The sequence below is a fragment of the Stegostoma tigrinum genome, chromosome 2 (assembly GCF_030684315.1).
Source record: "Stegostoma tigrinum isolate sSteTig4 chromosome 2, sSteTig4.hap1, whole genome shotgun sequence".
NCBI classification, from domain to species: domain Eukaryota; kingdom Metazoa; phylum Chordata; class Chondrichthyes; order Orectolobiformes; family Stegostomatidae; genus Stegostoma; species Stegostoma tigrinum.
This window is the reverse complement of record NC_081355.1, coordinates 95,964,512-96,108,690: the sequence shown is the minus strand read 5'-3', so window position 1 is coordinate 96,108,690 and position 144,179 is coordinate 95,964,512.

Here is a 144,179-nt window from a genome sequence, read left to right as displayed (position 1 = left end):
TTGAAGCTTGTGAAATCCACATTGATACCAGTGGGCTGGAGGGTTCCCAAGTGGAATATGAGTTGCTGCTCCTGCAACCTTCGGCTGGCATCATTGTGGCACTGCAGGAGGCCCAGGATGGACATGTCGTCTATGGAATGCGAGGGGGAGTTGAAATGGTTTGCGACTGGGAGGTGCAGTTGTTTATTGTGAACCAAGTGTAGGTGTTCTGCAAAGTAGTCCCCAAGCCTCCGCTTGGTTTCCCCAATGTAGAGGAAGCCACAACGGGTACAGCGGATGCAGTATACCACATTGGCAGATGTGCAGGTGAACATCTGCTTGATGTGGGAAGTCTTCTTGGGGCCTGGGATGTGGGTGAGGGAGGAGGTGTGGGGACAGATGTAGCACTTCCTGTGGTTGCAGGGGAAGGTACCAGGTGTGGTGGGGTTGGAGGGGAGCGTGGAGAGGACAAGGGAGTGCCGGAGAGAGTGGTCTTTCCGGAAGGCAGACAAAGGTGGGCATGGAAAAATGTCCTTGGTGGTGGGGTCGGATTGTAGATGGCAGAAGTGTCAGAGGATGGTGCATTGTATCCGGAGGTTGGTGGGGTGGTATGTGAGGACGAGGGGGATTCTCTTAGGGCGGTTATTTCAGGGGCGGGGTGTGAGGGATGAGGTGTGGGAAATGCGGGAGACACGGTCGAGGGCGTTCTTGACCACTGCGGGGGGGATGTTGCGGTCCTTGAAGAACGAGGGCATCTGAGATGTACGGGAGTAGAATGCCTCATCCTGGAGCAGATGCGGCAGAGGTGAAGGAACTGGGAATAGGTGATGGAATTTTTGCAGGAAGGTGGGTGGGAGGGGGTGTATTCTAGGCAGCTGTGGGCATCAGTGGGCTTGAAATGGATGTCGGTTTCCAGGTGGTTGCCTGAGATGGATACAGAGAGGCCCAGGAAGGGGACGGATATGTTGGAGATAGTCCAGGTGAACTTGAGTTTGGGATGGAAGGTGTCTTGTTCCTTTAGTGGCCTAGGTGCAAATTCTGACTTCTTTCTGCTGGGGGAAGAGCAGACTTATTTGAAAAACATTTCTTTAATATCAAAGGAGAAAATCAGTGTCCTTTCTCCCTGATCTTGGTACAAAATAGAGGATTGACAATTCCCCATTCAAATTACGTCCTATCTCCTAAGTTTCCTCAAATCTCCTGAATTTTGTAGAACCCTACATAACAAAAATGTACCAACACATTGCCCCCATTGTCTCTTTGAGCTGAAATGCTGTATCAAATGATGAGGAGGAATTTATAGCTGGTAATGAAACTGAAATTGCAATGTTTCAACTATTCTTAATTGAAGATATATCTTGAGTGATATATTTGTATGTAGTAATGTTCTAGGTAGATCCTCACATCAATTTAATGTTTGATACCAATTCTTCAAGTTGTTGAGTGCATATTAGTATCATGCCAGTTCTTAACCATATCATGTATTTTTCTTAATCCTGTTCCAGGAATCTGCCTGTACACTAAGCATACTAATATTTTCTATCAATAAATAACTCAAGGACAATTTAACAAAATGATATTTCAGCTGTCACACAGATATATATAAATCAAACATTTGTGCTCTGACCTTTGATATCATTCATAGGATATTAATGTATCTATTTCAAAACATTAGATTCCAGAGTAATGCCCCTTTCTAGCAACAACAAATCTGCAATGTGGTGCTCCTTTTAAATTAAGGATATGATAGTACAAGAACTCTGTTGTCTACCTTAAATAAACTCTTGAAATTCTCTAAATGTTCACACCCTGCTTGAGCTGTACTTATCTACTCAGTAAATAACTCAAGAGTATGGCTTTCCTTGCCAAAGAATTTTAACGCCTTAAACAGTTACAAAAATAGTTCTGAGGAAACTTTGTTCACAGCTACCTTTAAATTAAAAATAAATGCTTTATCTAACACAGTTATCTTCACAAACTTGCAGCTTGCTTCTCTTATAAGATGCCTTACTATAGACTGAGATTGTGACACAACAAATAATTTTGTGTTCTGCATCCAAAGAAGTTTTGACAGATGACAATGCTGTCTAAAAGCTCCAGACAGTTATTTGTCATGTACAGGCAATTATGGATAACCCCTCTCACCTCTCCTTTAATCCTAAAGGACTAGACTGCATTTTGAGAAAGCTCCAGCTAAGTCTGAATGGGAATGCTTTGAACCCCCACCTCTACCTCCTCTCCACCCTCAACACCCAAGATTATTAGCCTGGAGCAATGTCTGGAGTTAGGTTTGTGTTTAAAACATAGATCTTTTGCCAATGGAAATTATCTACAGTAACCTATCTAAACTACTGCTGAAATGTATTTAACTTTTACTGGTTAAAATTATAATTCTCTCCTGAACAATCACAACCATAAATATTTACAACCAAAGGTTATTGTTTTGTGAAACAAGCTCATGTAACAGGAAGAAGCATTGAAACTAAGTTTATCATAATTCCCTCTGAAAACTCACACTGTGAGCATTTTCCAGGAAAACATTGTTTCCCATATTAGTGGTTGAATGGTTTGTGTTCTTTTGACATTTCTTGGTATATTTCTTCAGTGGAGATATTGACCAATTTATAGTTGGCACATGAATATCATAAGGCGATGTCATATCGTTTAAAATGTTTACCGATCAATATCAAGAACATTTTCAAACTGTTTCTAACTCTTATCATATGGGTTGCATGTATTCAAACATGAAGCACTTGATTGCTAAATATTCTGTCATAGATCCAACATTAGTTCATATCTTCGATTTGATGGAGTTGCTATCTATCAAACTATTGCATTTCATTTGATCTGCAAACTTCTGTGTCAAACCTATAAGACGAAAGAGCGAAAGTAGGCCATTCAGCCCATTGAGCCTGCTCCACCATTCAACATGGCAGTGGCTCGTCAAATAATCCTCAACTCCATATTCCCACTTTTGTTTCCATTCAACCTTGATTTCCTTACTGATTAAAAATATGCCTATCTCAGCCTTGAATATATCTAATGATGTAGTCATCATGGCTTTTTGCAGTAAAGAATTCCAGGGATTCACTATATTTTGTCAGAGAAAATACTTCCTCAACTTTGTTTTAAATGTGTGACCCCTTATTCTGAGACTACTCTTTCTGGCCTGAGAAACTTCTAGAGGAGGAAATATGGATGTGAGTTTGCTCGCTGAGCTGGAAGGTTAGTTTTCAGACGTTTTGTCACCATTCTAGGTAACATCATCAGTGAGCCTCCGACGAAGCGCTGGTGTTATGTCCCGCTTTCTATTTATCTAGCTAGGTTTCCTTGGGTTGGTGATGTCATTTGCTGCATTGGTGATGTCATTTCCTGTTCTTTTTCTCAGGGGAATGTAGATTGGCTCCAAATCAATGTGTTTGTTGATGGAGTTCCGGTTGGAATGCCATGCTTCTAGGAATTCTCGTGCATGTCTCTGTTTGGCTTGTCCTAGGATGGATATGTCGTCCCAATCAAAGTGGTGTCCTTCCTCATCGGTATGTAAGGATACGAGTGATAGTGGGTCATGTCGTTTTGTGGCTAGTTGATGTTCATGTATTCTGGTGGCTAGCTTTCTACCAGTTTGTCCAATGTAGTGTTTGTCACAGTTCTTGCAAGGTATTTTGTAGATGACGGAGATAATTGGAACTGCAGATGCTGGAGAATTCCAAGATAATAAAATGTGAGGCTGGATGAACACAGCAGGCCAAGCAGCATCTCAGGAGCACTGTGCTCCTGAGATGCTGCTTGGCCTGCTGTGTTCATCCAGCCTCACATTTTATTATTTTGTAGATGACGTTTGTTTTATTTGTTGTCTGTATTGGGTGTTTTTAACAAATGTCATCTACAAAATACCTTGCAAGAACTGTGACAAACACTACATTGGACAAACTGGTAGAAAGCTAGCCACCAGAATACATGAACATCAACTAGCCACAAAACGACATGACCCACTATCACTCGTATCCTTACATACCGATGAGGAAAGACACCACTTTGGTCGGGACGACACATCCATCCTAGGACAAGCCAAACAGAGACATGCATGAGAATTCCTAGAAGCATGGCATTCCAACCGGAACTCCATCAACAAACACATTGATTTGGAGCCAATCTACCATCCCCTGAGAAAAAGAACAGGAAATGACATCACCAATGCAGCAAATGACATCACCAACCCAAGGAAACCTAACCAGATAAATAGAAAGCGGGACATAACACCAGCAGAGATAATGGGAACTGCAGATGCTGGAGAATTCCAAGATAATAAAATGTGAGGCTGGTAGAACACAGCAGGCCAAGCAGCATCTCAGGAGCACAAAAGCTGACGTTTCGGGCCTAGACCCTTCATCAGAGAGGGGGATGGGGAGAGGGAGCTGGAATAAATAGGGAGAGAGGGGGAGGCGGACCGAAGATGGAGAGTAAAGAAGATAGGTGGAGAGAGTATAGGTGGGGAGGTAGGGAGGGGATAGGTCAGTCCAGGGAAGACGGACAGGTCAAGGAGGTGGGATGAGGTTAGTAGGTAGCTGGGGGTGCGGCTTGGTGTGGGAGGAAGGGATGGGTGAGAGGAAGAACCGGTTAGGGAGGCAGAGACAGGTTGGACTGGTTTTGGGATGCAGTGGGTGGGGGGGAAGAGCTGGGCTGGTTGTGTGGTGCAGTGGGGGGAGGGGACGAACTAGGCTGGTTTAGGGATGCAGTAGGGGAAGGGGAGATTTTGAAACTGGTGAAGTCCACATTGATACCATATGGCTGCAGGGTTCCCAAGCGGAATATAAGTTGCTGTTCCTGCAACCTTCGGGTGGCATCATTGTGGCAGTGCAGGAGGCCCATGATGGACATGTCATCTAGAGAATGGGAGGGGGAGTGGAAATGGTTTGCGACTGGGAGGTGCAGTTGTTTGTTGCGAACTGAGCGGAGGTGTTCTGCAAAGCGGTCTCCAAGCCTCCGCTTGGTTTCCCCAATGTAGAGGAAGCCACACCGGGTACAGTGGATGCAGTATACCACATTGGCAGATGTGCAGGTCAACCTCTGCTTAATGTGGAATGTCATCTTGGGGCCTGCGATAGGGGTGAGGGAGGAGGTGTGGGGACAAGTGCAGCATTTCCTGCGGTTGCAGGGGAAGGTGCCGGGTGTGGTGGGGTTGGAGGGCAGTGTGGATCGAACAAGGGAGTCACGGAGAGAGTGGTCTCTCCGGAAAGCAGACAGGGGAGGGGATGGAAAAATGTCTTGGGTGGTGGGGTCGGATTGTAAATGGCGGAAGTGTCGGAGGATGATGCGTACATAACACCAGCACTTCGTCAGAGGCTCACTGATGATGTTACCTAGAATGGTGACGAAACGTCTGAAAACTAACCTTCCAGCTCAGCGAGCTAACTCACATCCAGAACCTCAACCTGAGCTACAAATCTTCTCAAAACTCTCGAGGAGGAAATATTTGATCTTTTTCAAGACCCGTAAGAATATTGTGTCAAAGAGGAGAGATGATTGATTCAATCACTCTTTTTGCTCATTTTGAGATGATGTAAACAAAAGCCACCATTTTTATTCCAGGATTTTGAACCTCTCCACTGAATTGAAAGAAAAATCTCCATTATCTCCTTTACTGAGTTTGTTGCTCTTTTCAACCAACTTTTATGTTATGACCCTTTACTATAACATTTGTTATGTTATATTCAAGGGCCTAGACATTTTGCAGCATCTTTTACAATTACTTTCTATTTTTTTTCAGAATCCGTATTAAATCACACACCTACGTAAATAAAGATAAATCACTCATGAAGAAAACTGTATGTAGAGTGACACAAATCTTTGCGCCTTGTTGTGCAAAAGTTGTCATAATGACAATAGAGATAATAAGAACTGCCGATGCTGGATAACACAGTGTGGAGCTGGAGGAACACAGCAGACCAGACAACATCAGACAAATAGGAATCCTGATGTTTTGGTTCAGGACCCTTCTTCAGAAAGTGTCCTGATGCGAAATGTCAGCTTTCCTGCTCTTCAGATACTGCCTGACCTGCTGTGTTCCTCCAGTTCCACACTATTATCTCATAATGATGGTAGCCGATTTTGCATCTCTTCTGGTTTTTAATTCCACTGTGTGAGATGTAAATTGGGTTGTTAACTTAATTTAAGATAACACAATGTAGAGCTGGATGAACACAGCAGGCCAAGCAGCCTCAGAGGAGCAGGAAAGCTGACGCTTCTGATCAAGACCCTTGTCAGACCCTTCTTCTTCTTCCATTTCTGAAGAAGGTTCTCGACCCGAAACATCAGCTTTCCTGCTCCTCTGATGCTTGGCTTGTTGTGTTCATCCAGCTCTACACCATGTTATCTCAGATTCTCCAGCATCGGCAGCTCCTACTATCTCTGTTAACTTAATTTAATCTGTTTTATATTATTTTACACATTCAAATCTAGTTCTCTGAACTGAAAAGTGATACAAACTTGAAACATGATTATACATTATCTCTGAGATAATGGGAACTGCAGATGCTGGAGAATTCCAAGATAATAAAATGTGAGGCTGGATGAACACAGCAGGCTAAGCAGCATCTCAGGAGCACAAAAGCTGACGTTTCGGGCCTAGACCCTTCATCAGAGGATGAAGGGTCTAGGCCCGAAACGTCAACTTTTGTGCTCCTGAGATGCTGCTTGGCCTGCTGTGTTCATCCAGCCTCACATTTTATTATCTATACATTATCTCTCTTTGGACTTAAATCACAACCTAACAGATTTAATCGAGTGGTGCTATGGTAAAACATTCTATGTATTTCTAGGATTCTAGTTTATATGAAGATGAAAAATGAACAGGTGCTTTCTGCCATTCTCTAGATGATCCATTCTCTGTATGTTCTATACTTAAACATGCCTTCCTTAAGTCAGTGAAATTTGCTTCATCAATATCTCTGCAATGAATTCTACTTACATCTTTAATATTCATCCTTTTTAGTCCATGGCTCTTAGTTGTTTTATTACTTTGCTGTAAATAACCTATCTTCTACTGCTTGTGAAAGAGTCCCTCTACACACTACATCAACAATTCTCCCTCTTAGATACACCTTGACGCATTCACTCGGCTGAGAATTATATTGATAGCATATTCAGAAAGGTGGTTCCATGCAGGTTAAATGGATGCAGGCAGAAAGGGAATGGGTAACTGCCAGACAATCCAAGAGAATGAGGGGCAACTAGTGAAGGAGTCTGCCACGGTGACGAATTGGTTCCTCAGAGGAGCCAGATGCAGCCAGTTTTGTGGCACGATAAGTGGCTCTGCTGTACAAGAGTGAAAGTAAAAAGAAGGAAGGAAGAGCAGTTGGGACAGGCATTCATTAGTTCGAGTAAGAGGAAGCATTTCTGTGGCCATTGCCGTGACTTCCTGATGGCAGGGTCAAGAATGTCACAGAGTAGCTATGGGGAGGGTGAACAGCCAGAGGTCATGGTCCATGTTACGTTAAAGAATTGACAGGAAAGGCAATAATAACCTGAGTTATAGAATTTGTAAAACAAACATTATTGGAAAGCAGAATGTAGGGATCTGGGAAGGAATGGGAGGCAATGATGTAGTGGTATTATCGCTGGGCTGTTAATCCAGAGACTCAGATTACATTTGGGGATGCATGTTCAAATCTTGCCATGGCAGATGTCAGAGTTAGAATTCAATAAAAATATCCAGAATGAAGAATCTAATGATGGCCATGAATTTCAATGCCGATTGTTGGAAAAACCTATCTGGTTCACGAATATCCTTGAGGGAAGGAAATGGCTATACCTACCTGGTCTGGCCTACATGTGATTCCAGAACAGCAATGTAGTTGACTCATAACTGCTGTCAGGGTACTTAGGGATGGGCAATAAATGCTACCTAGCCAGTGATGCCATAATTTCATGAATGAATAAAAAACTTAAAAGCAGGACTTGCAAAGCAATATTCTTCAGATTATTCTCAGTCCCAAACATTTACAAGCGTAGACAGAGGAGAACTGGGGAGTCAAACAGATGACTGCAAAGTGGTGCAGAAGAGAAGGGACCTCATTTCTGAGGCACTTGGGCTGTTTCTGCAGAAGAATGGGACCTTTAAACAACTGTCAGTCCACACTTGAACAGGCCATGGAGGAATATCTTGAGAGAGAAATTTGCTACTGATGTTGGAGTGGGTTTAAACTGGATTTGCATAGGGAAGAAAACCTGAGGACTGACTCTGATGGAACAAATTCAGAATGAACAGAAGATAGACAATTACTCATGACTCTGGCAGACTGAAAGCAAAGTTTGAAATGTGCTCAGCCCAGAATTTTGGCAGTGTTAGAAGGAATAGATATATATAGGTGAAAAGTGCGCAGCCAATAAAGCCAAGAAGTTGACAATGAAGAGAGCAACTCTTGACTCTGCAAGAACAACAATGGTTCAGTCCAGTGGATAGAAAAGTGGTAAATGGATTTCAACTGGAGATGTCTGATGCAATATGTTGGGGGAAGGGGCTTTCAAATGAAATTAATGAATACACAATAAATAGCAAGATATTGAGAAGACTTGGAGCAGTGAAAGCCCTTGGAGCGCATATCAACATATTCTTGAAGGTGGCAGGACAGGTAAAGAAGATATTTTAAAAAGGGCATATGTTTTACTTTCTTTTACTGCACAAGGTGTTGAATACAAGAACAGGGAAGCAATGTTTGAACTATATTAGACCTGTTCAAGCCGCAGTTGGAGTTTTGTGTATAGATCCATTCAGAATGAAGAGCAGAATTGCTCGAAAGAAAATACTGAGGAGATTTACAAGAATATTGCCTGGGCTTGAAAATTGCAGCTATGAGGAAAGATTGATTAGATTAGTGTTGTTTTCCTTAGATGAAGCTATGAGGTGATTTATTTGACTTAAAGTTACTTAATTGTACAAAATGATGAGGTGTCTATATAGAGTGGACAGAAAAGGATAGCATGAGTCAATTAGCAGAGAATTGGTAGAAAGATTAGATGAAATGGGAGAAAATTCTGTCAAGAAGTTGGGAATTGTTTAGGATTCACTGCTAGGTTTGATGGTGGAGGCAGAAACTGTGAACTCATTTATGACCTTTGGACCTGTTTCTGAAATTCTATACCCTGCAAGATTACGGGAAGTGGGATTAGAATGGGTGGATAGTCTTTCTTTCTTTCTCGGTTAGCGCAGGCACGATGAACTGAATGGGCATTTCTCCCAAGGTTTTTCTGTGGTTCTCAGTGAGTCATCTTCTTTCTAAACCATGAAGCTCTTATCCTTCATTTCAATTAGTTGTCATCTTCCACTTCATTTATGGTACTGAGATTTCTCCTTACTATTTCCATTCTGTGATATCATTTCATCTTTAAACTTATGCCTAATTGAAGCAAATATCACACAAGCTGCATGTTTCTAATAAAGGCACTTTGACCACTTCTCTTTATTTCTATCATTTTAACTCAGCTTCTTTCAATGACATAGAGGGTCTAAGAGTTTATTGGCAGCTTTATGGCCAGACATTTTCTGAAAGCTAATAGAATTCAATAAAAGGAACAAACAAGCTGTGGTTACAGGATATATTTTTCTTCCTCATATCATTCCAAACTGCTTCACAGTTGATTCCTTGTAATTCTGTAACTAAATAGTCAGTAGCATACTTAAAATTGACAAGACTATACCACTAACAACTTGTGTAAATAACTAATCATCTGTATTTGCCATGATTGAGAGGTGAAGATTGGCTTAGCCAGATATCAGTTTTTCCTTAAAATGTTGCCAGAGGATCTTTAAACCCACCTGAGGACCAGCATGTCAGCTCTGGATTCAGTTATTTTTCCAAAAAATAACATACACAAGCAGAAACTCTGTAAAAGGGTTGGATATTAGGCAAAGATCTAGATAAGATGTCCTGACCATTCTAAATAGTTTCTGCAAGAACTTGCTAAGGATGAGGTCCCCATACAGTGCATGCAATGGCTGAAGAATAAGAATATTTTTCCATGGACAGGGGCTCTGCACCTCTGTCCTGATAAGCCATCAGTGGACTGGTATACCAAAAGAGAGCTTTTCATTTACATTTACTCGTGGGATGTGAGTGTCAGTGCTGGGCCAGCATTTACTGCTGTCCTTCGTTGCCCTTGAGAAATTGGTGGTGAGATGTTGCCTTGAAATGCTGCGGTCCATATGCTGTAGATGGACCCATAATGCCCTTAGGGAGTGAATTCCCATGTGGGAATTTCAAGAAAAGATACGCAATCTCTTGATCCATGGAAATAACATCCACTTGCTGATATTGGCCTTGGCCAAGGCCGAGAATCATAATATATTTTTACAGAACATTGTTTGTTTGTAATAGCTTGATGCAACTAAAGGGTAGATAAGATCAACTGATCACATTGGTGCAGGACTGAAACCATGTCAAGGCTAGTGAAGGTAACAAGGTGAGTTTTATTCAAATTATACATTGAATCATATATGTTTCAACAATCTGAGAAATTCAGGTCTACTTTCCAGTTCTTGTCAAGTTGAATACACATTCCTAAACTACAGTGAGATTGAAACTAATTTTCTCAGACTATTAGTCAAATAATCTAGATTAATATGCTCATAACTAAACCATTATATTATCAAACAACTTAACAGAGTGAAAGGCCTTTTTTTTGTAAGGAAGGTTCTGGGCATTTTACTTCTTGCAGTACTAGAATTAAAGATGTTGTCATATGAAGGCAGGTTGAGCAGTTTGAGTATGTGGTCATTGGCATTTAGAAGAATGAGAGGTGAACTGTTAGAACAGATGGTGAGATAACACTACAGAATGTGGCCATTTTGTCTATTGAGTCTTCTCCACCATTCGATCGTGACTGTTATGTTTCTCAACCGCATTCACCTGCCTGATCCCAATAACCCTTGATCCCCTTAATAATCAAGACCTTACCTATCTCTGTCATAAATATACTCAATGACTTGACCTCCGCAGCTTTCTATGGCAAGAAGTTCCAGAGATTCACCGTGCTCTGGCTGCTGAAATTCCTCCTCATTTCAGTTGTAAGGAGCTATCCCTTCACTCTGAGTCTGTGCCCTTGGGTCCTACTCGCTCCTATTAATGGAAACATCTTTTTCGCTATGCAGGCTTGCCAATATTCTATAAATTTCAAACAGATCCTTACTCATCCTTCTAAGCAGCATTGAGTACAGACCCAGATCCTCAAATGTTCTTCATATAACAAGCTCAATCCAGGATCAATCTTGTAAACCCCCACTGGACCACCTCCAAAACTAGAACACTCTTCCTTAAATATAGGGTCCCCAAACTGTTCACAATATTCTAAATATGGTCTAACCAGAGCCTTATACAGGCTCAGCAGTACATTTTTGGTCTTGCATTTTAGTCCTTTTGAAATGAATGAGAACATTCTATTTGCCTTCCTAACTGCCAGCTGAGTTTTATGTTAACTTTATGAGTCCTCATTCAGGATTTTCTTAAGTGCCTTTATGCTTCATATTACTAAAGTCTTTCCCTGTTGAGAAAATAGTCTGTGCCTCTTTTCTTCCACCAAAGTGCTTAAACTCACACTTTCCAACATTGTATTCCAGGAGCCAATTCTTTGCCAACTCTCTTAGCCTGTCGAAATGTTCTACAGCCTCCCACTTCCTCAATAAAACCTGACCCTCCAACTACTTATGTACCATCCGCAAATTTAGCAAAAATATCCTCAGAACCTTCGTCCAGGTTATTAATGTATTACGTGAATAGTTGTGGTCCCAACACTGACTGCTATGGAACTCCATTAGTCAATGGCTGCCATCCTGAAAATGACAACTTTATCCTTACTCTGTGCCTTCTACCAGTCAGCCAATCCTCAATCTATACCAGTACTTTGCCCCTGACATCATGGACTCTTACCTTTTCTAGCAGCCTCCTATCTGGCATCTTGCCAAAGGCCTTCTGGAGATTGAAATAGATCACATCCACTGGCAACCCTTTGTCTAACTTGCTGGTTACCTCCTCAAAGAATTCTAAGAGATTTTTCAGACATGGCCATTCCTAAATGAAGTTGTGCTGACTCAGTCCTATTTTATCATGGGCTTGCAAGTACTCTGTAATCCTATCCTTAATAATGGACTCTAAAACCCTATGAATGGTTGAAGTCAGGGTAACTGGTCTATAGTTTCCGGTCTTCTGCCTCCTGCCCTTTTTAATAGGGCTGTTACATTATCTATTTTCAGCCCTTTGGGACCTTCCTGAATCTGGTGATTCTTGAAAGATCACCACCGATGCCTGCAATTCCTCTCGAATTCTGAGAAAACTTGATTGGATTAAGGCTTAGCTTAATAGCTGGGAAGTTGTTTCCCCTTGCAGTAGAATTTACAACTCGAGGATGAAGTTTAAACTGTAAATGTGTCTCACATTTAAGGCTGGGATAAGGAGAATTTATTTCTTTCAGACTTTGCAATTCTTTTTCATAAAGTGCAGTAGAAATGCAGTTTGATCAAGCTTCATCAACAAGGGACCCAAGGCTTATGAGGGGCAGGCAGGAACGTGGTGTTAAGGCCATCATCAGATCAGCCTTGACCTTCATGAATTGCAGCACAGGCTCAACAGACCAAATAATCTACTCCTGCTCCCTTTACTTACTATCTCACGTTCTCGGATTTGTGGCCACTAAATATTTTGAGTAAGTGAGATGTACCCCATGTGGAATGGGCACTTGTATGCACTTTCAAAATTCAGTGATCAACACTGTAATGATATATAAGTAAATATTTGGCATTCATGATTGGATCAAAAGCCTTTAGGTTTATGAGCTTGGCATTTCCTATAAGCTGTAAGCTTCGAGGTATTGAATTGAACTATTAGCTTATTTTAATAATTTAAATTCTGGAGTGGGACTGAACCCACAACTCTGAGCAATGTGAAGGGAGCATGGATGCAGGGGAAAATGTAGGGTGTGGACTTCTGGAAATGATTTCAATTAACATTTTAAAAATATTTTCATGGAACAGGAGAACAAGAATAATTGCAGTTTGAAATAATCAGATTGTGAGCAAGAAACATCAGGAAAAACCCACAGGAAAAAGACATCGAAATCCTAAGGCTGAGATCACAGATGATAATTCAAGTAGCCTAAATTGTCAAAAAATGGCAACAGTTGTTGATTTGAGATTTGCATATACAACAGCATTTGTACAAAATATTTACAAATATTGCATTAGAATATTGAAATAAAATTGAGTTGATATATTTCTGAATCTTTAATTTTCTATTTATTGCGCTTAGAGAGGTTTTTGTTTTAAATTTCCCGGAAGGTTATAATGATACTGCATTTCTAAAAGGAACAAGTTTGGACTAGACTGATTGTCTTTACTCCAATCCTCACGTATTCATTTTCTTAATGCTAGAAGATGCAAAATTTTATGTGTCAAGTGAGAGGTGTACTCCACCTGGGGATTACTTAGCACAGGGGACTAACCTTGTGTGACAAAGTAGATTGGCTTTTGTCCAGCTAATCCATGGGCTTTGGCAAACTAGCCTTGTGGCAATTGGCAAACAGTCATGATCCACTCCAGAGTTTTGAAAATGTTTTTCTCCATGTTTAATATAAAACAAATCTTTCTTTTCAGGCAGTCTTTACTTTCTCACAAGGATCCTTTATATATTTTATATTTAAAGCCCGTACACTTAAGGTCCTATATTCAACATTGTTTATATATAAAGCACCAGTAAAATAGATAAATTGCAAAATAAATACAAGTAGCCATTAACCTCTCGTGGTATAACAGAGTTGTGATTCTAAAAGGCAGAAGTTGCTTAAACAAGTGGCTTTCTTCCCATTTAAAATAAATATTAACCTTACCCCCTACTCCTCATGTGGAACTGATCTGTTCTCGGGTATCAACACGTGAATTAAAAGACAGACCTGAAGACTAAAGGACCATTGAATGCTCAATAAACCATGTATTCTGACTGTACCTTACTAATGAAGATCTTTTAAAGCTGTTAATGCCTTGCAGAAATTCACGAGAAACCAACTGAGAGTTGCAGCAGCCACTGACTGTTAAATAAAGACTGCATTTCTGCGAAGGGTTTCAGGAATACTTTTATATCATCACTCACTTTTATTTCCCTGAAAATCATGTGTGCTGAGTTATGAGTTTATCAGGGTGAAGTTGTTTTGACAAGTCATAAATAAGTCAACTCTTTTCATGGTTTCTGACAAAAAAACAGAACAATCACATTTATATAGCAGCAGGGCTGGTTTAAACTAGTTGTCAGAATAAACTTTCAGTGCATAGAATTGATTGGAATGATGTAATATACTGAAAAAGACAATGATGTAATGCACATCTTGGAAGCGAGCATAGCTTCCCCCTCCCAATCTGAGCTGTGCAAACCGTGTCACTTTATTTCAACAAATGCTGAAAAAAAAACTAAATAACCAAGAATAAGGACTCAGTGCCAAAATAAATCTGTCAACCATTTATCAATGTTTCGGCATTGGCGCCACAAAGGCGTGTGCAAATGATTAATATATTTTCGACTTAATTTTTTGTTGCGTATATAGATAGCAATGAGCTCACCTATGATGGGCAAGGTGAATGCGAGGACTGTGTTCAACATAAAAGCTTCAAATGAATCAATATCACATCTGTACAATCTCAAACAGATCTGCATGGGTTTTTGAACAGAAAGATGCAACCATTTTAATGATTCAGTGGTCCCACAGAAAGCTCCAAATGACATTATATACGATTTACAATGCAACATGAGCACATACCGTTACACAATAAATAAGAGCAGAAGAAGACAATAAGGCCCATCACGCCTGCTCTGTAATTCAATAAAATCATGCATGATCTTGGGCTAAAGCTCCACATAGCTGCCTACTCCCCATGTTTCCTGATTCCTTGAGAAACAAAGCATTAGCTTATTTCGGCCTAAGTGAATTCAATAATGGAACATCCACAATAATGGAGTGTCCACACTACTTTAGGGTAGAATATTTCAAGGATTCAAAGATGGGAATCAGTCTGTCTGCCTACACCATGAAGCCTTTCCAAAATCTTACACTTTCAATGTGATCACTTCTCATTCATCTAAACTCCAGAAAATATAGGCCAGATTTATAGTCTCCCTTCACAGAAAAATCTTTTAATTCCCAGAAATGAATTTATTGAATCTTCATTGCGCAGTTTGGGAGAGTAGGAGCACACCGTGCTAATCACGGAGGCCTGTGCTTTCAGGTATACAGGACCCAGTGATTACTCTGTCTCATTCTTGCTTTGCTTCTTCCGCATAAAGGGAATAGAAATGTTTCTATTCAGTAGATCTGCAGCATGGTATTTTTATTAGTTGTTTTTAGTCATCACTCATTTTTTGAATGATCAATTTATTGCTTTAACAGTGATATTTTTGCTCAGCAAGTTCTTTATGAATTCTACATACCTCAACTTTTTTTTAAAAAACAATTCTTATTTAATGTCACGCCAAACTAAATTTTAGGCAACTGTTGCTGGGTTTCTTACTGATACAGAATGAGGGCTTATAAGATTTCTAACTGCTTCTTGCCGGACTGGCAAATGTGATTATTTTTGCTCCAATTGAAACAGGAAGCATTTGAAAATACAGTATCATCTGTGTGGAGAGAAACTGAGACCCATGACCCTTTCATTGACTTAGTCTCTCTATCTCTCAGATCCACATGACTTACAGAGTTAATTCAATATTTTCTGTTTATATTTCAGATTTCCAGCAGCTGCCTCACTTTGCATTTATGTTATTCTCTCCATGCTAAGCACTATGGTGTGTGGTCAGTTTAATTCACAATGACAAAATATTCGTCCCTCAATGCTATGCATACTTGTTGTATTGTCAAAGCCCACTTGTATGGTTAAAAATGGTACATTATTGCAGGTTAATTGGTTGATGTTAATTTAGTGAAACATTTTCACATTTTCAAACTTTGGAATTGAGACGCAAGAACTTTGTGTCAGTTGAATATGTCAATGTTAATTCAAGATATTCACATTTATACATCAGATTTTTATTTGCAGTGTTTGTGAGATTCAAGTTTTTTGGATCTTGCTGTCCAATTATTGTATAGGGCCAGGTTCAAAAAGTAGAGCTGGTAGCATAATAAAGCCATCGAATCATTGAGATCTACAGCATAAAAAAGGCCTTCAGCCCACTGAGCTTGTGCCAGTCAAAAACAGCATATCTATTGTCATCCCATTTTCCAGCATTTGACCCAGAACCTTTTGTGCCTTGGCATTCCAAGTGTATATCTAAATACTTCAGTTCATATGAATGATACAATTCTGTGTATTTGTCTGATTGAGCAGTGTTTGTAAAGTATAGCATACTGAAACCTAAGCTTTTGATTAGCTTTATGCAAAAAGACACAAAGCACTAAAGCCAAGACATTGCTCAAACTATCAAACAGTTATCAAACCCGACACTGATAATATTTCCTAATTCTAGACAGTTGAAAGGTGTGATGGTGATGGTTAAAATGGGAGAATAAGTGGTCAAGACACAAGAAAAACATCTGGGCCCAAGATTTCTCTCTCTGACCCCGACACCTCCAATGCAAATTTCTTCTTCCTTAAGTAAGGAGACCAAACCTAAACACAGTACTCCAGATACAATTCTAGAAAGACTTTTTTATTCCAGTACTGAAATCCTCAGAGTAATGCATTAATCAGAGATATGGGTTTATTTGCTCTCATGGGGGAAAGGAGTTTGCAAAGTCGTTATGTCATGGACGAGTAATTCGGAACACCATGTTAACATTTTGGTGACCCTGGTTTGAATCCCTCCATAGTCAATGCTGAAATTAGAATTCAATAAAAAAAGGACAAAAGATTAACCAACAGTACTCATGTAACTACTGTCAATTGTTGGAAAAAACCATCTGATTCACTAATGTTGTTTGGGAAATGATATTTACTATCCTTACCAGATCGAGCTTGCATGTAATTCCAGCTCCACAGTAATACGATTATCCCTTAATTGCCCAATCCACACCCCGTGAATGAATTAAACAAAATTAAATTTATTTACAGAGCACGTAGAGTCAGCTGCCTTGCAGATTAATTTCATGTCAAAGCACCAACTGCTGACATTTTTACTTGAAGCAGACACCAAGGCAAGAATAAACATGCTACAGATGAATTATAGCCAATACTAAGGAGGAAACACAGCGAGCAATGGTGACTTGAAGAGACACAGGGTAGAGACCAATTTCCTGAATGCTCTATCAAAAGTTGTTTGCAGATAAGACCATGTAGCCCTTTCCAGGGTCATATTGAGGAATACAATGTGGACCGGTTACAATGCAGAGGTCCAGTTCTCATACTCCCCCGTCATCTTTTCTCAGGCAACAGTTATCCAGGGTTTAATTCAACACCAAGCACAGAAAAATCATTTTTGCAGTTGAATTCTGAATTACTTAAAGAAGAAGCACTGTGGGATCACTGTTTACAAATGCTCCCAGTGCTGTGGTATCTGGATTCTGAGGTATGATTTTGCTCAGCTTCAAATAACTTGGAGAACAGTATATTTTTTGCGTTAGTCATGAGTGCTCACTCTTCTCCATTCAGTTATTAGTGGGCATGTCCTCCAAACATAGCAAGAGTGAATTAGCACGGTTGGGCAGTCAAATCATTAGTGGTCTTATAATATCCTAAAGAAATGAGAGTAGGTGCTGCTTTGAAAGAATAAAATCAATTAAGTCTAAAGATGCACATAAAGGGGCATTGGTATCTACTGATGAGGTCTTCTGACATTCATCAGCGCTACACATTTCATGAAAGGAACACGTGCATGTGCATGTAAGTAAAAAAAAACTGCTTGAATGAATTTGAGATAACCACGTTGTAAGTAAATACACCACTTCCATTGACATTAATTTACTTCTGGTTTCTTTCATTGTGCTAAAAATAAAGATGCTGAGATTCCAGATGGGGCCATAAATAGGAAATGGAGAATTGTCTGTTGGTGGTCGGAATATGGGAAAAACAAAACTGTTGAGATTCCACCCATTGCTTAAACTTTCTGATTTTTCAGTGCAAAGGGATAAGCTGATTCGTCATGCCCTGTCTTTTTACCAATGTTGTAAGCTTGGTGAACTCCCAGACTATATTTAGAATTCTGCCTTTTGTACCAATTTAATACATGAATAGAATTCAAAATTAACTTAAGAATGAAACATAATTAGGATCAGGAGTAGACAATGCAGCCTCTTGAGCCTGCTCTATCACTCAGTACAATCATCGCAGATCTCATCCCAGCCACAAGCCCATTTTTCTGCCTGCTCTCCGTAACCCTTCAACCTATTATTTATTAAAAATCTGTTTAATCTCTTCTTTAAATGTGGGGAGATCCTATAGAAATATATAAGAAAATGAAGGGAATATACAAGGTGGAGGCACGGAGGTTGTTTCCACTAGCAGGTGAAACTAGGACTAGGGAGGATAGCCTCAAAATAAAGGGAAGCAGACATAGGGATAAGGTCAGGAGGAACTTCTTCACCCAAAGGGTTGTGAATCTCTGAAATTCCCTGTCCAGTGAAGAGGTTGAAACTACCTCACTGAATGTTTTTAAAGCAAGGCTAGATAAATTTTTGAGCAGTAAAGAAATTAAGGGTTATGGTGAGCGGGCGGGTAAGTGGAGCTGAGTCTCAAAACAATCAACCATGATCTTATTAAATCGTGAGGCAGGCTTGAGGGGCCCGATTGCCAATATTCTATTTGCCCTCCTTATTACCCACTATACCTGCAGACTTGCTTTCCGTGACTCATTTATGAGGAGATCCAAATCCCTCTGAATGAAGCATTTTCAGGTTTTCTCCACTTAGATCATAAGTTTTCTTTTTACTCTTCCAACCAAAGTGAATAACTTCACAGTTATTCACATTAAATGCTGTCTGTCAAATTTTGATCATTCGCCCAATCTATCCACATATATTTGCAAGATTCTCAGATCTACTTGCAACTTACTTTCCCCGCTGTTTTATTGTCATCTGCAAAATTGGACTTAGCACTTTCTATACCCACATGTAATTCATTAACATTGATTACATTTTTTTGCAGCAATGGCCCCCAAAAGTTCCAGACATGAATACTTTGTCTCAGTGGTGAAGAGTTACCTTTGCCCTTCTAACAAATGTTGTTGAAAATATTCGGACAGCGCCTTTCTCCTAATCTTAAGAAAGGCTCACAAATGGGAATGTGTTTGCTTACCACTGTTGTACCTTTTCAAGTTCTAATGGTCTCAAACCTACGGGAGCTGACTCCTGAAGTTGATTTATGCTTGGGGACATATTAAAACTAGAGTTCCTCTTCACTTAGCTTATACTCATACTAAAGAATTTCTGAAATTTTGGGCTGGAAATGTCAATTTTCAAAAGCTAGATTTGATGCAAAACGGAAAGAGGACAGAGGTTCTACTGATGGAATGTGAGCAACCCGGGGCTAACTTAAAAAAGTAGAACCAAAAACATAATAATCTCTTGATTACTACATGTGCGACAAGCAAATTGTCACAGGGCCCACAAGAGTAAAGTAGTAAATGCGTGGCTCAAAGAATGGTGTGGGAGAAATAAGTTTGAATCCTTGGGACATTGGCACCAGTACTGGGAATGAAGGAACTGATCCAATGGGATGGTCTCCACCTGAATAACTTTGGGACCAGAGTGCTGGTGAATCACAAAACAAGGGTTATGGAAAGGGCTTCCAGAAAAAGTATTGGGACAGAGAGTATGAGAACAGTCGGCAATCATTTATGGCATAGCAAATCAGGGGATAACCATGACAAGGGGGTCAATCAAAGCAGGGTTGTACTTAGGGTGTTGTACTTAAATGCACGCAGTACACAAAACACGGTAAATAAACTTGATTGAAATTGGTAAGCACAATGTTGTGGGTATCACAGAGATGTGACTGCAAAGAGATCAGGGCTGGGAACTAAATATCCAAGGATGCACATCAAATCAAAAGAACAGGCAGATGGACAGAGAGGGTTAGGTTGTCTTGTTATTAAAAATGAAAGTAAAACAAAAGCAAGAAATGATATAGAGTCAGAAGGATTAGAATCTGTGTGGGTTGAGTTCAGGAATCACAAGGGAAGTAAAGACCTGATAGGAAATGTGCATGGGCCTCCTAGGAGAAGTCGGGATGTGAAGAAGAATGTAAACCAGGAGATAGCTGAGGCACGGAAGAAACGGTCCATTATAATATTCATCAGGGATTTCAATATACAGGCAGACTGGGAAAATCAGGTTGGTAGCAGGTCTCAAGAAAAGGAATTCATGGAATGTCTATGAATTTTTTATTTTGGAACAGGCTTGTGGCAGAGTCCATTATGGAACAGGCAATTCTGGATTTGCTGATGTGTAATGATACAGACTTGATTAGAGAGCTGAAGATGAAGGAGCCTCTAAGGGACTATGACCATGATATGATAGAATTCACCCAGTACTTTGGGAGGAAAAAGCTGGACTCAGATGTAACAACGTTACAATATTACAACTGAGTAATGGTAACTACGAAGAAATGAGGGAAGAGCTGGCCAGTGTCGATTAGACAGAGTGCCTAGCAATAAAGATGGTAGCATTGCAATGGCAGGAATATCAATGGCCTTTTTAGGAGGCACAGCAGAAATTCAACCCAAGGAAAAAGAAACATACTAAGAGGAGATTGAGGCAACCGTGGCTGCCAAAGAAAGTCAGGAATAACATAAAAGTAAATAAAAATGTACACTATTTAGGGAAGATTAGTGGGAAGCCTTTAAGGACCAACAGTGGATAAGTGAAAAAGACAATTATGGGGAAGAAGATGAAATATGACAGTAGGATAGCTAGTAATATAAAAGAAGATTTCAAGATTTTTTTTAGACGTTTAAAAGAGGGAGGCAAGTGTGGACATTGGGCCACTGCAAAATGAGGCTGGAGTTGTGGTGATAGAGAACAAAGAAATGGTGGAGGAAGTGGGTAGGTACTTTGCTTCAGTTTTCACAGTGATAGACCCCAGAAATTCAAGAGAGTCAGGGGACAGGGATGAGTACAGTGACCATCACTGAGGAGAAGGTATTAGAGAATTTAAAAGATCTGACAGTGCATAAATCACCCAGACCAGAGGGACTACACCCGAGGGACTGAAGAAAATATTTGGGGAAATTTTAGAGGCATTGGTAGTGATGCATGTCTTGTTCCAACTGTTTGCCATCACTTGATGGGGCACCTTGGCCCTTTTCAAATGTTTATATCTTGGTATATTCAAGAAACTGCTCTCTGCCTGTAGATGTGGGGATAGTGGGTATCTCATGCAAGTGCATTGCTTTGCTGAGCCTTTCTCTCCTGTGGAACGTAAGGACTCTGAACCCTTTCCTCTTACAAATCTTGCTACTGAAGCTGGTCCAAAGTAACACACTGTAAGATGAGCAAGCATGTTAACCTGATAGATAAGAGCTTCAAAGTTGGGTCATATCACTGAAAGTCCAAATTGCACAAAGTATGTAAAGTCAGCTCTCAGCACAAATACCGTGAACAAGGCCTTTCACACAAATGGGTTAAGCATCTGTGGGTTCTGAGTATTTATTAGCATATTTCCTTCTTGTTGCTCTGCCTCCATTCAGTTGACATTGTCTTCTTGCTTTACTTTCATTGGTGAATTGCAGGAAACTTTGGAAACCATGAAACCAAGAAACCAAAGTAAAAGGTCAAACCCAAGATAATAGAGTCACGCTTGATTGATAAACATATGAAACTTGACAACCTGCCTCTCCCAAGGGAATAGTAGGTATGCAGCCTAGCCCTTTGCCAGGAAATAAGGAAGTCAGTGGTTTGCAGCTTGGATTTCAACCTCAACACATCCTTAAACCCATGTCCTCACCCACATTAAGGTTCCCATATGGTGGCTGCACAAATTAAATTGTAAGGTTATATCAGGTCATAATTAATAAACTATTACAGTACAGAACAACTCTATGCAGTTACAAGTGTAACAATAATTTGTATGTTCGTTTCCAGATCATATACTGCCCGGCATAAAATAAATCGAACAATTCTTTCGAATAAAGTGCTCATTTCTGTATCATCAGCTGTCTGATCCCTCAATTTAAGGATTACTCGTCAGCTGAAGGAAACTGCTATTAGCTAAATGATGTTTGCACACTTGGGCAGAATCTTACGCTCACAGTGATTTTAGTTCCAGTGGCAGAAGGTGGTAGGATAATAGGAAAAGACTATGCTGTCTTCCAATCCTCAATCCAGTTTAGCCCAAGCGATGACCAACTTAAGGGCCCCTTCCCACTGTCCCCAGTGCTAATTCACTATGCAGACAGCATAAAAAGTAAACTTTGCTTGCTCTGTCCCAGGGGCTTCCTTGTTCAAAACTGATTGAAAAATGTAAGATCCTGAGGAGTCTTGACATGTGAAAATCTAGAATTAGTGACCACAATTTAAAAATAAGGTGTTGCTCATTTAAGGCAAAGATGAGGACAATTTTTTTTCTCACAAAGTGCCATGAATCTTGGAATTCTTTCCTTAAAAGGCAGTGGAAGCAGACGCATTGAATGTTCTAAAAGTAGAGGTGAGTAGATTCTTGATAAGTAAAGGGCGTAAGATCATTGGGGTGATGTGGGAATGTGGACTAATCAGATCAGTCATGATCTTATTGAATAGTGGAATGACCTGATGGACTGAATGGCCTGCTCCTTCCCTAATTCACAGGTTTGTATTTCAAAAGGACTCAGTGCTTGATCAATGAATTTGGCTTCAGAGTCCTACCTTGCTGCAGGCCCCTCTTCTCATTCTTTCCCGTAATCTGCACACTACAGCTTCTCACTTGTTATCATGTACCAAGTGCCTGGGTCCATCCATGATTGTTTGATTATTTGGTATGCTAGCATAGAACTCCGGACCTCAGTGTGAACTCTTGCAGCAGCACTCAGATATTTGGTCATTTTGACCTGTACTGCAATAGAAGCCAAGATATCAGAATCAGATTTTGGATTTCAACTAGGGGCACATATGTTATCCTGGAGTTGGGCACTGCTTCTATTTTAGGGAAAAATGGGTTTTAAACTTTGCATGCAAGACAGTACCCAACTGGAGGCAGGTTTCGCCATTCACCTTGACAGCAACATCAGACTTCCTCATGTTCTGTCATCAGATTTGAATGATGTACCTTTAAGAGCTCAACACAGAAAGCAGTCAAGTACCTGGAGGCTGTCATATTGCTATAGGTCACATACCCTCTGCTCTGAAATACTCAAGGCAGAGAGTATGTGTTTAGAGATTATTCTACACTGCATTTAATAGTTTAGCTATAAATAAGCCCACAGGTGATTTTCAACTAAATGGAATTCATGTTCCTTACAAGTGATAGGCATTCCAATGCATAAAGCATTGCTATGTGCATGCTCATTGCCATTTTCAGCATGATTACAAAAACAACACACACATATTTCTCTGTAGTCCAGTCATATCCTATGTCTTACCACATGACAATCCCTGTTCCATGTACGTTCTAACTTAGGTGTAGCGCCAGTATATGAGATGGTGGCTAAGAGTGTCAGATCTCACCTCTATGATTCTTATAAAACTTGTGCTGCTGCTTTCATCCTTCATTATTGGGCTGCACTTGGTGGTCAGGCACTAGTTCTTGAGTATCTGAAAGTTTAAACGCACAAAGAGAGAGTTGTAATGATGGAATTTGGAAAGGCGGATAAAAGAGGAATGTGCCTTCCATTTTTTGTGACGTTATTCTTGAGGTATCAGCAAGGCCAGTTGCAATAGCCTCAGTGGAACGTGATGGAGCACATCTCCTTGGAGGGCTCTGGATATTTGAGTGTGCCTTCCACATATTGGTTCTGATTATGCACAACTTTATGCTGCAAGGTAGAAGAAAAAGTGAACATCGATGAGTGTGCTGCAGTGCATTTCTGTGATGTGTCTGTCATGGTGGAATAGTTGGAGATATAAGGCTACTGTATGGTGTGAATATGATGTGTACAGCGTTAGGAAGTATGCAGAGGTGGATTAGAGTTTCTGAACATCGGGTTTGGACCCTGATAGAGATTTCTGCTGACTGAGTGATGAGACATTAAAATAAGTGATGTGAATTGTGCAGTGTGAGAATTTGGTGCTGCATTTAATGACATAAGGCACTTGAAAATATATCCACTGACTTTGACCATGGATGTAATATCTTTGACGTTTTTCCGGTACTGCAATTATTTTTGGGGCAAGACACCTATTGCATTGACTGCCATGTTTTCTCCCACTCCCTGCTGAAAGGCCTCCTGATCTCCTGCTGAAGCGTGATGTTGCTCATCCTTTGCACCTCCAGAGCAATAGCTCCCAGCATTGTATTGGTGAACTTGGGAGCCTGTTCTCTGGCCTGTTGTTCCATTGTTTCCCCTTTCACGTTGAGAAAACTATTTCTAGAGACAGTTTTAACACCTGCTGCAGCTGCAATGCACCTCTCCTTTAAGCAGTACAGATAAGGATTAACTTGCACACAGTTCTGTTGTGCATGCGGCATGTTTAACATTGAGCTAAAGACTGAGATAAGCAGGCAGCACAACATTTGTTTCAAAGCTGTTTCAAAGACCACAGCAGAGTCTCGGGATAATCATACTCTGCAGTCCCCTCCCTGCAACTGAAGTTTCAATTCTTTGCATGAAAATATCTCAGAGAGTGAAAAACATTAAAAATATAAAGGTGTGTGCATTAGATCAGATACTGCAAAGGAATGGAAAAGGTATACATTATGGGAAGGCAGCTTTTGGCAGCGATCAAAAAAGCTTCAAACAGTAATATTCACAACTTCAATCCCTTTTACTTTACTCCCTTCCTCTTGGATGCTAACATAGCTTCCTGACACCCTCTGCATTCCCAGTCCCTGACTGTTGATATGTGGTTAACAGAGCTAATGTCTGAAGTTACTAAATGGAACTTCCTTATTTTTTTGCCACCCAGGTGGAAAACCTGTAAGGCTGGTGAATTATGCATATTGGTCCAATTCCTCTTTAAAACAGAGTTCCAGTATGAAAAGTACACTCATTTCCAAGTACTATTGTTTCATTTTGCTGTTTTCTTTTCCTCTAGCAATCTCACACCATGTGCTGGGCTTTATGCATGGGCATATTGTTGGACTCCCCAGATGAAATATCAATCATGAGCTGACTGATTTTAAAAAGGCCTACAATGCAGTGATAATAAGCTGGGGGTAGCATTAACAAGACAGAGGCTTGGGCTTCAGCCCCTTAGTGAAAGGGAATGTGCTGCTGATGAATCTGATTGGCCCACAACAATGCCAGAACTGTGTAGTGGCCACTGTCTAGACCAAAATCAGACCCAAGAAGATGATTATGGATGCCAGACTTAGAGATGATTTTCAGATTTTTGTTTGTGGAATGGTTGGGGACCCTCAAAAGCAGAGGTGGCTGGATATTGAATTCTGGAAGCAGACAGAGAGTACCATCATGGAGGGATAGATGGTACCTAATGGAGGCAGGGCACTCCAGAAAGGAGCTAACTTTCCTTCCTTCCCACATTTAAGCCTAGGTTATCGCAAAGCAGGCTGTTCACCTTCATTGATAATGGGAACTGCAGATGCTAGAGAATCCAAGATAACAAAGTGTGGAGCTGGATGAACACAGCAGGCCAAGCAGCATCTCAGGAGCACAAAAGCTGATGTTTCGGGCCTAGACCCTTCATCTGATGAAGGGTCTAGTCCCGAAACATCAGCTTTTGTGCTCCTGAGATGCTGCTTGGCCTGCTGTGTTCATCCAGCTCCACACTTTGTTCACCATCATTTCCCTCTTCTCTCCTGGCTGCACATATTATTGCAGCAGAGGCAGAAGCACACCTCTTTATGGCCATTGACTTCAGTATTCCTAAGGGAGGTGCCCTTGCTGCTCACCATGTTATATAGGACAGCTCAGGGTGAGTGAATTAAGACAGGAGACTAGATGCAACAAGAATGCACTTCTTCTGGGGTGGGGGCATGGATAGTTGGGTGTGAAATTCAATCCCACAGTTCCAGTGAGGACTGGAAAACAACCCTGGAGAAATACTTTAATTGGAGGCTATAAAGCATCATGCAAATGGTGTTGTTTGAGAAACTATCAGCCTACAAATAAATGTAACAGATAAGCAATTTGTCCCTCTGAGGTCAAGTCCACAAATTTCTCCAACAGCATCATTCACATTTGGATTATACAAATTATCAACCAAATTTGTACACACAAGAAAACTGACAATATTTCAGAAGTTATTAATGGAAATGGATTTTTGGGATGTTGTATGTATACCTGTGGTATATTCACCATGAACAATTAACTGGTTCTTTTGTAGTAGATAAACTGTACTTGTGAAGTTCTGATGTCTCTGTGGGCCTGAGTGTTGTTCTTGCTGCTGCATTGCAATATACATGACAGCATCCTTTGCATGCAAACCGTCGGGCAGATAGCAACTCAACATTGCTGTTGTGATACTATGAATCTTCTCTTCGTTAAACTTACTGGCAATAGGCCTGGCATGGAGTTAAACTCTCAAGATTGGCCTTCAATAAGGCCTTAAAGCCCTAATGCAAGGCAGATGTTTTCTACTTTTGGTAATGTTTATTTGATCCATCTTTGAAGACCTATTCAGTGCCAAAGAGATAACATGACTGTCAAGTGTGAGTTAGACAGATGTTTGAATTGTGAGGCAGTCCAGAATTATGGGGGTAGGGTGGTGCAAAAGGTAGAAAAGTACAGTTAAGACCACTATCTGATCACCCACAATGCTTTTTGAATTATGGAATAGGGTCCATGAATCATATGACCTATTTCTGTTTCGTAATCCTGTCATTTTGTGACCTTTTCCTTTGCCTTCTTTAAATCAACAAAAAAAATCAAATGGCATTTAATGACAATTTATGAATGTCATATGTATTGTGGGATACCTTCCTGTCGATTGACTAGTTAAAAATGTGCCCCAATAAATGAAAAACAATATATTATCCTAAAAGTCCAAAAGTAAATCCTATTATTTTGAGATCACGATTACCATATGGCCCATAAAAATCAACTTAAAACTGTGGCACACGTAAAGGCAATTTTTCACGCAGTCAGTTTCAATACAAACCCTTCTGATGGGAAAAGGACCAGTAAATGAGCAGAAATAAAGTTGAAACAAAGTAAAACTGAAGGTTGAGGTTTGGCAAAAGAGGCAATGTAATGATTGACAGTGATGTGGAAGTAATTAATTGTCTTGGTGTTTAAACAAAGCTAAAAAGTAGTGTTTCTACACATCGGTTTGAAATTGGATGCCGATAGACAAAAAAACAATGCTTGCCGCAAGGATGACTCACATCCAATGGGTTAGCTCAGAGAGCTTAACCAGAATCCCATTAGATAGTTCATAGCTTATAGTGGTAACAGCAATGTTTTTTTTGCCACGCTAACATACCCACTGTCTAGAATTAAAGATTTTATGGATGAAAAGAAAAGGCAAATGCTCATAGCTCAGACTGAGTTGATTGTTTTTATTCCTGTTACATATTTTGTAGGAACACAATGGAAAGTCAAGTGATGAGAGAAATGGCAAATGGAATCCCACTTGGAGAATTATAAGGTGATGCATTTCAGAAGGTTGAACAAAGCAGGAAAGTACAAAGTAAATGGGAGGATTTGCTTTTATATTCATTCACAGGATTTGGGCATCATTAGCTGGACCAGAATTTATTGCACATTCCCAAATTGCTCCAGAGGAGTGGATGGTGGCAGCCTTCTTGAACCAGTGCAATCCATCATGGTAGTTTTACCAACAGTATTTGTTGGAGGGTGTTCCAGAATTTTGATCCAGCGACAGTGTAGAAATGGTGAAACATTTCCAAGTCAGGATAGTGTGTGACTAGGAGGGGAATTTGGTGGTGGTTGTGTTCTCATTTTCTTTGCTTCATCCTCCTGAATGGTAGAGGTCACTTGGAAGGTACTTTCTAAGACCGTTAATAAATTCTTTCCATGCAGTTTGTAGATGGTACACGATGATGCCACTGTGTGTCAGTAAGGGGGAGAGTAAAAGTCAAATGTGATGGGTGGATGTCGATCAAACAAGTTGGATGGTTTTGATCTAGTTGAATATTTCATCACACACCTGACTTTTGTCATGCAGATGATGGGCAGGCTTTGGGAGGATACAATGGGAGATACTTTCTGAAAAGAATCCTCCCTTGACCTGCTTTCAAAGTTACTCATTGAACATTTGAACTAATTGGTTTCTGGTCAATGGCAACCTCAAGAATTCAATGGTTGATAATTCAGCAACAAAAATGCCACTAAAAGTCAAGGCGTAATAGTTAGATTCTCTGATGTTTGAGACAGCCATTGCCTGACACGTGGGTGGCACTGATAATACTTGTTTACCAATCAAAGCTTGAATGTTTTCCCAGACTTGATGCCTAAGTGCCCAAACTGCCTTAGTATCTGAGGAGTTGCAAGAGGTACTGAACACTATTAATCATCAGCAAACATTCCTATTCCTGATTTAATGATTGAGAGAAGATCATTGATGAAACAGTTGAAGGTGGGTAGTCCTAGGGCACAATGTTGATAAACTCCTGCACAATATCTTTGTGTTGAAATGATGCATCTCCAGCAACGTCAAAATAAGAACTTCTGTCCTAATTAATACTTCAGTCATGGAAAAATTTTCACCTTGGCTTCCATTTTGCTTGGGCTCCTAGATATCCCAAAAAATTAAAGGTTGGCTTGCTTATGAAAGCAGACATTATCTACATGCCCAGAATCAGAAAGGAATTCTGTTTATAAATATGTGATAATACCATGGCTTTAAGAGGTGTACTTTGTCTTTTTTTGTGAAGAGAGTTTGAGACAGAAGTGACAAGTGGTCTATTCGAAACAATAAAGGTAACATCTTGTGAGGCCTTGGGTTTTTAAAGTTGAAACAATAGAACCAGCATAAACGCGTGGAATCAGGCTCCCCTAGAACAAGAATTTAAGTTTAGCTTTCAGCATTTGTTGCAGTCTCAAAACTCCATGTGGAAGCTACAATTCCTCACTCTGTTACAACTAAAAGCTGGAGTTCCTTCTGCTGTCAGAATTGTATGCAAGACTATCTATTTTACTGAATTTGTCTTTGCCAAGAGTGTGTTTATGGGATATTACTATACTGAAACAGTTGCTATTTGGTAATTAAATAATCTATTGTTCTGTTAATGTTTTCAGTAGAGTTAAGTTATTCCAATTCTCCTTTCTTTTGTTTGTATTTTAATTGTTGGGAAAGAGTAAAGTGTGTTTAGTTTAAAGCTGAGTAGTATAACCAATCGAATGCGATACTTTACACATACCATTAAATAAGGAAAAGTTAAGGTCTAGGCTATCTCCGTGACATATTTGAAAGAGGTTTGGACTGGTCCATAAAAATTCAATTCCATTTTATAAACCTACACCATAGAAATTGTTGGATTTTCGTTTGAATGGCTTATTCCTGCTCTTTATCCCTATGCCTCACTCATAAAAAAATGTTCAGTTTGGTATGACAATCAAATTATCTGTTTCACTCTGTTTTGCTACAAACAGATAATTTGTATCTTGTTCCATTGCATGTAATTATTGAAATTGCATGTCATTATTGAAAAGTTCAAATTCACAAAAAACATAGCATTTACTATAAGTTGTTTCTAATTGTAGCTGAAGTTTGAAATAGCAGTTCATACTAAAATAACAGATTTCTACTGACTCATCAGTATAACATGCTAAAGTATGCTGGTCCATATTAGCCCAATGAGTAATGCCCATAGCCCACATGCACATAAACAAAATGTCAAAGGTAGAAATTAAGGCCCCCACAAAATCCAATGCGTTTACATTTTGGCTATTTAGTTTTGTGCACCACTGCAATTTTTAAGCAACAGAAAACCATTTTTGTTTTGAATAACTTATCTAATGTACTATTTGGCAAATGCAAAGAATTTTGTTCCATCAATGTGCTAAATAGAACTGCAAAGATCATATGAGCAACATTGCAGCAATAAGCAAGTGAATACAATGCTGCTATAGAATGAACTACAGAAATGTTGTAGAGTATATTTTTGCTCCCTGCATCTGGCAGAAACAGTCAATTAAAACAGAGTTTGGCCATGCCATTTTTTCCATTTGCTCACGGGATATGAGAGTCTTTGGTTCGGCATTTCTCTTTGGCATTTATTGCCCAACCTTAATTGGAGATGTATAAATGCAAGAAAGTAGGGAGTATTCCATCACACTCCTGACTTGCACCTTGTAGATGGTGAATAGGCTTTGGGAAGAAAGAACATGAGCTACTCAACTCAGGATTCCTAGCGTCTAACCTGCTCTTGTAGCCAACGTATTTGACTAGCTTACCCAGTTCACTTTCTAGTTCAGGTCAATGGTGAACCCTGGGATGTTGATAGTTAAGGATTCAGCAATGGGCTTCTTGCAATGATATCCTGGAAGTGGGATGGCTGACCTTTGAGAACCATTATCATGTTACTTTGTGCTAGGCATGATTGCAATCAATAGAGAGCTTGGCCCCACCCTGAATCACATGGGCTCCACTTTTGCTGGGGCTCCTTGATGCCACACTAAGGCAAATGTGGCCCTGATGTCAAGGGCAGTCACTCTCACCTCACCCTCTTTAGTCAACATCCTTTGCCTATGTTTTGATCACAACTCTAAATGAGACCAGGAGCTAAGCATAGCCCTGATGGGATTTATCAGAGTGACTGACGTTATGACTGAGACACCCGGATTTAGCAAATAATGAAAAAATACTATTAACGTTCGTCACAGACATACATGTGATAAGACACTAAGGTATTCCATGAAATAAAATTCACCACAATTAATTACCTTTCACCATTATTTCTGGCTCCAAACCCTGGAGATTCCTTCTCATCAACATTGAGTGTTTGTATTCGAGTTGAAATACTACGCAAGATGGATAAAAGGGAAACTGTGCAAATGATGTATATGATTTCCAAGACCTACTTGATATGATGCCACATCAGCAGTTATTACACAGACTAAGAGTTCATGATGTAAGGGATAGTATATGAGCAGAGGTAAAAGTTTGCTTAGCTAGTAGGAAGTAGGTATAAATATCTTTTTCTGGATTACAAGGTGTTAAAAGTGAAATACCATAGGAATCAGTCCTGGGGTCCTAACTTATAACTCAATTCATACAGACAGATGTAAGAGGTCTAGAATATGAATCCCAAAAAAATAGCTTGTAGGTACAGCAAATGATTAGGAAGGCAAATGGAATGTCAGTGGTTTATTGATTGATTTTTATTGACACGTACTGAAAACAGTCTAGGCAGATCACAGCAAGCAAAGGATGTACAGATCAAAAAACTTGGAGGCATACAAGTTACACTGCAGGTTACATTATTTGAGGCTAGAGTCCATTTAACAGCCTTATATTAGCTGTAAAGAAGCTGTTCCCTGAGCCTGCTTCTGCACGTGTTCAGGCTGCTGTATCTTCTGCCTGACGGTAGATGTTGTAGAAGGGCATTACCAGGGTGCAGTGGGGCTTTGATAATGTTGGCTGCCTTTTCACCCTCCCAACCTCAGTTCCATTGAAGAAGATGGTGGTGTGTTCTCCTCCCTTCTTTCTGAAGTCGATGATCAGTTCTTTAGTTTTGCCTACATTGAAAGACAGAATGTTTTCATTGCACTATGCCACCAAGCCCTCTATCTCCCTTCTGTATATTGACTCACTGCTTTTAGATACTACAGTGGTATCGGCGGTGAACTTACAGATGGTATTTGTCTGGAATTTATGGAAAGAGAATGGTAAATAAGAGAATGTAGGTTTTTACTGTAACTATTCTGGGCATTAGTGAGACCACATCTGGAGTACTAGGAACAGTTTTGATCTCCTTATCTGGAGATGCAATTGCATTTGAAACAGTTCAGAAAATATTCAAGCAACTCATTCCTGTAACGACGGACTTATTTTATAAAGAAAGGTCAAACAAGTAGGGACTTTCCCTCCTGGAGTTTGGGAGAATGTGGGATTATTTAATGAAACATTTAAAATCTTGAAAGTTGTAAGAGAACCTACAATATTTTAAGAGTAAGATGTCTTAATTTTTCCCTCAAAGGATTATTAGTTAGTGGAGTACTGTTCCCCTGAAAACAGTGAGGGCTGGGTCACTGAATGCATTCAAGGCTGAGTTAAATGGATGTTTGATAGACAATGGAGCAGAGGGTGTAGACAGTAAAGTTGGGACCACAACCAGATCAACAATGATATGAACAGCAGAACAGACTCAAGAGATGGAATGGTTTACTCCTGTACCCTATGGATTCTGAGCATGGTGGGCGTACCTACACCAAATGGACTACAGTGGTTCAAGAAGTGAGCTCAACTCTACTTTCTCAAGTCCAATGAGGGCTAAGCAATAAATGCTGGCCTTGTCGGTGGAATTTCCACGTTCAACCAAAAAACAATTTAAAAATAAACTTCTCCTAACAATATGGCACTCAAAGAAAATAATCTACTCTGCAGATTATTTTTAAATACAGTTTAGAAATTAAATCCAGAAGGTCATAGTCATGCTCGTGGAATCAATTGTGTGCCAGATCCTGCCACAGTCAAAGCAATTTACAAAATTACACATGTATGACTGAAGAAGTTAATCAGAAATTTTAATATAGGTTCCTTTTTAACTCGGAGTTCCTGCATGGTGAGTTTCATTCAGCTGTTCAGTCTATAGCACAAGCTGTATTTCAGAGATTGAGCTTTGGAGAATATCCAACTTTCTGGTTACAAAGTGCAAATTTGTCAGCAAAAGAATCTCAGACCTCAGCTTCTCTTCAACAGCTGTCAGCAGTGGCTCAGTTGGTAAGATGCTTGCCTATGAATCATAAGGTTGTGGGTTCGAGCCTGTCTCCAGGGGTTGAATACAAATAAAAATTGAAGAATAATAGCTGCTGTACTGAGGGAGTCCTACAGTGTCAGAGGTGCTAGGTTTGGATACAATGCTCAATGGAGGTCCTAAATGCCACGGGGGTGGATGTGATAAGATGCCAGTTCGATACATTGAAGAATTGGAGTCCTCGTTGATATCTATCCCTCAATCACCATCAGGAAATAATAGATTATCTGGTCATTAGTACATTGCTGCTACATTCATTAAAAAAATGTTGGTGGATGTTAGTCTGTGATAACAAATTAACCAATGCAGATGTTAGTTGTGGAATGAATCTTGATGAAAGCACTAGAAATACTTCACTGTTCTTTAAATAACAGTGTAGGATTTTTTAAATGCAGCTGAGATGTTTTAAGCTTTTTATCTGAAGATAATGTTTCCAACAAGGCACAATGGCTTAGAGGTTAGCACTGATGCCTCCAAGTGCCAGGGACCTAAGTCTGATTCAAGCCTGTGACGACTTTCTGTGTGGATTTTGTACATTCTCACTGTGTCTATATGGGCTTCCTCCAGTGCTCCAGGTTCCTTCCACAGTCCCAGATGTGCAGGCCCTGTGGATTGGTTATGGTAAATTATCCTGTATTGTCCAGGGATATACAGGCTACATGGATTAGCCATGGTTAATGCAGAGTTAGAGAGATAGGATGGGGATCTGGATGAGATGATTTTTAGAGGGTGGTTGCAGATTTGATGGGCTGAATGGCCTCTTTCCTCAGTATAGTGATTCTAACTGTGCAGATGTCATCAAGTTTCACACTGGAGTGTAGTCCTGGAGTATGAACACAAGCCTCTGGAGTCCGGGTGGAACTCACAGCCTTTTGACTCAGAGGTGAGTGTGATTGTGCCAGGCTGACAGCATGTACACTGATAAATTGTCTAAAATATCTTAACTATTGCCCAAAACTGAGATCCTTTCTAGCATTTCCTTCTACATGTAAAATCAACAGAATTGAATGAAGTCCAAAGAGTTGATCAATGTTTGGAGTGCTGACTTTCTGTAGATGGGAGTTAACAACATTATCAAAAGGCTTGTGAGGAAAACCACATTTCCTGGCCAAATAAGAACCATATTTCAATCAATTAATAGAATGTTTGTTTTGAATTATTGCATTTGGTGTACTAGATGTAGCCATGACTTCTTCTCTTGCCTGCCTCTAAAACAAAGGGTGCCCATGCTCAAGTATACCACAGATGTCCATATGTTTCTAATTTTGCAGTTGATCATTGTAAAATTAAAGATTGCCAGTTGTTGCACAAACATATTTATGATCCTTCAAGTAGCCACTCAAAGAAAGCAAATGTTACATTATGAACTAAACAGTTGAGTGATCTTTTCCAATGCTTGTCAAAATTACTAATGGGATCAGCAAATCAACTTGAGCATAGTAGTTCACTCTTAAAGTCAATTTTATGTTGTTTATTTGATATAAGCTAGGCAACCCTCAAAAAAAAGATTCTATTGCTAAACTCATGATCGTTTTCTGTAATAGTTTGGCACACCTCTCCCTTTGCACAAGGTGGACTTAATCAAGTTGGAGAATTGAAAATCTTCAGCCATTGAGTTTTATTCGCAATGGTTTCTAACATTAAAAATATACCAACAATCAGAAAGGACTTTTCAGGCCATACAGCTTTAAAGGACAAGAAGATTGTTAAGGCAAAGGAGAGAAAGGAAGAATGTGATGATAGAAGGAGGAGGAAGAGGCGAAGGAGGAAGAGCATGATGAAATAAATGTTCAGTGAGAAAGGATATGAAGTTTGGGTGGGGGAGTGAGAGGGAGTATGGGGAATATAGGAAAAAATGTGTAAGAGAGGGGTGAAGCGGGTGAGGATGAAGATCGGAGGTAGGATCAAAACAGGGCATGAGGGAAAGATGAAAGAAGAAGGAGAGGGGAGATGAAGAGAGAAAAAGAACAGGCAGAGGAGACAATAAAGAGATGGATGACAGGAGAGGGAAAAGGATGGAGATTTGAAACCCAGATGAGATATATGAGGGGAAAATATAGGAGATAAAGAGAAGGCAGAAGTTAAGGGGAAAAACAATGGCAGAGGCATTGAGGACTGAAAGGAGAAGTGCAAGATAAAAGTGAAGAAGACTGAAAAGAAAGAAGGTGAAATGGAGATGTTCTTGGAGGATGTTCCAATTAATGGGGAAGAAGTCTTTCTGAGTTTGTTTTGGGGCATCAAGAGGATCAAATGTAAATTAACCAAAGAAGTACATTTATCAGAATATGAAAATGGGGAGAGAGATTACTTGGATAACAGTCAAACAACAGGAGCAAGGAGTTGAGTTTTTTTTAATCGTAGTTAGCTCTGTAAATTTATTTTAGTTGATCTTGTCATATAGGAATGAGTATGTAAGGAAAGTAAGGAGGCCTTCAGACAAGTGAAGACCAAGGCCCAACTAAAAGCCTATGACTTAAGGAACAGAAGGTGGGTAGGAAGAATGCAGGAAATTTGACAACTCACCAATAGCCATTTTGTGATAATAAAATGTGAGGCTGGATGAACACAGCAGGCCAAGCAGCATCTCAGGAGCACAAAAGCTGACGTTTCGGGCCGAGACCCTTCATCAGAGAGCTTGGGTTCTTCAGCATCACCAAGATTATCTATAGCTCCAGTACCTAAAGGTCACTGAGAGAACAGATTAGCGCTCATTAAGGAAAAGGCGGCAGTTGACATTCTTTGAAAAGCACATTTTGAGGATGTCCACAACCAAGAATCAATCCTTGATGTATGAGAGTGCCCTTGGTGGCATCCAATGGCATGCTACCTGTCACCATTTGATGATCGCATTCATATCCAGTGAAACAACAATCTTGGCATGAAAACATAAACCGTTCTAAGGGATGGTCACTGGACTCAAAACTTTGTATCAGAGATAATGGGAACTGTAGATGCTGGAGAATCCGAGATAACAAAGTGTGGAGCTGGAGGAACACAGTAGGCCCAGCAACATCTTAGGAGCACAAAGGCTGACGTTTTGGCCCTGGACTCTTCATCAGAAAAGCTTTTCTGAAGAAGGCCCTAGGTCTGAAACGTCAGCTTTTGTGCTCCTAAGATGCTGCTTGGCCTGCTGTGTTCATCCAGCTCCACACTTTGTTATCTCAGACTCAAAACTTTGGCCCTTTTTCTTTTCTCTCCACAGATATTGTCAAACTCACTGAGTTTCTCCAGATATTTATGTTTCTATCAGACTTTACTACAAACTATGTCATTGGAAGACGTCACCAAGAGGGAAGAGATAACACCTCAAGGACATCTACAAATCCTCCCTGAAGAAATTCAATATTTCCACTGATCTTACGACTACCCAAACTGGACAGAAAGCATTCAAGGAGCTGACAATGAAGTGAAACATCTCCAACAGACCCAGGTAGAATTCAAGTGCATATAGCAGAATGTGCAAAAATATAAATGCCCCAACATTTGTCTCTTCAAAAATCATTTGCCTCAATAATCCCAGAATGTAAGGTCCCTATATTGAACTGTTTAGTCATCTCCAGGCTAACAGTAAGGGCAATAGTCCCATCAATACACAGCTGTTTCTAATATATAATAAATTCAAGTCAATACCCAATGTGAATTAATAGGTAAGTCAGACCAATTTCTGCCACCAGTTTTGATTTTGCATCAGATATACTTTCCCTTAAGGGAGGGAGTGTAACTGAGGTTCACCATCTCACAGAGAAGGGAATTTTCTTTTGAGAACTTGCTTACATCAGACATGTGCTCCTTTGATTCTAGAAAAAAAAATGAAAGGTCATCATTTACAAACATGAGTTTTTTAAAAGGTTTTGCAAGATAAATGCTGACAGTACATTTTCCTAAGAGTCAGCAAATTATGGAATGTGGCTATGGCACAAAAAGAAACCATTTAGTCCATCAATTCCACACTGCATCTTTGCAAGGATAATTCAAAATTCTTTCCCAATATCACTGCAATGTTTTCGACTTTCAGGTGCTTTCTCAATTCATTTCTAAATACAACTGAATCTGCTTCCCTTCCCAATATCAATCATGTATTACATCAAAACAATTTTGTCTTATTTCGAGAAAAAGCAAATGGGTTGACTTGATCAAAGGTGTAATGGAGTCTAGGCCATTGTATATATTCAAGCCTGCATTACATGGATTGATGAATTGTAAGGGTGCTCAGTGTCATGAGGAATAGGCAGGAAAATGGACTTAAGGCTAAAAGCACATCAGCCATAACATTATTGAATGGCACAGCAGACTCAATGTGTCAAATAGCCAACTGCTACTCCTATTTCATATGATCTGATGAGCTAATTGGGTTTGGCTGTCAGCTGCTAGGGTTGGAAACTTCAGCCTATTTGCCCTGTAACTAAATGTCACCCATGGAACTGGGAGCTACAATGGAAATGGTCCAGAGCCAATTAGGGGTTTCATTTGCTCTTCAATCAGGTCACGCTGCTACCAGTTTTGATTTGTGCCGTCATTATTCAATTTTGCACAAAGTTTCAATAGGCTCACAATATATTGGAGGATCAAACTGAGACAGCTTATTAAAATCTTCTGCATCTTTGGAGAATAGCAGGATACTACACAGACACGCACGCAGTCACGCACACAGGCACCCACCCACCTTTATTTAGAATTTGTTTTACAACTTAATATTCTTCAAAAAATATCATCTTAGTAGAAAAATACTAACTTGTACTGATTTTGCTTTTGAAGTAGTCAAAACTAGTTTGTTCTTTAATAGAGAAATACATAATTAAGAATAGAATTTTGTTTGGAAAACATTAAACTTATTATTTTTAACTTAATATGCTTAGTTTCCCTTTAACAGTGAACTGTCTGGGCCATAATCATCTGAGTCATTATTACAAACTTGCTGCAGTAGCCATGTAAGTCAAATATGTGTTTCTGCTTTCTTGTTTAGACAGCTGCTTTTCTCTGTTTCAAAGACAAGGTGCCTGGATTATCAAGTCATACCTTGTTGCTATGGATTGCTTAGGCATAATAGGTAGGTGGTCTTTTTACACTGAGAACAAAGCTTTGCTTGTTTCTTGCTAGTTGATACTTCCACCGATGTATAATCATTTTTTTTTATTAGTCACTGTGAAATTTCACAATGTTTTACCTGTGGTTATTCATCTCCTTCAGGAGATTAAGTAAATTGAAACATGACAATGGTAGTGCAAATTGTAGATGGATTTTCAGAAACAGCAGGTTCAAATGGCTTTTGTTATTTCACTTATTATCTTGGAATGATTCAAAGGAAAATCATGAATGAATTTTAATTTTCTAAGTTAATGACACAATAGTTGTAACATTAAAATATTATTGGGGTTTCCCTAATGGAGTAAACCCAACAAAAAAGTGTCTGGTACTGAGTCATAAATGATCCATCCTGAATTAGCCAAACGTAGCTGGAATGCAGTGGGGTGCTTCAACTGTCTTTCATAGTCCCAGGCTAAGAAGGATCTTATCTGCCTGTAGGGACTGTTTGCTGCAAAACGTAGTTGTTTCGATCAAGTACGGTCTGATTGCCCTGAATAGTTCCATAGCACACTGACAATTACAATCTAGGCTCACACTTAAGCTTTCCATATAAGTTTGCAGAGACCTTCCAACAGATGTAGAATTGTATCTTCATATGAAAGACTGTCTTAAAGAGAGGGTGTAAAATGAAAACAAAACTGAACAAGTTAAGCAAACTAAAACAATGATTTAAGACTGGAGAAACAGTAAATGAAGTTAATTAGTAGGACAACAACAAAACATTCAATTCTATTAAATAAACAGTGACACACTGATGTAATTTGTTTTGAAAAATATCATCACACCATTCTGACATCATCGTGCAACATTTTCACAAGCTCTTGCATTTGTTGGATTCAGTACATTAATTAATCATGACAATGACTACCACCCAATGGCTCTGATCTCAATAATTATGAAGTGTTTTGAGACGTTAGTCATGCCTCATATCGATTCCAGCCTACCAATTGCCTTGATTCTTTGCAATTCACCGTCCAGTGCAACTGGTCCAAGCAGATACCATCTTGCTCGCCCTGCACTCATGCCTCTAACATTTGGATAATAAGGATGCCTACACCAGGCTCCTATTTAGTGACTACAGTTCCACCTTCAACACTATAATTCCAAACAATCTCATTTCTAAACTCCAAGACTAAGCATTGGCTCCACCCTCAGTAACTGGATCCATGACTTCCTGACCCATAGACCGCAATCATTAAGAATAGGTGACAATGTCTTCTCCACTGTAATCCTCAATACCAGTGCCCCACAAGGCTGCATATTCATCTCCCTACTATACTCCTTATACACTCACAACTGTGTGGCCAAATTTCACCTCAACTCCATTTATGAGTTTGCTGGTGACACCATTGTTATGGGGCAGATCTCAAACTACAATGAGACAAAACAGGAAAGAGATTGAGTGCTTAGCAGCATGGTGTAAAGACAATAATCTCTCCATTGACATCAGCAAAACAAAGGAGTGGCTTATTTATTTCATGAAACAGAGTGGGGTCACAACCCCTATCTGCATCAATGGTGCTGAGTGGAGATGCTCAAAAGGGTGACGTTCCTTGTAGTGATGATCACAAAAATCTGTCCTTGTCCACCCCTGTTGATGTGGCAGTCAAGAAAGCACAACAATGTCTCAATTTCCTCTACTGCTATGGAAATTTGGCATGTGTACAAGGCCTCTAACCAAATTTTACAGGTGCATCATAGAAAGCATTTGGATGCATCACAGCATGGTATGACAAATGTTCTTCCCAAGACAGCAAGGAACTGCAGAGAATTGTGAACACGCCTCAATCTATCATGAAAACCAGCCTTCCTTCCATTGACTCTATATTTTCCACTGCCTCAGGAAAGCAACCAACTTTCATCAATCAAAACTCCTCCCACCCTGGTTGTATGCTTTCTACTCTCTTCTGTAAGGAGTAAGATATAAAAGTTTGAACATACATATGAAAAAATTCAAGAACAGCTTCTTTCCCACTGTTATCAGACTTTTGAATGGATTTCTCATAAGTTAATTCTGACCTCTCTTTCTATTCCTTCTCTGCAGCTGTTACATTGTACTCTGCACTCTGTTCTGCTACCCTGATGCACTTTGTATGGTATAATCTGACTGCATAACAGTATTTTTCACTGTTTCTCGGTATATGTGGCAACAATAAATCAATCGATCAATCAAAATGGTAAAAGTCTTTTCATGTTGTGGAATTAACTTCTGGTGAAATTGGTGGAGATCAAAAAGTCTAAGTCACTTGGGTGCTAAGACGAGGGGAAACTATTGGACGATGTAGATTGATAATCTAACATGATCCAAGTAGTCTTCCCCATCTGAATTGATCTTTTAGCATAGGAGTGATAACAAAACTTTAGTGACATCTGCTGACCAAATGAGAGACCATATTGGGCTGAAATCTATTTACTCCCAACCCCCAACACCGCAAGCATCTTGAAGGACACATATAAAATAAAGCAAATGACCAACTTAACCGTCCATATTGGCCCATTGTTGCCTTACATGGTCAGTTAGCTGTAAATGTGAGGACTTTGATACACATTCACTGCCATTATTTTTCAGTCAGCAGAGCAAGGTAAAACTAATCTGAGTAGCCAGGTGGTACTTCATTTATTCTGGGGTTGGGGGTGGATAGGGGAGGGTGCCCTGTAACCTCTGTAGCGCACTGCTACCCCCTCATTGAGGTCTCCCTGCCAATGCTGCTCAACATCCTTAAGCTTGACAAGAATGGGATAGATTTCCTCTTCTACCTTAGGGGTGTTTGTAGCGCGGAAGTAGCCTCTACATTTTTCCAGTGCTGCTAGAGCTACAGGGTGAAACTTCATTCATTTTGGGGATTGTGGAGAGGTCATACTCTGACCCAAGGAAGTGTAATACTCCTGAGAGGCAGGCCGAATTCTTATCAGTGAGCTGCTGGCTGCTTTTAAGGAGGGCAGCGAATCTATTCAGCATCCCCTGCATCAATAAAATTCACCTATTCATCAAAAAACCATCACATCAAACCTTGGTGTATTTTTTTCAATTTGATAAAATCAGTAAATATGTAGTGTTCTCGAGCTATCCAATGTCTGTGTTCAATTTATTAGTAACTAAATCATTCATTTGAGGGCCCAATGTTGCTAGGAAATAATGTATAAAATGGTTTTATCTTTGGATGACAATTGTTACTCATTAAATTTGGTCTGCAACTTAAATTTACATGGTGGTGCTTCAACATTTAATCCTTTCTCATGTTGTAATATTCCATGTGAGTCAGTTTTTCTGACTGTCAGAACTCACAGTGAACACACAGCTCCATTTAAAAAGACAAGCCAGTGCAATGCTGTGCTGAAACAACAACTGCAAGAAAATTCCATAAGTAAATCTAAACCTAATTCAATTCATTGAATTGATAGGACTAGTTCCGCAATTAGTCCAAAGATGTGCAGTTTAGGTGGATTGGCCATGCTAAATTGCCCATTGTGTCCAGGCTTGTGCGGGCTAGGTGGATCAACCACGGGAAATGCAGTGTTACAGGGATATGGCAGAGGGTGGGGTCTAACGATGCTCTTCAGAGGGTCAATGTGAACTTGGTGTGCTGAAGGTCCTACTTCTGCACTGCAGGGATTCAATAAATTACAAAATGTTAGAGAAAGTATGGATACTGTAAAAAACATGTTGAAATAATTGAATAGATTTTCAACGATTTCTGAAAAAAAAGCCTTGTGCATATTTTATTCTCATAACCAGCTGAGATAAATAAGAAAACATGCAGCAAGAAAATTAAACTTTTCTAATAAAGAGTGTTCCTTCTGAAAACTGCATTCAGTGTACCTACCTTGAAGGCAAATGATTTATGGCAGCAAGTGCTTTGTCATCACTCCGCATTTTCACTGCCTCGAGGATTTTTTTTACACAAAATTGCAGTGTGCAGGCAGCAAATCACACTATATGCAACAAGCATACAGATTTGTGGGACATGTTGCGGGATGTCACTGCATGAAATCACTTGCTCTACCTACAATTACTCTGCCTCGTTTTTCTGTTTCTTGAGGCTGGTGACTAGTGGCGGGCTTTTAGCAAAAAACCTCAGCTGTTTCATGTTTTTGATGACACCCAAAGACAAATCAATGCAAATCCACATTGTTTCTTAACCTTGATCTGAGGCATGGTTTTTAGTCATGGTTCATGTGTTAAAGAAATCAATGTCTATTCTTATAATTTTAACCTCTATTCCTAATCAAGGTTTTAGTAACTTGATTTATATTCTTAAAAAAAATCAGCTAATTGGTATAGTTTCAACATTTTTTTAATGAGAAGCCAGTTTTATACAGTACATTTATAAAATTGTACAGCAAAAACGTAAAGACCTGGGATTTCCTGTGCGCGTGGGACATTGAAATGGTAGACTAGTCAATGTGTTTAAGATAGCACAGTGTTAAGGTGGATGAACACAGCTGGCCAAGCAGCATCAGAGGAGCAGGAAAGTTGATGTTTCGGGTCGAGACCCTTCTTCAGAAATGGGGGAGGGGAAGGGGGTTCTGAAATAAATAGGGAGACACGGGGAGGCAGATAGAAGATGGATAAAGGAGAAGATAGGGTGAGAGGAGACAGGCAGGTCAAAGAGGTAGGGTTAGAGCCAGTGAATGTGAATGTAGGTGGAGAGTTAGGGAGGGGATAGGCTGGTCTAGGGAAGATGGACAGGCCAAGAAGGCGGGATGAGGTTACTGGGTAGGAGATGGGGGTGGGGCTTGAGATGGGATAAATGGTTTGGGAGGCGGGTATGAGCTGGACTAGTTTTGGGATATGGTCGGGGGAGGGGAGATTTTGAAGCTTGATGTGTTTATTCCCATGTCAATCTTCCCATGGCAAGTTACTCTTAAAACTTCTGCAAAAGATTGTTGCAATATGGCAGGATGTTAAAATGTGTGAAAATCAACCTGATCAATTTGGGACTAGGGAAACAGCAGAACTGAGGTGATGTATTTCTTTGTTAAAATGAAGTTTCAACTAATTTAACCTTGGTTAATGCAAATTAAGTTCAGTAAGTAATAATATAGCAAGAACTATATTGAGAGTAGTTTCTCAATTGTTAATGTTCTTTGTACTAATGTCATCAGAAGACAGAAGAAAATTAAAGTGTATTGCTGGTCTCAGTGAAGATTAAAAATAGTTCAAAAACATTGCAAATATACACCAGAAAAATAATTTGATTCCCTTTCAAGTCTGAAAATCTGGTCATGATTTGGGTATGACCTCTGAGCAAGTACAATGTATAGGGAAAAAAGGGTTCAGCAAAAATGAAGAATTTAAATAAATCATTACAAATAACACTTTCAAAATGAATGGAACAACATGTTGAAAAGTTCAGTGAACCCGAAGAGCTGCATTCTTAAAACAAAAATGATTGCTGCAGTGAGAATTAATGCAGTGTTTTTGACTGTCCAGAATTCCTTAGATTTGAGAACTGTTTCTAAGGATTTGTCAGATGGCCAACATAATCCCATTATATAAAAATGGAGATGAAAGACAAGTAGTAACTATAGATCAATTTGCCTAACAGTTGCAGTAGGCAATATGCTGGAGTCTATTTTTAAGTTTGTAATAACAAAGGCATCGAGATAAATATCCTGAAATAATATAGTGCAAACATAGATTTATGAAAGGAAAATCATGTTTGACAAATTAATTCAAAATTTTCAAAATGTCTGAAAGGAAAATCATGTTTGACAAATTAATTCAATATTTGCAAGATGTAATGGGTAAGCTATGAAAGGGAAAACCAGGTAACCTAATGCATTTGTTTTTTTTAAAGTCTTCAATAAGATGCCATACAAGGGGTTATAATGTAAATTTAGTATTCAGGTGTCATGGACTATGAATTGGGCAATGGACAAAAAATACATACTAGGGAAAAACGGCATATTCAAATTAACGAACTGCATTGTGATGTTGCAAAATTCGGTACTTGGGCCTAAGCTAATAGCAATCTGTATTCATGTATTAGATTAGGGAGTTTAGGTTTGTGAATCTGTGGAATCCCTGGCCCAATGAAGCAGTTGAGGCTACTTTGTGGAATGTTTTAAGGCAAAGGTAGACAGATTTTTGAACAGTGAGTGTTATGGTGTGTGGGCAGGTAAGTGCAGCTGAATCTACAAAAAGATCAACCATAATCTTATTGAATGGTGGAGCAGCATCGATGGGCCAGATGGCCTAGTCCTACTTTCATTTCTTATGTTGTTGTGTTCTTATGTGAAAATGTACATTTGATGACAATACAAAGTTATTTGTGAAAGTATATGGTAATGACGATGCAAAAAGGATGCAGGGGGATTCAGAAAGGGTGGGTGATTGGCAAGGCCATGGGAGATGGAATACATTGTGCTGAATTGTGGACTTATTTGATTTAATAACAAATATATTGGTGAAAGACTAGAAATATGTACATTCAGGTATATTTGATCTTTGTTCATGAATCATAAAAAAAAACACATAGATGCAGCAAGTAATTAGAAAGTCAAATGCTATGTTAGCTTTCCTAACGGAGGGATTGGAATATACGGGTGAAAACACCTTAGTATGTTTATATTAGTCAAGCTACACCTAAAACATTCTGCAAAATGTTGGTATACTGCATCAACGAAAAAAAATTCTAAGTTTGTCACTGATTTGCAGTTAGTCACAGATGTGGAAAATGGATAAAAATATAAAGAATTGTTGCCGATGTCTGATTGGAATGCTCTTCTGAAAGAAAGGCTAAGGTACGTTGTTGGGCTAGAGTAGAATGAGCTTAATTCTGCTTCTGGCTGTGTTGTACATAAACTAAGCTTGTCCGTTGTGTACATCGACGATAACATATCAGATGAGTAAAAGACCAGATCTGATCAGTCATCTATTTTACTGCATGGCCCGTTGGAAGTCAATACCAAATAAAATTTGATAAGTCATACAATGGTCATCCAGTCACGGTCTGTCCAATTTTCATCCACCTGCATTAGTTTAAAATTACTCTAACTGATAAAACAGAAAGGTGTCCATTCTCTAGTAATAAAATCCCCAAAAAAAACATGTAAGAAATGGTAATCAATTGACCACATTCTATAGAAAATAAATAATAAATCAGAAGGGAGGTGATGGCTTAGTGGTAGTATTGTTGGACTAGTAAGAGACCCAGATAATGTTCTGGGCACTCTAGTTCGCATCCCGCAACGGCAGATGGTAGAATTTGAATTCAATAAAAAACTGGAATTAAAAATCCAATGATGACCGTGAATTCATGATTGCTTGTTAGAAAAACCCATCTGGTTCACTCATGTGCTTTAGGGAAAGAAACTACCATTCTTACCTGGTCTGGCCTACATGTGACTCCAGACCCACCAGCAATGTGATTGCTTTGGGCAAATAGGAATGGGCAATAAATGCTGCCTGGCCAGAGATGCCTTCAACCCATGAATGAATAAAGAAAAAGAAATGTTTCATTTAAATGTATGAACTTGAAGAGTTCTATATAATTACCATTACAATATGAATAGAACTTTCTTTTATTCATTCATGGGATGAGGGCACCGCTGGTCAGGCAGCATTTATTGCCCATCCCTAATTTCCCAGAGAGCAGATAAGAGTCAACCACATTGCTGTGGATCTGGAATCTCATGTAAGCCTGACCAGGTAAGGATGGCCACTTCCTGGCCAAAAGGACGTTAGTGAACCAGGTGAGTTTTTCTGACAATCGACAATGGATTCATGGCCATCATTAGATTCTTAATTTCAGATTTGCTATGCTTTAGACAGAAATTTTTATCCATAAAGTTATTATAAAGAATAGTATAAGAAATAATCATGTTGTACGACTCTTACTGTAACAAAAGATTAAAAACACAACTGACTTCGCATTAACTTTTTAGTTAATTTATACTTTCACCGACACAAGATTTGTTTCTTTTTTTATTTTACTTTTAACAAAGTTGTAAATGCACACTTCATAAATATATGTTTCACTTTTAATTAAGTATGCATTGAATTCATCAAACTCAAATGAATTCTTAGGATGTTATTTTCTGCTCCTAGAGGAGGTACAATAAAGATACAGTAATGATGGGAGCTAATAACTTTGTCAGGTAAGAGTTCAAAAATCAGATTCTTACCTTTGAGATAAACTTTAGTGATTAAGTCTTCTGTTCTCAGAAAACGTGTTGACCTGCCTGTCAATAGGTGGCTAGAACCTAATGTGCGCACATTTGCAGCTCTCATATTGTACACATTCCAGGAATTAACTTCATCTTCTGAATTAACTTCTGCCCAAATGTAACTTTCATTATTTTAAGTATTTACCTGGTGATTTGACTTTGGCTTCCAGTCTGGATAAATTCACTGCCTTTTCAACCTCAAACAAAACATTGTAAATGCGTTGTCTTCACTTTTTCAAGGTGACAAGTGGAGTACTTTGTGCAGTTTTCATTCCCTTATTTAAGAAAAGATATAAATTCATTGGAAATAATACTGTGAAAGTTCACCAGGATGATCTCTGATATGCAGCAATTGTCTTATGACTAAAGGTTAAACAAATTGGGATTCTACTCACTGGAGTTTAGAAGAATGAGAGGTGATCTCATTGAAACATATGGAATTCTTTCAGGGCTTGACAGGATGTTTCCCCTCTTGGGAAGGTTTAGTACTAGAGAGCATAGTCTCAGAAAAAAGGGCACCAAATTAAGACTGAGATGAGAAGGTTTTATTCTCTCAGAGAGTTGAGAACCTATGGAATTCCTTGCTATGGGGGCAGAGTCCCTACATATACGTAGATTTGAGAGGGAGTCTTGACCAATGGGGGAACCAAAAGTAGAGGGCAGGAAAGTGGATGTGAGGAGTGTTGGATCAGCCATGATTTTATTGAATGGTGGAGCAGGTTTGGGGGGACAAATAGCCTACTCCTTTTCCTATTTCTTATGGTCTAATTGTCCTCTATGTCTCTGGGCTATCATGAGCTTCAACTACAGAATGGCAATGCAGCAGCTTTTGTCTCAGAATGGCAAGGCAGCCAGCAGCTTGCATTGAAAGGTAACAATTTAGTGTGGAACATAAGGAAGTGGCTTGAAGCTTTGGGGCACACTGACTCATCAATTTGAAAGGGTAGCTATTTGTGGCTGTAGGATAGGGTTCTGCACAATGTCAAAAGCTGGTGTATGTGCCCACAGTGTATGCAGAAAACCTAGTTAATGTACTTGAAGTGCATGGTGTGTAGGAATGGGAAAGGAGAGGCATGGTTATTGGTGAGAGGGTGGTACACCTCAATCAGGAGTTATTGCTGCTATCCGTCTAGGGTCAAAGTGTTTTCTAGTCTGAAGGATGACCAAAGTCTGATGGTTGGTCCAATAGATGACAGTTGTTTGGCATCCTTTCATTCCGTGGATTTGGCTGCTGTCAATACTGAAAGTCATGCAAAATCAGACTGGGATTTACCAGTCAGTCCAAATTATTGACATGGTCCTGCAAAAGCTGTTCAGGATATGGGCCACAATCAAGGGGATATGTCAGACCAAATCAGAGGCTTTGAATGGTCTGTCTCGGGTGTCATAATGAAAACAGCAGCAGCAAACAGTAACAGCTGCCATATAGTCTGCAGAGTGGGAAGGAGTAGAACAACAGTTGCCAAGTTGAAGGAGATCTCTTACATGAACTATGAAGGACAGGGTTCAATGTCACTATTTCCAAGTGAGTTGCAGTCAGTTAGTAAGAAGCCTCAGGCTGAGCCGAGCCATCATCTCATACCTACCTCTGTTGCTGGACTGGGTGGCAATCTCAGCCAAGTCTTATCTCAGAAAAGATGTGATACAGCAGCCATAAAGGTAACAATGGCACTTAAACTTCCATTCTTGTGGATCATTCATGGAACCTCTAGGAACATTTTACATGCAACAATTTATTAGTCAATCTGGGAATCCACTGATCGACTCATCAGTTCATCTCAATGTCCGTTTGATGTAGTGAGTCAGGCAATGAGAGCATTAACTTCACTACTACCATTTTATGCAGGTTCAAGGCTCAATTGATTGTGTCCAAGTAGCAATCAAAGCTCTCTACCATAAAAAAAGCAATCTTTGTCAATAGAAAAACATTCCACTCCCTTAACACATATTATTTGCAACTACAAGAGTGATGTATTATAGAACTGCACTAGATTTCCAGGGAGCTGCACTATCTCTTGCACCCCGGGTCACTCAAAGGTTTCCAACCTTTTTCACAAGTTCTTGGTACGTATGAAGATGGTTGCTGGGTATCACAGATAACCTCTTCCAAATCTAACTGAAAACACTGCTAACAGAGACAGTCTGATAGTGAGCCACTTCCAGAATGACTGAGCCGGGCAGAAATATTATCTGTGCGTGTTATGCTTTGATTTATGCAGTTAGCTGTCATCCTCTAATCACTGCATTCAAAACTCCCCCCTGCTTGAGACAAATTTTCATTTGCTTTATGTATGCAATAAAATTATGATTTTTATTTTTCCCTTTGGTTCTAATCTCATCACTTCTGTGTAAGTATGTATGCAAATCTTTCTCTGGACTAACGCCAAAGCTAAAACAATTGGATTTGCATGGAGAGTGTCCTTATTGTGTACTTCTCGGAGTTTGTGCTAAAATTGTCTTTGCATCAAAGGCACATCAGTCACATTAGAGTCCATGCCCTGATGAATACTACCAAATATTCCCACATCCCGAGACTGTTCCTTGTCTACCTTATACTCTCACTATCTCTGTAGTGTTGCAGAATATAACAAACCTACACTGCACCCTTGCAATGCCTGAGCATCCTCACTAACGGTGTTTTTCCTATGGTAGATTGTGAAGTTTTGAGCCGTTCTCTCCATTTGGCTTTAAAATATGAGAGATTAACACATGAAGTGACCATTACCAACCTCACACGCTTAGATTTTCTAGCATGGCTTAAAGAATCCCAGACATGCGACAGACCTTGCCCTCTTGGAATCTGTAGAATAATGACACGTTCCTCAACTGCTCCAACAAAATATATGTGCTGGTCCACCAACTGGAGACTCCAGGTGTTGGTTCCTCCTTCAAACTTTGTATTTTACAGTGTCTTTGAGCATCATTTTTTGTGCCCTGGCTCCAATCCCCAGCTAATAGGGGTTGTTCGCTGATGGATGAGGCAATCTCCATGCACCTAATTTGCTGATTAGGAGCGAGGTGTCAAGGTGTAGTGGGTGACGATTACCATATCCTTTTCATGGTGTAAGGTGCTTGTGCATTTTGCCACCAATGTGTCCTTAGAACTATTTTCCTTTCACTCCTACTACTACTATAGACCAGCCCCAGGAGGATACCTGTTGACTGGTATGCCTTGTGACTTTGATGACTCGGGGTGGATGCTCTGGGAACTATATGTCCTGGGGGGTTCTAACTTGCTGACAGATTCTTTCACAGATGCAATTTCTGTTCCCTCAGCCTCAGCTGTTACAGGCAATGTATTCACTGGTGGTTGGAGCTTGAGGGACAAGGCTCCCCTGCAGCATCCTGAGAAGAAGGTCCTGCAATGGTTATTGGTTGCTGTTTGTCCCTGTGGATGCCCAAGAACAACACTCTCTCTCTTTGAGAAGAAGGGTCACCTAAAATGTAGTCTCCATCTTTCATTCCAATCTATAGATTGCTTCAGCATCACCACGTGATGCTTTCCTCCCTCTTCTCTACAGGGTAAGCATGTTAGTTATGGCTGTGTACACAAACATGTCTTTTCATGGGATTGAGCTGATTCCTGGCCTCTGGCAGTCCTCTGACAAGAAGGGTCAAGGGACGCAAAGTGTTGATTCTGCTTTGTCTCTCCACAGATGCTGCCAACCAACAGGGTTTCTCCAGCAACTTCTGTTTTTGTTTCTTATACAGTTAAACTCTGAACGATAAATAATAAGTGCCCAAGATATTGCAATTTGAACTGAATCAAATGATAAACTAAATTCAAAAAAGTGCAGGAGAATTGTATCAAGTTAACAATGATCACATGCTGAATGAAAATTAGAAATTTTCAATGGAAATAGAAATCGGGAGGAATGGATAATGGGTGACAGATGTCATATTTACTCTACTTTCCAAAGTTAAAATTGCTTCCTTCACACCCCACTCACTGAAATTTAACACTTGTGGGATGTCATTGATATCTGTCTTGACATTCTTTAAGCATATAGTGTCACATACATTTGGGAAAGACGCATGTACGTCAATGTTATAAACGAGTTGCATTATGATTGCCTGATAACAAAAAGTGCTAGAGTTCACAGCGCGTCAGGCAGTATCCCTGGAGGGAAGGCAAGCTAACCTTTCGAGTCTGGATCACTCTTTATCAGAGCTGAAGTGAAGTGTGAAAGAGGGTAGCAGCATTTATGCAGTAGTGGGGTTGGGCTAGAGTGGGGGAGAAAAGATGTTGTTAGTTCAGATTACATGAGAAGAATGTGATAATGGAAAAAAAATGGTATGTCTAATTGCCAGACTTGAAGGAACAGATGGTCCCACTGGAGTGGCGGGAGAAGAGAGATGACGCAATCCTTTGCTGGCATAATGGTTTTAATTTCAAATTTGTGGCCACAGCAATAGATAAGTAGAATAGCTAATTTTGTTGAGAAGGCAAAGTTTTTACAGGAGGTTGTGTAAAACATGTGCCTTGATTTTGTTTTTAAAGAAGCATAGGCATTTTGTCTAGTTTTATCATTATTCACTTAACAATTTAAATCTGATGTCAACTTGAGTTTGAGGACAATCTTCAGCAATGTAATACATCCGTGTTTCATTGCAATAGGACAACGATGTTACTGGGGTTGGAGGGTTTGGGTTATAGGGAGGGGCTTAATGGGCTGGGAGCATCGGAGGATGAGGGGTTGACCTTATAGAGATTTATAAAGTCATCAGGGGCATGGATAGAACGAACAGCCAAAGTCTTTTCCCCGAGTAGGGGAGTCCAAAACTAGAGGGCAGAGGTTAAGGCGAGAGGGGAAAGGTATAAAAGGGACTGCAGGGGCAATATTTTCATGCAGAGGATAGAGTGTGTATGAAATGAGTTGCCAGAGGAAACAGTGGAGGTGGCTACATTTGCAACTTTTAAGAGGCATCTGGAAGGGTATATGAATAGTCAGGCTGTAGAGGGATATGGGCCAAATACTAGATTGCATCTGTTTGGCATGAATAAGTTGGACCAAAGGGTCTGTTGCTATGCTGTACAACTCTATGGCTTTGAAACTAGTGTCTTGTGGTAGTGAAAAAATCTGCACTCACCAAAATTTCCATTGCATTTAGAAGGATTTAAAAGAGAAGTAGAGAAATATATGAATAACTGAACTGTCTTGACTTCAATTGAAAGGAGGACGCATAAAAACATGAGGATCTGTGTCAAAACTACACCTGGATGGAAAGCATGGGTTACATCATGCAAAGCAGTAATATCACAAACACATCAACAGATAAGATTACCATTATCACTGGTAACCACAGGCTGAACGGAGGCTGTGCATTCAGAAAATCTGCAAGAAGATCAAAGACTTCTTAACTTTTCCAAATAAAAAACACAGATAAACTACCCCATAATTGAAATCCCATATCTGAAGAAGACAGCATTCTAATGAAAGGGTGCAGAACGCTGAGTATGTAAAAAGAAAATCCTCCTTTGATAATTTAGTGGATGTGAGGAATGAAATTAAGAGTGACTAATGTGATAATTAAAAAGTTACAATGTTGGAAAATACATAAAACTAGGCATCTTGTCAACAGAAGAATTGATTTGTGTGAGGTAATATAGTTTAGTGATAGATCATTTGATGACCATCAAAGAGATGATTCAAATCCAGAAATCCCCTCATTGAATTCAACTGCATAAAGTATAGTAGAAGGTTTACCTCTGGCATTAAGGAGCCTCTGAAGTGACCAAGTTGGTGTCTGAAACTTGAAAGGGTAAGTTTAACACTATTTTCTCTGAGGCCACATTAGAATCAGGTTTCTTTATTTAAGTGTTTCTTCACGCATACACGGGAGTTATACATTTCCAAAAATGTTGTGCAGCTCAAGTCTTTATTGCAAGAATACAGGTTTTATACTATCCTTGCAGACAACAAGCTTCCAATCAGCTATTCATTCAAATCATCATTTCCAATCAAAAGGTTACACTTTACTCATACCTATATTTACCCAATTGTGTTTGCATAGTTCACATACCAAGTTAGTACTCCTGTATTGTCTATATTATCCAATCATATCATTACGTGTTCACATCACCCAGCTATAGTACATACTTGGTGATTACTAATAAACATACGTTGTCTTTTTTTTCCCTTTCAGTCCCTCCTATTGCTTATACCGCCTATTTTTTCTTTCAAGTTGAAATGCTTGTTTAGACCACATTTACTGCAGGTAATAGTTTTGAAGTTTCTGTTAGGATTTTTGAACAACTGATAGCCACTTAACTTGCCAGTTAGGCCTTATCAGGAGGCAGTTACACGGAATTTTGCTGGCTCATGCAGATATCTTCAAATCAAGATAATAAAATGTGAGGCTGGATGAACACAGCAGGCCAAGCAGCATCTCTGGAGCACAAAAGCTGATGTTTCGGGCAGCTCTCTGATGAAGGGTCTAGGCCCGAAACGTCAGCTTTTGTGCTCCTGAGATGCTGCTTGGCCTGCTGTGTTCATCCAGCCTCACATTTTATTATCTTGGAATTCTCCAGCATCTGCAGTTCCCAGTATCTCTGATACTATCTTCAAATCAACCTGTTCAGACATGTTATTAAGCCCCTCTGGGACAGGTGGGACTTGAACCCAGGTCTCCTGGCTTAGAGATTAGGGGCACTACAACAATGCCACAAGAAACCTCGCTGTTCGGTTGTGCATATACACTTTATGAAAAGCAACTAGATGGTAGAGTCTAAAGGAGATAATATTGAGGATTTCAAGCAATACTTAAAGACAAATCGCCTCTTACAGTTTTCTTGTTGGTGTACATTTGAGGAAGCTTTGAAATATGCTCAAGCATATTGAAGATACTGTGTCAACACTTCATCAGTAGTCAAATGTTTAGTTCAGAAATTTTCTGAGGATTTCACTTCAAAGGAGTATGGACTATGTTACTGTACATTATTGGATACCATTTTAGAGTAATCTGGCGAAAGAGAGAGCTGACGTTGGGGAGAAGGACAAATGAGAGAAAGACAGAGAGAGAAACAAGAGGGATAGGAAGGTGAGATGGGCTCCTGTTTTTGTCAGTACACGACATTGCTCCTCCTTTAGATTTTCTCCATAAGGAAGCTCGATGCCATGTCCAAGATGTTGTCTTACCCTCTCATTCGGTTCCTGCGCCATGTAGAAATGTTATGATATGTGCAGCGCAATCCACGGGTCCAGAGTAATGGGTGATTGGAACCTCAGATGCTGCCTCATAAACATCTGCCTCATAAACAACCTCTTAAACAGCACTTCATTGTTAATCTCTCTTTTTTGCAATTCCAGGCAATTTATCACTAAATCAATCAGCAACTGAGCACCAAAGTGGCCAGTGAAGGCCAGGCTTTCAAAAAGGAAAATCAGTCAGCACTGCAAATAGTACCTATTCTTTGTCAAATTAACGTCAGAAACTTTTAGTCTGGTGGCACAACTTTTTTATTGTTTCGGGGATATGGGCATTGCTAGCTGGGCCAGTATTTATCGCCCAATCTTTCAGCCCTCCTGAATGTCTGCAGTCCATTCATTGTAGATAGACCCACAATGCCACAATGGAGGAAGATCCAGGATTTTGACACAGTGACAGCAAAGCAACAATAATCTATTTCTGAGTCAGAACAGTGAGTGTCTTGTTGGGGAACTCATTAGGTGGTGGTGTTCTTACGTATCTGCCACCCTTGTCTTTCTAGATGGTATAGGTTGAAGGCATGGAAGATAGTGTTTAAGGAGCCTTGTTGAATTTCTGCAGTCTATCTTTCAGATGGTACTATGTGTTCATGGTGGTAGTGTGAATGTTTGAGTATGCGGTGCTAGTCAAGATGACTTCTTTGTCCTGGATGTTGTCAAGCCTCGTGAGTGTTGTGGAACTGCACCTATCCAAGAAAGTGCGCAGTAGTCCATCACATTGTCAAGGTGTGCCTTGTAAATCGTGGATTGAAGTGGTGCCATGATGTTCATTAGCATCTCAGATGCCAATGTTCATAAACAAGGAGTGTGTATGGCTCGTGTCCATGGATCATATTCTGAGGTGCTGTCTGATTCTGATTGATGTGTACACTCCTCACTGCCTGTGGTAAGCTGAAGTTGCCGGGTGCCTGATTCTCACACCATGCTTTCTCAACATCTAACTTATTTGACATGTTGATGAGATAACAAGCTGACTATTAACAAGGTGAGTTGAGCTGTTAACAATCTCTAATTCTCCTCAATTAACAAGTTGCCACTGATAAGCAAGAAACTTGCCTTGTAAGTCAACAAAAGTGTAAAAGATGGAGCAAAATGCCCCAGATGTTGAAATCAGTTTTAATCTGAATCTGCCACAAATCTCACCATAGCCTACATCAAACAGACCCCAAAATGATTCTGCACTTTCTTTTATGGAGAGTGCAGCTGAAACAAAGGGTAAACCTGAGAGTTTAATGAATGAGACCAGAGAAGAGGGGAGAGGGGTGACCCTTTATTTTTCTAACATTGTCAGCTTCTGCAATCGAGAAACTGAATGAGAGTGGAGCGACAGCCAGCAGAAATTCAGAAATATGCATTGAGCTGGGAAAGAAGCTGATTGCTGAATAATTGGTAGGTTCGTCTACTAATTCGAATTTTAATAAGTAGTTTGGTCAGCTCAGCCAAGTGGACTGTACACCTTGCTCTTTGTGAAAAGACATGGACATTCCATCTAAGCCAACACATCTGACTGTAGGAGCTTGAACTCCAGACTTCGGAAGCCAGCAGTCAGCTGGCGTCACTGTTGCGCATTTGCAAGATTGTGAATTACAAAGATAGCATATTTAGGGAGACAGTCACATCACAGGTTAGGAGGGTGCAGGCATGGAGGGAGCAGGTGACCACAAGACAGTGTACGAGAACTAAACAGGCAGTCTATCTTGCTTGTTGGTTGGTTTTCTGTTTTGAATACTGAAATTCTTTGCGGGATACAGCCACAACCGGGCCAATGGCAGCATGGGCAACTCAACCACAGTAGATTGGAGGAAGAAGCAATGAAAAGCAACTGTGAACAGAAATTCCAAAATCAGGAGAAATGAAAAGCAGTGGTGAGCAGCATCAAGGAAAATGAAAAGGTGTTTTGTATATCGGGGCAAAAGAATAACCAGGGAAATAATAGTATCCATTAGAGACCAAATTGACAATCTGTGTTTGGAGCCGGAATAGCTGAGGTTTTAAATGAGTATTTTGTTTCTGTATTCACTACAGAGAAGGATGGTGCAGGTATAGAAATCAAGGAGAAAGTCTATGATGGGACTTGAATAAATTAGCATTGAGAAGGGCTACATTAGTGCTTTCACAGGTCTGAAAGTAGTAAAATCCTCAAACCCAATTATCTCAGTCTGGGCACATCACTGCTGCAGATCCTCGGGGTAGTGTACTAGATCCAGTCTACAGCTGCTCTATCATAAGGTCAGAAGTGGGGATCTTTGCGCAAGATTGCACAATGTTCAGAACCATTCATGTTGCTTCAGATACTAAAACATTCCATATGCAGCAAGACTTGGACAACATTTTCAATAAACAGTCACTCCACTCATTCAAACCAATGTTATTTCCATCAAAGGGAAATCTCCCTTTAACATCTCCCCCTTAACATTCAAAGGCTTTACCATTGCTTAATCTTAGACTATCAACATGCTGGGATACAATGGATCAGAAACTGAATTGAACTAACCAGGTGAATATTGTGGTTCTAAAAGGAAGGTAAAAGGCTGGGAATTCTGCAGTGGACAACTCCCCGCCCGACTTCCTATTGTCAGTTCACCATCTAAAAGGCACAAATCATGGATGTCATGGGATTCTTTCCACTTGCCTGGATGACTGTAGCTCCAACAGTTAAGAAATTTGAAACCAAGGAGAAAACAGATTATATCTCATCACGCTTAATTATTTATTTTCTCCGCCACCAACATACAGTATAATGTATACAAGATGCACTGCAGCAATTCACCAAGCCTGCTTAGATAAGAACTTCTTGGAAGTATATTACTTGGAAGTCTAGCCAGTGACACCCACAATTTGTTGAAGAGTAACAAAAAGTGTATCACTGCTAACATCACCATGGAGCTTTTTCGACTTTTCCGGGTATATTTCTTTTTCACCTATTTGCCTCATTCTGTATTCTATGTTTGACATCTTTAATATGATAATGGTAATATATTTTGCAAAATGATACTCCATATTTGAAAACTGTCACATCAGTTTCTTGAACTTCAAGTAGAAACATTAATATTTTCCTTTAATAGCATTTAGCTTGAATTCTACTGTTATCGGTGTAATGTTATATTATCTAATTAACTGTTGAAATGATCTAATTTTCACCTTTCGCCAGTAATCAAGCCCAAAATACAATAATATACAATTCATCTGGGGGAAAGAGGAGTTCCATATTCATTTTCAAATTTTGATACTGGTATTTCTGTTAGGGAATAAGATCCTTCCATTTTTGACACTCATTATGGATTAAATCTAATCAGAACAAGGTTAATTCTGGTAAAACATGTTACATGCTTCCAGTAAATTGAGTAAAGTTTCATCTCATTGTTTTTAATGGAATTGTTCTTTCTGAATTCCAGTTTAGAACCCAGACTTCACACAGGTCCTCACCCAAGGGTGGAATCAAAACCAGGTTCCTGGTGCTGCGAGGCAGCAGCGCTATCCACTGAGCCACCATGCCACCCTTAACTTATGTGCTGTTTATTGGCACCATTTCATAACTTGTGTAGCTAGGTTACAATAGCTTTTATATAACATGAAAAAGTATGCACCTCAGACTCACAGGCCTAGGAGAGAAAACCTTTTTGTTGAACTGTGTCTTCTGTTTCTTGTCTCTCCACTGAGGGAAGCTTTCTTTCAGCATCTTCTCTGTTAACTGCCCTCAGGATTGAATATGTTTTAATAAGTTCACCTCTCATTTTCTAACTTGTCTAACTCTTCCTTATGTAATACTATTTTCATCCCAGGTATCTGTAAGTGAACCTTCACTGAACTGTTCAATTACCAACATTCCAGAGGGTATGGCTTCCTCAAATAAAAGCAGAAAATGCTGGAAATACTCATCAGGCCAGGCAGCATGTATTAAGAGAAAAACAGATTTAAATGATAGTAATGGAAATGACATAGAATGTTGACAGGAAGCAATTAGATTCTGTCTTGCTGAAGATAGTGATTGCTTGGCACTTATGTGACCCAAATGTAACTCACTACTTGTCAGCACAAGTCTGAATGTTAGTGCAAGCAGGTGGAACTAGGTTAGTTTGGGAACATGCTGAGTGTGGACTGGTTGCTCTGAAGAGTCAATTTCCATGCTGCATGACTATGACTTTATTTGAATGTGGGCTGCTTCAATATCTGGGGAGTCGCACATTATGCAATCGGTAGTGAACGTCTTCACTTTTGACCTTCTGATGGAGGGGAGGTCATTAATGAAACATTTGAAGGTGATTGGGCCTGGGGCATGACACTAAGGAATTCCTGAAGAGTCCCTATCCTCGAGAGTAGCTGACTGACCTCCAACAAGCACATCTATCTTCCCATTGTATGTCTCCAAATAGGCTGAAATGGATCATCCGACTTGCATTTCTGGCTGAAATCTGTTGCATATGTTGCATATGGGATATTTATGAAGCCTCCTGCAGTGAGCTTTTTTTAAAAATTGTCCACCACCTTTCATGAGTCAATATGGCAGGATTGCAAAGTTTACATCTGATCCATTAGTTGTGATATCTTTAGTCCTATCACTTGTTTTTAATGCTGTTTTACCTGGATGTAGTTCCGTGTTATTATAATTTCACTAGGTTGACAGCTCATTTTTGGAAATGCTTGGTGCTGTTTCTGACAGTTCATCCTTCACTTTATATTGAACCAGGGTTGATCCCCTGACCTGACAATAATGGTAGACTTGAGGATACCCTGGGTCATGTGATTGCAGATTGTGTTTGTGTACAATTCTGCTGCTGTCATTGTGTCTCGTGGATGCCCAAACTTGAGCTGTTGTATTTGATCAAAGTCTATCCCATTTAGCACAGGGAAAGTGCCATGCAATACAATGAAGATGGGACTTTGTCTCCACAGGGACTCTTGCCGATACTGTTGTGGAAACATGTGTCTGCAGCTGGTTCATTCATGAGGATGAGGTCAAGTATGTTTTTCACTCTTATTGGTTCCTTCACCATCTGCTGCTGACACAGCCTATCAACTCTATCCTTTAGAACTTGACCAGCTCAATCAAATAGTGGTTGTGCTGGGCATTTCTTAGTGATGGACACTGAAGACCCCCACCAGGGTGCATTCTATACCGTTGTCACCCTCAATGCTCCTGACAAATAATGTTCAACCTGAAGTGATGGTGTTTCATCAGCCTTAGTGGAGGTGGGGTGCAGTGCATATGAATCAGTAGGCTGTTTCCTTGTATGTGTTTGCCCTGAAACCTGAGATGTCATGTGGTCAAGAGACAATATTGAGGATTTATGGGTCAATTGCTCCCCAGCTAAATATCAATATTTCACCTGCTGTGTCTATCCTGTTGATGGATAGGAAGTAATTAGGAATGATGGTGCTATTGCCCGGAACATTAATGGCAAAGTATAATTCCTTGAGTATGACAATGTCATGTTACTGTTTGACTAGTCTGTGAGACAACTCTTAGAACACTGGCACTAGCACCCAGGTCTAAGGAGGGGTGGAATCTTCTCAGGATCTTAACAATGTGGGCATTTTGGAAAATTGGGTGAATTATCGAACATGCCCTTCTTGATTTCAAGATCAAAGCATCACATTTTCCAACCAAGTCCAGACATTGAGAAGAGAATCTTGCTCCTGAGCTGTTAGAGATCACAGATTATCATACACCAATAACTCTCATTTCTACCTAATCTTGGCTCACTATTATTCAAGCTCCTACACTGCTACCCACCAGGTATAAGCTAGGTGCGGAGTGTCCCAATATGAAATTCTGAGTGAGGACCATGCCATCTCAAGCTTGTCACTTGTTCCTCCAGACTTTCATCTTGATTAGCAGTAAACATCTCAGAACTCAGTTCATGGGAAGCTCCTGCACAAAACGTAGCTCCACAACTGACAGCATCCAACACATACCAGCTTCACTGCATTCCTGATATAGCTATTGTTTACTTTTACACTTCAGTCCTTCACTTTGGAACTCACTGGCACGTCTCATTTGCAATGCTGTTACAAGGGCACTTCACACCCAGGGGCAGGTTCCCAGCTCAAGGATTTGACCAGAGAACATATCAGGAATTCTGGCTTACTCTCTTAGCCCACATTCACTTTGCAGCTAGCTGAATGCTCACAGCATCCTTGCCTTTCCTCGCCTTACCTTACCTCACCTTGCCTTTCGCAATATACCCACTTAGCAAGACCTTAAAGGCTTACAATACTTTTGCATTGACCTGCAGTTCAGCCCAGACACAGAGTTGGGCAGTTTAATGGCTGCTCACAGCCATGGCAGTCAATGAGTTGGATATTCAACTGTACCGAAACACATCAGTCTCACACCTACAGCGTGACCCTACAGCAAACATATCACATTATGCATCAATCAAATGACCAGATCTCAAAACAGAAAGGACGTACTCTTTTTGTTACGTCATGGGGGTGCTGCCATCAGTCAAAGGTTGCAATGTAGTCAATCAAAAGGAGTGACTCCTTACAGTCAACAGGCTTAGAGGTGGTCAACAGCCTGCTTGGAGTGGTCAGGGGCAGGGACTCCATCTCACTATAGTCAAGGGATGCGGCCACAGACAGTCCAGCAGTACCAGTGCATGTTATGGGATTTTGCAGATCTTTAGTCAGAGATCTGTACAGAGAAAGGTCAGTGGTCTAGTTTCTCATCAGTTGGATCTGTCCATCTAAGTTAGTCAAGGAGTTACACTACAGTCAGTCCTGGAGGTAAGCTCAATAAATGACAAGGTGGAATGGTTGTATCAGGGGGCACTGTTGTGGCAGGGAAGTGGAGGAATTCAATGCTGGGCACCTGAGGCAGCAACCTAGGTTGGAAATGGTATAAGCATAAAAGGTGGGGTGGTGCTAGTAGTGCATGGGAAGACATGGAATGCTGTGGGAGTGGGAATTATAGGCAGTTATTACCACCAAGGCCATGACAAGGGGATGTATATCGAATTGGTAGGCAGTTGTGATGCTGCTCAGGGGTAACGATAAGTGTATCAGTCATAATGCCAGATTGTGGGTGAGAAAATTTGGGGGATCATTAGTGATTGCCTTTCCAGGGAGTGCCAGGTGGAAACCGACATGGAGGATAAAAAGGGTGACCTGATGACCAGATTGAGCCGAAGACTCATAGTGCCCAATGTGATTTGTTTAGCCTTCTACAACCTCTCCATTACTAAACTTTTTTTTAAAAAATTCTCTCATGGGATGTGGGCATAGCTGGCCGGCCAGTATTTATTGCCCATTCCTAGTTGCACTTGAGAAGGTGATGTGAGGTCCCTCTTGAACTGCTGCTGTAGCCTTCATGCTGTGAGTTGACTCACAATACCCTGAGGGAATGAAATCCAGGATTTTGAACAATGATGAAATGGTAATATATTTACAGCTCAGGATGGTGAGTGGCTTGGTGAAGAATTTGCAGGTAATTTTGTTCCCATGTACCAGCTGTCCTTGTCTTTCTAGATGGAAGCGACCATTGGTTTAGAAGGTGCTGATGAGCTGAATTCTGCTTAAAGTCATTAATTTTCATTTTCAAGATCAAACTTATACTAGATCAAACTTGAACTAGCATGAGGTTTTGTTGCCACGCCAATAGATCAAATCAAAATTGTGGATGTAAGTTTTGCTAGGAACCACTTATCAACAGTCACATAGTTCATGGAGAGAGGGACCCAGTTCATGGTATTATGGGCCAGACTAAATGCCCTCAAAATATTCAGAAGATAACCTAGACCTTAGCTTTTTCTTATTTTAAAGATAAGTGCCAGGTTATCTGCCAAATTCTGGATGCAAGTCGATTGGTCAAACTACCAGATTTGAAACAAAATGCACTTTATCCATAGACTGTAGTTAAAATACTCTAAAGCTTAACTCAATTGGAAAACATCACAAAATAGTAGATTATTTAACTACTAAACAGTAACTATTCAAATATTGTAACATCCATAAACACGCCCTTCGATAAAGGCAAATTCAATCAAACAGATTGGCTCGTTTGTAACTCCAGTCAGGAATAAAAATATCAAGAGAAAGCTCTGAGCAACTGAGTAGGGGGAGAGATGTACTGCAGCTTCGACCCAGCCTCAACACCCAGCAACAACTGTGACTGAAAACTAAAAGCTAAAAATCCTGGTTTTGTGGGAGCTTGCCCCACCCATTTAGGGTGCTTCTATTTTTCTTGCTTTTAAAAAACACCCAAGGTGCTACAAACTGTTTACTTTTTTGGCTTTTAATTGACAGCTCCAAAAAAAAAGACAGGACCAAGTACACCTCTGAAAGCCATTGTATTGTCATAATAGAAAGGCAAGAGATCAAGATCTTCTGGCTCACAAGCAGATAGAAACCATTAACATCGACTCATGTACCTCTTTTGGACATTATCATGGACTGTGTCAAGTTTGGCCTGGTTGGGAAGCTACCTCATTAAAAACTGCTTAAAAGCAAGGGAAGTTATTCTTGTTAAAGTGAGAAATCGGATGCCTACTACAATGTTAAACACAACCTGTAAATTTAAAGATCTAAAATCTTAGAGCCGACGTCCTTGTCATTTGCTATTTAAAATTGTGGCCAACCTGTTTGGCAGAATTATAAATTAAGGAGGATAAACAGAGCTTCAAAAGGACATTGACATGTCGGTGGAGTATGCAGATAGATGACAAATACAGTTCAATACAGAGCAGTGCTAGATGATTCATTTTGGTAGAAAGAACATGACGAGACAGTGTAAATGAAAGGCAATTATTTTAAAAGGTGTGCAGAAGATATATGTGCTTATATATGTGTTTAAATCATTAAACGTGGCAGGACAGCTAGTGGCTGTAGTGAATAAAGAGTACAAATATGCTAGGTTTCATTAATAGAGACATATAGTACAAGAGCAGGGATTTTGTACAGGTTACGGGTACCACACTTTGGGAAGGAACTAAACATACTGGCATACAAAACAAGATCATGAGATCAGTTCCAAGGATGAGAAACTTCAATTCTGAGAATAGATTAGAAATGTTTCTTTGGGTAGGAGAAGGCTAAAAGGAGATCTGATATAAGTTTTCAAAATCATGAAGGGTCTAGATAGAGTAGATAGTGTTAAACTATTCCTGCTTGTAAGAAGGCTGAGAACCAGATGAAACAGATTTAAGCTGTTTTGCAAAAGAAACAAATGCAAGGTGAAAAATCTTTAGAGAAATTAGGGTCAAGAACTTACTGCCTGGAAGTGTAATTGAGACATGTTCAACTGAGATAAACAAGAGAGTATTAGATAAATGCAGGGCAGATACAATAATCAGCATGTCCTTCTTCTGCGCAATAGTCATTCTATCATTCTTTCTGTGGTTCTGAGATGAGCATGGTCCCACTTTAAATACTGTCTTTCTTCAATGGTAGCACTCTCACCTCTGATTCAGATCATAGCTTCAACCCCATGCTGGGACATAACCATGTAATCTGGACCAATGTGTCAGCTACAGCTCAGTTGGAATACTCTCGCCTCATAGTCAGGTGGTTGTGGGCATTATTTCAGTTCTACTCCATGGTATCCCTACATGAAATAAGTCTTTGTAAAAAAAAGTGAATAGTTCAGCTCTACACAATTTATATATGTCTTCTATTACTGAGAAGAACTAGAATCAGTACAATTACTTACATATTCCAGTCAACAATTCTGATTGTTAATGGTACTCCCTAGTAAGTCACATAATGGGGTGGTCTTGTGGCACAACAAGTAATATCCTTGAATCTGAGCCAGGAGCTCCAGGTTTGAACCTTAATATGAGATTTGATGGTCACGAATGAGTGTTAATAACATGACCAAACAGGTTGATCATAACACTGTGAACTCTTCCTATGCATCAATGACAGACAGTAAAATAGTCTCCTGATGAGTCATGTTTGATGCGGAGTGATGGCATCAAGCTACACATTCTGTTTACAAGCTCACAACTTGTTTCAGGAAAAATAAACTATGAGAACAGACGTAAGTATTTGGTTTGTCTGGCTTATTATGAGCCATGAGGCGTGGGAAGAGAAAAGAAGGAATTGATGTGAGCACTACTTTCAGATTATAATTTTCCTAAATTTTTATTCACATTGACAGAAAGCTCAATGGAGTGTGTTTGTTGATAAAACCAAAGAAGGGAATTGGCTAGACTCAAAGTATTGGAATGAAAAGGGAGTTTTGTCCTTGACAAAACAAGAGTCTACTGTAATATATTTTCAAGGCTCTGAAGAAACAAAAATAAAATTGTGATATGGCCGATTACAGAAATAGTAAAGCATTTTAATTCTATAAATGATCAGCAACTGAAAAGGGTCCCTAAATTACTAAATAATAAATATTGCTGTCACAAAGACATATAAAGAAATTTCCCAGTAGGACCAACAGTGAGTCAGCTAAATTGGCCAAATGGCTAATAATGGTTCACAATAACACCAACACAGCACACTGTAAGTTTGATTCCTATGCTAACTAAGGTAGACTGAGGAGTGGAAGACAATGATAAATTGCCACTGACAGAAATGAATATTGCCCAGTACAAGATGAAGCATCAGCAAAAATTTAACCAAAGAGCTGATGACAATCAGAGCACACATGGGTAACATAGAAAACATGTATTAGTTCTGTCATTATCATATCAACTTACGGAAGAAAAAACACCTCACTCACTCCCACTCTTTTCCCTATAGCCCTTTTTTCCCCATTTCAGGAAAGGAATCCAATTAATTTTTGAAAGCCTTGATTGAATTGGCCTTCGTCACATTTAAGACAGTCTAATACAAACTGCATAAAAAGCTTTCCTCATGTTGCCTTTGGTATTTTGCCATTCATATTAAATCAGTGTCCTTTTGTTCTCACCCTTTCTGTCATTGGAAACAGCTGCTCTCTCAATCTATTTGCTCAATCTAGACCTTTCATGATTTTTAGCTCGTCCATATATCTCCTTTTAACCTTTACTACTTAAAGGAAAACAGCCTGAGCTTCTCCAATCTATCTCTACTAATGAAGTCTCTCATCCCTGAAACTTCAGTCTTTTATGCATCCTCTCCAAAGTCACAACACTTACTCTTGTTAAAGTATCAATAAGACATCAGCTTTCTGAGTCATTATAAGCACAGCTAACAGATCAATCCTCTCCTTCACAGCCACACACTGTCAGGAAGGAGAGGCTACTTCCAGAATGAGACATAACCAGAGTGATTATGCGGTTTGGTGAATTAAGTGGCTAAGTGGGATTTTGGTGCAGAGGGCAGGAGGTGCTTTTTCCATGCTTTTTTGGCTCATTTTTTGTAAATATTTTTTGAACAGAATAAATTGAAGCTCAGAATCAAGGGCCCAGCATAAACAAGTGACATCACAGGAAAACATTAATAGCTACTAATTTGACTACCTGTGATATGTTACTTTCAGTTTGAAGGTGAATAGAAATATTTACAGGTTACAAACTAAAAAACAAATCAATAGGAACTTTAAAAAATTGAAAAAATAAGAGATGCAGGGCCAGGCAATGTGTTGTGCCTGCATGATGTGGGAGCTGGTGGACCCCATAGTGGCTCATCATGATCATATCTGTTGCAAGTGTTGATTGCTTGAGGAACTTTGGCTCAGAGATGATGAGCTAGAGTCTGATGTGTCACACTGTGACACATCACGCAAGAGGACATTTAGCTGGATACCTTGTTCCAGGAGGCTGTCACACCCCTTAAACTAACTACATCAAATTTAGTCAGTGGTGAGGGGCAGGAGGATGTGACTATGATTGAGACAAGTAGAGGAATCCAGGAGGTAGTGCTGAAGTAATATCAGCCTTTGAACTTGTCTAAGAGGTGTGAGATTCTTGCTCACTCTTGACAGTGAGCACTGTAGGGAGGATAAGTAAACTGACCATAGTACCATGGTACAGGCAACCACTCAAAGGGGTGGGGTGGCAGAGAAGAGAGGAATTTAGTTTTAACTAGGGATTATGCAGTCAGGGGAATAGACAATGTTTTCTGTGGCCAGGATCAAGAATCCAAAAAGCTCTGTAGCCCACCTGGTGCCTGGGTTTCAGGTATCTCACCGGGGCTACAGGGGACTGTAGTATGGGAGGGGTAAGATCCAGTTGTTGTGACCCATGTAGGCACCAATGATATGGGTGGAAAGCGGAAAAAGTTTCTGTTGTGGGAATATGAGTAGCTTGGGTCAAAATTAAAAAGCAGAACCAAAAAGGTATCAATCTCTAGATTCCTACCTCAACAATAAGCTAATTGGCACTGGATCAAGGAGATTAAAGGGGTAAATGCATGGCTCAAAGATTGGTGTGGGAGAAACAGATTTGAATTCATGGGATATCAGCTCCAGTACTGGGGAAGGAGGGATATGTTCCACTGGTTGAATTCTACCTGACTCATGCTGGGATCGGAGTCCTGACAAATTACATACCTAGGGCTGTGGAAACGGGCTTTAAAATAAATAGATGACAATGAGGGTTAGCTTCAGTTGCATGGAAAATTATGGAAAAAGCTATGGGGAAAGGGCTCAGCAGAGGTTATTAAAGTTTCCAGAAATAGGAAAAGGAGAGATGGAATGGAAAGGGTTAGGAATCTAATTTCAGGCACTGCAGATAAGACGACAACTGTGAGAATGGGGCAGTTATCGCAGGGCCGAGTGTGTTGTACTTGAATGCACGCAGTACACAAAACAATGTAAATAAACTTGTAGTGCAGATTGAAATTAGCAGGTACAATGTTGTGGGTTTCACAGAGACATGGCTGCTCAAGGTTCAGGGCTGGGAACTAAATATCCAAGGATACACTTCCTATCAAAATGACAGGCAGAGGGGCAGGTTTGCCTTGTTAAGAAGAAATGAAACTAAATTGATAGCAAGAAGTGATATGTAGTTAGAAGACATAGAATCTGTGTGCGTAGATTTGAGGAATTACAAAGGTGAAACAACAATGATGGGAGTTATGTACAGGCCTCCTAGCAGTCTTCAAGATGTGGAGATGACAATAAATCAGAAAATAGAAAGGCATGTAGGAAACGCACAATTACAATAACCATCAGGGACTTCAATATGCAGATGGGCTGAGAAAATCAACCTGGTAACAGGTCCCAATAAAAGGAATTTGTAGAATGTCCACAAGATTTTTTTTTGGAGCAGCTTGAGGTAGAATCCACTAGGGAACGAGCAGTTCTGGATTTGGTGACACATAATAAGGCAGACTTGATTAGAGAGCTTAAGTTGGGGACTGTGACTAAAATATGATAAAATTCACCCGACAGTTTGAGGCAGACAAGCTGGAATCAGATATAACCTTATTATAGTTGAGTAAAGATAACTGCAAAGACATGAGGGAGGTGCTGGCCAGAGTTGATTTGGAGGGGAGCCTGACAGGAAAGATGGTGCAGAAGCAATGGCAGGAGCTTCTAGAAGTAATTCAGGAGGCACAGCAGAAATTCATCCCAAAGATGAAGAAGCATACTCAGGGGAGGATGAGGCAATCAGGGCTGACAAAAGAAGTTAGGCACATTACAAATACGAAAGAGAACACATACAAAGATGCTCAGGAAGCCAGAAGAATGGGAAGCTTTTAAAAACCTGCACAAGCTAATGAAAAATCAATAATGGGGGAGAAGATGAAATATGTGACTGAGCTTGTAATATAAAAGAAAATGGAATGCCTTTTTTTAGTTAGGTTAACAAGAAAGAGAGATGCAGAAGTGAATATTGGGCAACTGGAAAATGAGTCTGGGGAAGTAGTAGTAGGGAACAAAGAAATGGCAGATGAATTGAATAGATCTATTTGGATCTCTAGTAGATCTTTGACAAAGTGCTGCACACCCCCTTTTCTGATGAAGGGTCTAGGCCCAAAACATCAGCTTTTGTGCTCCTAAGATGCTGCTTGGCCAGCTGTGTTCATTCAGCTTCACACTTTGTTATCTTGGATTCTCCAGCATCTGCAGTTCCCATTATTGCTAAATTAGAGTTACGGGCAAGGTACTAGCATCGGCAGCGATTGGCTGACAGGCAGAAGACAGAGAGTGGAGATAAAGAGGCCATATTCAGGATGGCAGCTGATGACTAGTGGATTTCCACATGGGTCTGTGTTTGGAACGTCGCTATTCATGTTATACAGAGATGACGTGAAATGACTTTTCTCAAAGGGTCATAAATCTGCGGAATTCGCTGTTTGGAGTATGGAATAAACCAGAATATTAATTAAATTTAAGAAGGACATAGACAGGTTTTTAGTTACTAGTGGATTGGAGGTTATGGGGAATGTAAAGTGGAATTGAGGCTGAGGTAAGATTGGCCATGATTGTATTGAATGACAAAGCAGGCTCAAGGGGCTGAATTGCCTACTCTTGCTCCTAGTTCTTATTTTTTTGATGAAATGTTAAAGAATTAAAAACCTACCCTCACATCTTGATAGCTATTAAACTGACCCCAGCCCCCTGGCTCACCACTATTGACCTCCCCAACTGCACATACCCGAAACTTTTTCATCCCCAGTTCCCTTTCAGCTTCCCCATCATTCCTGCCCTACATTAAGCCCTCTCTCACTTACCTGTCACCCTACCCACCTAGCATCTGACTTCCATTTTTATTCATTAATGGGATGTACAAGATCAGAAATTATTTTAGGTCAGACAATGCACGTTAGGTGTCACCTTGTCTTTATGTTACTAAAATTGTTAGTTCTCTCAGGGCAGTGACTTAAAAGGAAATTTGGGTTTTTACAAATACATATTAATTAATTAAAATCTTCTAACTGATTAAAGATTTAACAGCATCTTAGGATTGTTTAATACATCCTCATCAGTTGTGTGACCCTTTGATCTTTTACTTATAAATTCCGTGTCTGATGCCACCTCTCTCACTAACACCTGAAGAATAAGCAAGGCTCTGAAATCTTGTGTTTTCAAATAATCCTGTTGGACTTTCTCCTGGTGTCGAGTGATTTCACACCTTATCCACCCCAGTCTAACACTGGAGCCTCCGTATTAATGGGATGGAAGAATCACTGGCTGTGACAGAGTCTATTGCACAAGTCTAGCCACTTTTAAGAAGGTGATGGTGATGAGCTGTCTACTTGAACCATAAGACCACTGTCTACCTCTGATGAATGCATATGGGAAAGATACTTGATTGAAAGTATCAATGAGTGGTAGGAGTGTATATTTTTAAACCATCTTTCTTGACCACAAGTATCATTGGAATATGTGGTGCATTATAATCATAGCTGTAACTGAGTAGTTAGACATGTTCGTAACCATCCAATGACGGGTGGTCTCATATTCAGCTGACTTTTACAGTTTTGTTTTAAAATCATTTTGTGCATTAAATGATGCCTGTTAATCAATCCTGTCATCTTGTTTTTATCTTGCATATAGAATAGCATTATACTAGCTTTGAAATAAAATTCTCTTAATGCTCTTGCCAATCATTATTGCTTTAGGTTCTAGTTTTTGAAATGTACAGGTCATTGATAGGAAGTTTGTCACTCACCACAATTTGCACAGGTACTGCCAAACCAACGTCTGAATTGTTGCCTAGATCAACAGATGTGGTTATCCCAACTCTTCAGTCATATCAAATCTCAAATGGTAAATGTCATCCATTGGAAGCTATAACTATAAGAAAAATAAAATCAAAGCTTCTAAACTGGCTCTACTGATCTTCAGGTTATATGATTTGTATAAGGTTGCCACCAACCTTTCATCGCAGTTCAGACAGCAAAACCCACTGCAGAAACTCCAGGTGACGATATAAACATTTTGTACTTTAATCAGTTCACAATCATTTGGATTGGCCAATTTTGTATTGAAAAACCATCCTCACTCTTACCTCGTTTCTAACGTAGTATACAAATCTATTTGTAGCATTTCTGACCTGAAATGATCCACCAGTTCTGCTTTATTATTATTTGAATGATGTAAAGTAATAATAGTCTGAAAAAATGCAAAGGAGAATAGAACAATAAACATAACATGGATCACCTTCATGTTTATTATGCATTAGATTCTTGATCTAAAATGCAATGGCTTACTGTATAATGTTTCCATTATCCTAAGAGTGTGTTTATAGTTGATTAAGCTTTCCTTTGATCATCAAAACCCATTTCCCTCTCACGTCTAAGTGAAGCTGATTAAAGCTGTTTCTTCCATTACAAGAGAATATTTCATTTAAATGGCTGACATTCTAGCACTAACATCCACTCCAACTTAAGCATTCCATCTCAACCTGGCAGATGATAATGTTCTGTATCTTATGCCAATCCAAACAAAGCATTCCACTTTAATGTTCCAATAAGCGTGTTTTGTAGCAGCCAGCAACCTGCTTTGAAAAGTAACATATGGATCAACTTATGCCGTAAAATAGTAAATTGAATAACAAAGCTATTACATATATATATACACTATATAAAAAAAGACCTTTACTCAATAATACTTATGCCAAAATGACCAGAGGCACAAGAAATATTACAAACTAAATAGCTGTACTTTATGAAGAAAATAGGAGAAGTTTAAATTTTCTGAGCGTTCCTATTCCAGCTTTTCATCATCCACAACATGGTTTCCATCAACAAAAAGAATGCTATGAAATATTTCAGATCTTTGAATAGAATGACTTTGTAGAACATAAGAGATGTGATGTTGTTCAGTGATATAGCTTTCATCTTCGATTAGACTAGTTCAAACTAAATGTTTGAAACAATCTGACAAAGTTAAGGATAAGAGTTTAATTACTACCAGATGTTCAATCCAATTTTGAAGACTGTTAAAGCCCACAGTGCTACAAACCAATTACCTTGCACTCGAAAGCTATTAATTTATCCAAAATTTTATACACTTGATCTTTGATCTAAGTTTGAAGGACCAAGAATAGCAGGTCGGCTTTAAAGCAATATTACTTCTATAAGGGTGGTAACTATTTTTACTGGCGTTTGACTGGAACATACCAAAATAATACAGTATTTCAGGAAGTGCCTCACTGTGGTTGCATGTATGACTGCCTCACAACTCCTCAGACATTTATTCATTTCTTGCTGGTTGCCAGAGCACAATATAAATTCACACCTAACTTCCAAAGTAGGACCTCACTTTTGTTTTTGAAAGTGGGATGTAGGGAAGGTCGGCATATGTCAGGTGGGAGAACAACCAAGGGAGAGAGAATTTTATCTCTTGAACAAATGTTACATGCGCCAATGTGCTACTTAATACATCTACTGACTTTCTCTTATTCTTCTTTAGTCTAGAGGAGCATGAGACTGACAAAGTACACGTTTACTTTGGTTTCCATGGTGTCATTCTGTTGAGACCAATTGCTAACCTGACACCGCAGGCTGCAGTTTGAGGGGTGGCCCTCTGCACCAAGCTTTGCTGACTAAGAAACTATGTTGCTCTTACTGCCTGGGAAAAGTGTATCAAATTATCAACAGGTTGCAAATATACCTCTCAAGGCTGAAGTCTAGGAGTGGAGCTCAGCTCCAGAGCTTCTGACTTAGAGGCAGTAAACCTCCAGTGTGCCACCGTCCCTTCCATTACCTTACTGTAGGATCTTCAGATGAATAAAGGGAGAAGAGAAAATGAACTTTTTGTTTGTACATTCAGTTCCAGTTAGTTAATACATGTTAGACAGTCAAATAAAAAAACTTCATTGTTTAAAAAAAAATTGTTTAAACTCAAGCGTTTGTTTTAAGAAGGTCAATTGCAAAGACATTTTTAAATAAAATCACAGCTTACTAAAATGTTTCTTGAGATCTTGATAATTTTCGTAAGCAAAGTGGATTTTATATTGCACTAGCAGCAAGAAACAGCCTGATTAGGATAAATACAAGGGCTCAATTCAGGCAATCAACTGCTTATGTTTTATTTCCATTGTTTATGGAACCAATTGAACTCTTTAAAGCTGTTACTTTGATGTAATTCATACAATGCTGCACAATGGGGAAGGTTTCCTTTGTTCAAGGTTTATAGCAGATTTGTAAATGCTCATTTTGTAGCCTCAAAAGACATGGTTGCAATATTGAATCAAGCAAATCTTCTCCTCAAATTTTCTTTTAAAACAAAAATATTCAGAATCACAAGTGAATACAAAGTAAATTGTTATTGAACGTATAAACTGAAAATCAGATCTGGTGCAAACTGCTGGCTAAGACCAATGATAATGGGAACTGCAGATGCTGGAGAATACAAGATAATGAAGTGTGGAGCTGGATGAACACAGCAGGCCAAACAGCATCTTAGGAGCACAAGACTAGTGCAATTTATTCAATGCCCGAGTGATGTTCAATATCCTCTCTCTCTCAACCTTTATATATTTCATTCACAAACTACCAAGTTCTTTTCTTTCTCATTATTCTCTTTTGCTTACCAATGGCAGCAAGATGGGGCCCCTACATTAATTGCTCACTTAAGGACTTCACTTGGCAACAGGGCAAAATGGTCCAAGAGCCTTCTGCGTGGTGGCTCAGTGGTTAGCACTGCTACCTCACAGCACCCGGGTTCAATTCTATCCTTAGGCGACTATTTGTATGGAGTTTGCACAATTTTCCCGTGTCTGTGTGGGTTTTCTCTGGGTGCTCTGGTTTCCTCCCAAGGTCTAAAGATGTGCAGGGTAGGTGGATTGGCCATGCCAAATTGCCTGCAGTGTTGGGGCATGTGTAGAATAGGTGCGTTGTAGGGGGGTGGGTTGGTGTGGACTTGTTGGGCTGAAGGGCCTGTTTCCAAACTGTACAGATTCTATGACATGATTTTTTTCCCATGCCAGGCTGAAGCAAGGAGCAGGGATAGGAGGCTGGCAGGAGCCCCCACTCATCACCCTTATACACAAATAAATGTCCTGCCTCCAAACTCACTTTAAGGATCAGCATTAAATTCTGCCTAGAGTCTGCAAAAGGCTACAATGTAATCCCGAATAAGAACAATAGATATTTTAAATCCATAATTGAGAGCCAGAAATTCAATTTAACCTTTCAGTATTGGAGTGGAGTTGATGGAAAACATTTTGGAACATGAATAGAAACAGTCACATATCATGGTTTATTTTGAAGTCAAAGATTTAGGAATGCAAGATCATCAGAAATTGGCCCTGCAAGCCAGCTCCAATTTCAATAAGATCATTCAATATCCTACAGTTAGGAGTAGGCAAAAATTTTGGAAATCGTATGGTTGCCCACTTTGACAGAAGGAATAGAAAAACGGATTATTTAAACAGAGAGGCACTAGAGAATACCTAGATTCTTTAATCAAATGATAAAAATTATAGATGAAGATGAGAACGAGATCAATCTCTATTATTATTGTGGGCGTGAGTTGCCTGAAAATTATCCTTCGGAACATTGGAGTTGAAATGTGAAGTCAGAAGTTAGCAGATGAGATGGATTCTGCAGTGGAAAGTTCGAGGTTGTTTCCACAGGTGGTCTGAGCGCAACAGTTCCTGACCATAGTGAAGATTGCTTTGTTTTCCTTTCACAGCACTGCTGCTTGAGGCACTGCAGTCTTCGGTACCCTGCCCCAGTCTCCCTGTAGAGAAGCAGTGATGGCTTCAAGATGTTTCTCTCATGGCCTCAGCAGAAAATCATTGCTCACTGTTAGATTCTTAGACAGATCAAAACTTAAAATGGTTGCTCTTCCAAAACTGCTGAATCATATTTCCGTATTAGGAGTTGGGTAGCTGAGCGTGGGTCATAAGCCAATCCACTTTCGTTTAGTTGAAATCATTAACGATCCTCAGCCATTGGCTTGAAAGGCTGTCATCCTGTCAAGTTCATGAGAAAAGAAGAGTTATTCCCTCAGGGGAACTAATATCAAGAAGTGTGGATTTACCCTTAGAAATGTTCACTGAAATTCAAAGGTACCTTGTGATTTATGCTTGAGACCAGTAAATCTGGCTCTAATAAAATCCAAATTCAGAAAGGTGACTTCTCCGAAGCGTTTTGTCCTATACATTTTAAAGATAGATTAGCTTTCATTTCAGAAATATATAATATTATAACTGCATGTTTGTGTCAATTTGTTTGAGTTATTTTCAATGTCAGAGGTATTCAGTATTAACTGTTGTCAGGAACACCAAATGAATCAAAGAACTTTAGCGTAACTGGAATCAATGGGAACCAGCAGAATCTTTCTACACAGGAACGGAAGTTATTGGAAAAGCTCAGCAGGTCTGGCAGCATCTGTGAAGAAAAAAACAGCGTTAACATTTCGGGCCCAGTGACCCTTCCTCAGAACTGGTGGTGGCTAGGGAATTGACAGTTTATATGCAGAAAATAGTGGGGGGGTGGGGGGGTCAGGAGTAAATGATAAAATAGAGCCTAAAGAGAGAGAAGAATAGTTGGACAGTCAAACGTGTTGATAATGATCAGGCTGGGAGGGTGAATAATTGTTAATGGGGACAGACTAACAACAGGTGGTGCAATGGCAGGCTATGTGGTAACAAGGCCTGGTGTGTGGGGTGGGGGCTGGGACATGGGAGAGTTTAGGGCCTAAAATTAATGAATTTGATATTGAGTCCAAAGGGCTGTAGGGTCCCCAAGTGGAAAATGAGGTGTTGTTCTTCCAGCTTGCATTGTGCTTTGTTGGAACACTGCAGCAAGCCAAAGACAGAGATATTGGCCAGGGAACAAGGTGGTGCATTAAATTGGCAGGCACCGGGTAGTTCAGGATCTTTTTTGCAAGCAGAACGTAGATGTTCTGTGAAGCGGTCACCCAGTCTAAGCTTCATTTCCCCAAGGTGAAGGAGACCACATTGTGAGCAGCGAATGCAGTAGACTAGATTCTCGGAAGTGCAGGTGAAATGTTCCTTCACCTGGAAAGTATTTTTTTTTCTATTCATTAATGGGATGAGGGTGTAAGTGGCCAGGCAGCATTTATTGCCCATCCCTAATTGCCGTGGGGGCTATTAAGAGTCAACCAAATTGCTGTGGGTCTGAAGTCACGTGTCGGCCAGACCAGGTAAAGATGGGAGTTTCTTTCCCTAAAGGACATTAGTGAACCAGATGGGTTTTTCTGACAATTGACAATGGATTCATGGCCATTATTATATCTTCATTCCATATATTTATTGAATTCAAATTCTACCATCTGCCATGGCGAGATTCGAACCCAGATCCCCAGAACATAATCTGCATCTCTGGATTAACAGTCTAGTGGTAATACCATTAGGCCATCTCCTCCCCTTGAAGGCATTGGATACAGGGGAGAGAGGAGGTAAATGGGCAGATGTTGCACCTTTGCTGGTTACAGGGGAAGGTGGAAAGGACTATGGGAGGGGATGTTGGGGGGGTGAAGGAAGTGTGGACCAGGGTGACCCAGAGGGAATGGTCCCTTCAGAGGGCGGACAAGGGAGGGGAGGGGAATATGTCTGGTGTTGGCACCTTGCTGGAAGCAGCGGAAATGGTGTCTAATGATCTTCTTGATGTGGAGAATCTTTCCACTGAAAAGAATATTTTCACTGGTTAGATTCATACCTTTCACAAAGGAAGATGGTTATGGTTGCTGGACGCTAATTATCTTTGTCAGCAGACATAACTGCAAGGGTCCCACAGAGTTGTGTTGTAGGCCCAACATCTTCTGCTGTTCATTAATGATCTACCTTCCCTCATTCTTGGATACTGTTAATAGAACAAGACTTGGACAACATTCAGATTTACCCAGCAAAGGGCTGTGCAAATACCAACAAGAGTGAATCCAACCTTCTTAACATAGCATTACAATTGCTAAAACTCCACTTACAACATCTTGGGAGTTACCATTGACCCATTACATTAATGGGATTAACTATCTAAATGCTGTGACTACAAGAGTTGGTCAGAGGTTGCAAATTCAGTCATCGAATCCCCAAACAATTTTACCATCTAAAATGGAAAAGTCAGAAGTGTAAAATAAAACTCTCCATCCTTCTCAGTGAATAGACCTCCAATAACGCACCAGAAGCTCAACAACATCCAGGAGAATACAGTGCACTTGGTTCACACACAAGCCATCATTTTAAATATTTACTTCCTTTACCATCAAATGCACGGTAGCAGCTGTGTATAGGATCTAAAAGATACACAGCAACAACTCACAAAATTTCCTTTAACGGCTCTTATCTCTCTACCATCCAGGACAAGGGCAGCAGATACACAGGAACACAACCACTTCAAAGTTCCTCTTTAAACCACTCACCATCCTGACTTGGACTCAGGTCAATGAATCTAGATCCTGGAAGTCCCTTTCTAAAAGTTTTTATATCTATCCACATGGACTGCAGCAATTGAAGAAGGTGACTCACTAACATGTTTTCAGGACAATTACTGATGGGCAACAAGTGGTCTCCAAACCCTGTGCATCAACTATAAAAGCACGAGTCAGGAGTGTGATCCAATACTCCCCACTTGCCTGGATGGTGCAGCTCCAACAACACTCATGAAAACTGGTGCCTCCAGGACAAAGCAGCTCACTTGATTGGCATCACATCTACAAGCATCCATTCCCTCCAATACTGACACTCATAGCAGCAGTGTATACTATTTACAAAATGTACTGCAGAAATTCATCAAAGATCCTCAAACAGCAAAATATATAGGAGCACCACCGCCTGCAAATTGCCCTCCAAGCCACTCAACATCCTGAGTTAGAAATTTATCGCGGTTCCTTCAGTGTCACTGGATCAAAATCCTGGAATTCCCTCCCTTACAGTTGTCATTGATTTCCCCTAGTTTGGAATAGGCCCATGTCATTAGTTCTTTCTCGCAAGCTCTTGGATAGTTCTTGGATTGCTGTCAGAATGCTCCTGAAATTGCTCTTGGAATTGTCTCAGAAAATAGCTGTTGGCATAACTCCTGGAAATAGAACTGAAACTAACTCCTTCAGGTGAGGTTGGGACCTGCAATTATACTGATTGTGGGCCTCTTATCTTCACACCAAATCTGTGCTTTTCCATTGGGTTTCTGACATTCCTTCTGAAATCAGTTGTTCGCTCGATTGTTCAGAGTATGTGTGAATGGATTTTGACTGAAGTTGAATGTCAGTATCTCTGTCGGCCCCATATTGTCTGTGCTGCAGAGCCTGAAGTATAAAAGGTGCCTATTATGTTTGGTTGATTGGGCTTTTAGAGAAGGAGGTGTAAATTGGAATTCCAGGATTGAATTATAGTCCCAGACAGAAATCTTCATTCTGCTGGCTCTGTTGTATATTTTCTGCAGTGTCAGTCCAGGGCTTTTTTGCCTAGTATTATTGATATTGGGAAAGCCCAGGATCTGGTCCAGTGTTTTAGAAGATGGGGATTTTTACTCAATCCTACAATGGTAACCGTATAACTGCTAATAAATTATCATGAAGATGGTCTGATTCACTATTGTCCTTTAGGGAAAGAAATCTGCTTTCCTTATCTGGTCTGTCCTACGTGTGACTCCACAGCAATGTGGATGGCTGTTAACTGGCTAAGAATGGGCCTAGCTACCGGTGCCCACATCCCATGAATTAATTTTAAAAATGAATTGAACTAACACAGGCTGTTGATATGACCTGAGCCTGAAGCAAGACACATATGATTGATGTTCCTACCTTTAATTTGTTATTTTTTTGTAATAGTTTATGAAATTAGCGTTCTGCAACAGTTACATTTATGGTAAGCAAAACAGATGATCTTAATTTCACCATAAGAAAAATGATTGTGAAGGATTGTCATTAAAAAAATAGAAAACCTTTCATTCATATATCACAATGTTTTGCAGTCAATGAACCGCATTTGAAGAATAGTCATGCTTGGAGTGCAGGATATATTGCACAAAGCAATCTCTCAGAAATCAGTTTCATGATATTAATTGAAGGAAAAAATATTGGTCAGAAGGCCAGGATAATGTCTTTGCTATTCTTCAGAGTAGCGTCGTGGGATCAGTCATGCCTTCCTGAGAGGGCAGATGACACTTGGTTTGACATGCCATTAAAAAGATGGCATCTCCCACAATGTAGCTGTCCAGCATTATAGCACTGGAGTGTCAGCCTTGATTTTTGTTCTCAAGCATTGGTGTGGGATTTGAACCTCCGACCTTCTGACTCAACATCATCCAGATATTTAAAACATTCGGAATCAGAGATTATAAGCAAATTATTTTGTCTAGGCTGTGTGTACAGAACAGGAAAAAAAAAACAAAAAGCATAAAGAAACAGCAAAATTTGAAATATTCTATCAGTAAGTATTATAAAATTATTATTCCCCATAGAGTAATGGATATGTAAAAGTGACCCCATCAACAATAACTGATGCTCTGTCGTTTAATTCTTCCACATAAAGAAAGACAGAGCTGGATAAATAGCCAGCTGGAAATTGATATAAATTTAAAAAACTAAGTCCAGACTTAGATGACCAAATGTTACATTGACTCTGGGGCTAGGTATGAATTGTGGAAGGCTATAGCCAAAGTTTTAATTTATCAAGATTAATACATTGATTAAGGTAATAAGATTATTAATATTATGGAAGATACGTTGTGTCACAAAGAGTTGCATTGTTTTACTTTGGGCAATCAGTGTGCATTTACACATGTTTGGACTCTCAAGTTCTTCTGTTGTGTGAAATAAAGGGTCAACTATACCTTACAGGAATAAAAAAAAATTAAAATAAAGTGTCAGAAGCAGAAGGCAGGAGAATGGGGTTGTGAAAGATATCGGCCATGATTGAATGGTGGAACAAATTCGTTGGACCAATTAGCCTAGTTCTGCATCTGTACCCTGTGGTCTTTACTCTCCTGATGGGAATGGAAGCTGTTCATACGGAGCTGTGTTATAATGCTGCAAGATTACGTGGCACTGGAAGTCAAGTCTATGGTGTTCCAAAGCGGTCAGCTACACTTCTGAGCAACATGGCAGCGAAGTAGGGCCCCGCACAGGAGCTTGTCCACTCTGACCATTTATCTCTCTTCCTCTGTCTTCTTTTCTGGCTTTTTCTTTCTTTCTTTTAGTTCTTTAGTTTTTAGAGGCAGCAACAACATCAGCGACTGGGGACCTTTGACGGTCGGCCAAGAGGCGGTGGGCCACTTTTGGTGGCATTGCATCTTCACCAATATTGCATCTTCACTACCTGAGCTGGGCCTGCAGCACAATGGCTAACATGGCAACGGAGGGCGGCAGTGGCTGGTGACTAGAGTAAACCTGGTGATGGCCATGAAGAGGGGCCAACAAAGCGGCGGTAGAGACAGAGCCTTGTAACTGGCAGTGGCAGTTGGTGGCAAAGGCGGCTGGCAAGCACAGGAGTGTTTTAGACCAGTGCACATGAAAACATGCCCAGCTCAGGGGAGAGTGAGCCCTTTTGCATAAAGCCCAATTTAAAGTGTCTGCTGGCCCATGGGTTAGGAAAAGGCCATATTGTTTGACTTTTTAATTTCATTTCTTTATTTTTCTACTTTTACACTAAATAGACTGTAGTGTTGAACCTTTCAATTTATTTTACAATTTTTCTACTTCTCCAACTAAGTTTTTGTACCTAAGTACTTTGCAACCAAGATGGCTCCATGTGTGGCAACATGGTACATGTTTCACTGTACTCTTATACCTTGTACTTGAGTACATGTGACAATAAAGCCTAAACCTAAACCTTTCACCATTTCTTGAATATCATTGTACTTAATAAAGGTTGTTGATATTCGTTGACAGACAGAGTTGGAAACTAACTACAATCAACATTTCGAGATGTGATCCTACCACACGGTGGTAAGCGGTGACCAGATCCACAGAGCTGGATCAGGAGGTTCTGAAGTCAAGTCCAGTGGGAGTACAATGCAGCAGTGAAGGCTTAGGCCAACCCAGCAATGTTCCTGAAGAAGAGGGAGAAGCTTGAAGAGAACATCAGTATTGTGCGGGTGGGGGAGTGGGCACGGGTGGGGAGAGCGAGAAAGGAGTTTTAGGCCAATCCAATCACTGGACCAGGCTAACAAGTAAAACAGGCTTCCAGTACTTTCCAGAAGACAAAGTTGTCGCATAGGCTGCCCAAGGATGGGGATGCTCTAGAGAGTGCAGAACTGATAGGACACCATGGCAGCAACAGGGAAAACTGCACAAAAAAGGCACCAACTGCCATATTATAAATGCCGTGTAATGGTATGAAGGCGGTCAATAAGCAGGAAGAAGGCCTCTAACCAACACTGTTGACTGCATTGTTGCAGTAATGGTGGGTCATTTAACAAAGATTGTATAAAAAAAACTCACAAACAGCTGCTTTTAAAAGCAGCTCGACATAGCATACTACATTTTTTTGGAACTCACAGACAGTGCTTGTCAATTTTCAGGTGCTAACATCACAGTCGATTCACATTGCCCACAATTTAAATGGAACAGCAGAAGTCAGTGGTATGTGAGATGGAATAAAATAACTGGGAAAGTTCATCCTGTAGCCTTCATCTGTCAATCTGAAGGCCCAGTAGGAGTTTTCATTCAAAGATCATCTTCAGACAATGTTAAAACACAATGTCAGAAATCATTGAAAATGTTATCCACAACAAGCCATGTTCACTGCTTAAAAAAGAGCATGCAAAGGTTGCCACCTTCAAGTGGAAACAATAATCAGACAGACATCAGCAAATAAATTTAAACACCAATTCCAAAACTTTTGGAGGCTTACGGAACTGAACATTGTGCATCAAATGAAACAATCTGTTTCTTCATGTCCACGAAGGTCCCATACTCACTTAAAAAAAAGAGAAAGATACCATGCTCAAACAGCGGATTATTTTGTCTATCATATAACTGACCATGTGGTGCTCTGCTGCAGTGCCAGAAGCTGAACTGAGTAAATATATTAGAATTTGTGTTGATTTAACACAGAAAAGGAGATACATCAAATGGTATCTGTAGGCAAGAGCCTGGGTAAATTTGCAAAGAGCAAAATCTTCACCAAGCTGGACAAGTCCTCGATGTGGACACCAAACTGCTAACCACTTCATAACCTTTCACAGATGTTATTACTTGTACTGTATGCCTTTGGGAATCACATCTACAACGAAGATTTTCCAACAAATGCTGTCCAATATACTAAAAAGGCACAGAAGGCATGATAGGCCAAATGAATAACATTATCAACCATAGATCCAGTCAGGTGACATGATGACAGGATAAGGAGAGTTTTGTGTAAGTTACAGGCTACTGAGTTGACAATAAATGAAGTATGAATTCTTAAAGCTAATAATAAAACCTTCGGGTCACATTGTCCGAAATGTACTACTCATTCCCAGAGTCGGCTTTAACTGTTTTTCCGAAATATTATTCCCACTATCAACTGGATGCATACACTGCCAACCTTTGCAACGATCTTTGTGACCTTCAGTGTGCTGAACTGTGGCCAACATTGTTTAAAGTACAATAGTCTTATTAGCATTCCAGACACAGTAGTCAAATCAATCCATTTAGCAAATCATTGTTTTAACCATTTCAGTGGTGAGTACCTGTGGTTCAGTTAGTAGAACTTTAGTTAATCTGTCAGGCTGTGGGTTCACATCCACCTACAGTGTTTTAAGTTCCAAAATCTATACAAAAATGCAGTACTAGGGTCATATTATGCTAGGCAGAAGGTACAAACATTTGAATGAAAGCCAAGACCCTGATCTGAGAGAACAGACAATAGAAACAATTCATGGTGCTGCTTTGAAGAAGAGCAGGACAAGTCTTCCCAGTGACCTAATTATATCTGATCATCATCTAATCTTTGCTGTTGGTGAGGCATTCTTTATAGAAATTGGCTGTAGTATTTTCGACATGACAATAATTTAAAAGTATATACTTCATTAAGTATGAAGCCCTTTAGGATATTTTGAGATTGTTGTTACTGGTATAGAGTGTGCAGGAGGGCTTCCTGACACAGTATGTAGATCGGCCAACAAGGGGCAAAGCCACATTAGATTTGGTACTGGGTAATGAGCCGGGCCAGGTGTTAGGTTTGGAAGTAGGTGAGCACTTTGGTGATAGCGATCACAATTCTGTTATGTTTACTATAGTGATGGAAAGGGATAGGTATATACCACTGGGCAAGATTTATAGCTGGGGGAAAGGCAATTACGAAGAGATTAGGCAAGATTTAGGGAGCATAGAATGGGGAAGGAAACTGCAGGGGATGGGCACATTAGAAATGTGGAGCTTATTCAAGGAAAAGCTCCTGTGTGTCCTAGATAAATATGTACCTGTCAGGCAGGGAGGAAGCTGTAGAGTGCGGGAGCCGTGGTTTACAAAGGAGGTGGAATCTCTGGTCAAGAGGAAGAAGAAGGCTTATGTTGGTATGAGATTTGAAGGTTCAGTTAGGGAGCTTGAGGGCTACGAGGTAGCCCGGAAAGACCTAACGAGAGAGCTCAGAAGAGCCAGGAGGAGACATGAGAAGTTGTTGGCGGATAGGATCAGGGTAAACCCTAAGGCTTTCTATAGGTATTTAAGGAATAAAAGAATGACGAAAGTAAGATTAGGCCCAATCAAGGATAGTAGTGGTAAGTTTTGTGTAGAGTCAGAGGAGATAGGGGAAGTGCTAAATGAATATTTTTCAACAGTATTCACTCTAGAAAACAACAATGTTGTCGAGGAGAATACTGAGATACAGGCTACTAGACTAGGTGGGATTGAGGTTCAGAAGGAAGAGGTATTAGAAATCCTTCAGAAGGTGAAGATAGATAAGTCCCCTGGGCCGGATGGGATTTATCCTCGGATCCTCTGGGAAGCCAGGGAGGAGATTTCCGAGCCTTTGGCATTGATCTTTAACTTGTCATTGTCTACAGGAATAGTGCCAGATGACTGGAGGATAGCAAATGTGGTTCCCCTGTTCAAGAAGGGGAGAAGAGACAACCCTGGTATTTATAGACCAGTGAGCCTTACCTCAGTTGTTGGTAATGTGTTGGAAAAGGTTATAAGGGATCGGATTTATAATCATCTAGAAAAGTATAAATTGATTAGGGATAGTCAGCACGGTTTTGTGAAGGGAAGGTCATGCCTCACAAACCTTATGAGTTCTTTGAGAAGGTGACCAAACAGGTAGATGAGAGTAAACCGGTTGATGTGGTGTATATGGATTTCAGCAAGGCATTCGATATGGTTCCCCACAATAGGCTATTGTACAAAATCCGGAGGAATGGAATTGTGGGAGATATAGCAGTTTGGATCAGAAATTGGCTTATAGAACATAGAACATAGAACGCTACAGCGCAGTACAGGCCCTTCGGCCCTCGATGTTGCACGACCTGTGAAACCAATCTGAAGCCCATTTAACCTACACTATTCCATTATCATCCATATGTTTATCCAACAACCATTTAAATGCTCTGAAAGTTGACAAGACTACTAGTGCTGCAGGCAAGGCATTCCACGCCCTTACCACTCTCTGTGTAAAGAACATATGTCTGACATGTGTCCTATATCTATCACCCTTCAATTTAAACCTATGTCCCCTTGAGCTAGACATCACCCTATGAGGAAAAAGGCTTTCACTGTCCACCCTATCTAATCCTTTGATTATCTTTTTAAGTCTCTATTAAGTCACCTCTTAACCTTCTTCTCCCTAACGAAAACAGCCTCAAGTCCCTCAGCCTTTCCTCATAAGTCCTTCCGTCCATACCAGGCAACATTCTGGTAAATCTCCTCTGCACCCTTTCCAATGCTTCCACATCCCTCCTATAATGCGGTGACCAGAACTGTACGCAATACTCCAAGTGCAGCCGCAACAGTTTTGTACAGCTGCAACATGGCCTCATCGCTCCAAACCTCAATCCCTCTACCAACAAAGCCTAACACACCGTACGCCTTCTTAACAACCCTATCAACCTGGGTGGCAACTTTCAGGGATCTATGCACATGGACACTGAGATCTCTCTGCTCATCCACACTACCAAGGATCCTACCATTAGCCCAACACTCTGTATTCCTGTTTTTCCCTCCAAAGTGAATTCCTGTTTTTCCCTCCAAAGTGAATCGCCTCACACTTTTCCGCATTAACCTCCATTTGCCACCTCTCAAACCAGCTTTGCAGCTTATCTCTGTCCCTCTGTAACTTGCAAAATCCTTCCGCACTCTCAACAACTCCACTGACTTTAGTGTCATCTGCAAAATTTACTAACCCATCCTTCTAAGCCCTCGTCCAGGTCATTCATAAAAATGACAAAACAGCAGTGACCCAAAACAGATCCTTGCGGTACACCACTAGTAACTGAACTCTGGAATGAACATTTCCCATCAACCACCACCTTCTGTCTTCTTACAGCTTGCCAATTTCTGATCCAAACTGCTAAATCACCCTCAATCCCATTCCTCCGTATTTTCTGCAATAGCCTACCATGGGGAACCTTATCAAACGCTTTACTGAAATCCATATACACCACCTCTTTACCCTCATCTACCTGTTTGGTCACCTTCTCAAAGAACTCAATAAGGTTTGTGAGGCACGACTTACCCTTCACAAAACCGTGTTGACTATCCCTCATCAAATTATTCCTTTCTAGATGATTATAAATCCTATCTCTTACAATCCTTTCCAACACTTTATCCACAACTGAAGTACGGCTCACTGGTCTATAATTACCAGGGTTGTCTCTACTCCCCTTCCTGAACAAGAGGACAACATTTGCCATCCTCCAGTCTTCTGGCAGTGTTCCTGTAGAAAATAATGACATAAAGATCAAAGTCAAAGGCTCTGTAATCTCCTCCCTAGCTTCCCAGAGAATCCTAGGATAAATCCCATCTGGCCCAGGGGACTTATCTATTTTTACACTATTCAGAATTGCTAATACCTCCTCTTTATGAACTTCAATCCCATCTAGTCTAGTAGCCGGAATCCCAGTATTCTCCACGACAACATTGTCTTTTTCTTATGTGAATACTGATGAAAAATATTCATTTAGCACCTCTATCTCTTCAGACTCCACGCACAACTTCCCACTACTGTCCTTGACTGGCCCTTATCTTATTCTAGTCATTCTTTTATTCCTGACATACCTATAGAAATCTTTAGGGTTTTCCTTGATCCTACCTACCAAAGACATCTCATGTCCCCTCCTGGCTCTTCTTAGCTATCTCTTTAGGTGCTTCCTGGCTAACTTGTAACTCTCAAGCACCCCGAGCCTTCACGCCTCATCTTTACATAAGCCTCCTTCTTCCTCTTGACAAGAGATTCAGCTACTTTAGTAAACCACTGTTCCCTCGCTTGACCACTTCCTCCCTGCCTGACAGGTACATACTTATCAAGGACATGCCGTAGCTGTTCCTTGAACAAACTCCACATTTCAATTGTGCCCAAACCCTGCGGTTTCCTTCCCCATCCTACGCATCCTAAATCTTGCCTAAACATCACAATTCAAACAGAGCACCTAATTTTAACTCAAAAATTCCATATTGTTTTGAAAATTTTTTCCTCTTGAAGATACAGACCTCTAGTTCCAGACAACTAATACTGAACAGCATCTCACCTGTTCTGCATAGGAGTCTAGACAGCCAGCATCAGCATATTAAGTGTTGACAATGTCACAGTGGAGTCTATTCTTACCTTGCTGAAAGAAGACAGAGGGTGGTAGTTGATAGGAAATGTTCATCCTGGAGACCAGTTATTACTGGTGTACCGCAAGGGTCAGTGTTGGGTCCACTGCTGTTTGTCATTTCTATAAATGACCTGGATGGGGATGTAGAAGGATGGGTTAGTAAATTTGCAGACGACACTAAGGTCGGTGGAGTTGTGGATAGTGACGAAGGATGCTGTAGGTTGCAGAGAGACATAGATAAGCTGTAGAGCTGGGCTGAGAGGTGGCAAATGGAGTTTAATGCAGACAAGTGTGAGGTGATGCACTTTGGTAGGAGTAACCGGAAGGCAAAGTACAGGGCTAATGGTAAGATTCTTAGTAGTGTAGATGAGCAGAGAGATCTCGGTGTCCAACTACACAGATCCTTGAAAGTTGCCACCCAGGTTGACAGGGCTGTTAAGAAGGCATACAGTGTTTTAGCTTTTATTAATAGAGGGATCGAGTTCCGGAACCAAGAGGTTATGGTGAAGCTGTACAAAACTCTGGTGCGACCGCACTTGGAGTATTGCGTACAGTTCTGGTCACCGCATTCTAAGAAGGATGTGGAAGCTTTGGAAAGGGTGCAGAGGAGATTTACTAGGATGTTGCCTGGTATGGAGGGAAGGTCTTACGAGGAAAGGCTGAGGGACTTGTGGCTGTTTTCATTAGAGAGAAGAAGGTTGAGAGGTGACTTAATTGAAACATATAAAATAATCAGAGGGTTAGATAGGGTGGATAGGGAGAGCCTTTTTCCTAGGATGGTGATGGCGAGCATGAGGGGGCATAGCTTTAAATTGAGGGGTGAAAGATATAGGACAGATGTCAGAGGTAGTTTCTTTACTCAGAGAGTAGTAAGGGAATGGAACGCTTTGCCTGCAATGGTAGTAGATTCACCAACTTGAGGTACATTTAAGTCGTCATTGGACAAGCATATGGACGTACATGGAATAGTGTAGGTTAGATGGGCTTGAGATCGGTATGACAGGTCGGCACAACATCGAGGGCCGAAGGGCCTGTACTGTGCTGTAATGTTCTATGTTCTAGAAATGGAGGTATATCTTTCTTCCTTCTTTACATATTTTTCAACAGAAATATTTTCTGCTTCTATCTTCAGCACAACATATCAAGTGGAGTCCTAATATGCATGTCTACTGAAATGTTTTCAACAATCATTTTAAGCAATAAAACTTAACTGAAGTTGGAACCTTGATTTTCCAAAGGGCTAGAATAACATTGAACAGATGGAATTTCCAGCTACAAAAATCAGGAGCAGAAGATTTATGAAATAAGAGTCCAACCCTTCTTTACTTGCCATGTGATGTTTCTGACACATTTGGAAATCTACCACCATGTTTCACAATTCCATAAACAAAACCAGAGTATTTGGCAATAGTCAGTGTTTAGGAATGCAGGTAAGAGATGCTGCTGCAGTCAAACTAGTTTCTAGATGAAAATCTGCACATAGGTGATGGATGTGTGGAGGTTCTGTGTGGGACTCAGGTGTCATTGGCCTGTAGCATCTATTGTTTAATGATCCTTTTCAGGGTTCCCTTTGGTCACACCACTTGGGAAAGGAGGTAGAAATGGTGCCATACAAATAGATAGTCACACTTTCTCCTGCACGATCACTACCTTGATGGACAGAGGAAGAAAACACCGTTGTTCCTAACTTGGGATATTAGAATGTTCATGAATAAACGCTAGAGTTACTGACCAGAAAGAAGGGCTGCAATCATATCAAATGAACAATCAAGACTGCAAATTGACATCATAGCTCTGGCCATAGCCATCTTCCTGGAAAGGGACTGGTGAAGGAAAAAGCAGCTTGTACTGGATAGGAAAGTCTGATAGCAACCCTTGAATCCACCAGAGATAAGATATGGAATTTCATGGGTTAGGGAGAAAGGCATGAAAGCAGACATGAGGAGTGTCAAATCAGCCATGATCCTATTGAATGATGCAGCAGGCTCGATGGGCCTAATAGCCTACCTCTGTTCCTATTTCTTCTGGTCTTACATTAGTGAATGGTTCAAGACACTTCACCTACTGCTGTAATCAAATTACAGCAGCACTTATGACACGTCATTTCTACCTTGATAAAAATGCAGAAGTTCTATGGGAACTTTGATGAAGTCTTCACACTCATCTCAAGAGAAGAAAGGGCCAACCCTCTGGTGGATAGTAACGTCATCATTGACTTGACAGTGATGCTTGGAAGCAAGCTTTTTGGAAAATTGCCATGGGAAAAGCAAATGGAATTATACTGCTCAGCATAACCTAATTATAAGGAAAAATCCTCTTCCATCAGAGTGACAAATACAAAACCACAGGATTGTATCTCAAGTCAAAGCAGAGACACCTCCCGAGATTGCAGCATCATTTAAGTCACAGCTCTAAGTGACGTCTGTTTCACTTGGTCCATGAAGAGGTCAGATGCCTGTTGAACAGGTCATTGTGTTGACTAATTCGTGATCCATTAGTTCCAAGATATCGCAAGAATCAAATATCTAAAGAGAAGAAAATCAAGCCTCAGTAATAAAACTGTCTTACTGAAAAAAAAATTCCAAACACAGGTCATAATAAACTTCATGCATCCAATTCAATTTCAGAATGGTGGAATGATATAAACTCAAACTGTGCCCTGACCTGTGACCTGACCTGCGGCCTGTGACCTTTCCATCTGATACCTCTCTCTCCTTCCAGGGCCTCTCTGTTTCCATCTCTGGCAACCATGTGGAAAGTGATACCTATTTCAAGCCTACCGACTCCGGGCAAATGCGAGGTGATGCATTTTGGAAGATCTAATTCAAGGGCGAAATATACAGTAAATGGAAAAGCCCTTGGGAAAATTGATGAACAGAGAGATCTGGGTGTTCAGATCCATTGTTCCCTGAAGGTGACAACGCAGGTCAATAGGGTTGTCAAGAAGGCATATGGCATGCTTTCCTTCATCGGACGGGGTATTGAGTACAAGAGTTGGCAGGTCATGTTGCAGTTGTACAGGACTTTGGTTCAGCCACATTTGGAGTATTGTGTACAGTTCTGGTCACCACATTACCAAAATGATGTGGATGCTTTGGAGAGGGTGCAGAGGAGGTTCACCAGGATGTTGCCTGGTATGGAGGGTGCTAGCTATGAAGAGAGGTTGAATAGATTAGGATTATTTTTATTAGAAAGACAGAGATTGAGGGGGGACCTGATTGAGGTCTACAAAATCATGAGGGGTATAGACAGGGTGGATAGCAAAAAGCTTTTTCCCAGAGTGGGGGACTCAATTACTAGGGGTCATGAGTTCAAAGTGAGAGGAGGAAAGTTTAAGGGAGATATGCGTGGAAAGTTCTTTACACAGAGGGTGGTGGGCGCCTGGAACGCGTTGCCAGCGGAGGTGGTAGACGCACACACGTTAGCGTCTTTTAAGATATATTTGGACAGGTACGTGGATGGGCAGGGAGCAAATGGACACAGACCGTTAGAAAATAGATGGCAGGTTAGACAGTAGATCTTGATTGGCGCAGGCCTGGAGGGCCGAGGGGCCTGTTCCTATGCTGTAGGTTTCTTTGTTTCTTTGATTCCCACAGCTACCTAGAATATACCTCCTCTCGCCCATCTTCCTGCAAGAATGCCATCCCCTATTCCCAATCCCTTTGCCTCCACTGCATCTGCTCCCAAGATGAGGCATTCCAATCCTGGACATCCCAGATTCCTTATTTTTCAAGGACTGCAATATTCCCTCCACAGTGTTTGAAAACGCCCTCAACCACATCTCTTGTGTTTCCAACAACTCATCCCTCAGATCCTCCTCCCTGCAACAACAACAAAGAAGAATTCCCCTCGTCCTAACGTATCACCCCACCAACCTCCAGATTCAACAAATAACCATCCGCCACTTCCGCCATCTGCAATCTGACCTCACTACCAAGGGCATTTTTCCCTCCCCAGCCAGATCTGCCTTCCGGAGGGACCGGTCTCTCCATGACTCCCTCGTCCGCTCCACACACCCCACTAGCCCCATCACCCCTGCATGTTTCCCTGCAACTGCAGGAAGTGCTACACCTGCCCCTACACCTCCCCCTCACCCCCATCCCAAGCCCCAAGAAAATCTTCCACATTGGACTGATATTCAGCTGCACATCTGCTGACATGGTATATTGTTTCTGCTGTTCCCAATGTGGCCTCCTCTACATTAGGGAAACCAAGCGGAGGCTTGGAGACCGCATTGTGGAACACCAACACTTGCTTCGTGACAAATGACTACACCTCTCAGTCATGCACCACTTCAACTCCCCCTCCCACTCCTTGGATGACTTGTCTATCCTGGGCCTCCTCCAGTGACACAACAATGCCACCTGAAGGCTGGAAGAATAGGCACTCAAATTCTGCTTGGGAGCCCTGCAGCCCAATGGTCTCAATGTGGACTTCACAAGCTTCAAAATCTCCCCACCCACAACCTCATCCCAAGATCAGCCTAGCTCATTCCCACCTCTTTGACCTGTCCATCTTTTCTCCCACATCTTCACTCCTCCTACCTTACTGACTAACTCCCACCCCCACGTCCTACCTACTAGCCTCATTGCCGCCTCCCTGACCTGTTCGTCTTCCCTCCCATCTACCCACTCCTCCCTCCCAACTGACCAACCCCCATCCCAACTCCCTATCTGCACTCACCTTTACTGGTTCCATCCCCACCTCCTTGACCTGCCTGTCTTCTCTCCAACTATCTTCTCCTTTATCCATCTTCTATACATCTCCCCCTCTCACCCTATTTATTTCAGAATCCCCTTCCCCTCCCCCATTTCTGAAGAAAGTCCTGACCCAAAATGTCAGCTTTCCTGCTCCTCTGATGCTGCTTGGCCTGCTGTGTTCATCCAGCTCTACGCCTTATTATCCATGCCACGACCATTGGGTTTAAGCTTTGAGTTTAGCCGGACCGCTTTGAACAAAATGAGGCAGAAATATGTGACGGCCTGAAATAAAAGCAACTCATTGCTTGGCAGAATATTCCAAGGTCATAGGCAACATTCTAACAGCTCATGTCTGACAGACAAAGATAAATGTCGACAATGAAGAGCAAGTGATGGCAAAATAAAGTGTTGGTGATCCGATAATATGCTGATTGTCATGACATGCATAACTTTTTGAAGCAACCAGGGCCATCTATAGAACAAAGTCAAATTGACAAAATGCTCTTCTCTTCTACAATAAGGGTATTAGTTGTTTGGAATTAAATACAATCAGGTACAGATGTCCTTCCTAGTTTGCAGTAATCATGTGACCACAGTTAGGAGGATGCAACCTGTGGACCGCCACCTTAAAATCATTTCAATAAAGACATTGTGTTGAACACAGTGAAGCATTGTACATGTGAAATATCATATCAGAAGTGACAATAAAGGAAGTGTTGTAGAGTTGTAAGCATCAGGCAGAGAGAGGCGCAAATATGTGGAGCTTTAAGCTGCCTCTTAAATAGACAAATAATGAAGAACAAAAGGCCAGCCTCATTTAAAGCACAGGTTAACAGAAAATGGTTGCAGCTTTTTCCCTACTAGCTCCTGTTCCAATTTTCAGGGATATGAGCAAAACCAAAATTTCTTCCGTGCCGAATGGTGGAATTATGAAATTTCAACAGACTTGTTGAGCAAGTTTAAACAGTCACAAACTGCGATACTTTTACTGCTGTTACAAAGAGATTGTCTCTCCTGAAAGTGCCTCTGAAAAGCTGCACAAAACACACAGCAGAATTTATAAAGGTTTGAAGGTATGCCTTAATCCCAAATGAGTATTGCATATGAACAGTTCACCATCTATATTAGGGGCCATAGTGAAAAAAGATTCCATTGATCACTATGTAACATTGTTAATTCAAACTTCCACAGCTACAGAGAATACACCTCCATCCAGCCACCTTCCTGCAAAAATGCCATCTCCTATTTCCAATTCCCTTGTCTCCGCCGCGTCTACTCCGAGGATGAGGCTTTCCACTCCCGTACATCTCAGATGCCCTCGTTTTTCAAGGACTACAACTTTCTTCCCGCAGTGGGCACGAACGCCCTCGACCATGTCACCCGCATTTCTCATAATTCATCCCTCACACACCCTCCCCGCAATAACAACCAAAATAGAATCCCCCTCATCCTCATGTACCACCCCGCCAACCTCTGGATCCAACATATCACCGTCCGACACTTCCACCATCTGCAATCTGGCCCCACCGGCAAAGACATTTTTCCCTCCCCACCCTTATATGCGTTCTGGAGGGACCACTCTCTCTGTAACTGATTCCATACTCCCCTCCAGCCCCACCACACCCAACACTTTTCCCTGTAACCGCAGGAAGTGCTACACCTGCACCTACACGACCCCTAGCCCCACCCCATCCCAGACCCTAAGAAGACTTTCCACATCAAGCAGATGTTCACTTGTACATCTGCTAACGTGGTATACTATATTTGCTGTTCCAGACGTGCCGTCCTCTAAATTGGGGAAGCCAAGCGGAGGCTTGGGGGCCGCTTTGTGGAACACCTACGCTCGGTTCACAACAAACAACTGCACCTCCCAGTCATGAGCCATTTCAACTCCACCTCCCATTCCTTGGATGACTTGTCCATCCTGGACCTCCAGCAGTGACACAACAATGCCACCTGAAGGTTGCAGGAACAGCACGTCATATTCCGCTTGAGGAACCTGCAGCCCAATGGTATCAATGTGTAATTCACAATCTTCAAAATCTCCCCTCCCCCCATTGCATCCCAAAACCAGCCCAGCTTATCCCCGTCTCCCTAACCTCTTCTTCCTCTCACCCATCCCCACCTTCCACCTCAAGTCCCACCCCCACCTCCTACCTACGAACTTCATTCCACCCCCTTGACCTGTCCGTCCTCCCTGGACTGACCTATCTTCTCCCTGACTCCCCACCTACACTCACCTTTACTGGCTACATCTCTGCCTCTTTGACCTGTCTGTCTCCTCTCCACCTCCCTTCTTCTTCATCCATCTTCCATCCACCTCCCCCTCTCCCTATTTATTTCAGAATCCCCTCCCCTCCCCCATTTCAGAAGAAGGGCCTAGGCCCGAAACTTCAGCCTACCTGGCCCTAAGATGCTGTTTGGCCTGTTGTGTTCATCCAGCTCTACACCTTGTACCCTCAGATTCTCCAGCATCTGCAGTTCCTACTATCTCTGAAACATCTTCATAAATCTTCTTCACACTTTCCAGTTTAACCAGTCTTTCCTATAGCAGGATGACCAAAACTGTACACAATACTCCATGTGTGGCCCTACCAATGACTTATACAACTGTAATGTAACATCCCAATTCCTATACTCAACGCCGTGATCGATGAAGGCCAGCATGCTAAATGCCTTCTTCACCACCCTGTCTACCTTTGACACCGCCTTCAACAAACTATGTACTTGCACTCCTAGGTCCCTCTGCTCTACAACATCCCTCAGGTCCTTAACATTTACTGTGTAAGTCCTGCCTTGGTTTGACTTTCCAAAGTGCAATACCTCACTCTTAGCTGTATTGAATTGCATTTGCCAATCCTCAGTTCATTTCTCCCTCTGACCAATATCCCTCTGTAATTGTTGATAAACTTCCTTGCCATCGACAATACCTCCTATTTCTGTATCATGCAACTTATTAATAATGCCTTGTACATTCACATTCAGATTATTTATATAAATAACAAATAGGTAATGTCCCGGCACCGACCCTGTGGCACTCCACTAGTCACAGGCTTCCAGTCCGAGGAACAACCTTCAACCATCACCCTCTGTTTCCTACCATCGAGTCAATTTTGAATTCAATTAGCTAGGTATCCCTGAATTCCATGTGACCTAATCTTGATGACTCGCCTGTCATGTAGGACCTTGTCAAAGGTCTTACTAACGTCCATATAGATAACATCCATTGCCCTATTCTCATCAATACATTTGGTTACCTCTTCAAGAAACTGTAAAAGATTTGTCAGACAAATCCACACTGACTGTCCCTAATCAGACCTTGACTATCCAAATGTTGGTTGATCCTGTCCTTCAGTATTGTCTCAAATACCTTGCCTAAGTGATGTCAGGCTCATTGGCATGTAGTTCCCTGGCTTGTCTTTGAGACCTTTCTTAAACAATGCAACAACATTAGCCACCCTCCGATCTTCCGGACCGTCACCAACGACTAAAGACGAAGTAAAAATCTCTGCAAGAGTCTCTGCAATTTCTTCCTGAACCTCCTACAAAATCCAAAGACGGATTTGATCAGGCCCAGGGGATTTATCTGCCTTCATGTGCTCTAAGGCTGCAAACACCTCCTCTCTGGTAATATGCGTGTGGTCCAAAACATTCCCCCTTGTTTCCGCTTTTTCCTTAGCATCTTGCTAAGGAAAATGTTGTCCTCAGTAAAGACTGGGGAGAAACATTCATTAAAAATCACGCACATCTCCAGAGGGTCCCAATAGATGGCCATGCTGATCTTTATGGGGACCTATTTCCTCCCTTGCATCCTCTTACTCTTAATATAGCTATAGAATTTCTTGGGATTATCTTTAAGCTTATTGGCCAGATCCATTGAGCACCCTGTTTTTGCTTTTCTGATTTTCCTTTTAAGTGTGCTTCTACACTTTTTAAAGTTCATTTGGAGATTCATTTGAGCCAGATAGCTTAAACCCAATGTGTGCCTTTTTCTTTTTTCTGACCAGAGCCTCAATATCCCTCGTCAGCCAGGGATCTCTCAACCTACCAGCTTTTCCCTTCACCCTAACAGGACATACTGTCCCTGAGGCTAGACTCTTGATACTACATTTTTAAAATTCTCCATTTGCCAGTCATTTCTTTTCCTTCAAACAGGGTCACCCAATTGACCTCTGCTAGATCCTGTCTAATGGCCCCAAAATTGGCCCCACTCTAACTTAGCAGCTTAACCTGTGGGCCTGTCCTATCTTTTTCCATAATTATGTTAAAACCAAGAGAGTTATGGTCACTGAACACAAAGTGCTCTCTTGACTGATACTTCAGTCACTTACCCAACCTTGTTACCTAAGAGGAGGTCCAGTGTTGCACTCTCCTGCGCAGGGCCCTCTAGAACTTTCGTAGACACATTTGACAAATTCCACTCTATCCAGGCTATTAACACTCTGGGTGGACAAGTTAATTTTATGGGTAAATTAAAATCTTCCAACCAATATGATTGTATTATTCCTTTAGGTATCTCTCTGCACATCTGCTCCTCCAGTACCCGCTGGCTATTTGGGGAAATATAATACAGTCCCAACAGAGTGACCAATCCCTTCTTGTTTCTAAATTCTAGCCATATGTTCTCATTTGATCAGCCCTTATGAATATCTTCTCTAAGAACTCTTATTATATTCTCCCTAATCAACAGGGCAACTCCCCCTCCTCGCCTAGATTTTTATTTAGATTCCTTACAGTGTGGAAACAGGCCCTTCAGCTTACTTCTGTCATGCCGATAACTTCTGTATCCCTGAACATTGAGCTGCCAGTCCTGCTCTTCTCTCAGCTATGTTTCTGTTCAGGCTATAATGTCACAGTCCCCAGATCTAATCCATGCTCTGAGCTCATCTGCCTTACCAGTCAGACCACATGCATCGAAATAAATGCACTTTAAACTAGAAGTCTTTTTCCTCCCTCTACTGTACCTCTGGTTATCCGGAATGGTAAACTTGCTCTTGATGGCCAATATATTTTCCCTTGACTTCTCAATGGCCCATCTCTTATTCAGTGTCCCACACCCCCCCTCCCAAATTAGTTTAAACCCAGAGATAATGGGAACTGCTGATGCTGGAGAATCCGAGATAACAAAGTGTGGAGCTGGATGAACACAGCAGGCCAAGCAGCATCTTCGGAGTACAAAAGCCGACGTTTCGGGCCTAGACCCTTATAGGCCCGAAACATCAGCTTTTGTACTCCTAAGATGCTGCTTGGCCTGCTGTGTTCATCCAGCTCCACACTCTGTTATCCTTGTTTAAACCCACTTGGGTAACACTAGCAAATCTCCCCACAGGATATTAGAGCCCTGCCAGTTCAAGTGCAACACATCTCTCTTGTAAAGGTCACCTCTAGTCCAGAAGTTATCCCAATGATGCAAGAACTAGAAACCCTGCTCCCTACACCAAGTCCTCAACCACACATTCATCTGGCCTATCTTTGTATTTCTACCGTCACTAGCGCATGGCACTGGCAGCAATCCAGAGATCACCACCTTTGAGGTCCTGCTTTTTAACTTCTTACCTAACTCCCTATACTCATTTCACAGGAGCCTATCCCTTTGTCTATCTATATCATTTGGACCAAAGTACACAACGACCTCTGGTTTTTCACGCTCCCCCTTCAGAATATTCTGCAACTGCTCGGAAAATCCTTGGCTCTGGCACCCGGGAGGCAACACACCATCCTGGTGTCTCATCTGCAACCAAAGAATCTCCTGTCTGTCCCTCTCATAACTGAGTCTCCTGACAGTATCACTCTCTCTGATTGGACCCTTTGCCTCAGAGCCGATCACAGTGCCACTGACCTGACTGCTGCTGCTAGCCCCTTACAGGTCAGCCCACACAATAGTATCCAAAGTGGTACCCCCTTTTCCCTGTTACTGAGTGGAATAGCCACAAGGGAGCAATGCACCATCTGCCTTGCACCCCCCGCCACCCCCCACCTCTTACCTCTTCTGATGGCCATCCAGCTACCTGCAGCCTGCACGTTTGGACTCTATCTGTGGAGAAAAAGCAGACATAACATTTTGAGTCTGTTGACTCTTCATCTGAATAGCTCATCAGTTAACTGTGCTTTACTCTGCACAGATACTGCCATACATGCTGAGTTTCGTCAGCATTTTCTGACTTTTTTTAAATTTCAGATTTCCAGCATTTGCAGCAGTTTGTTTATTTATGCCAGTACAAGAGGAAAGTTATGTGTGTGTTTCATAATTCATATCAATGTTAATTCATGCAACTTTTTTGTATTATCAGAAGGATTATTGGATTGATATGCAATCATGCACAAGTTCTGCCCAGACTACCACAGTTGTGCAAAAACAAAAAGAACTGCAGATGTTGTAAATCAGGAACAAAAACAAAGTTGCTGGAAAAGCTCAGCAGGCCTGGCAGCACCTGTGAAGGAAAAAAAGAGTTCATGTTTTGGGTCTGGTGACCTTCCTCAGAACCAGGCCCGAAATGTTAGCTTTTTTCCTTCAGAGATGCTGCTTGGCCTGCTGTGTTCATCCAGCTTCACACTTTGTTATCTTGGATTCTCCAGCATCTGCAGTTCCCATCATCTCTTGTTTTTGTACTATACTTGTGTGATTTCTACCATGAGGCACTATCACTGTACGCTAATGCTTGAAGTTCACTTAAATAAAGACCTCATGTTAAATGCAAAATATTACATTGTACATCTGAAATATTAAGACATCAATGTTATTCATCAATGCTGGAGAAAAATAATTCCTCAACAATTAAAGCATAATGGGAAAATCCTGGCAGGCATTCTTCTTAATTGCCTACTTCTTGTGTTTGACAAAATCCTCCCAAATCCACAGAGTGGCTTTGGAACTTCCAGACGAACGTTTAGTACAATATTGGTCATCACACAAATCTGAGAAAAGTATACACATCAACATGAGGAACTGTTTAGTATGTTCATCAACCTGACCAAATCTTGTGACCCTGGCATGTGAGGGCAGTCTCATGGCCTATGATCTGAGTAAGGTGGGATAAGAGTATGGATAGAAAGTCTGGGGTGAATGGGCACATACAGGGACAACCTGGTGCAGAAATGTTGTCATTCAAATAGAAAGGGCATTGTTAGAGATCCCCTTCTCCTAAACATCTAAGTAGGGTCACTTTCCCAACACATCCTGCTTCTGATTCCCTCCTAATTGAGACCCGGTGGGAAATGGCCCTTTAACATACTTTAAGTGCACACTTAAGCACCTCATTTGGTATAAGGTTTGGTGGGCTGCTCTAGGCCTCACCTTAAAATTACAGGGGCATTTCAGGCAAGAACGAGAGTGATGAGATGATCAGGGGAATTTTATGGGCCTGCTCCACCAGGATGACAGCATAACATTTCGCCTAATGTTTCAATGTATTGAATCTGAGTAGTTGATATGCATCGACATCAACCTTTTTTTTTCTCAAAATGTTTATTTACCTCTACCACAGGGACCTTTCCTATTTTAATCAGGCAAACAATCTTGTTGATAGATACCGATTGCTGGATGCATGTAATCAGCAATAGCATTTTCCTTGGAAGCTTGCCTGAGGATTAAAACCTTAACACATAGTTACACACTGCACCTTTGTCAGAGAATGAATGATTTGGGAAGCCCTCACTTGTTCTGTATCTTGGATGGAGTTAGACATGGCTGATTCTGAGATTCCTGTATAATCACCCCCCTTTAAACTGGAAGGCGCCAGGAAGTTAATACTGCGGGGAAATTCACAGCTATTGTTAATTCAGTTGCAATAAAAAAAAGTCTATTACAAGTCTGTGTATAACTGATGGCTTACGTCTGTGAACAAATCTCTCATGAAATAAAAACGACACAATAATTATTGCACTTTACTGCCAAATAGATGATTCTTTGCTGCTGTGTTTTCTAACAGGATGATTCCTCATCCCCCGATTCTTATCATTTCTTGTTTCTGTCTACTGCTACCAAAACAAATATTCTGCTCCCAATATTCTGCTGCAACATGTTAACACAAGAAAAATAAATCTTATCTAGGCAAGTGATATTTAACTATATTGTAATTTTACTGTGCACATGCATTATGCTGACATTTCACACACAAAATGGCTGGTGCATTTATTTGAGCCTTAGTTTAATTAGTATTTAGTCATTTCGCGGTTATGTTTTGCACCAGTGATTAGTTGCAGAAAACGTGGGTTCATATAAATTACGCCAAAGTTTAGGGCAACATCAGAATATGCCAATGGCCTGGGAGGATTCCAGCTTTCTTCAAAATTATACTTGTGAATATGATTGTGTAGTGTTCAAGAACAATATGGAGTCAAAAACTTGCATTCTTGGGTAAAATGTTCGGTATTGATCTCAAAGCAATTTTCACAATGTGAAATAACAAGGTGTAGAGCTGGATGAACACAGTAGGCCAAGCAGCAGCAGAGGAGCAGAAAGGCTGACGTTTTGGGCATAGGCCCTTCTTCAGAAAAAAAAATGAAGCTTGCTTACAATTATGATAGATCATGGTTACAAAACTAAAGCTCCATTGTGTCCATTTCTTCGTCTTTAAAATTGAAAGACTAATATAAATCATGTTTAATGGTACTTGATTTATCAAAAAGTAAATCTGTTCAAACCTGAAGAATGGGTATTCCTGGAGAGAATCTACCAAGTTCAGCAACTCATTGCATCAGAATTAAATCAAGTGAGGGCAACATGAAATCTGAATTCATTCTACTGAGCAAAAGCCTCATATATAAAAGCCTCAGCATTGCTTGAGAGGGTATGGAGGCAGGTACTCTCGCAACATTTCAGAAGCATCTGAGTGAACATTTAAAATGCCAGGACATACCAGGCCATGGACCGAGTGCAGGTAAGTGGGATTAGTGTACTTTGGTGTTTGTTGGTCAGCACAGACATGATGGGCCAAAGAGCCTGTTTTTATGCTGTATGACACTATATCTTATGGAGGACTGAGTGGGCATGGTTGGTTACATTCAAAGTGCATTGCTCCAGAGAATTTTGAGAATCTACTAGCCAAAGCAGATTACTTAAGAGAATTCTTGATGCATTCATGTTGAGAAGGGGATTGCAGGATATGCAGAAAGGGTGAGAGTGTTCAGTCATGTGGGAGGAAGCTAACTTGAAATACAGATACCATTGGGCCATATAACCATATATGTCATGTTGCGATCTATGTAATCCTACTTAAGTTTAGGAATAAGTAAATAATTGAATTATGGTTTCTACATTTCTGTTGGCAATTCTAACTGAAATTTTCAGAAATGATTATCAACAAGGTTTTGCAATTCTTGATTAACTTCTCTATTTTAGTTTTTTTTATTCACATTTTCTTGTTAAGAGCACAATCCTAAAAAGAGCATTATACTGACAAATTCAGCTATCGCAAACACTCAAGTAACAGTCAACCTCATGTAAAAGTCAACTTCTGACTTTTGAAAAAAAAGTTAATTATTTGTGTATCGTGTGTATAAATTGACATGTGACTTCTGACCAATAAATCTAAACCTGTTACAGTTAACCCCTACTCCTCACTGAAGTCAATTTCATTCAGGTCAACCTCATTCACAGAAGTGGAGAATAGCAGGCTATCAAAGATAATTGTTGAGTTCTTCATGTCTGTACATATCAATATTGTGGTGGTTGTAACAAGGTCAGCGAGGTGGGCCTAGTAGAATATGAGTTCCCTGATTGGGGTTATTGATTTGGTCTAAACCCTAGTGACAGATATAAATATGAGTGTCTGACATTCTGACACTGAGTGCTGGCTCTGAGGGACCTGGAGCAGTGTCAAGGACCTTCCACATGTAAATAAAGAGTGACTTGGTGACAGGAAAACGGTCTCTGTGGAGTTATTCCAAATATGGACTCTAGAAGTTACAATCTGGACATGGCTCATTCCCATTAATCCCACCCTCGAATTTGGCATCAAGAAGGAACAGCAGTTAAATTGCCAATTCAAACTTTAAGCCATTTAAGTTGCAAAACAGACAAATATTTCTGTCGTGGTTAGAGAGTTTAAGATATTGGAGAAAATGTCAGTAATTGGAAGAAGTTGGCTATACACATTAGGCAGGTATCTAAGAAAAATGTTTAAATAGAGGGAGTCCTAGAACTTCAATGCAGCTGGAAAATGTAGTTATAAAATGCAGCAATGAAAATTGCCAAAATGGATTTTTGGTTTCTTCTGGGTATATCTGAATCTTCATCCTGAGAAAAAGCAAGGCATTGCAGATTTCAAATATTGCCCATGGATGGTGGATCAGACTTGTGAAATAATTTTGTGCTGTGATAGATAACTAAGATCTCACAGCACCTTCTAGCAGAATTTCACAAATGCTTGTTGCATTCCAGTGGTTATAATTAAACTGAAAAGCTAATGGATATAGATTGGCCTGCACTGGGAACACAGCAAAACTCTCCTGAATTTTGGCATGCCAGCCAATCAAATGAAAAAGCTGTGGATGTTAGAAATCTGAAAACAGAAATGGGAATTCCTGGAAAATCTCAGCAAGTTGCAGCACCTGCAGATAGAAATGCAAACAGATGCAAAAGGCAAAGCAAGACAAGGTAAACAAGGAATGCTGTGAGCTTACAGGTAGGTGCAAAGTGAGCGAGTGCTAAAAGATCAAGCAAGCAGCCCAGGGTTGCAGCCTGGTGCAATCTGTGAGCTGGGTGCCTGTCCTTTTAAGCAAAGGATCCTTGCAGAATCATTGTAACACTAACTTCTAGTACGCCCTGAAAGGCAGGTTTAGAGTACAGAAGTATCCGGTAAGTCGATTGCTCCTGAAAGATGTTGTTGCCAAGTATCCGAGACAATGGTCCATAGTAGCATAGTCACTCTCCCACTCCTCTCGGTGATGCCGTGTCACAGGCTCCTCACCTTGCCCACTCTTCTAAATGATGCTAAATGTTTGCAACAGGGTCCTCAACTTGTGTACTCCTCTTTAATGTCCTGTTCCAAAAATCTATCTTAAAAATGATCTATAAATTCCTCATATGTGCTAATTTTGCCCATCTAGCTCTTCCAGTCATTTATGGGGATTAAGATTTCCCATGATTACAATTGTGCCTTTCTTAGAAATTCCCATTATTTCTTCCTTTATGCTTCACCATGCTGTGTGATTACTGTAAGGAGGCCTGTACTCCCACTCTCCAGACTCCCTCTGAGATATGAGTTGCAGACATTTCAACCATTTTTCAAAATTTCCCATACATTAGCTATAGACTAGGGTATCTGTTATCAAATTTATTAAGTACTTCTTGTTACAAAATCATAAATTCATGTTCGTTGAACATTTTGTCATCATAAATGACCTTTAGATGAGCATTTGCTACAGCATATGCTAAGTCACACTTATTCCACTGAGTAAAAAGCGCTTAATTTTGCTTCTTTCTAAGTAAAGTTTCATCCTGTTTTTAAATGTTACAAAAGAAAGACTAGTAAAAAATAACACACATCTTGAGTTTCTTATTTTTACAAATTACCTCATGATGTTTTTGCTTTCTTGTATTATTGGAGTTTAGCAGAGTATTGCTTGCCAGTAATGCTGCCATTGATGTTTCATCAGGTGTTAAATCAATGCCACTCAGAACCTGCCAGCTATTTTGGGCAATATTTATTATTGCACAAGCCTCTGGGAATTCCTTATGTATTATTGGCTGAAGAGTTCGGAAGTCACATCTGAAATTTTGCTTTCATTTGCTGCAATTTGCCAGTTTTGTCGGAGCAAAGAAGTGACGTCAACATTAGATACAAACAGATGACCTCCAGTCACAGAGATTTACAAAGGCGAGTATAAGACATATTCCTGGTATACATTTACATGTTTTATGATATGCTAAATTTTCATCGTGTCTTTCCATAGAAAAAAAGCAATTTGTTTTTCAGTATAATACATTCCACTATTAGAATGTAATCAAACATATGCACTATTGAAATATAAAATATCTCTGACATCTTGTTTAGGTATTAATAGGTCAAAACCCATCAGCATTTCTAGTATAGTCCCACTGTAACATTGACAGAATGGTGCAATGTGATCTTGTGCAATCATCTGAAAGAACTTGAATATCTCCTCAACATAAGACAGAATTGGTGACAGGGGAGCACTTTCAAAACTAAGTGCCATCCTTACTCCACAGCAGTTTGACGCCAGGAGTGTTGGGTCCATACATTGTCTTGATGAAACTGGCGAAACCATGGATGCTGTGCTTACCATTAATAAGTTGCAGCTCCTTTACTTTCTCAATTCACAATCAGTTCTTGACTCACCCAGTTCTTCTTTGAAACTCTGCCTTTGCATTTTGATGAGTTCACTGTTTTTCCTTGCTGGTGATGTTGTTTTTCCAACCACAGAGACCTTGCCTCTTCTTGATGGTGTCTTGAATTAGATTAGATTAGATTCCCTACAGTGTGGAAACAGGCCCTTCGGTCCAAGTCCACACCGCCTCTTGGAGCATCCCACCCAAACCCATCCCCCTATAACCCACATACCCCTGAACACTACAGGCAATTTAGCATGGCCAATCCACCTAGCCTGCACATCTTTGGACTGTGGGAGGAAACCGGACCACCCAGAGGAAACCCACATAGACACGGGGAGAATGTGCAAACTCCACACAGACAGTTGCCCAATGCTGGAATTGAACCTGGGTCCCTGGCGCTGTGAGGCTGCAGTTCTAACCACTGACCCACCATGCCGCCCAAATGAATGATGTAGTCATTCTCATTGAGTCAGTTTCCTGGTCTCCAGCCATTGGTTTCTTCGCAGTTTAAGATTATGGTTGTCTTCAACTTTCTCAGATTTACCTTACTCCATTCAAATGAACTCTTTGGAGATCTCAGTGAAGACATCGTTGAAATTTTGCTAGTTTACTTGGTTCTCAAATCTGCTCACCATTGAGCTATTTACTATGCTGTTCCTTCATCTTCAGCGACTTCTGGTAGCATTTGTTGGATATCAAGGAGTGGATGAGCCAGTGATCTGTTCTCCAGTGGTCTGTATTGGTTATTGCTTTGGTAATGAGAATATCCTTTAGTACTACACTAAAGAGTCAACCTACATTATTTGACCAGACTGGTGTGGAAATGATGGTCATTGGACTCTTCATTCCACATGAAGAGGAACTTCAAGAACTGACCTGAGATGAGTGTTACTGCTCATGTGGGGACTAGAAGGGGTCAATATGCAACCAAGCCAATAATCTTCATCGCTCTATGCCCTTACCATCCATCTGTGCTCACTCAATGATAACCTGCAATAGCTTTTATCTTTCTGAGATAACAAATTCCATTTTTCTTAGACAGGAATTAACTGCATCCAACCAACATTGGTCAAAAAAAGGCCAATGCCAGAGACCCTCCATTCCTTCCCAGCCCTGAAGAGGAAGACCCTGAGCTCTTAAAGGATGCATTGGCAAAGCTTCTAGCTTCACTCTCCACCAAAACTGAATATTATGTTTGTTTTATTGCTAAGCTGAAGTTGCAATGAGATTTTTCAACGGATTTCTCGTGTGAGACATAGTGCACTTCCTCGCCTTATCTTACCAAATGCACCTCATTAACTATCTAACTCACCCCACAATATTGCACACATCTGATCCTAGTCATACTCTACTACTCACTGCCCCTAGAACAACTCATCACTGCTGGGATATCCCAGAATGGACCAGTATTATCGTGCACCCGGATAAACACTGCACAACCGAGCTGCTCTGTACAGATCCTGAAATACAGGGGGGAATGGGCACCCTGCTTTATGGGTAGGAACCTGGAGGCTCAGCTGGATGGGGAGGTGCAGGAAAGGAACTTCCTCTTCCTCCAGGACCAGCAGAGGAGGAAATGACACTAGTTCTGGTCATCATTGCCACCCCTGTCCAATGCAGTTTTAGCTGTCCAGAGGAATGCACAGCACTGTAGGAAGAAGATCAATAATCTTCTCCACTCACCCAGAATAAGTGCTACCCTCTTCTCTTCAATTCAAGGTGAGCAGAATTTGCCAGGTACCCACTCTGGTTTCCATATTGAGTTTTAGAATATACAGCATAGAACATAGAACATTACAGCACAGTACAGGCCCTTCGGCCCTCAATGTTGTGCTGGCCTTTCATATCAATCTGAAGCCCATCTAACCTACACTATTCCATGTACGTCCATATGCTTGTTCAATGACGACATAAATGTACTTAAAGTTGGCGAATCTACGGCCGTTGCAGGCAAAGCGTTCCACTCCCTTACTACTCTCTGAGTAAAGAAACTACCTCTGACATCTGTCCTATATCTTTCACCCCTCAATTTAACGCTACGCCCCCTCGTGCTCGCCGTCACCATCCTCGGAAAAAGGCTCTCCCTATCCACCCTATCTAACCCTCTGACTATCTTATATGTCTCAATAAGTCACCTCTCAACCTTCTTCTCTCTAATGAAAACAACCTCAAGTCCCTCAGCCTTTCCTCGTGAGACCTTCCCTCCATACCAGGCAACATCCTAGACCCTTTCCAAAGCTTCCACATCCTTCTTATTATGCGGTGACCAGAACTGTACGCAATACTCCAAGTGCGGCCGCACCAGAGTTTTGTACAGTTGCAGCATAACCTCATGGTTCCGGAACTCGATCCCTCTATTAATAAAAGCTAAAACACTGGATGCGTTCTTAGCAACCCTGTCAACCTGGGTGGCAATTTACATGGTTCTGTGTACATGAACACCGAGATCTCTCTGCTCATCTACACTACTAAGAATCTTACCATTAGCCCAGTACTTTGCCTTCCAGTTAATCCTACCAAAGTGCATCACCTCACACTTGTCCGCATTAAACTCCATTTGCCACCTCTCAGCCCAGCTCTGCAGCTTATCTATGTCTCTCTGCAAGCTATAGCATCCTTCGTCACTATCCACAACTCCACTGACCTTAGTGTCATCTGCAAATTTACTAACCCATCCTTCTACGCCCTCATCCAGGTCATTTATAAAAATGACAAATAGCAGTGGACCCAACGCCGACCCTTGTGGTACACCACTAGTAACTGGTCTCCAGGATGAACGTTTCCCATCAACCACCACCCTTTGTCTTCTTTCAGCAAGCCAATTTCTCACCCAAACTGCTATATCTCCCACAATTCCATTCCTCTGCATTTTGTACAATGGCCTACTGTGGGGAACCTAATCGAATGCCTTGCTGAAATCCACATACACCACATCAACCGGTTTACTCTCATCTACCTGTTTGGTCACCTTCTCAAAGAACTCATAAGGTTTGTGAGGCACGACCTTCCCTTCACAAAACCGTGCTGACTATGCCTAATCAAATTATTCTTTTCCAGATGATTATAAATCCTGTCTCTTATAACCTTTTCCAACACTTTAACAACAACTGAGGTAAGGCACACTGGTCTATAATTACCAGGGTTGTCTCTACTCCCCTTCTTGAACAGGGGAACCACATTTGCTATTCTCCAGTCGTCTGGCACTATTCCTGTAGACAATGACGAGTTAAAGATCAATGCCAAAGGCTCGGAAATCTCCTCCCTGGCTTCCCAGAGGATCGTAGGATAAATCCCATCTGGCCCACGGGACTTATCTATTTTCACACTCTGTAGGATTTCTAATACCTCTTCCTTGTGAACCTCAATCCCACCTAGTCTAGTAGCCTGTAACTCAGTGTTCTCCTCGACAACATTGTTGTTTTCTAGAGTGAATACTGTTGAAAAATATTCATTTAGTGCTTCCCCTATCTCCTCTGACTCCGCTCACAACTGCCCACTACTGTCTTTGATTGGCCCTAATCTTACTCTCGTCATTCTTTTATTCCTTCAATACCTACAGAAAGCCTGACGGTTTACCCTGATCCTATCCGCCAACAACTTCTCATGTCTCCTCCTGGCTCTTCTGAGCTCTCTCTTTAGGTCTTTCCTGGCTTCCTTGTAGCCCTCAAGCTCCCTAAGTGAGCCTTCACATCTCATCCTAACATAAGCCTTCTTCTTCCTCTTGACCAGAGATTCCACTTCCTTCGTAAACCACGGCTCCCACACTCCACAGCTTCTTTCTTGCCTGACAATTACATACTTATCTAGGACACACAGGAGCTTTTCCTTGAATAAGCTCCACATTTCTAATGTGCCCATCCCCTGTAGTTTCCTTCCCCATCCTATGCTCCCTAAATCTTGCCTAATCTCATCGCAATTGCCTTTCCCCCAGCTGTAACTCTTGCCCAGTGGTATATACTATTCCTTTCCATCACTATAGTAAACATAACAGAATTGTGATCGCTATCACCAAAGTGCTCACCTACTTCCAAATCTAACACTTGGCTGGGCTTATTACCCAGTACCAAATCTAATGTGGCTTTGCCCCTTGTTGGCCTGTCTACATACTGTGTCAGGAAGTCCTCTTACACACACTGGACAAAAACTGACCCATCTATAGTACTCGAACTATAATGTTCCCAGTCAATATTTGGAAAGTTGAAGTCCCCCATGACATCTACCCTGTCTCTCACACTCCTATCGAGAATCATCTTTGCTATCCTTTCCTCTACATATCTCGAACTATTCGGAGGCCGATAGAAAACTCCCAACAGAGTGACCTCTCCTTTCCTGTTTCTAACCTCAGCCCATACTACCTCAGTTGACGAGTCCCCAAACATCCTTTCTGCAACTGTAATACTATCCTTGACCAACAATACCACACCTCCCCCTCTTTTACCATCTTCTCTGTTCTTACTGAAACATCTAAATCCCGGAACTTGCAACCACCATTCCTGTCCCTGTTCTATCCATGTCTCCGAAATGGCCACAACATCGAAGTCTCAGGTACCAATCCATGCTGCAAGTTCACCCACCTTATTCCGGATGCTCCTGACTTTGAAGTAGACACACTTCAAACCAACTTCTTGCTTGCCGGTGCCATCTTACATCCCTGAAACTTTATTTTCGGACCTCCCTACTCTCAACCTTTTCTATACTCGAACTACAATTTTGGCTCCCATCCCCCTGCTGAATTAGTTTAAACCCACCTGAATAGCCTTAGCAAATCTCCCCCCCAGGATATTGGTCCCCCTCTGGTTCAGGTGAAGACCATCCTGCTTGTAGAGGTCCCACCTACCCCAGAAAGAGCCCCAATTTTCCAAGAATCCAAAACCCTCCCTCCTGCACCATCCCTGTAGCCACGTGTTCAACTCCTCTCTCTCCCTATTCCTTGCCTCACTAGTACATGGTATGGGCAACAAACCAGAGACAACAACTCTGTTCGTCCTAGCCCTAAGCTTCCATCCTAGCTCCCCGAATTTCTGCCTTAAATCCCCATCTCTCTTCCTACGTATGTCGTTGGTGCCTATATGGACCACAACTTGGGCTTCTCCCCCTCCCCCTTAAGGATCCCCAAAACACGATCAGAGATATCATGAACCTTGGCACCTGGGAGGCAACACACCAACTGTGAGTCTCTCTCATCCCCACAGAACGTCCTATCTGTCCCCCTAACTATGGAGTCCCCAATGACTACTGCTCTGCTCCTCTTCCCCCTTCCCTTCTGAGCAGCAGGGACAGACTGTGCCAGAGACCTGTGCCCCACTGCTTTCCCCTGGTAAGTCGTCCCCGCCAACAGTATCCAAAATGGTATACTTATTGTTGAGGGGAATGAGCACAGAGGATCCCTGCACTGCCTGCCGGTTCCCTTTCTGGCCCCTGACCGTAACCCATCTGCCCTTTTCTTGTATCTGAGGAGTGACTACCTCCATGTAACTCCTCTCAATAACCCCCTCTGCCTGCCGAATGATCCGAAGTTATTCCAGCTCCAGCTCCAGTTCCCTAATGCGGTTTTCAAGGAGCTGGAGTTGGGTGCACTTCCCGCAGATGTAGTCAGCAGGGACACTAGTGGTGACCCTTACTTCCCACATTCTGCAGGAGGAACATTCAACTGCCCTGACCTCCATTCCCATTATTCTAAAGATCTTCTTGAAGCATGGCTTGTTTGGTGCATTTGGTCAGATAGAAAGCTGAATATTAATGAAGTCAGTTGTCAGTTGGGCCATTAACAAGGTGTTAATCCCCTTGACTGGCAACTTGTCACAAGAAATTTGCCACATCGCTTCTGAAATGAATAAAGTCTGTAGTGACCTGCTGAGCTTTCCAGCAATTTCTGTTTTTGCTTCTGATTTGCAGTGTCCATAATACTTCTGGTTTTTGTTCTGTAGAGAGATGTTCCTGGTGTGGGGAACAGCCTCTTTAGACTGCTCATCTCATCCTGCCACAAGTCTCACCATAGGCTGCATTGCTCAGACTCCTACCAGATTCTGCCTGAAGATTTTCATCTCAGTGGGAACTCTATCTGGATTAGACTCAGGAGTTCAATCAGTGACTAACTATATTTATGTCTCATCTTCTCAGCTGACCCAGGAAGAAATGTCCCAGATCGCTGGCACTCAGAGAACCATTAGAGACCAAGCATTTGCTCAGCTCCTAGTAGAAGAGGATCCCACAATCTCACCCATTCATAGGCTTTATCGAAAAAGGCACAGGATCAGCTGGCAGGTTTGTCAGTGTCACTCGTAAACTGGATTCAAGAACAGAAAGGTATTCAGCAACATGACCAGTACTATGCCTGCTCTGGTATGCATAGGTTGGGCTGTCTCCATGGGCAGGTTAGTAACTGACAGGGAGGTACAACTACAGCACAGTCTGTGTCTGTTTGATACATGCTCAGAGCCACCCTCTCATCACTGTCATCACAAATGCTCAGTATAATTGCAGGGTAAGATGGGGTATAAGGATTTTGACCTCATAGCAGGAGCTTTTTCTTCTCAGTGAATCAGGATGATGCCAACAAGCACCCATGGGGAGGAAGAGACACACACAGAACCTCAGAAGCTTCCAATCAAAGCTCTCCAGAGTTGTCATTCGTTTTCAACTCCATTTTGCCTGGGACCATAAAGTTTTCAGCTGTTCAAACCAAGGAGATGGACTCTGCACCTGGCCGTCTAGGCTCTGATGTCCTCAGGGATGACTTCCAAGTCAACAGGACCAACAACAGTGCAGTGGAGGCCGGGACGCTGGATGTCTTCAAGGCAGAGATAGACAAATTCTTGATGTCAAAAGGAACCAAGGGCTACGGGGAGAGTGCAGGGAAGTGGAGTTGAAATGCCCATCAGCCATGATTTAAATGGCGAGTGAATGGGAGGGGGAGTGGAAATGGTTTGCGACTGGGAGGTGTAGTTGTTTGTTGCGAACTGAGCGGAGGTGTTCTGCAAAGCGGTCCCCAAGCCTCCGCTTGGTTTCCCCAATGTAGAGGAAGCCACCGGGTACAGTGGATGCAGTATACCACATTGGCAGATGTGCAGGTGAACCTCTACTTAATGTGGAATGTCATCTTGGGGCCTGGGATAGGGGTGAGGGAGGAGGTGTGGGGGCAAATGTAGCATTTCCTGCGGTTGCAGGGGAAGGCGCCGGGTGTGGTGGGGTTGGAGGGCAGTGTGGAGGCAGTATACCACATTGGCAGATGTGCAGGTGAACCTCTGCTTAATGTGGAATGTCATCTTGGGGCATCCCTCCCATTCGTTAGATGAACCATTTCCACTCCCCCTCCCATTCTTTAGATGACATGTCCATCATGGGCCTCCTGCAGTGCCACAATGATGCCACCCGAAGGTTGCAGGAACAGCAACTCATATTCCGCCTGGGAACACTGCAGCCCAATGGTATCAATGTGGACTTCACCAGTTTCAAAATCTCCCCTTCCCCCACCGCATCCCTAAACCAGCCCAGTTCGTCCCCTCCCCCCACTGCACCACACAGCCAGCCCAGCTCTTCCCCTCCACCCACTGCATCCCAAAACCAGTCCAACCTATCTCTGCCTCCCTAACCTGTTCTTCCTCTCACCCATCTCTTCTTCCCACCCCAAGCCGCACCCCCATCCACCTACTAACCTCATCCCACCTCCTTGACCTGTCCGTCTTCCCTGGACTGACCTATCCCCTCCCTACCTCCCCACCTATACTCTCTCCACCTATCCTCTTTCCTCTCCATCTTCGGTCCGCCTCCCCCTCTCTCCCTATTTATTCCAGAACCCTCACCCCATCCCCCTCTCTGATGAAGGGTCTAGGCCCGAAACGTCAGCTTTTGTGCTCCTAAGATGCTGCTTGGCCTGCTGTGTTCATCTAGCCTCACATTGTATCATCTTGGATTCTCCAGCATCTGCAGTTCCCATTATCTCTGATACCTAAACTTAGTGTTAGTTCACTGTCCACTGCTTTTACCCCAATAGACAGTTAGGCATTGATTCACGGATAATTGAAATTGGGGTCACCCAAAATATACCAAGCATGCAAACAGATTGATTATGAGATATCTAATCAGCAAAACAAATGGTGAAAGATTGCAATAATAGCAGGATGCATCCCCTGCACTGAGCAGGGGCAGCTTGGTATTTAATCAACAGAATGATAAACATTTCAAGTAAGTCCAAGCTGAGCTCATTCATCCTGGAAGTAAGTTTCAATTAGGCTCTCTGTGGCTTCCCACACTCAATGATATATTTCTCTGTCGTGCTTTGTTGGATATCTCTCCTGGTCAGTCTTGATCCTTACCTTCATCCTCAAAAGATTGTCATTGAATCCCCATTTCTTCTGCATTTAGAATATATACTCATTGTCAGCTCCAATGGTGAAGCACACATTATGTGACAACACTGCAGAATACCCTATGTGGGCCATGCTGCAATCCTTGCCGAGGCAGTCATTTTATATCGGCTTAGGGTCTGTTCTATTATGGCCCTACTGGAAGTGTGAGCAACATTGTTTCTTCATTCTGCATTAGTCAGATGAAGATATCCTGAGTGTTATGACACATATAGTGTGGTGAGCATTAGAAATTAAGTCACACAACTACACAAGTCATGATAAAACTTTACATCATATTTAATTACCAAAAATAGTTTATTTCTCCTTATTACTGCTTTCTGGAACAATAGACATTCACCAGATTTCTTCAATGAACTCAAAATAATACATTAACTATAAATAAACTAGTCCTTTAGATAAATGTCAAAACTAGTCATCAACTAAATTATGATGTACACTAAACCACATCCCTTTAAACTTAATTAGCCCTTCATAAGCAAACAAGAGAATACAACATGGTTATAGAACATAGAACATAGAACAATACAGTGCAGAACAGGCCCTTCGGCCCTCAATGTTGCGCCGACCTGTGAACTAATCTAAGGCCGTCCCCCTACACTATCCCATCATTATCCATATGCTTATCCAAGGATGGTTTAAATGCCCCTACTGTGGCTGAGTTAACTACATTGGCGGGCAGGACGTTCCACGCCCTTACCACTCTCTGAGTAAAGAACCTACCTCTGACATCTGTCTTAAATCTATCACCCCTTAATTTGTAGCTATGCCCCCTTGTACAAGCTGAAGTCATCATCCTCGGAAAAAGACTCTCACTGTCCACCCTATCCAATCCTCTGATCATCTTGTATGTCTCTATTAAATCCCCTCTTAGCCTCCTTCTTTCCAATGAGAACAGACCCAAGTCCTTCAGCCTTTCTTCATAGGGCCTGCGCTCCAGACCAGGCAACATCCTGGTAAACCTCCTCTGCACCTTCTCCAATGCTTCCACATCCTTCCTGTATTGGGGAGACCAGAACTGCACGCAATATTCTAAATGAGGCCGCACTAGCGTTTTGTACAGTTGCAGCATGACATCACGGCTCCAGAACTCAATCCCTCTACCAATAAAACCTAACACACTGTAAGCCTTCGTAACAGCACTATCAACCTGGGTGGCAACTTTCAGGGATCTATGTACATGGACACCAAGGTCCTTCTGCACATCCACACCACCAAGAATCTTTCCATTGACCCAGTATTCTGCCTCCCTATTATTCCTCCCAAAGTGAATCACCTCACATTTATCCGTATTAAACCTTTCAGCCCAACTCTGCAGTTTATCCAAGTCTCCCTGCAACCTGCAACATTCTTCCACACTGTCCACCACTCCACCGACTTTAGTGTCATCTGCAAACTTACTAACCCATCCACCTATGCCTGCGTCCAAGTCATTTATAAAAATGACAAACAGCAGTGGACCCAAAACAGATCCTTGAGGCACGCCTGACTCCAGGCCTGAATATTTTCCATCAACCACCACTCATTGCCTTCTTACAGAAACCCAACAAACAGAGGTTCTGCAGAGATGTCATGAATTTGGAAAAATAATAATGAAATAAAGAGAAATAACCTACCTCTAAAGGGTATAGATACAAAAGAAACAAACATGTTGACTTCATACAGTTTATTCAATTCCTTATGAATAAGATCAAATTACTGAATCACAGAATGATGGGTGATCTTCAGATCCGATTTCAGATTTGAATTAGGAGTTCTGATATTTGAAACATTTTATCAGGTTTTCAAGCTACTCGCAGAGAGTGGGGACTGCTATTTTTTGTTTAAGTTTGGTCTCCTACTGACTGAGAGGGAGAGGTACTTTCTGCTACAAGCTCCTTCAACAACTTACATTCTAGATATGTGAAAAGACGCAATAACTTTCAACCATAAAACCCTTTTAGTATGCCTGCTTCTCAAAAGTCACTTGACATTTTGTAAATTGTAGATATACAACTGTTCTTTTTGACCTTTTGTTTCCAACAAATCACATGATGATGCCTTTTCAATCCATAAGTGCCCAATCGTTTACATGTTTTTTCTTTCTCATAGCCAATAAATATATATGTACTCCTACTATGAGCCAATTTTGAGAAAGAAGGTTAAACAATAGATAATAGACAATAGGTGCAGGAGTAGGCCATTCGGCCCTTCAAGCCAGCACTACCATTCATTATGATCATGACTGATCATCCACAATCAGTATCCTGTTCCTGCCTTGTCCCCATAACCCTTGATTCCACTATCTTTAAGAGCTCTATCAATCTCTTTCTTGAAAGTATCCAGAGACTTGGCCTCCCCTGCCTTCTGGGGCAGAGCATTCCATATATCCACCACTCTCTGGGTGAAGAAGTTTTTCCTCAACTCTGATCTAAATTGCCTACCCCTTATTTTTAAACTGTGTCCTGTTATTCCTCTTTTTGACCTAGCTGTCATTCATGTATGATTCAGGGCCTTCGAAAAAGGTGGCAGACTATAAATTCTATAACACTTAGACATTGTGTCAGCTCCGAAAGTATTTAGCATGATGTCTACAATCTGGCATCAATTATCACATGCCATTTTCAACAACAATAGAGAGGAAGCCTTTTCTGTTAATGAATTTTCCACATTGTTGATAGGATGCTCTCAAAGCAATGTGGATATAGACTACAGTGTCCTGCACCTGGGGGAATGCCAGCAATTGTGGAAAATCACGCTCCCCGAGCCACTTGACTGTCCTTGTCTTTGGGGAAGGATATGAATAGTTGTGATTGAGATAAAATTGCATGAATTACATCCCAGATGGATTTATGGATCGAGGCTTGGAAGATGCCACACAGATCCCCAGTTACTCCATTTAAAAATGCTGCTTACATAATAATTCAAAATAGCTGTAACCTGATGGTCATTTGGGTGGAATAGCGACCCAGTCCTTCTACGTGCAGGTCTGCTCCAGCAGATGACACAGTTCACTAATGATGGCTCACACATCCTTAATTAGCACCTCTCTGAGAAAATGACGCAGAGGTCTTTCAAGGCAAGGTCTCACCATTCTCTTCCAGCTCCTTGTGGAATCTTCGCTGCCAACCACTAGTTTGTTGTTCTTGCGGGCGTGTTGACAATGTTTTAAATGCCCTTTCCTTTGATGTTATTTTTACGTTTAAAGCAATGAACACAAGGAATCTAGCCACAGTGATGTCCATGTCAGATGTGAGTGGATAACTGATGGGGAAATATCAGAAATAGAACACATTTCCTTATTGGCACTCCCAAGCTCAATTAATCACAATTAAGCCTCATGCTATTCCCTGACACAGCATGCCATGGAGGCATCCCAGGGAGGTCAATGTCATGCCTCAATAAGGAGCTCTGAGCTATCAATGAATGTTAGACACACAACCAAAATATTCAAGCTAAGTTGGGACAATGGAACTTTGGAAATAGGCCAGCCTAACTATAAAAACCCCATCCCAAAAAAAAGGGGCCCTAGTACACCAGAGATGATTTTGTCACATTCATACAGTTCGGAGCATGAATGTTGCAGCTCCCACATCATCTAATGCAGCCACATTAATTGAAATATTGGTGGAGTGGAATATTTCTGTTGATGACCTTTGCATGTTTGTCTTGGGCATTCTGAAAGAAATACAAATGCAGTCTATAGTGCCCCCGTACAGCATGAAACCATTGTAAATTTGAGTGATTTAGCGTCTTGGGGAAGGAGAGGAGAATTGAAAGTGGAATATAAGTGTGGCACTGAGCAAATGCATGGAAATGAGATAGTCACTACTCATTGATGAGCTTCTGAAGCCTCAGTTTAAAGCTAAAGGAGAAAGTCAGGAATTCTTTCCCAACATTGAACTTACGTACTTTTTTCTGTCGTGTCATGTTTTCCCAACTTCTTGCCCTTGCCCACAATTCTCAAGGCAGGAGAATATTTCTCCCTTTGTCCTTATTTTGCAATGTACTTATTTTAAAATCACAAATATTATTAAATGGCCAGACTTACAACTGTTTGGGATCAAACGAATTAGAGTTATATCTTAATGGTAAGCATTTCACCGCAATGCAGCCTGGACAATTCAAAATTATGGTATTATAATGGCATCATAAAAGCTACAATTAGAGTGTGACAAGTTCACATTAGTTGTTTCTATCATAAGTGCTAACACAGGAATTCATAATGGAAGTGTTACCACAAAACTATAAATTTACAATAAGATGTAGAGTTTTAATGAAAAGATTGGCACGTGGATGCAATTTTAATGTATGTTGTGGATCTGTACTAAACAATACTGGGCAGTAGCTGGACTCATGCTGCAGTCAGTGTCAGCTATTATTTTGTCCTTGTATGAAGCAATGGTTTTAGCAATTTAAAATGTTTATCAACAAGTTTGCTGCACTTAGATACAGTTGCATTAAACAAAGCTTTACAAACAAAAGTAAGATATGCTTTTTCAAAGCTTACACTGCTACTATTGGAAAGATGGAAACCAGGATTTGAACCTTAGCTTTCCCCCAGATGCTCTAGTTTCCACTGCCTTTTCTATAATGTATCCCTGTCTCTTGAGCATTGCAAAAATTATCGATCTGTTCCACTGGAATCTCACCACTCCAAGACTTACCCCCATCCTTCAGCTGACAGTTTCACGACCTCCTCCTCAATGGGGATGAGAATTGTCAGGAGTGCGGGTCTACCTCTAGGCCTTCTCTATGCCATTATGTGCTCTCTTCCCTTGTGTTACACTCCCAGCTAATGTGAGTACTGGACAACCTATGAATTTAAGAAATTCAAACGGAATGAGTCCATTGGCCCTTTGAGAAAATTCTGTCACTCAATAAGATCATATATGATCAGTTCATGTTTCAAATTCAACATTCCCATCTATCCCAAGTAAGCTTTGATTCTTCTCCAGAAAAAGAATCTAACTACCTCCTGTGGAGTTTGCACATTCTCCACGTGTCTGCGTGGGTTTCTTCCTGGTACTCCGGTTTCCTCCCACAGTCCAAAGATGTGCAGGCTAGGTGGATTGGCTATCCTAAATTGCCCGTAGTGTTCAGGGGTGTGTGGGTTATAGGGGGATGGGTCTGGGTGGGAGTCTTCAAGGGGCAGTGTGGACTTGTTGGGCCAAAGGACCTGTTCCCACACTGTAGGTAATCTAATCTAATCTAAAACTTTTCCCAAGCTACCATCAGTTCAAAAGGAGGGACACTGAACCCAAAAGATTGACTCCAATTTCTCTTCATAGATGCTGCCAGACCAGCTGAGTTTCTTTACTAATTTCTAATTTTACAACTGAGCTCACTGCTTCTTAATCTACAGGACAAAGGCTTGAGTTCATTAACTCAGTTTCAAACAGCTTTGTGGGGTTTCTTACTGCAGAATTTATCACTCCTGTCTCACAAACACTCCAATTGACTGACTCACTTCTGGATTTTTCTGTACATTTCTGGACTCCTGCCAGGAGGTAATAACAGTTTTGTTTTCTATCTTTTTCAAAGCCTTAAACTACTAATGCGTCTCTTCACCTCAAATAGTTTAAAGCATTATCAAATATATTCCGTACTGAAAAACTTCTAGAACTCTCAGCACCAAGCTCTCAAGAACAACTCCAAACTTAAAAGTGAAACTATCTCTCCAGCATTTTTTTTAAAAATAACAAACATATCTTAGACTTAAAGTGTCCTATGGCTTGGATTTTCTGATGACCAGAAAATTGCTATTCCAGCGTAGGTGAGAACTGTTCTTGGAGACCTTGCAGAACCCCATTGTGACAGACTTTGTAGGAGTTGCCTGGGAAATGGAAGATTCCACTGGACAATTCTTCTACACTTGGGAACCTCCTAAAGTATCAGTCTAAGTCAGAAAATTCAGAAGGTTCTAATGAAATTATGTAGCTGACCTTCCTTTTTCCTACTCCAGAATTTCTGCCCATTCCCCTTGCCCTGCTGTGGACACAATCTACCTCTGACCCTCCACAATCACCTACCTCCACCACCCCCAAGAGTCTGACACCGTATTCTCCTCCTCCAGACTTCAACTCCTTCCATATTCCCACCTCCCAGGGCCCGACCCCACATTTCCCTGCTGCTGTTATCAGCCCCTTTCCCGGGCCCACACTCACATTCTCCCAGTCTTGATGTCTTCCGGTCACTCTTACCTGGCCTGAACACTGAATCAGTTACCTAGCCCCCTTGCACACTAACACTCTACACCTCCCCCCGACTCAGATCGCTATACCCTACTCATTTGATATCCTGTCTCCCTTGGCGGCCTATTTACCTGGCACTCTTCTCAAATGGCATCTTACCCTCCCAGCACCCCAATCTCACAGTTACTTTATGTAGCTACCAGCAGCTGTCAATGTGCCTGTCTGTGAATCTGAACCTTTGAACATCAGAATACAGCAGCTGAATTCTGTGTAAAGCCAGTGTGGTCTGTCTTTCTCTGACAGTCCTGGTGCTACAAGAGAGCAGTCACAATGACAGGTCTCGGCCCGAAACGTCAGCTTTCCTGCTCCTAAGATGCTCCACACCTTGTTATCTCGGATTCTCCAGCATCTGTAGTTCCTATTATCTCTGATACAATGCAAGTACAGCTCCCCATTTCTGAAGGAACTATGATTGGAATCTCTTAACAGCAATGTGGAGCTGCCCTCATTTAATGAAAAAGAATGGCCAAAAGACAACGTGAGTAGTGGGCAGAAGACCAGGATGCTGCCTGGACTGGAGGGCTTATCTTATGAAGAGAGGTTGAGTGAGCTCGGTCTCTTTTCATTGGAGAAAAGGAGGAGGAGAGGTGACCTAATTGAGGTATACAAGATAATGAGAGGCATGGATAGAGTTGATAGCCAGAGACTATTTCCCAGGGCAGAAATGGCTAGCACGAGGGGTCATAGTTTTAAGCTGGTTGGTGGAAAGTATAGAGGGGATGTCAGAGGCAGGTTCTTTACGCAGAGAGTTGTGAGAGCATGGAATGCGTTGCCAGCAGCAGTTGTGGAAGCAAGGTCATTGGGGTCATTTAAGAGACTGCTGGACATGCATATGGTCACAGAAATTTGAGGGTGCATACATGAGGATCAATGGTCGGCACAACATTGTGGGCTGAAGGGCCTGTTCTGTGCTGTACTGTTCTATGTTCTATGTTCTAAGAGCGGAGATATAGTGAATATGAGGTAGCAGAGTGGCACTTATTCTGGTTGAGCAGAGAAGGACATTGACCTGTTTCCTAAAGTACTGCATGTTCTTCCAGATGGTTGAGGCCACAGTGCATTGAGTATTGATGTCATATTGATGCTGTACAAGACATTAGTGAGGTCACTTTTCAGTTCTGGTCTCGTTGCTACTGGAATGATGTTGTTAAATTTGAAAGAGCTCATAAAATTTATAAAGATGTTGCTGGGATTTGAAGGGTTGAGCTACACTGAGAGACTGAATAGCCTGGGACAATTTTCTCTGAAGCATTAGAGACAGAGGGGTGACTCTATAGAGGTTTATAAAATCATGAGGGGCATGGATAAGGTGAGTAGCCAAGTCTTTTCTCCAGGGTAGGAGTGTCCAAAAATAGAAGGCATAGGTTTATGGTGAGAGAGAGAGATTTAAGAGGGACCTGGGGGGCAGCATTTTCACGCAGAGTCTGGTGCATGTATGTAACAAATTACCAGAGGAAGTGGTGGGAGCTAGCACAATTACAACATTTAAAAGGTTTCTGGATGGGTACATGAATAAGAAGGGTTTAGAGAGATATGGGCCAAATACTAGCAACTGGGGCTCGATCAATTTATGATATCTGGTCAGCATGGAAAAGTTGGATGGAAGGATCTGTTTTTATGCTGTATAACTCTAAGATACTATGACCATTATACACTTATCCCAGTAGTAACCTTGGAGTGGGCTGGCAGGGCCTGGTCTCATGGTTTTCTCTGCTGGTTTTGTTGGAAGATTTTGTCCCCTCTTCTGTACCATCCCCATCCAGAATAATGTCACAAAATGTGCAGGGGTGCTTTGGATATACAGTGCTTGACCGGGTGCACAACGACCTTTTAACAATGGTGTTGGCACCTGCAATCCTGAAATGACCCAGCAGTGGTGAGTGCTTCCGATTGCTGTGAATGGGAGAATTGGACTAACATCAACTGAAGTGGGCGTTGTAGGAGACTGGTAGGTAATCCATGAAGCGGGTTTATGATTATAGTGTGAGAAAACCCACTCGCTCTTGTGAATAGAAACCCTCCATGAAACCGGAATAAAATGGCATTTTGCCAAAATATGGTAAGCTGCAGCCCAATGTTTCTGGAACAACATTCGACTTCAGAGAACCAGAAATTACAATTAACATTGTGAATTCATACTCCTGCAAGTTGTAAAGTACTCCAAGGGGGCTAATGAATTTTAAATTTTAGTTTATAAAAATATTTTCTGACTTTCCCTTCGTGTCCCTCTTTTTCTCTCAATGCAGTCTCTTCTTTGTCTCTCCCTATTTCTCTTCATCATTTCAGGCTCTAATTTATCTAATATATGTCATGCCCATTCCTCTGTTTCTTTCATTTCATTGGTTACAACGGTTGAAATTGATTGAAACTTGAAGTTCATCAACTACAACCATGCACAGTCCTTCTGCATTATTACATCAGCTTGCAGCTTCAGTAACTGACATTACAAAACTTTTTGAACTGAAGGGAAAATGGTCCCAACCAATATTGCATGAAATTACATGTGATGCCGCAGAAAGTTTAGGGCCCTTGCTTTGCATCCTGATCCTGCTGTGTTCTGAAAGGTCTTGAAGCATTCGCAATACTATCCCGTGATCCAGTTTTGATGACACTCTTGCCACCTCAAAGCATGCGAAATGCTGCTGTAATTGTTCTGTTAATTGTAGGAGTAAACATTGTAATTTGCAGAAACAGCGGAAAACAACAGATCATGAAATGATCAGAGGTATCCATCTGCCTGTCGTTAGTGACAAAAGCCTTTTTTTTGACACATCAGTGAAAAATCGAGAGGCTCAGATATTTTGGCCAAGAAATTGATTGATGGTATATCCACCTCACGTATACCAAATTTATACTAGCCATTACATGCAAACATAACCCAGACTGCAATTTGTAAGCCTCTGAACTCACTTGACTGGGAGTCAGCTCTGTGAAGTGGAACTGTGCAACTTATTTCTCAGTCAGAGCAGGAACAAATGTAATATTAAATTAATTCACATCTTAATATGTCAGTACTGAAAGAAGAATGAAACTGAGTTCTTTACAAACTTCACTACAATTAAATTTAGCTAAACTACAATGAACATAATTATACTTCATGGAATATGCTACAAGCTCACCTGAAATGCAAAACTATGTTCCAACAGGTAGCCCTGAATATTACAAACAATTTCTGAGCTTCTTAATTTGTTTTAGCCTCAGGCAGTGTGCTGATTTGTCAAAATGCAGCAACATAGACTGACTCTTTGCACTGTAAGCACTTTTTTGTCATTTTTCAAAAGTTGTTTTTTGCATTTATTGTAGTAGTAATTTATTGTTACATGTATTTCAGAAAATACAGTAAAATGCATATAAGTCATCATAAACTGGAGCCATTTGAAATAAAATCATTATAAAAAGTAATAAATCGTACAAAGTTAGGACAAATTTCATGTTTTGTTTCATCTGCAGCTTTTTGATTTCCTAAGTAGCCATGGCTCTACTCCACACTCCACAGCCACCAAAGCTGTGTCTGAAACCAGAACACCATGAAGGGAGCACATTGAAGCAGCCCCTGCCACTGCTGAATGGACTCAGATTCTAGTTTGAATAAAGACAAACTTTGGACATAGCTGCAGACTTCACAAAACTTGGATGGTCAAAATCTAAGTCAGATATACAAAAGCATCCTGATATTTGACTCAGAAAAAGACATTCTCAATAGGACTGCGTAAGCAAGCTGAAATTAACTAGGAAGCTATGAAGCAACTAATCCATTATTCCAAAATGACAGCATGAAACGTTGATATAGAGCGTGGTCATCCACAGACCTCCAATGTAATAAACAATTGCATGTAACAAACAACTACAAGTCCTTAAATGTTATTTCATTCCTTGGTCAATCCTGAACCATCAACTCTGGCACTGAAAATACATGGTGCATCTTTATGTAGGCATGAGCAAAGCAACTTTTATTCATTGCAACTTTTTTACAAGGGCAATGTTACCCTTCAGGGAAATAAGTGTGAATGGACTCATACCTTATATCCAGTTAGTAAATGAAAATTACATGACAGAACTGTTATGCTATGTTTTAAAATTATTTGATGCGATAATTGTTTTGGAATCTCCTTTCAAAAAGTGCATCTTTTTCTCCAGAGTAAATCAAGCATTCACAAGACTGAACCTGAATCTTTAAGTCAAACAAATGGTGCCAGGTTGTCTGGGAAGCATACAATAGTAACAATGTCATAGCTATCACTTCAGCATTTAAGAAGGTGAGGGAAAGTAAAAGGATAAATTTGGTTTATGTAATACCTTTCATGGTTCCAGAATGGTTGATATCCAGACTTACCTACTCTGCATTCTTCAGATGGATGATTACTGTACATATATTAACAATTTTACTAATTTAGCATCCTATGCAGCTCACATCCAAACATGCATGTTAGATCTCAAAGTCACTTGATACGCTGAAAAGTAAGGCACTACGCATTGAAATCTGTGACTTAAGTGTCTGACCAGTTTTACTAACAATTTGCTTTATCACCTCAGGGGTATTTTTGAAGTGGAACCACTGTTGCAGGGTAGAAAATCAGCAGGCTAATTTGTGCATTGGTGCCTCAAAACAAGGTCATGATAATAAACTGAGGAACAGTTTACACTGCAGTTAGAAGACAACACCGGCACCTCCACATCACGGCTAAACTGAAGTTGTACTGCCTCACAGCACCAGGGACTTGGATTCAATTTCACCCTCGGGTGACTGTTGCTGTGGAGTTTGCACATTCTCCCCGTATCTGCGTGTGCTTCCTCCAGATGGCCTGGTTTCCTCCCACAGCCCAAAGTTGGGCAGGATAGGTGGATTAGCCGTGCTAAATTGCCCATAGCGTCTAAGGATGAGCAGGCTACGATGGATTGGCCATGGAAAATGCACGGGTTACAGGGATAGGTTACAGTAGGGGTGTGGGCGGGATTCCAATCAGTGGGATGACATGGACTCAATTGGCTAAATGAACTGCTTTCACGCTGTAGGAATTTTATGATTCTATGATTTTATTAGCTTGGACACCAGAGAACTCACGTGTTCTTCAGAGATAATGGGAACTGCAGATGCTGGAGAACTTAAGAGAACAAAGTGTGGGGCTGGATGAACACAGCAGGCCAAGCAGCATCTTAGGAGCACAAAAGCTGACATTTCGGACCTAGACCCTTCATCAGAAAAGGGGGATGGAGAGAGGATTCTGAAATAAATATGGAGAGAGGGGGAGGTGAACTGAAGATAGATAGAGGAGAAGATAGGTGTAGAGGAGAGTATGGGTGGGGAGGTAGGGAGGGGATAGGTCAGTCGGGGAGGAGAGACAGGTCAAGGGGGCGGAATGAGGTTAGTAGGTGGGAATTGAAGGTGCAGCTTGAGGTGGGAGGAGGGGATAGGTGAGAGAAAGAACAGGTTAGACAGGCGGGGACGAGCTGGGCCGGTTTTGGGATGCAGCGGGGGGAGGGGAGATTTTGAAGCTGGTGAAATCCACATTGGTACCATTGGGCTGCAGGCTTCCTAAGCGGAATATGAGTTGCTGTTCCTGCAACCTACGGGTGGCATCATTATGGCACTGCAGGAGGCCCAGGATGGACATGTCATCTAAGGAATGGGAGGGGGAGTTAAAATGGTTCGCGACTGGGAGGTACAGTTGTTTACTGCGAACCGAGTGTAGGTGTTCTGCAATGCGGTCCCCAAGCCTCTGCTTGGTTTCCCCAATGTAGAGGAAGCCACACCGTGTACAGCGGATGCAGTATACAACATTAGCAGATGTGCAGGTGAACATCTTCTTGATATGGAAAGTCATCTTGGGGCCTGGGATGTGGGTGAGGGAGGAGGTGTGAGGGCAGATGTAGCACTTCCTGTGGTTGCAGGGGAAAGTGCCGGGTGTGGTGGGGTTTGAGGGGAGTGTGGAGCGGACGAGGGAGTCGCAGAGAGAGTGGTCTCTCCGGAAAGCAGACAAGGGTGGGGATGGAAAAATGTCTTTGGTGGTGGGGTCGGATTGTAGATGGTGGAAGTGTTGGACGATGATGCGTTGTATCCAGAGGTTGGTGGGGTAGTATGTGAGGACTAGGGGGATTCTCTTTTGGCGGTTATTGTGATGACATGGTGTGAGGGATGAGGTGCAAGAAATGTGGGAGACACGGTTGAGGGCGTTCTCGACCACTGCGGGCGGGAAGTTGTGTCCCTTGAAGAACAAGGACATCTGGGATGTGCGGGAGTGGAATATCTCAACCTGAGAGCAGATGTGGCAGACGCGAAGTAGTGTAGTCCTTCTCAAAGTTAAGCACATCCGGTTTTCGAGAGAATTGATCAGGCTCATGCCATTAATGTGTTATATACGTAGTCTGCATGTCTCATAAGTAAAGTTATAGCTCATGGAATAAATCCTACAGTAGCACCATACATGTAAAATTTATTAAGAACAAATAATAATTTTTTTGAACTGGGGGCAGGTTGTAGTGGAGGTCCCCACAGGTCAGATTTTGTTTCTAGCTTTTCTTCTTTTATATATATAATATATTAATGATTGTGTTCTTGGTGAGCCAGGGTCAATTTCCAGATTTGTGGATGATGCAAAATTTAGAAGCATTGTGAACTATGAGGATGTCAGCATTAAACTACAAACGGGCATTGACAAGTTGGTGGGGAGAGCCGATAGTTGACAAATCGAGTTTAATGTTGAGAGGTGTGAGACCAGTGTAGACACAGGGGGATTGTTTTTAAATTCATTCACAGTTTGAGCAGCATTTACTGCCTATCCTTCATTGCTCAGAAGGAAGTTCAGAGTCAACCATATTGTCATGGGTCTGGAGTCACATGTATCCAGACCAAGTAAAGATAACAGTTTCACTCTGTAAAGAACATTAGTGAAACAGATGGGTGCATGGCCACCATTAGATGATTGATCCCAGATTTTTTGTGAATTCGAACTTCATCATCTGTCCAGGTGGGATCTGAACTTGGATACCTCAGAACGTTACCTGGGTGGCTGAATTAATGGTCTAGTGATTATGCCACTAGACTATTAACACTATCCTACGCACCGCCACCCACCCTCACTCCCTTGTTGAACCATTTCCTTTTGCAGCATAACAACTCAATTTTTTAAGTGGATACTGAATGAGTGCCTATCTTGTTGACTTAATGAGCAAGCAAATACTTCCAAATATTATGATAGGCTTCAAGATTTCTGTACATAACAGATATTGCATGGATACTTATAGAGGGTGAGGGGAGACATGGATGGCAATGGGGGACGTGGTTTGTGGGTGAGGGAGTGAATGGCACCATAGCGCCGTAAGGATTGAGAGGACTGGGTGAATATTAGAATCCCTCAGATTCACAACTGGACCAATGCACCAGTGTATGGAGATAGGCCTTTGAATATTCTCACTAGCATCTACCCATCTGAGAATCAGGAGCCAATGACCTGAAAATAGCCAGCCCTCGGCTCAAATAAGGTGAAAATACAATGACCAGATAGAGCCAATCAAGAGGCAGGATCATGACTCCTGATTCCTGCCTCAAAGAGAAAATCCAGCCCTCCGTCTGCTTTGGTGCTCTTTTTAGCAATATTTAGCAAATGGATGAAATTTTTTGAATCACTTTCCTTAAAGGTATTGCCTGCCTCTAAGAAAAGCATGTTAGTTGTCCTCGAGGCTGATGAAGTTCAGTGCTGTGGGGGTTTGCTGTTAAAACAAACCATAGGCAACCTGTAGGACAGAAAAGGAACACTGGAGCTACTTAGCTCAATGGTTCAATCATCCAGCTGAGATAGATGTACACATTGTACCTATTGCTTACTTCAACTTCAACAGGTGCAGGCAGGACATGAATGTGGCCTATTCACCCAAAGACTAAGGCATTTTAATCTCAAGTCACAGGTCATTCATAATTCAAATAAAAAAGTGATGCAAGCACTGACCCTTCAGAGACAGCACTGCATACTTCCAGCTGGACTACAAAACAACCATCACCAATAGTCTCAAATTTCGGTCTCCTAACCAATTTTGAATTTACACAGTCTCTGTCTCCAATCTTTACTCAGCTGTGCCCTAAAAAAGATCACACCATAGCTGGATTCATCCAAAAAAACACTCTGATAATTGTGCTCCTGGATCTACCATCAATAAATAATGCACTGCCTTGCTCTGAAGCAGCTGTTAGGAAAGTGAAGATTTACATGCAGTTTATGTTCTTTAGAGTTACGGTCGAGAAGAAAACTTAGTTTGGAATCTTGTCCCCTGAGATAGCAACAGTTTGAGATGATCCCTAGGAATGATTGTGATGTTAACAATGTGCCTCTGCTAGAGGGGAATGATGGCCTTAGTGGTATTATAACTGGGCTGTTAATCCAAAGACCCAGACAATGGTCTGGGGACTTGGGGTTGGAATCCCATGATGGTGGAATTTAAATTCAATAAAAATTTCCGGAATTAAGAATTTGATGATGACCATGAATCCATTGTTAGAGGAAAAACACACCTGGTTCACTAATTTCCATTAAGGAAAGAAAGTGCCATCCTTACCTGGTCTGGCCTACACATGACTCCAGAGCTGTGGTTGACTCTGATCTCCCCTTTGGGCAATTAGATAGTAAATGCTGCCTAGCCAGCAACCCCCTCATCCTGTTATTGAATAAAGGAATTCCACTGAAGGATATGGCACAATTCTATGCTGAACTACCAAAATTCCCTCCCGGCCCCCCCCAAATTATTAGCAAATACTCTACAGGCATTGTTCCTCAAGCGGAGGTATGTGTACTCCAACCTTAATAATGTATTCATGTGGTTTGCCACAGCACCTCAGTTTGTGCCTGACTGGTGTTATGATGGAAAATTGTTATATTTTAGATTGATTCCATAATTTAAGGAAAAACATTGTACTTCGGAGAGGAGGTTATGTGTTTGTATAAGTCTCCGTGGCAACTAACCAAGTGGCTTGGTTACTGTTGGGACAGGTGGGGACTTGCTGATCAATATACAGAGTTCTGAAACCTAAGCAAAGGCAGGAGCAGCCAAGCAGTCTCCCTGGCTCTATGATTTTGGACAGCTGAAGAGGAGTTTCTCATGTAGGGAGCAGCACGGTGGCACAGTGGCACAGTGGCTAGCTCTGCTGCCTCACAGCACCAGAGACTTGGGTTCAATTGCAGCCTTGGGCGACTGTCTGCGTGAAGTTTGTACGTTCTCCCTGTGTCAGTGTGGGTTTCCTCTGGGTTCTCCAGTTTCCTCCCACACTCCAAAGACATGCAGGCTAAGTGGATTGGCCATACTAAATTGCCAGTAGTGTTCAGGGATGTATAAAATTGGTGGGTATAGGTGAGTGGGTTTGGTTGAGTGCACTGAAGGTTAGTGTGTGGACTTGATGGGCCGAAGGGCCTGTTTCCATACTGCAGGGATTCTATGATCTAAAAAGAGCACATTTTGGCATGTGATCAACAAGCAGGAGAATTTGCAAGCTATCAAGTTGAAATGTAGGAGAAAAAATAATCTCTGGTCAAAGAGATCCACCTTGTAGCAATCTAAGGAATTAGTAAGATTTGTGGCTGGGATGGGAAAGAATCACTAAAATGGGTCTTACTACTACAAATCTCTGAAAACTGAGAAAATCATCTTTTTACTGCCACTCAAAGTTATGACTCATTGAAATAGGTTGAAGAAAACCCATTGTGCAAAAACAGGGATGTCTGTTGGTTCTTGTAAAAACTGCAATTCTCAGGAAAATGGCAGTGGGCATTGCATTTTTCGTCAAGTTAAAGATAGATTATGCTTTCTGCTGTTTTGTGTTTTTATTGCTTACTTAGCAGTGTTTAGTCAATGTTGCTTTTACTTCATTTGTCGTAGGGAAAGTCGTAAAGCTTTGATCCTTATTATCCTTAAAGTAAGTTAATGGGGCATACGTCGTTAGGAAATGGAAGATATCATGGCAGCAGTAGTAGAAATAATGGTATTGTGCAGCAATAATCACAATGGTCTTCAAAGAAACCAGTAATCATACAGGATTAAAAGAAAGTGATGTTAGCTCTTGAGTGGCCAAATAGTACATAAAGCTCAGTAAATGGTTTTCATGCATGCTCAGTTTAGTTTTTCAGGGGTATGGTGATTTATTTGAAGTGGGCAAAATCAGACCTATGACATAATTATCTAATTTTACATCTGTCTATACAGTACGTGCTTTCCTGCAAATGAATGGGTGCTCATTTCATCATATCAAAGCCAATTTGGAAAAATATCATCGGTGAAAAATGGAAGAATATTCTTGTACTATGTCTGCATTTAAGTTTTGAATTATAATAAGCAATTAATGTGTTAAAATAGGCCTTTGTGTGCATATTCCAATTTTAGGAGCTATACTAATTGTCATAATTTTAGCCCCAAGTCTGCAGGAGTAGCACAGGATGTATTTCTTTTATTTATTCATTTATAGTCACTGTGTAGGACATCATTTACTATCCTTTCCTAATTGTCCTGGAGATGGGTATGGTGAGCTGTCCTTTTAAATCACTGCAGTCCATTCTATGTAGGTATACCCCTGGTGCTATTAGGAAGGGAGTTCCAGGATTTTGACCCAGTGACATGAATGGAACAGTGATATAGTTCCCAGTCAGGATGATGTGTCACTTGGAGGGAAACTCAGTGCTGGTACTCCACTTGATCTGTTTTCTTTTGTCTTTTTAGTTGAGGAGGCCTTATGCTTGGAAAGTAATGAAAGAAGAGTCGGGGTGAGCTGCCAAAGTACATTGTACACTACTGCCACTTTGTGTTGGTTGTTGAAGAAATGCATATTTAAGATTGGGCGCCCTTCAAGAAATCTACCTTGTACTAGATGATGCTGAGCTGTTTCAATGTATTTGGAGTTAAAGGCAACAAGGCAAATGGGCATTGTTCTATCACATTCCTGACTTGTGCCTTGTGGACAGGAAGTGTTTTGGCAGAAAATTAATTACCCACTGCAGAATTCCCAACCTTTTAACTGTTCTAGTAGGCACAGCATTTATATGACTGCTCTAGTTCAGTTTCTATTCAATGATAATCTCCAGGATGTTGATATTGAGAAAATCAACAATGGTAATGCCATTGGATATGAAGGAGAAATGGTTAGATTCTCCTGTGTTGATATGAGTAATTGTCTGTCACTTGAATGACACAATTTTTACTTGCCTCTTATCAAACTGAGTCAGTGGTAACCTGTTCTTGCCGTATATGGACTAGGGCTGATTCTGTACTGGAGGTGTAATGAATCATGATGATTGTTGTAAAATCTTCGGTGAGCATGCCTACTTTTGACCTTATGATAGAGTGAAGGTCATTAAGTGCAATTTCAAGGCATTTTTGATGACACTTTCTATTACTTTAATGATGATTACGAGTAGACTGCTGAATGACTGGATCTGTCTTGCTTTTTGTAGATAAGATACATAAGGACAATTTTCCAGAGTACCAGTAGATGTAAATGCTGTGGCTGGACAGGAAAAGCTTGGCTAGAGACACAGAAAACTCTGGAATGCCATTACCAAAATATTGTCAACTAGTTGTCCTTGAGAGGGTGGGCAACTACTTTCTTGAACACAGCAGTCCATATGCTGTAGGTTGGCTTACAGTGCCCTTGAGGAGGGAATTCCAGGAGTTTGAACAAAGTACGGCAATATATTTCCAAGTCTGGATGATAAGTAGATGGAAGGGGCATTGATAGGAGGGGATGTCCCCACATATTTACTGCCTTTATCCCTCTAAATGGAGGTTGTTGTAGGTTTGTAAGGAGCTGAGTCAAGATCTTTGGTGAATTGACACAATCTTTTACAAAATGAAGGAAATAACTGAAGGACAAACATAAGTTACCAGAGAGTCTTCTTTTGGATGTTTTTATAGTTCTATTATTCAGAAATGCATCTGTATCCTATGCCATCAAAGTTTGTAAGATCTGCTGCTGATTCTTTCCTATTGCCTCAGGGTGGGACTACAACAGTCTCTGGACCGAGTGTGAAAAATGAATGGGAGAGGTGAAGGAGGGTTATCTCCAGATCCTGACAAGAGGGGAGGAGAAACAGTGCTCTGTTCAATGAGTTCCATTACAGGGGCACAGTATCCTTTCACAGGACCCAATTATGTCGTCACAGCTACTCAATGAGATATTTGGTGTGAGCCCCTCCTGTCACAGGTGAAATCCAAATATAGTGTCTCTTAAGTGAGGGCAAAGGCTGGTGACTAGGCATTGGTTAAAAAACCTATGATATTTTAAGGTCTCCCTTGCCTATAAACCCACCAGTATTGGTAGGGAGACAGGGCCACAGTATTGGGACTACTCCTACTATAGACATAAATGAGTGACATGTCCAGGTGTATTACAAAAAGCTCTGTGACAGCACTTTGTGAGTGCAGACCTGACTTGACAAGACTCTGCTCCATCTTATTTTTCACTGCAATTGGAAATATTGATTTCACAGACATGAACTGGAAAATAATCCACTCTGTCGTGCTTTCTTGTAACAATGTAGTTTATCCTTTTGAAAAAAGACACATTTTTTGTCTTGGTCAACAGTTTAACTTCAATTTAAATCATTGTGACTGTTTTATTTAACAAATTAGACTGTTGTCATCGATAATGTGCAATGCAACTGATGACACAATTATCCATTACTCTAAGAGTCATGATTGAAAAGTGACATCTAACCTAACTGGTCTTCACAAATAGTGCAGACAACACTAACTGAAGTGATTATAAACCACAAGAAAATGTTCACAACTGGACAAGTTAGGAATGAGACAAAATGTTTCACCATTCAGGTTTGATCAGTCACCTGAGAACAGATTATAGGGCAAAGAGAAAAGAACGGGGTCTAGACCCGAAATGTCAGCTTTCCTGCTCCTCTGATGCTGCATTGCCCAACCCTAAGCCTAACCCTAACCCTATCACAGGTGTTCATCCAGATACACCTTGTTATATCAGAGATTCATTTAATATTGTTTTAAGTCAATATTAAGCATTATGTGATAAGATCACATCGTGTGAAAATAATGTTTTAAATACAATATTTTGAAGGTGAATATTTAGACATATACCAGAAAATGTAGTAACTTTCTTACTTCTACTATTCTCTGTGTTTTTCAAAAAACCCTCCCCCTTATAATCTGAGGACTTCAAGAATTCAAATGTGCCTTCTCTTGAAAAAAATTATTTATTCTGTATTATGTTTTCACCGTTGATGGTGTCCAATACAATGACTTTCACTATATCTTACCAAGATAAAAAAGACACGTGTAATTAATTCATGTCACATCTCTTTTGGGAAGTTGAATATAACTGATTTTTAAAAAATTACATTGAACATTTGTATTTTAAAATCTTTATGATTCTGTTGTATGCATGTTTTAATGTAAGACAGTGTCTCTATCAAAGAAAAGCCACCTTCATAGATTATTATTTCATAAGTATTTGCAATACTTAAGAAAACAATGCAATGCTTGTCTGCTATTGCAGAATCTATATTTTTCCAAAGATTGTAAATGTTAGAACTGAAACTGTATGCTATTGTCAGGAAAATATTAAGTAGATGATATTTCTGCTGTTAGCATCTCAGAACAAGCTGTGGTCAGATCAAGACAACATATCTGAAAAACATGAAGTTACAATCCATCTTTTTCGTACTTCCTTTATGACCTTTTGTATACTTTGCACAGTTACTTGCGTTTGAAATCATTTTGGTGGGATTTACAGAACTGGATAGTGGCCAAGAATTTAGTCTGAACAAGCCAAACATTTGGTCTAAATATTTCACTTGGAATAGATCCAAAATGACAGCAATTCAAGTCACAGGGCTACGAAAGGTCTGGCATGTGACTGGGTATCCATGAGAGTAAAGCCTATCATTTATTACTAAAGATGACGTGTGTGCCATTAAATTTGTATTTCAACCAATTTTGACTGAATTCAGTTTTTAAAACTTAAAATGTAATATCTAAAATTATTAAAATGGATATTTTTATTTGTATGTCATGAATAGCTAGGGCAGAATCTTACCAGGCTCTGAGTGTCTTGAGCTGTGGAGAAATGAGTGGTAGAATCAGCAAAATGCTCAGCAAAGCTCACCTTGACGTAGAGATCATCTCAATGTGGCATTTTGTACACCTTTCCCGAGTGATGTGGTGAGGCTCCCCTAGGCAGCGGTGAATTCCCAATTAATGCTTATTATTGCTTGGTAAATGCCATGTTGGCACCCCAGCTCACCCCAGGTTATGATTTTACCAATCCCTCTGTGATAACTAGCCATCAGGAAAACTCGACAAGGAAGCCAGAGCAGGTTTTTGACGGGTTCAATGTTTTGCTCCAAAAGACACTCAAGTTGAAAAAGGAGGATTAAATTCTCGGGCACGATCCTTGAGCACTGACACACTGTGTAAGCATCATCCACTGATATCAGCATCTGAGATGTACCAGCCTCTTTGAATCATCATGGGATGCGCCAGATCCACTAATGGGATACTATTGCACTTCAATGATGCACCTCGGGTTATATTTTCGTTACAATACTGCAGCATGGGGACACGCCCAGTCCATGCACTTGACCAGGTTGCACCTTCACTCGCTGTCAAAGCTTTCACTCACTACCCAGATACTCTGGTTTGCTTTGCCTCCCCTTGTCACACATTGCCCCCTCAGCCAGAGTTAACAGGCTCATATTACGATTGTCTCATCATGTCATTCAGCGCAGACACAAAGCCAGGAAGATTGCCACAGTTGTCAGCAGGCTTCAGTCCAATAAAGTGGGATAGCTTTCTCTAAGCGGGTTCTGGCTAAAGGGCAGCCTCCAATACCAGGCCTGCTTCTGCTCTGGACGGCCAGAGTTAGGATCTTCTGCTGATGAGGCATCAGGAGCCAAATGATGGGCAACACCTTACCCATCTTGACTCATTTTGACTTATTGCGGGATATTTTCTTCCTGGAATGAGAGAGTGGGAGAGATCATTGAATGTAAAAGTGGACAACACAGGTGTTACTGTTGACGTGGGTGGGGAGTTTTCCTGTGTGAGTAAGCAGCGCATTGGGCATGCAGGGCATTGCAGTTTGAGGTGGGTGAGGGTGAGTAGGGCAAACATGCAGTCGCAAGAATGGTAGGGCACCAGCATTGGTGGGTTGTGGTTGCTGCAGCAGAGATAGAATGAATGTGAGATATCAGAGAGAAGAGTGCAACCGAATGCAGAAAACCATTGACTTTATTTTTACATTCCGACAGATTGCTGGGGCTGCTCTAATTTGGATGGCCACCTCTTAGCAGGCTGGCATGGACTAGTGTCATGGCCCCACTGCCGGTCCTGGGGAAAGATTAGATCCTGCTTTTGCACCAACTCATTTAGCAGGATCTCAAGGATCATGCCCACAAAGTGAAATGTCAGTTTCCTGCTGTCTGCTATGTTCAGGGTAAATGCCAGGAAGCATGTAGGGCAGCAGACTGGAAGTGTTCGGTGCACAATGGCCTTTTACATATGGCACTAATGCCAGGAATGCTGGTCAATTTTAGGATATGTCGAGGGTGGTATGATGCTGCAGGAATGGCATGTGATAAGGTGGGGCAGAAATCAGATATGATTCTCACCAAAAGAGCCAAAACACTACTTAATGAGATGAATTTGGTAAAGTATAGTGAAAAAACCCATTTGACCTCTTGGTGAGAATCACTCCAAGTTCAGAGCTGGCATGTAGCCAAAAGAAACATAAGAATCAGCCAATAAGGATGACAATATTGAAAATTTGATTTTTATGATGGAAGTCCATTTTTTACAGTGATAACTTATAGTGCAATTTGTCAAGCAGATGTTGAAGAAGTATCTCATAAATTAAGTCAAATAAAACTATTTTGGCATATAAGATAACAAAGTGTGGAGCTGGATGAACACAGCAGGCCAGGCAGCATCTCAGGAGCACAAAAGCTGACGTTTCGGGCCTAGACCCTTCATCAGAGGTCTTATGTTGATTTTGTAGTTAATGTGCTTTAGATTACATTCATAATTGTACCAAACCTTATCAATGATTCAGTGAGATGCTTCAAGAAATATACATTTTATCTTTTCATGCCATTGCTTTGATTACTAAAAATGCAAGGAGAAGATAGCAATTCTTTAAAAACTAAAACCAACTTCTCAAGATGAATATAACCTTGAGTCTACTATTGCAGTAAATTTATGTATCATGTTTGTAAATATCAAAACAACAGGAGCACAAATCTATCTTACATATTATAACAATCATTAGAAAAGGATATAGCATTAGAGGATAGGCAGAGAGTTAATGTTGCTTCTATTTTTAAAAATGGTGATAGGAAATTTCTATGGAGTGATACACCAATTACCTTCATTCTCCTGATAGGAAAGGCCTTGAAATCTTTACTCAAAGATATAACAGAAAAACATCAGGAAGCCAAAAATATAATAAAGTATTTGAAGAAGTAGCAGTTGATTAGGATAAAATATCAACATAGAGTAAACTCAAGATTAAGGCCATTTTATGTGGAGTCTGGGATCCATTGTAGAATGAATGTGAAGCTGGTAACTAGCAGAAAACAGCAGGCGTTGTGGCATTTATTCAGATTCAAGTAGAAAGTATTCCATTGTGATTATTTTTCCCTCTATTTCAGCATTTATAGAAATGATTTGAACTAGAATCAGAAATACAAGCAGAATGTAATTCCCATCTCTGCATCGGGTTTTCTGGTGGGGTTCATTTAGTCAACTGTCATAGTGGCAGGTAGACCTCAACTACACCTGGAGGAGGAGGGATGGTAGACACTCTTCCTACCCTGATAACAATTGAGGCCCTTGAATGGGGAGGCAATGGCCTCGTGGTATTATCACTGGACTATTAATCCAGACCCCCAGATAATGTTCGGGGGACCTGAGTTTGAATCCCACCGCGGCAGATGGCGGAATTTGAATTTTTAAAAATCTGGAATTACAGGTCTGATGATGGCCATGAATCCATTGTCGATTGTTGGGAAAACCTACCTGGTTCACTACTGTCCTTTAAGGAAGGAAACAGTCATCTTTATCTGGTCTGGCCGACGTGTGATTCCAGATTCCAGCAATGTTGTTGACGCTTAACTGCCATCTGGGCAATTAGCGATGGGAAATAAATGCTGCCTGGCCAGAGATGCCTTCATCTCGTGAAAGAATAAAAAAGAATTAATAAGAATTTGCAAAGTTCATCCAGCCATTGCTGGCATTCACTCAGTGGTTGGAAGCCTGAAAAGCAAATGCTGGCAGAGCCCAGTGGGACTACTTCATTCAAAGGCCCTCAGTATCTGATCAAGAGACATGGCATTGAGAAGGGAAGAGTCTGCTGGTAGCTATCCCCTTCCCTTTCATGAGTTCCAACCCATATGCTCATACTAGGTGAGAGAAGAAAAATTTAGAAGGTATTTGAGGGGCATCATTTTCACACCAACGTGGTTTATACATAGAATGAGTTGCCAGAGGAAGTGGTAGATGCAGGCACCTTAATAGCATTTAAAAGAGATTTGGATAGGCATATGAATAGGGAAGGTTTGGAGGGATGTGGGCCTAATCCAGGCAACTGGGACTAATTTAGTTTGGGAAACTTGTTTGTCATGGATGAGTTGCACCAACCAGTCTGTTTCCAAGCTATATGAGTTTAATTCCTTGACTTATCTGTGGCTTGCATTATCTGTCAAGTTCTTCAAGGACCGCAACTTTCCCCCCACAGTGGTCGAGAATGCCCTTGACCGCGTCTCCCGCATTTCCCGCAACACATCCCTCACACCCCGCCCCCGCCACAACCGCCCAAAGAGGATCCCCCTCGTTCTCACACACCACCCCACCAACCTCCGGATACAACGCATCATCCTCTGACACTTCCGCCAACTACAATCCGACCCCACCACCCAAGACATTTTTCCATCCCCACCCCTGTCTGCTTTCCGGAGAGACCACTCTCTCCGTGACTCCCTTGTTCGCTCCACACTGCCCTCCAACCCACCACACCCGGCACCTTCCCCTGCAACCGCAGGAAATGCTACACTTGCCCCCACGCCTCCTCCCTCACCCCTATCCCAGGCCCCAAGATGACTTTCCATATTAAGCAGAGGTTCACCTGCACATCTGCCAATGTGGTATACTGCATCCACTGTACCTGGTGTGGCTTCCTCTACATTGGGGAAACCAAGCGGAGGCTTGGGGACCGCTTTGCAAAACACCTCTGCTCGGTTCGTAATAAACAACTGCACCTCCCAGTCGCAAACCATTTGCACTCCCCCTCCCATTCTTTAGATGACATGTCCATCATGGGCCTCCTGCAGTGCCACAATGATGCCACCCGAAGGTTGCAGGAACAGCAACTCATATTCCGCTTGGGAACCCTGCAGCCCAATGGTATCAATGTGGACTTCACCAGCTTCGAAATCTCCCGTTCCCCCACCGCATCCCAAAACCAGCCCAGCTCGTCCCCTCCCCCCACTGCACCACACAACCAGCCCAGCTCTTCCCCTCCACCCACTGTATCCCAAAACCAGTCCAACCTGTCTCTGCCTCCCTAACCTGTTCTTCCTCTCACCCATCCCTTCCTCCCACCCCAAGCCGCACCTCCATCACCTACCTACTAACCTCATCCCACCTCCTTGACCTGTCCATCTTCCCTGGGCTGACCTATCCGCTCCCTACCTCCCCACCTATACTCTCCTCTACACCTATCTTCTTTTCTCTCCATCTTCGGTCCGCCTCCCCCTCTCTCCCTATTTATTCCAGAACCCTCACCCCATCCCCCTCTCTGATGAAGGCTCTAGGCCCGAAACGTCAGCTTTTGTGCTCCTGAGATGCTGCTTGTCCTGCTGTGTTCATCCAGCCTCACATTTTATTATCTAGGAGCTTTGGGTCATTGCATTAATTATTTGAAGCAGCCTCTACTCCTGCACATACACAATTCCAGACGTCTGATTGGGTGAATTGGCATGAGTTTGATGAGGCAGAGATGGAAGCCTTCCTATTCCTTTCAAGTTGGTAGTACAGCAGTTGATGTGGCCAACCTGACGTTGGTCCCACTTATACAAACTAAGCTTTCAGAGACACTCATGGAGTTTATTCTGTTTTCCCTGTTGGAAGTGCCACTAAGTATGAGGCAGTAAAACAACAAGGATACCTTAAGTGTGTATCAATGAAGCTAAAGATCAAAAGTTCTGTATCCTCAAGGAAAGCCTGACCAGATATATCTGGAATTTGAAAAGTTTAGGTCAGCTTCCTTCTCACCAGAGGGTACAGGCTCTTAAAAGAAAAGCTACTTCCACAAAAGCCTCCCTGAATTAATTCACCTTGAGATAAAACATCATTACCTTCCCAATAAGGATGCATCCAGGAAACAGTCGGCGGCTGGATCAAGGCAGTCAGACACACTGACTGATGGTTGTGAGGTGGTCCACAAACCGTTGTTCTCAAAGAAATTCTTCTCTTGTCATCCCCAACAAACTGGATAGAGGTGGGGGAAGGAATAACAAACTATAGGAGAGGCAGTGCTTGCCTAGGTGTAAAAAGGCCTTTTAAAGATTGTACCACAGCCAGGAATGCCAGTCAGTTCTGGGATGTCCAGGAAGAGGTGAGCTTCTCTGAAAATGACGTAGAGTAAATTGTAAGTGTTTCTTACTGGGAGGGATCAGATGCCAAACAGTTTGGTAGGTTTAATAAGATTTGGTGAGAATTACTTCACTAAAACCAAAGCGAGTCAGTTTGCCAAACAGAAATCTGCAAGATTCAGCTTTACATTTTGGCATTTAAAAAAAGGAATTGGACCAGATAGTGACTGCAAGATTAGAAGTAAGCAGGCAGAAGGGATTGTAGGTGGGAAACAAGGTTTCAGTGCACCTCTGATTGGCCTCCTTTCAGGTCACTAAATTATCACAACGCACATTCTTCCAAGCCTACCTTTCTCACCTGACAGTACAGTGCAAAATCTCAGCCATGGCCAGACCTGCTGAGCTTTTCCAGCAATTTCTGTTTTTGTTTATGCAAATTTTCACTCGCTAAGTGAAGCATAGTTCTTGCACAATGCATCTACAACCCAGTGAGTATCACTGAAATATCACTGGGAGTGGGAGAGTGGGAGCTGAGAAATAGGTAATGAAACAAAACAAAACCACAGCAAGAATAACAGCAATAAAACGCATAAGATGGATAATTAAATGTATATATTGAATTTCAGTCACACAATCATAAAGGATTGACCATTTATTACAAGATGAGCATCAGCAGTCAGGCATGGCTATGAAGCATGAAATGAATTTCATTTGGAATCCACTTGGTGTAAATATATTTTTTATCACTTGACTTTTTAATTCTCCATTCCACTCCTCACATTGACTTTTCTGCCCACAGAAACAGATGCATTATTCGAATAAAACTCAACTGAAGTTCAAGGGACAGTATCTTATATTTTGATTGGACACTCACAGCTTTTTTGACTCAATATTGAATTCAGTACCTTTACATTGCCACTGCTCCCATTTTTGTAGACAACAGCTACTGCTGCTGAATCTGTTATTTCTATTTTATATGTTAGATCCATACCATCCCCGTTTGCCTTGCAGCATCGCTCATTTCTCTTTGTAATCTCTCCAGCCTTCCACTTGGTCACACAGCTCCTATTGTTCTTTCCTCCCCATTCCCTTCTGATATCCCTGCACTAGCTTAAAACCTGTCACAATTATTTTCATCAATTTGAATGAAAAGTCATGACTTGAAATGCTAACATTGTCTCTCTGTTTGTAAAGTTTCTGCCTGCACAGAAAACCTGCCATGCTTTCAAGAATTTTCTATTGCATCTTATCTAGGAAATAGTAATCTAGTTTAACAGTAAAATGCCCACCATTGCAGATGAAGAATGTCATAACTACAAATCATAGCTCCGAATTGCTTATGGACATCTTGAACTTTGAAATGAGACAGTTTGTTTTGTTAAAAGCAAAGAAAAGCAAAGCATGGAAGCCAAATATCTGAGAATGTAAATTCTGAGAATGTATTTCAGTGAGTGGCTGGAAAATCCCTATGTGGATTGCACTCAATGCCAGGAGAGGTCATGGAAGGAGCTTTAGACATAGCCCCTTCAAAGGAAAAGATGCCATGTAAAAAATGAATGGTCATGTCCTTAGTTGTAGAGATAATGGAGGCCAGTTATCAACTTAGCTGAAAGCATTGTCTGTGAGTCATATCCCAAAGTGTGGACATGACGGAAGGTAAAAGAAAACAGTTTGAAGTGGAAAACTTTTCTTTTCCCTTTTTAGGAATACATAAGAGAAAGGGTTAGAAAAAGAACTGCAACCCATTCTCAAAAGCTAGCCTGGTGTTGTGGTTCTATGAGGTCTGTGTGTTCTGTGAGAAGAGCATCCACTTGGCATCCTTGCACTTGAAGGTTAAAAAAAAATTCTCTCACTCACTGATTCTTGGAACAAGTTGCGAGTCGGCAAAGCCCCCACTAAAAAGGAAACCAGACAATTCCCTTCAGCTAACTTGCAGAACCAAAAATCTCCAGAGAAGCTGCCCAACAGCCAAGGACTGTGCTATTGGGGCCACCCAACTTAACAGCCACAACATTTCATCATCTACTCCTCATGGGTAAACCAAATGCTGATTTGTATATGGTTTTTAGTTTCTAACATTTTTGTGAGTTCTCACTTATTTCCAATCCGTGTACATTTGCTGAATTCTAATTTCTTTTTCTTACATTTTAGTAATTATTAAACTGGCTCTTTCATTAACTCAAGAAAGCCTAATTAAATTTTAAAACATAAACACATTGAATCTGGGAAATATACCCTTGAGTGAATGGATCACTGGTGTTAGCTTTGTTGCAGTCAACCAAAGTGAGAGGGGAGTAAGAATTAAGTAAAAAAATGAGATCTAGTTCCTCCCACCTCCCCATGACTATAACTATCTGGGACATGTCCTTTCTAAAGTCATGGCACATTAGAGGCCCTCACTCAGGGATTGGTTGTAATGAGATGAGAATTATATATTTCTTTGAAGATTGTGAATCTGTGAAATCTTCTTCCTGAGACAGCAAATGAGACATCGTCATTGAGTATTTTTAAGGCAAAGTTTGAAGAGAGCTTTCATCCCAGGCAACATCCTTGTCAATCTCCTCTGCATCCCCTCCAGTGCAATTGTGTCCTGTTGATAGCGTGGCAATCAGACTGCACACAATATTCTATCTATGGCTTAACCAATGTTTTATAAAGTTGTAACAACACCTCTGTGCTCCTGAATTCTATGCCCAGACGAATGAAAACAAGCATTTTGTATGCTTTCTTCATTACCCAGTCTACCTTGGCAGATACCTTCATGGGTCTAGGAACTTGTGCACCAAGGGCCCTTTGTTCCTCAATGGTCCTGAGGTACCGACCATTAATCGTCTATATCCTTCTTGTGTTAGACCTCCCAAAATGCACTACTTCACACCGACCAGGCATTAATTGCACCTGCCATTACTCTGCCCAATTTACCAGCTGATCAGCACCAAACTGCACCCTAAAACCAGGCTTCTCACTATCAACAACATCATCAATGCTCGTGTCCTCTATAAACTTATTGATTCAATATTCTACATTCACATCCAAGCCAGTAATGTACGTAACACACAGGAAGGGTCCTAGAGCTAATCCCTGTGGTACATCACTGATCACAGACTTTCAATTGAAAGAAAAACCACCAGTACTCTTTGCCTCCTATTTGTAAGCCAATTTTGGACCCGGTTGCCAACTTTCCTTGGAAACCGCAAGCTTTTACTTTTCCTCATCAAAGGTCTGATTGAAGTCCATGTAAACCTCATAGAATCTCCTATTTCAGGGACCAATCTCATGAACCTTTGCTATTGTATATTCAATTCAAATGTCTTCCTCCCAAAGAATGAAGAATCATTCAGCAGAATGTAGCCAGGACTAATCTCACCAAAGTTCTTTACAGTTGTAGCAAACCTGTTTACAATTCTTTTATTTCAGTACCCTTGCAATAAAGGCCCATATGCCTTTTACTTTCACAGTTGCCTAGCTTAGCCACTAATGGAATTGCAATGGGCATGCCAAGACCTTCTGAGCATCAGCATTTATATGTCTGATGCCTCTTTAAAAATATTCTATTTTTCTATTCTTACGATGAAGGTGAATAATATTATAATTCCTGTTATTATATCTGTCTAACATTGTGTTACCAATTCACATAACCTGCCTGTATCTTTTTACACACTCTTCATATGTTTCTCAAAATTTATATTTCTACTAACTTTGCATTGTTGGCAAAGTTAGCCACATTGGTTTTTGTTTCTTTTTCTAGGTCATTAATATAGAGTACAATTAGCTGAAATAGCAGCGCTCTTTAATGCTGTACTTCATTAATCACAGTCTTGCAACTTGAGAATACTATTAATCCCTCTCTATTTCATTTCTTCTTTATTAACCAATGCTAGATATGTATATTAATCTACTGTCACAAACCATGAGCACTTATCTTGTTTATAAACTTCCTTGTGTGGTACTTTATATAATGCTTTTTAAAAATCCAAATACGTTACATCTGTTGTATCCCCTTTCTTTGCCATTCTAATAACATACTCACAAAATAAGAATAAATTTGTCAATTTCAATTTTGGCAGCATGGTAGCTCGCTGGTTAGCACAGCTGTCTCACAGCACCAAGGAGCTGGATTCAATCCATGTGGAGTTTTCACATTCTTCCTCTGTCTGTGTTGGTTTCTGCTGGATACTTCAGTTTCCTCCCCCAATCCAAAGATATGTAAGTAGATTGGTCACGATGAGGTGTCTCAAAGTGTCTAGGGTTATGCAGGTTAGGTGGTTTAGCCATGGTAAATGCATGATTATGGGAGTGGGATGCCTTTTGGAGGGTCAGTGTGGAATTGGTGGGCCAAATGGCCTCTAATAAGTCCTGTGGAATTGCCCTGTCATAAAACCATGTTGACTTTGTCTGAACATGCTATGGCACTCTAAATGCATGATTAAGATTTCTTCAATAATAGATTCCAGTGCTGATGTTTGATTAACTGGCCCATAATTCATTGTTTTCTGTTTCTTTCCTTTTGCTTATTTTTATTTGCTAACCCATTCCTGAATTTAAAAATATTAAAAAATCGCCCATTATTTCTCCAATCATCACGTTCTGAATCCTGTGAGGTAGGCCATCATGTCCGTAAGACCGTAAGACCATAAGACATAGGAGTGGAAGTAAGGCCATTCGGCCCATCAAGTCCATTCCACCATTTAAATCATGGCTGATGGGCATTTCAACTCCACTTCCCTGCACTCTCCCCTTAGCCCTTGATTCCTTGTGAGATCAAGAATTTGTCGATCTCTGCCTTGAAGGCATCCAACGTCCCAGCCTCCACTGCAGTCCATGGCAATGAATTCCACAAGCCCACCACTCTCTGTTTGAAGAAATGTGGTCTCATTTCCGTTTTAAATTTATCTCCTCTAATTTTAAGGCTGTGCCCATGGGTCCTAGTCTCCCCGCCTAACGGAAACAACTTCCTAGCGTCCACCCCTTCTAAGCCATACATTATCTTGTAAGTTTCTATTAGATCTCCCCTCAACCTTCTAAACTCTAATGAATACAATCCCAGGATCCTCAGCCGTTCATCATACATTAAACTAACATTCCAGGGATCATCCGTGTGAATCTCCACTGGACACGCTCCAGGGCCAGTATGTCCTTCTTGAGGTGTGGGGCCCAAAATCGGACACAGTATTCTAAATGGAGCCTAATTAGAGCTTTATAAAGCCTCAGAAGCACATTGCTGCTTTTATATTCCAACCCTCTTGAGAAAAACGACAACATTACATTCGCTTTCTTAATTACAGACTCTACCTGTAAGTTAACTTCCAGAGAATCCTGGAGCAACACTCCCAGATCCCTTTGTACTTCAGCATTACGAATTTTCTCACCGTTTAGAAAATAGTCCATGCCTGTTTTTGTTTTTGTCACATCATGGGAATATGTTGGACTTTGATTCCTTAAATTTATCCTGCACATTTTCTCTGCTGACGTTAATTTTCTTATTTTTCTCATCCTTTAAATCTTTGGTTACTGTTCATGTGTGTGATGCACCTTGAGTCTTCTGCTGTGAAGTCTGATACAAAATATATATTCACTCCCTTTGCCATTTTCTCATTTTCCACAATCATTTCTTCCTTTGATTTGATTTAATTCATTATTGTCACATTTACCAAGATACAGTGAAGAATATTGGTTTGCATGCTGTATAGGCAGATCCTACCATACAAAGCGCATCAGGTAACAGAACTTCTCGAAGGATGTAAGAACAAAGACAAAGTTGCTGGAAAAGTGCAGCAGGTCAGGCTGCATCTGTGGAGGAGAAAACAGAGTTAACATTTCAGGTTCAGTGACCCTTCTTCAGAACAGTCACCGGATCCAAAGCGTTAACTCTGTTTTCTCCTCCACAAATTCTGCTAGACCTGCTGAGCTTTTCAAGCAACTTTGTTTTTGTTCCTGATTTACAGCATCTGCAGTTCTTTTGGTTTTTATTCTTGCAGAATGCATTTGCTTCCAGAGAAAAAAAAACATTTCTCCTTTTCTGAAGGTGGTGGTGTGGATTCAGACTTTTCCTTTTGGAAACTTCTACACATGAGCATCTTCACTATATTATTAGCTACTCATCTCACCTTACTAATATGTAGTTTCCAACCTTACCAAATATTATCAAACTGTATTGGCATGGTTAGAGGATTAGTTGACCAGTAGAAAGCAAAAAGTGGCTAGTTGTGTGCCTCAGGGATCAGTGTTTGGGGCCGCAATTGTTTACAATTTACATAGGTGATTTGGAGTTGGGGACTAAATGTGGTGTGTCAAAATTTGCAGATGACATTAAGATAAGTGGTAGGGCAAAGTGTGCAGAAGACACTGAAAGCCTGCAGAGAGATATGGATAGTCCTGGTGAGTGGGCCAAGGTCTGGCAGATGGAGTACAATATTGATAAGTGTGAGGTCATCCATTCTGGTCAGAATAACAGCAAAGTGGACTATGTTATAAATGGTAAAAAATTGCAGCATGCTGCTTTGCAGAGAGACTTGGGTGTCCTTCTACATGAGATGTTAAAAGTAGGAGTGCAGGTGCAGCAGGTAATTAAAAAGGCAAATGGAATTTTACCTATCATTGCCAGAGAGATGGAGTTTAAAAACAGGGAAGCTATGGTGCAGCTGTACAGGGTTCTGGTGAGGCCACACCTGGAGTACTGTGTGCAGTTTCAGTCTCCTTGAGAAGGGATATTCTAGCACTGGAGGGGGTGCAGAGAAAACTCTCTCAGTTGATTTCAGAGTCGAGAGAGTTAGATAATGAAGAGTAGACTGGGCTTATGCTCATTGGAATTCAGAAGAATGAGGGGAGATCTTAAAGAAACATATAAGATTGTGAAGGGAATAGATAAGGTGAAGGCAGGGAGGTTGTTTCCACTAGCAGGTGAAACTAGGACTAAGGGGCATAGACTCAAAATAAAGGGAAGCAAATGTAAGACTGAGATCAGGTGGAACTTCTTCACCCAAAGGGTTGTGAATCTGTGGAATTCCCTGCCCAGTGAAGCGGTTGAAGCTATCTCGCTGAATGTTTTTAAGACAGAACGAGATAAATTTTTGAACAGTAAAGGAATTAGGGGTTATGGTGTGCAGGCGGGTAAATGGGGCTGAGTCTCAAAAAGATCAGCCATGATCTTATTAAATGGTGGGGCAGGCTCGAGGGGCTGGATGGCCTACTCCTGCTCCTAGTTCTGATGTTCTTATGTGCAATGAAAATGTAATTAACTGGATCAATGTGAAAGGAGTCAATTTGCACAGGGTTTTTTTTGTGAATGATAGAGGAATTTCATTACCTTCTACCTCCTACATTAAAATCCACGATCAAACACAAATGCTAATGCAGGTAATAGGCTTAAAAATGAAGAAAGATTATCTAGTGCGGCAAGAAGATAATGTAATTACAGTGTAAAATTCTTAGCACTGTTCACTTGTGGAATTGACCTGATTCCCAGTTTTTCTAGCTTTTGTCTCATCTCTTCATACTGCAGCAATGTTTACAGATATCTTTAAACTCTTATTGAATGGTTCTTTTTTCAGTAACTACTGACTTTGTGGTAGAGAGAGACAGAGAAAGAGAGAGAGAAGGTCTGTATGTCTTCCAGTTTTTGTTCTTAAATCCATTTTTTGTCTCTGCGTTACTGCTCAGAAGCATCTGTTGAAATATAAGTCAGTGCAAATTCTGGAGTCGAGTTTAATAGTCTTTTTCAGGACAATTGATGCGCAGATAACTTTCATACTGATGTGTAATGTTCAAAAAAAGGTATGGGTCCCTCTTGTGGTGCAGTGACAGTGTACCTACCTCTGGGCCAGGAGGTCTGGGTTCATGTCCCACCTGCTCCAGAGGCATATGATAACATCTCTAAACAATTTGATTAGGGGAAAAATACCTTCAGAAAGTTGTGAATCAAACAGGAGGTATAGATCTAAATTTAATGCTTTTTATAACAATGGAATTTTGATTCTGAGTGATCCTTGATCACTGATGTTTTCATAGGCTTGGTTCAATATTAACAGATGATCGTGGCAGTCATTTTAGATCAATGCTTCTCCTTCTTAAAACTATTTTCAGTCCATAGAATGTCTCAGTTATAACAATCAGATGGTGTAAGTAGAGTGTTAGTAGTTAATTGTTACTATGTT